Below are 121,896 nucleotides of genomic sequence, written 5' to 3' on the forward strand. Positions count from 1 at the left end.
GCTCCATAAGAAATTCAGACACAGGAAACACCTATCAGCTGTAAAGTCAGCTTCTTGGATTCAAATTCAGGATCTATCACTTACTAACTGTATAGCCTTCAGAAAATTAAATATTCTGCTTTTTCTCAGCCATAAAAGGTGTGCAAACATAGCCAGATGTGAAGATTAAATGAGACAACATGTATAAAGTACTAATAAAGTTACTGGTAGAGAGCATATACTAAATTATTTATTATTATTAGTTAGATATGGAAATCCATTCATAGACTATATAGACATTACATTGCATTTAATTTAGCTTTATCGGATACTGATAATATCTTTATTGCTTATGCTGTCAATGAAACTATCGCTGGAAATGAGACTGCTCAGGATTTTGAGAGACTAATGTTACAGAATCTACCAAAGTTAAACATATGCATGTCTTTTGACGTGATGGTGACATGAATTACTCCAACAGAAATATTCAAACCAGTAAGTAAAGAGTCTATAAGTGATGTTCATTGCAGCATTGTGCGTAAGGCAGAATATTGGAAATAATATAAATTTCAAGCAAAACTGGGCTGATTAAAGGAATTATGGTGTAACCATAAAATGAAATAATATATAGAAATTAAAATGAAGGAAAATTCATAGATAACTGACACAATGCGCATACATACCAAGTTAAAATACTAGTACATTATCATACTTTTATATACTTTTATCTAGAGTAAAACAAATACACGACTGTGCATACACAGCATACCTACCTACAGGTGCACATATGAAAACCATGCACTAACTTGTTATGGGAGTTCGAGTGAGTACTTGTGGTTGGCAGTGATCCTGTGACTTTAAACTGTCTATCACTCTATCTGCCTATACGTAATATTTTCCAAGGGCCATGTTTAACTTTTATATTTTATAAAAATAAATTATTTTTGTTTAAACTGTTCTGCATTTGGTAAGAACTGCAGACTATTTTAGAAAATGGTTTTGGGAGACATTTCTTTTAATGTCAATGCAAAAACTTACATCCCGCCTAGTGTTGAGGAGTCCTTGAGCTGATTTCCTGCCTGTCTACTGAGGATTTAATAGAAGCTAATGCAAACACACATGTGTTGAAAATAAAAAGGCAGAGAATCTATTTCACAATGATTTGTGGTCAGTATCATTTTCTTCATCCTGGCAAAGAAATGGTGATGCTCATCTAAGCCCTTTATGTTGTAAAATCCTTTAATCTTTACAACAAACCCTTGGGATGGGTAACATTACTTTCCTCTTTTATAGAGGATGAAACTGAGGCACAAAAATGTTGTCTGGCGTGTTATAGGAAGTCAGAAGGAACAATTAACCGTATAGAAAATCAGGAATTTTATGTGTGTTTCTTTAAACTTGTAGCTCTTACTACTCAATTCCCAATTGAACTCCAGTCCACCTAAGCACATATGTTCAAGAAAGCTTGTGCCTTGTGCTAGTCAGGGTGAATAAGTTTTATGAGGCACACAACCAAACCAGGCATTATAATGTTTACTAAACATTTAAACTATAATTTAAGTTAATATTTCTATCACATTTTAATGTTTTTAAGTTTAAAAATTTAAATTTAAATTATAATGCTAGGAACTTAATATGTTTAATACAACAACTCTGCAAAAAGCACCTGAGATTTAGAGAGAATATATAACTTCTGGTTAATTACACCCCTGAAAGGTCCATAACAAAATCCAGTTTTTGTGATGTCAAAGTCCATATATTTCAACTCTGTAAACTATGTTTTTCTTTTCTTTCTTTAGGTCTTGCTCATGCTGATGTCATTCTTGTGCACTTTCTAAATTACAAGTTTATAAATTTAGAATTTTCTAAATTCTCATGTCAAGGACTATCTCCTTTCATCATCTTTGAAATCTATAGATCATACTATACTGATATTTTCTCTCCAGAACTTATACCAACATGCATTGTTTCATGAGTGCTCATTCTTTCTCCCTCTTTATAGGTAGGGTATTTCCTTGTATCCCTCAGACTAAAGGATATGCTATTACATGAGAAATATGTACTATCTAGGTAATAATTAGATAATTGAAGAAATGTAATTTCTCACTTCTTTACATGAACAATCTCTTGAGTGATGGTATTTCACTGGAATACTGGAAAGAAAAAGATATTATTACAAAAAGGATCTGATGGGAATGATTCATACTCAACTGGAAGTCCAAGGTGTGGTTCAGCTCTTGGGTTTGGCTAAAGCATGTCTAGGAGTAGAAATGATAAAGATGAAAGATCGTAAATGGGATATTTGATCCTGAATGCCAAAGGAATAGCAGCCAGGCTCTGACAACAACGTTCTCTCATTTCCAGAGGCAGAGACTGGCACCAGCATTGCTTGGCCCCCATGGTTCAATGCAGTTTTCTTTGGCTGAATTCAATATCATGGATTTAATTAAATTTAATTCAATGACAAGAGTGTACATAGCACAGCATTAGAAATTTGGTGGAAAGAGAATAAAATAGCTATCCTTAAGCATTCACGTAAGGAGATAAAACCAACATAATTTTTTTTTAATTATAAGATAACTGAATTATTGCTGATATGCAACCTATTAAAATGTATGTAACAAATATTCAGGATGACAGTGGTGAAGGGAGCATTGGGGAGGAAGAGAGGTATGAAGGAGAAGTGGTAATGGATTTGTTGATATCAGACAACATAGACAGAGGTAGGAAAAAATCAGAAGCTTATAGGAATGGAAAATAATCAAGATGGATATTTGAATAGTACTCCCCAAACATTCTCCTGCCTGTTACTTCCTTTGATCTTCATGGAAGTATTGTGAGGCAGGACATACGATTCTTAGAGGGGTTGTAGAACATAGTGGTTATATGTATGAACCACCGTGCTGTTAACTCGATCCCATACACACCAAAAGGCTTTGAGCAACTTGCACAAGTTCTCCAAACCTTATGCACTGCTTCAGAAAATCAGGATAATACTCGTTCCCCTCTCATACGGCTTTTGTTAGAATTAGAAGAGAAAATCATGCAGCTCTTAACACAGTACCCTCAAATAATAACTACTTGAAACATATTGAATTTAATTTCTTTTGCATTGTTTTATTTTTGCAGATTTGAAGGTTATATCATCAGTCAGTGGCCTGACTGAGATGGAGAACTAAAACTGCTCATTCTAAACGCATGGCCTTTCCTACTATACTAAAGAGAGTGAGATGTGTGTTCTGGTAGTAAGAGGCACGTTTGTCTGCAGTGGGAAGGAGACATAAAATTATGAAGTTTGTTACATGGGAAAGGGTCTCAAATATCAGATTGAGAAGTTGAGAAGTGTACTAGTAGTCAAAAGAAATGTGTGATGAATTCACAGATTTTAAAACAGAAGGACATTATTATCCTTCCTAGTGCATTTGGTTTTGGAATATTTTAAGTCATGAGATGGTTCAAAGGAAATCTTACTTGGAAGTGTAAGCATTTAATCTAGGTAAGAATCATGTTGCTGTGTTCGAAAGGGACAGAGTCCCTGATATGGCTTCTTTGAAACCCTAGCATTTTTCTCATTTATTACAACTGTCTCATTCTCCAGATGAGGAAACTGAGACCCAGAGTAGTGAGAGATGTAACAGCATCTCCTGGCAGTTAGAGGGAAACCTGGAATAAAGCCTAGTTACTTTGATATCTAAGAATGTGTTCCTTCTCCTTCATTAGTGCTATTAAAGAATTTTTGAAGTTCTTGGGCCGGAGGTGGGAGAGAGGGTTAGTCCATATGGTAGATTTGCAAAGAGTGTCTGGCAGCTGTAGACTTCACTTAGTAAGAAGGATAATTCTAAGAATGGGTCTTTGAATATTTAGGTGAGTCTTAGAGAATGCATAGTTTACATCCCCATTTGAAGCGATAGTCCCTAATATATTCTCACCAAGGGACAGACAGCCTCTGCTTAAGTACCCCTATGCTCCTGAAGCAGTTCTTTTACCATATCATTTGCTGGCAGCAACAATTGAGTTTAGCTAGTGTCCACAAAAATAATCCATAATCAATCTATAAATGAAAATTCGGGTGAGTTTATTCTGAGCTTAAATCTGAGGATTATAACCTGGGGCCTTTCTTCCTGAAGGAAGAAAGGGCGTCAAAGAAGTGGGGTGCACAGAGTGGTTATATACTCCCAGAGAGGATGTTTCACATAGGATTGAAATGTCCCTTTTACCATAGTCGCAAGGCTGCTCTGTCAGTACAGCGATTGATGGACACAGCAGGTAGGCCTTCTGTCTCAGTGAACACAGCAGGGTGGCAGTCTGTTGTCTCCAGATGACTGGTCACAGGTGAGCTGGGTGGTCAAAGGTGAGTGGAGCAATCAGTTCCTAGCCTAAGGAAAGATGCTTATCCCTAAGGGGATGCCAATGTGGGGGGAAGTTGCACCTTTATCTCAAGGGCCTTTGTTCTGGCCATAGGACATGTCTAAGTAGATATACAATGCGTGCTCAACAGCCACAGTTAGGCCCTTTTGGAGAAAACAAAGTCAGGCCAAATTAGGTTTATACCAAATGGCTTCCTCATATACTCCAATATATCCTATTGCTTGCCATTTTTATTTGTCGCTAGTGAAGCCACTGTTCACATCTTCAGTGGTATAGTGTAATGGGTAAAAACTCGTGTTATGAAATGAGATTACCTGGATTCCTAATCCCCAATTATTTTAGGTGAGATGTTTAATGTCTCCAAGTCTCAGTTTCCTCATCCTCAAGATAGCATTTGTGATAGTACATATCTCATGTGATATGAAAAATAAATGCAATCATGCATGCAACATACCTAGCACCTTGATGGTACACAGTGTAAACTAACTGAGTTGTTTTATTGATATTTTCATTATTCTTTAGAATTCTTTGTTTCATCTGTGAGCGCCCTTTCACAAGGAAATATGGAATAAAGGATTTACTCTGATTCAGACTCATGTGCAGAGACTGTGTCAGCTAAGTTGGATCTGGGTCTTCCTGGAGCAAAGAGACTTAAGGTTTCATTTTCTTTAATCAGCATATATGAAAAATGATAGAACCTTGGAAGCTTAGTTAATGATTGTAACTTCTAGTTTCAGATTGGATTTCATATATGTGTATATATAACTGGAACATCCTCTTTATTGTGGAATTGTTCTTCAATTTTATTGTAGAGTTGTTTAGTGAAACAACCACAGAAAGCATAAATATATCTCAAGGGATTGTTATAAAAATGAAATTGTCATGAGTCACAGTGTCTCTTTCATATTGAACAATGATATTGTCAACAGAGAAGTAATATAGTTTGTTATTGCTATTGAATCTGAGTCAGAAAAAGCTAGATTTGAATTTGGCTTCAACGTTTACTAGTCGTGAGAACTTAGTATCATTTTTTTCATTCCTTTAAGCCTCAGGATCTTATCTCTAAAATAAAGAAAATGTTTCATAGGATAATCCACTGGCTGAGACAGTAGGGAGTTACTAAATATTAGCAATATGTAATGATAATAATAATCCAGCTTAAGAAGGAAGAGGAATAGATGGAAAGAGTATAGTTGTTAGTAAATGGAGAGTCCTTGGGACATGACCTGTCTTACAGGATCTTCAACTAGCAGGTGCTCAACAAGTATGTGGACTACATTAATGAGAATTTACTCAAAATGCCCCAGGTTCTTGGTTCTTGGGTGTGCCCAGTGATAAGTGGAGGTAGGCTTCCTAGCCTGAGGTTTCCAGAAAGCAGAGGGTAAGAGAAGGGCTTGTGTGTAGGTACTTTATTTTGGAAAACATACGGGAGGCAGTAAATGGGGAGAGTGCAAAGGGGAGGAAAGAAAGTTAATCCAAGATTGTGTTAAGCTGATCACCATTTATCCACTGGCTTTTATCTACTAATGATCCAAGGTTTCCTTAAGGTAGGTTAATTCCTTCATCTTTCCAGGTGTATGTACACATCAGAATCTAATGAAGCAGGGTCTTCTAAGTGTCTAAGGCAGCAAGTATCAGGAGAGAAAGCAAGAGACACACTGGTGTGAAGACGCATTTTGAGGGGATCAGTAGGATTAAGTTGTTGTCAGGCTATAATTGTTAGCAGCTGGTTGCTGTATCAATGGCTGGAGAAAAAGGTAAGTTAAATGTGTGTGATAGGGGCCAGCCTGGTGGCATAGTGGTTAAGTGCCTGAGGTTTACAAGTTCAGATCCTGGGCACAGACCTAGCAATGCTTTTCAAGCCACCCTGTGGCGATATCCCACATAACATAGAGGAAGATCAGCACAGATGTCAGCTCCGCAACAATCTTCCTCAAACAAAAAGAGGAAGATTGGCAACAGATATTAGCTCAGGGCCAATCTTCCTCACACAAACAAAAAAAGAGGTGTGACAAAGAGTGCAAAAATGTGCAATACACTCAGTGACTACTAATTAAAGATATGATTCTTTTGTAGATTTTCAAGCTCAGAACAATGTGCTTGTATAAGCCCACAATAAATGGAGAATCCTAATAATGTGACAGAATTCATTCTTTTGCACATTACAAAGAATCCAGAGCTGCAGAATATACTCTGTTGTGCTTCTCATCATGTGTGTGTCCACAGTTTTGGAAAACCTATACATTCTGGTCAACATGGTCACAAGTCAGAGTCTGAGATCACCTATGAATTTTTCCTTACTTCCTTGTCCCTCATGGATGCCACCTCCTCTTCTGTCATTGCCCCCAAAATGATTGTAGACTCCTTCTCTGAGGGCACTACCATCTCCCTCAAAGGCTGCATGGCCCAGCTCTTTGCAGAGCATTTCTTTGGTGGTGTGGGGATCATCCTTCTCATTGTGATGGCCTGTGACCACCATGTGGCCATCTGTAGGCCCCTGCACTACATGACCATCATTAGCTCTCGGGTCTGCTGCCTGCTCCTGGGAGGGGCCTTGGTAGGATGATCCATGCACAGAGAGATACAGCTTTTCTTCATGTACCAAATAAATTCTGCAGCCTCAATATCATTGATCACTTTATGTGGGATTTGTTTCCATTACTGAAACTGGCCTGCATAAACACCCACATCCTAAGCCTCTTAGTCATCCTCAACAGTGGGGTGATGTGTGAGACCATCTTCCTTGTCCTCATCACATCCTATGTGGTCATCCTCTGCCCCCTGGATTCTTGCAGTTCTAAATGGTGGCATAAAGTTCTCTCCACCTGTGGCTCCCACCTCACAGTGGTTGCCTTGTTCTTGTGTTGTGCATTGTCATGTACATGAGGCCTGTGGCCCCTTACCCCATAGAAAAGACAATGGCTGAGTCCATTTCCATCATCATGCCTGAGTTAAATCCTTGGATCTATACCTTGAGGAACACAGAGATGAAAAATTTCATGAGAAACTGTGGATAAAACGAGGGACCCTGGGCAGTCACTAGCTTATATGCTAAGGACAAAGCTTTCCAACAAGGGCAATGAGGTCTTACTATCCACATTCATTCAACCCACTGGTCACACAGCTGCCAGGAGCATGTTTTAAGCATGCAAATCAGGTTAAGATACAACAGTCAGGTGGCTGCCCACCTCTCCAGTGCATTTTGTACTCCATCTTTTTCTCACAAGGCTCTAGCCACTCTCTCTCTCTTTAAACTGTCTTTTGAATAATTCAAGCCTTCCCAGCTTTTGTTCTTTCTCTGATCACTGCTGGAATTCTCTTTCCCAGAGATTTTGCTTGGCTGGCTCCACTTCAATTTTTCCATTTTCTGATGAACTACCACCTCCTTAGACAAGTCCTTCCTCTTGACTGTTTCTAATCATCCCCTCAGTTATTCTCTAGTCCTTCAACCAGTTATATCTGTAATATCAATGATCACAAAATGTACTTTAATAAATTATTTCTTGACTTTTATTTTGTCTATTTTCCTTACAGGATTGTAATTCCTGTAAGGGCAAAGATTGTGTTTATTCACTCATGCTGTTGGTAGAATGCTGTCAGTGATCTAGTAAGCACTTATAAATATTGTAGAATGAGTATAAGTTTAAAAGAGACTTTTTTATATTTGGAATTTCATAGGTTGGGTAACAAGGTAGGGGAGAATAAATAGATAGAAACAATTTAGGAGGTAAAATTTTGCCGTTTGTCTGCTGTCAAAATTCTACTTGGAAGCACGTACAATCTCAGATAAGTAATTTGCTATTTAATATGGAGGCCCCCATTTTACCAAAATTCTCCACTATCTTTTTTATACTTTTGTGAAGCAGAATAAGAATTTATCATGCTGGAGTCAAGAGACTTTAGAAGCTGGTGTCTATATCTTGACATTATATATTCTTTATAAAAAAAGAGCAACTCTATAGATCTATGTTTTTTTAACTGTGGGAGAATGGTTCTCGCTGTTACATTATGGATATGGATTTCTAAATCCAAATGGTATTTACTTCCTCCCAGATCCATGATTCTTGCTGTTACATTATAGATTTTGGTTTCTGAATCCAAAGGATATTTATTTTCTCCCCGATCCTTTTGTTGCTGTGACTAGAGAGACACTAATGCCTTTTTAAACTGCCTCCCTTGACTAGGTATATGAGAAGCCTAAGGTCATGGCACGATTCAACATTCTGTTATGGTTTTCTTATTTTTAAAAATATGATATATATTATGGTAATAATTAAAATATTAGCTACAGTATTTCAAACTATTTAAATCAATATTTTTATTTATTTATTTACCTACAGGGAAAAATTCACCCTGACCTAACATCTGTTGCCAGTATTCCTCTTTTTTTTTCCTCTCCAGAGCCCCCAAGTATGGTTGCATATCCTAGTTGTAAATTGTTCTAGTTCTTCTATGTTGGCCACCACCACAGCAGAGCAGGTGAGAGAGGGGTAGTGTGGTTCCACAACTGGGAAACAAACCTGGGCTGCTGAAGTGGTGAGCACTGAATGTTAACCACGAGGCCACCAGGGCTGGCTCCAATATCTTTACTTTTAAATGAAAAATGTATATGTGCAATATAAATCTAGCATTAATTACCACCAGCTGTTTTCATTAAGTATGAGGATCATTTATTCATTGAAAAATATTTGCTGAGTTTTACAAAGTGTCAGATACTGTTCTAGGATCTGGGTATACAGTGATGACTAAGAAAATAAGTTTCCCTTTTGTCCTGTAGCTTACATTCTAATGCGGAAGATAAACAATATATAAAAATGGAAATAAAGTCATAGAGTGATAACTGATTCTCAGAAAATTGTCATAGAGGGGTGCATGTGTGACAAGGTAACTCTAGTTAGGTGACATGGAGACTTCTCTGAGAAGAGATTTCTGAATGATGAGATAGAATGATCCTTAAGCGTATCAAGAGAAAGGAGATCTAAGGCAAAAGAGAAAAGCTTGTGTAGAAACACTAAGGCAGGATGTAGTCTCAAGTGAAGAAGGTCAGGGTAATCAGTGCACAGTGGACTGGGCGAACGCGGTCCAAGTAGAGATGTGGAAGATAGGCAGGGTCTTGATCAGGGAACGCTATATTTTTAAACACTCAAGTTCCAAAAGAACATGGACTTCAAAATGACTCTATTAATATAATAATTAGAAATCAAATCCTTCATGAACTGTTAGATGACAGAGCAATTTGGTATCAAAATCCCTGACATAACTTCCATTTAACTTTTGCTATGTTGATATTAGTAGAACACAATGTTTACTGCCTGCTTACACTAATTTATAATTAAAATTCTGAATTCACGCCACAATTCTTCACCCGCCCTCATGTCAAAGAAGAGGAAAACATCTACGACAGTGTAATAACATTGATCTCTGTAAGAAGTTTCCAATGATTCTTTTGTATTTTAATTATAGAGTTAAAGAACTAGAAGGATCATAAGGAGATCCCTAATCTTAAATATTTGTCATATTTTGGGTAACTTTCCTAGTGTCAAAGCAGGTCCAGAACCTACATCTTCCATTGCATAGGGAAGAGCTGTTCTGATAATCCATGGTGAAATTATAACCTGTCAGCTAGATTCCACAAATTTCTTCTGTGGCAAGAACCTCAGTTCTAGTAGGGCAGTATGTCAAGCAAATGGCTTTCACAGGTTGGTGCATTATTTCTTTTGCACTCTTGTACTAAGTTGATTACTAGAATGGTGTTTACATGCTGATTTTGGGAGACACTGAACAAGTTCAAGACATGGGCTATAAATGGCCCCTTGTTGACCCTTGGCTTGGGCCAGGGGTGTAGGCCATTCTCAGCTCACATTTATGCATGGTCTCACTGCACTGCAAAATCTATAGCATTGACGATGGTGGAGGTGGTGGCAGGCATTCTATATTCTGTCTTCCCTCCTGCTAACACCCAAGGAAGTCACTAGGGCCCTTCCCCAGGCTCTATGCCATGTGTCAGACTGTTCTTCACAGGTGAATATACTTATCTCCTTCAAAGTCTTTTAAAACCTTTGCTCCTCAATCCACACTGGCCCTTCTGATTAATGCTGTCTCTTGCCTCCCCTGGATATGGTAGCATTGTACTCTCCGGTCTTAAACCACGTGTAATGAGGGGCCTAACTTGCATGAAAAGGACCACTTTTCTTTGTCTGGGCTCAGGTCTTTCATCTCTTCTCCCAGCTGGTGGTGGTGTGTGGAAGGCAGGGCTGTGGGACATCAGATTCCTGAAATGCCTTGATTATGGCCTAAAGAGGTCATGGGAAGACATGATAGGAAGGTAACTAGTTTTAAACTTATAGTACAAAATTCCAATCAATTTAACATGACTGGGAAATGAATTATGGTTCATATCTTCTTGCAAACTCTGCTCATCAGATTTGTATTTGCTCTCATTATCAAAGAAACATTGAGAGAGATTGGAAGACAGTATTCACCGACAGTCTGAGAAATGATGCAGCATCATTAGTTATGATGTAAAACAACATTAAATAGATGGTATCAAAGAAGATCAGAGGCATTTTTCCAACATATAAAGGTTCTGAATTGAACAAGAAGAGATGGTTTCTGGACCTGGACAGGAAGAGAGATGCTTGGACACTGGGAAGAATCTTGCTGTGCTCTGACTGGACAATAAACAAATATCTAAATACCTGCTCTCTACCTGTGATCCTAAATCTCCACTAATAAAGCACTATATCTTACACTGAGTCATGAATTTTGTAATATACTCGCTACTCATGTTGTTTATAATTATTAATTCTTTTTGCATCAAACAATTTGTATAGTTAGAGCTTCTGTAAAAAATATTTGGGTGGTTCTGCACACCCTAGGGAGAGGACTTGCTTTTAGAGACATCAATTTTGTGATGAATTAATAACACCTTCCCCCAATGACAAAGCATATTTTCATGGAAATTGATAAACTAGTTCTAAAGTTTATATGGATGTGTTCCTGAGTTTCAGTAGCGTTGGTAATATAAACAAAGTGAGAAGAACAGAGATAGATGATTGTATCTACTAGATGTCAGAACATAACATAAAGCTCTGGTTTGTAAACATTTTGTTATATGCCCAGGAATAAAGAATTCTAAAGAACATAAGAGACATAGAATCATCTATCTTTAGAGATATAGTATAAATTTTATAATTTGATAAATGATGAAGGTGAAATTTTAAATCTGTGGAGAAAAATGGATTATTGGATAAATTCCAGAAGGACAAATTGCTATTTATCTCCCTCGTGCTCATCCCCCCATTTCACACATTTCTTTGTGCCTGTCTCTATCTCTGTCCTTCTCTCTCTTTTCTGATTTGTAAACTTTTTTGAATTCACCAAACTTTTGCACAACTAACGTGCTTGTTATATTATCTGTTGCACTCCATCTTCACGCTATTATTTTAGTGTTATCCCTCTCATTTCCTCTAATGGAAGCAAATAATAAAGGATTAAGCAAAGCAGGGCATGGAATAAAGTACAAGATGCTAAGTGTGGTCTAAAGTAGGAACCAGGGTTCCAGGACTCATTCCTGGAGTCCTGCTGCTGACTCATATTTTAATAATATCATCCCCTCCAGGAATGTGATCCATCTCAGATGGTGCTTCTGGGTCAGGAAATCATCTAAAATTTCAATAGAAAACAGAAAATAACCCTCCACCTCCCAAAAAGAAGATAACCCTTGTCCTTTAATACTGTAGGCAATTGAAGTGAAGGTGCTTTGGGCCTTCATTTTCTGACAAGTCACTTCACTTCTGCTTATTTCTGTGAGGAGTGATAGACATAAAAATAGGTTGGATACAAGAGTGTATAGACCAACAGATTCCTCGGTATGGATCCTCTCTGAAGGGACCTTATGAGCTTACATTCAAGTTTTCCCTCATGCTTCCCTCCCAATGCCATGTTCCATCAAAGAGACCTGACATTCCTTGTTTTCAAAAAAAGAGAAAGTAAAAAATCCTTTATAATGAGAAATTGTGCTTTTGGTTTTAAACTCATGGCATATCAAGATCAGGTACTGAGAGGAAAAAATAACATTTTAGATTAATCTGTACATCTTTGTACATTTATAAATAAAATTTTTTATTCATTAACAAGCACTTATTGCTACTCTAGTCCCCCAAAATTCCATGTCCTTATGGATTGATGCTGTGCCTGATTCCAGCATTAGGCTCATGGATTTAAGGCATTTCTGCAAAACCTGCCCAGAGACACTACATTCCATCTGAGTACCCACAGTGTTCTTCTCCTGAATACGAAGGGAAATGAAAGCATCTTCAAATAGAAACCCAGGAGCAGTTCAAAAGGAGAAAAACTTAGAAAAACCTCTAATTGGTTGGGGACAAACACTTGAGTAAGTCAAACCACAGATAACTGTGTCTTGGAAAGTCATACTGATGGGAAATTACCAAATCCTGAGGGGGAACTGAGAGGCAATTCTACAGGCTCATGACCTCTCAGAGAAACCTCTTTAAATTCCAGTTGGAAATCAAGGAGGAAACTCTTGCTTTTTTTTTTTTTTTTCCCTGAGACTGTGTTGGAGACAGTACTTGAGAAGGAGTGGGCAACATTCTCTACCTCATCTGCCAGAGATGCTCTTCCTCTCTCCTTTAGATGTAGAAATAAGAGTTCGAAACGTATGTCACGCTTTGGCCAGCCACTGAATTCACTGTTCTCCCTTAAGAATAGAAGATTGTCATCACCAGAATTTTCAAGGAACTAACACATGGTGATATTTGTAATTCACATTTCTGCATTTGCAGAGAGGATTTTAAATTGTGATATTGTACGTAAAAGTATGGGTGCTGTGGTGTGGGCTATCAAGTTTAATACAACGCATGGGTCTCTCACTCAGCTGTGTACACCTGAGCTAGTACATAACATTTCTGGCCTCATAATCTTCATTTTTAATGGGAATTATAATATTATCAAGTTCAAAGGATTTGGAAACTTAAAACAATACATGCAGAGTCAATAGGACAGAACTTGACACATAATATGTGCTCCACGAATAACAGCTATTAGAAGGTAAACTTTTTTGGAGGAGTTAGGAGTCCCTATTATTTCAAGTCTAATTAAATTAGACCTATCTTCAGTTTTTCATCTCCGAGTTAAATATAAATAACTATGAAATGCAATGGGTGCACATTTTTGTCTTTGCTCCCCAATAGCACTTCATTTATTCTTTCTATATATATTCTAACTTATCATTCATCCTCTGATGCTATACCCTTCCTGATGTTTTATATTAAAAAGTGGGATTTTTTTGAGGCTGTATACAGAATACTGAGGTAGGAGCATGGTAATTCAAGTGCTGTTTACCTTTACAGAGCTATTGATATATAGTATAGCAGTTAATATTCCCACCACAAAGCCCCAACAAATGGCACAGGGAAGGACATTCAAGGTAAGAAAGAGTGACTTAAGTCACAGACCAGAGTCTTCTAATTTTATTTTATTTTATTTATTTTAAAGATTGGCACCTGGGCTAACAATTGTTGCCAATCTTCCTTTTTTTTTTTTTTAAGGATTGGCACCTGGGCTAACAACTGTTGCCGATCTTTTTTTTTTCTGCTTTATTTCCCAAACGCCCCCCCCCCCTATCTAGTTGTATATCTTAGTTGCAGGTCCTTCTAGTTGTGGGATGTGGGACACCACCTCAACGTGGCCTGACGAGCGGTGCCACGTCCATGCCCAGGATCTGAACCCTGGGCGGCCACAGTGGAGCTCACGAACTTAACCACTCGGCCACGGAGCCGGCCCCGAGTCTTCTAAATTTAAATGCTGGTTAAAGTCAACTTAATTTTCTCTGAGAATATTCGATGTCATAGATGGTCTTAGATATCTACATCCGAATTGTTCAGAATATTTGAATGGCCAAAATTCTGGCCTGGTTTAGTGCTGGTTGTTGGGGCTTTACCTCTCTCTTAAGATGAGCTAAATTGCTAGGAGGACAGGCAGGAGAAGGTCAGGCATCTGTCAGGAGTGACACAAGTGGAAACAGAGAAAGGTTATTTTTTCCACTAATTCCAGATATAGTAAGAGTATAAAACTTAAGATATTTAGGGATATCAGCGAGTAATATTGAGGGGAGAGAAGATGATGTGAAAACTGAAGAGAACATATTTTCCAGATTGTCGTGGAAATGAACATGTTTAACTAGATAGATAAAGAAAAAAACTCTTTTATTGCACAGTTAAATAATAATCCTAGATCTAAAATAGCGTACACTGAATAACTTAACAAGGAGAGTAATTAAGAATGGCATTTTAGGGCCGGCCCCTGGCTGAGTGGTTAAATTCATGTGCTCCACTTCAGTGGCCCAGGGTTTTGCTGGTTCAGATCCTGGGCATGGACCTGGCACCACTCATCAAGCCATGCTGAGGCGGCACCCCACACAGCAGAACTAGAAGGACCTACAGCTTCAATATACAGCTATGTCCTGGGGGGCTTTGGGGAGAAGAAGAGAAATAGATTGACAGCAGGTGGCTCAGGGCCAGTCTTAAAAAAAAAAAAGTAAAACCAAAACCAAAAAATGGCTGATTTATGTATAAAAAAAGAAAGAATGAGATTTTAATGTATTCTTTTAATTTTTAATAAATATATTTATTTATGAAACTATATGCAGATGTGACTGTTATGTGGAGATAGGTACGTATAAATGCATCTAAAATTTACTTCTTGAAATATAACTACAAAACACTAGTTAATAATCTTACAACTGATTCCTCATATAGGTTTGAATGTTATACATACTTCAAAGTTGAAATTTCTATTATTTTCAGAAGGATAGATACTAGAATTACTTTGTTACCAAAATGAATAGGAAGGAAATAGTGGACATTGTGGATATTAGGGAGACAAAATTCCCAAGGTCACAACCCCACAGGATGGCCCAGAGCCCATAGTTCAGGCTGTGAGGAGTCCTGAGCAATCTTTGCTGCAGCTTCAACATATTAAAGAGTAAGCTATCAAGAGAGGAAAGACCATGGGATCTTCCAGGAGAAATGTGAACAGAATTAGTTGCTTCCTATAGGAGTATATGCCGTTAAAACTGATCAAAGTGAGAGATGGGAAGGCTGGGTCCATGATACGACTACTTATGCAAGGTTTACAATAGTTTAAAGTTTTAGTACAAGATTCTACGTTATGTTAGGATATTAGTTCCTCCTATGCAAGTTAGTTATACAAGATAGATAATAAAATTATCCTCAAACCCGAACTCCTTTTTCTGATCAGTTCAGATGATGGAAAATACGATGCTGTTGGTTTTAAATGTTAAAAGATTTAATGTTAAATCTTGTAATTATATCAAGGTACAAATTGAAAATAAAGTCTCTACCATTTTCATATGTTCTGTGCTTGATTTTAAAATTATACTAAAATGTTCAAATGGATAAAGTTATCACAAGTTTTCTTGTTTTTCTCATTTACCATATTGTAAAAATGCTTTACCATCTCTGTCCTCATATTATTAATCAGTATTTTGTTCACAGAACACTGTGCTATTAATTTGTAGCAGTCCAATTCACATAAACACCTTTCTATTATTGAACATTTTCGATATTTCTAAATTTTCACTATTATAAATGACATTTATCATCTTCCATTATAAAACTTACACCTTATTTCACTTTTAGAACAATTTTTAAGATTGGGATTACTAGTATAAGGAATGTAAACATGTTTATGATTCAGGAAATATTTGCTAGAATGATTTCCAAAAGAATTACATGCATGAAGCAGTTTCATTGCAATTTTAGGATTGATATAATTTTAAAAAACATGATTTTAAAAATATGTATTCTATATTTATGATGGATTTAATTTTGTAGCTCATTTCGTGTGTGTAGACACTGTTTAAAAATAATGCTGAAATCAATATTTCAAATTTTCCTTTTGAATTATACATCACAGAGCATATTCATAACTGTCTTATTGACTCCTATGGGCTGGGCAGCTTGGACAAGTGTTACTGCATCTATCTCGTGGGAGAGAACTCGGAGGCTTAGCAGTCTCTCAATGACACATGTCTGTTAAGTGATGAAGATGGGATTGCTAGCCTTTTGATAGCAGAAACCGAACAATTATTGTATTATTTTTCATTAAATTTTTATTTTGGACTAATTTTAGGCTAATAGGAAAATTACCAAGATAGTACAGAGAATTCTTGTATACTCTTCCCTTTACTTCCCTTAATATTATCATCTTACATCACCATGACTATATTTGTCAAAACTATATGATGCACATTGATATATTACTCTTAATGAAACACGAGGTTTTCTTCATATTTTATTAATTTTCCCACTACTACCCTTTTCCTGTTTTATGGTTCAATCCAGCACAACATGTTCCATTTAGGATAATTACCTTTTAAATGACCTAAAGTCATAAATTTGTGATCATAAACTGTGAGGACACTGTACTCAGCATTGTCAAAGTTTTAACATTAATTTTGGAAATTTATTTTATCAGAAAAAAGAGAGGGTTGATTTGTTTATATCTAATAAACATTTTAATTCTGAAATGGTACTACTGTTGGAAATTCTTCAGAAAAGGAAAGTGGAGAGCCTAAGAATTATTTTATTAGTAGATTAATTTAGAGTTTTGGTCTTCCTCTCCACCTCGCTACCCAACTTGGCTTTCTTTGTACAATGAAGCTACCTGAAGAAGAAGCAGACACATGTGGGCCTGAGGGCTCCAATAATTTATTCAGGGATTATTAAGGACATTTACAAGTGTTACATATTTAAACAACACTGTTTCTGCACCGTGACCATAAAATATTTTATATTTGTGAATAAATAAAAGGATTGTTAAAAAACGTATCAACATCAGTCATGGTGGAGCAGGAATTAGTAGTGAAAACGTTGTCATTTCTGCTCTATGTCAATGGCTCTGCAGGCTGTTCTCACTGTCTATAGTGATGTTCTCCTGTGCTTCTAACTGCATAAACGTTTTTATGAGCATTGCCATATCTGATTCTCACAAGAACCCTCTCAATAGGCGTTCTTATTTTTACCAAGTTACAGAAGTACAATCCGAGTATTTGAGAATTTTAAGTTACATTTCCTCGACACCTCAACATAATATAACTAAGTAGAAGAGCTTGGATTTGAACCTCGGTCCGTATGATCTGGAGCTAATGTTCCTACTCATTTCATTTGGTTGTCTTTTCTGCTTTGACCCTAGGATAAGCTAATAACTGCTAGATCATTTATTGTATTCTTTGCATTTTAATAAATGGTTGTTGATTGATTCATGACCTTATGGAGTTTGTTTTATGCTCTTGTTTTCTTGATGCCAGCTTGTAGCTGGATGTGAGGTTTATAGCGCTGGCACTGTTTAAGAATGCCTGCTACCCTGGAAACATAATGGAAATGGTTATTTTAAGGTAAGCAAATAGATAGATGTTAGTACATGCAATTGTATTTTTGTTAATTTTATTAACATTGAAAATTGTTTTTGTTAGCTCTAGGTGGCATTTATAAAAATCAACTTATTTTTAATTCTCACAGTAAGCCTCATTATGCTTCCATTCACCTATTTAACAAACAATAATTATATATACATGTACACACACAGAAAAGCACTGTCTGGCTGATAAGTTTCTGTTATATACATGTAGGTGAGGACACAATTATTCTCTGAAGTTGTGTCTTGCTATGGAAAATGAAGTCAAAAGTTGAAGTAATTATCTGGATGACTCATGGAAAAACTTTCTGTGGGTAAGGTGGCTGGCTTTTTAAGTGAGAGTGTAGTTACCACAATTTGTAAAACCATCTTATCATAAGCGATTTTTTTGTGTTTTCCAATTTGACCCTCATCATGATCCTGTGAGATAAGTGGATAGGCTACACATGAACATCCCTACTTTACAATATAGTCATAAATTCAAAACAGATATACTTTGCCAAGTTGTACTTGATCAATTGGGCCACATTGTATACATAATTAGCAAGTAATTAATAAAGCCTCAAGACTCTGACTATATGTGACACACTGTTTCTATTTCTTACCTGTGTGATTGTTGACAATCTGTCATTCGCTCTTTGGCTTTCATTAAGGGGCTGCATTTAAACAGAACAAAGGACTCAGAAGGCTTTACCATCTACAGGTGGAGACTGTAGAAAGGCCAATCCTGCTCTAAAGTTCTTGTTATAAAAGAAAAATCTTTGCTTCTTTCCCTGTTGATCCAGTGGGAGGGACTTGGGTGTCAAAACCAGCCTGCTTAAAATTCCAGATGCAGCATCTATTACTTGTTTGGTCTTATCTCTTTAAGCATGAGTTACCTCCCAGTAAAATAGGGATAATAAGACCTACCATGGGCTGTTTCCCACGCACTAAGCCATGAATAATTGCTTTCCTTGTATTATTGAACTTAGTCATAATGATAATACTCTTCGTTAGGTATTGATATGTTTTTATAAACCTCTGTTCTTATTTTTAAATAACGAATGAAGAAAAACACCAACTCAACACATGCGTACTTGTTATCTGTTAGTATTGAGCTAGGCACCTTATCATAGAGCTTTCTCTTTTATAAAAAAAACAAATTAATTAATCTTAAAGGCCCAATTCAGTTCAGACATTTAAAGAAATAATTAGGGGAGTAGTCATGATTTTCAATTGCTTCTTTAACGGGGTGTTATTTCTTCTTCTATTTGTAGATACGAGTCTCCTGATCAGGGATGGTGTGCCAGTCATTGTGCTCCAACTCCATGCAATGAAAGGCACCACTAATAAAGTGGCAGCCCTCCTTTCTTCAGAACGTGGATACGACTTTATAGTCCTTCTCAACAATTCACTCCAGGAAACCACTATAAAGTGATCAGAGTTGGTGGTTGAGATGAAAACTATTTCTCATCTCTTCCACATGTGAATACCTCCATTCCCCCAAACTGAAACTCTGGCTATTTTAAAGTATTTAGTAATTTATCTCCACCTCAATTCTGCCTAACTTCCCAAACCACCTTCCACAATTTTATAATTTTGTTTTCTCAATGATGACAGAAGCACATAAGATAATTTTTCATATGGATGCCTCCACTTGTAGATGACTATGATACCATAAACTGGTCTGAAATAACTTTCTCTTAATTTGTGGTAGCTTTCAACTTTCCCTTGGAAGTCATGCAAAACCAAAGCTTTGTAACTGAGTTTGTCCTCCTGGGGCTTTCAAAGAATCCCAATGTTCAGAAAATAGTATTTGTTGTATTTTCATTGGGCTACATTGCAACTGTCGGGGGCAACTTGCTAATTGTGGTGACTGTCATGATCAGCCCGGCACTCCTGCGCTCCCCTATGTACTTCTTCCTGGCTTTCCCATCCTTGCTGGATGCAAGTTTCTCCTCTGCCATTGCCCCAAAGATGATTGTGGACTCTCTCTGTGAGAGGAAAACCATCTCCTTTGAAGGCTGCATGACCCAACTTTATGCTGAGCATTCTTTTGCTGGGGTGCAGGTCATTGCCCTCACTGCCATGGCCTATGACTGCTATGTGGCTATCTGCAAAGCCTTGCATTATTCTTCCATCATGAACTCGAGGCTCTGTGGTATTTTAATGGGGGAAGCCTGGATAGGGGGCTTCCTGCATTCCATGATACAAATTTTCTTTACTTTCCAGCTGCCCTTCTGTGGCCCCAATATCATCGATCATTTCATGTGTGACTTGTACCCATTACTGGAGCTTGCCTGCACTGACACTTACATCTTTGGCCTTTTGATGGCTGCCAACAGTGGGTTTATCTGCATAATAATCTTGTCCTTATAGCTTCTTTCCTATGGTGTCATCCTGCTCTCTCTGAGAACCCATAGTACTGAAGGTCAGAGGAAGGCTCTCTCCACCTGTGGATCTCATATAGCTGTTACGGTTTTGTTCTTTGTCCCATGCATATTTGTGTATGCACGACCTCCAACTGCTTTCTCCTTTGACAAAATGGTGGCAATATTTTACATCATCCTAACTCCCTTGCTCAATCCTTTGATTTACACTTTCAGGAATAAGGAAGTGAAAAATGCCATGAGGAAAGTGTGGTACAAAATAACGATGTTTTCCAATGAAAAATAAAACATTTAACTTCGAAAAAATTTTATAGTTAAGAGTAAAAAAGTCAAATTTTCTTATACAAAAACTTTCTGTGAATGTGTCTTTTTGATAGGAGGTAATGTAATGAAATAAAAAAAGCACTAACATGAGAGTCAAGAAATAAGGTTTTCATCCGTAGATGACTTATCAACTCTAATTTGGTTACTCAGTATCCTCATATGTAAATTAAAAAGGGTTGAATTTTATGCTTACTTAGAATCCAATAACCAAAAAAGAATGAAAAGAGAAATCAGACTGCTTGCCATTCACTTCATGCTTTAAAAAAAGCTTATGGAAGGAAGACAAAAATATCTTAGAGATTAGGAACAGACACTCAAACTATTTCAAGTGAAAAGAAATTTATATTTATGACACTGATGTCTGTGACTGATGAAAAACAATTGGGACTCAGGAAGGGCAGAGACTGGAGCATTCTCAGAACCTAACTGTAGGTGTGCCTGTATCACATGACCCCGTCATTTGACATGGTCCATGACCATCTGCTACAGAATTTGCACCATTTGCTGAATTTCTTGACAGACAAAACCTGATTGGCCCAGGCTTGCTTATGGATGAGTTTCTCTTGGGTCAGGTGATCACCCCATACCTATCAGCTATGGGAGGGGAAGAGGAGCCAGATTCCATAAGGGAGTCAGCAATGAGCATCTCTTACACAAGTACAATCAAAGGTCACTATTGAGGGAAACTGTTATGAGTGAAACCAGTACTAAAGCTGCATATAGAGTGAGCTGACTTTCCTCCCCTACAGGAGGATCAGAACCAGAGACATTCGAGAGTCAACAATAGATTTCAAGAGAGGATACTACTTTAGTTTACTTGGTTATTTGAATTTTCTTGGCTTTGTCTTCTACCTAGGTCAAAATAATTCTATTTGAATAACAACCAATAAAAAATCATTTAAATTTAGACACATCTTTCATCTCATTCCCATAATTAAGTTTTGTTTGTCTCAGATCGCCAAATGGCCTCTGGAATAAATTATTTACAGAAAATATTTCAGTCCTCAACACATCAACACTAATAAAATGCTTATTTATTGAGTATTATAGACAAAAATACTAAATAATCAATTTTTCTTTACTTAATCTTCTATTTCAGACCCAAAGAAGAATGTATTATATTAATTTTCTGCCAGAGTCTCTGAGTTATTCACTGGAACCCTTATCTTAGTAAGATGCAACTTTAAATGAGCAGAGTTTAAATTAAGGTCCTAATTCATCCTAAAACTACAGGTGAGACAGAGGTGGGTCAAACTTAAAATAATACAAACCTCAGTTATCATCTCATCCCATTTCAACATTTTCCATGAGTGACTGTAGTGAAGTGCCTTCAGTAAAACCCTTGCGTTGATTTCACAGAACATGGAGTCCAGTTAGGTAATCCCGTCATTCAGTCTCCAGAGAATTTTAATGAGCACTCAGGGTCAGTTCACTTCAGAGCTGGAAGGAACATCAAGAGATCATTGACTCAGCTTCTTGCCTTTGGCCAATTTAAGGCTCTCCTTTGAAACTAGCTTCTGCAAAGTGTTTTCACCAGAACTGGGAAGCCTAATTATTCCCTCAAACATAGGGCATTAATTTAGGGCTTTTTGACTGGGAAGTTTAATGCATGGACTCATTCATTGGCTGTTCTTGTTTTCCAGGCCAAGAAATCTTGTGGCATTACTGTATATCTTATTAAAATAAAAAGTGATTTGGACTTGTACTTAAGAGATTTGGATTCTAAGCTCAGTTCTGTTACTAATTAGCAAGATGACCTTAGGCGAGTTATTTCATTTCTTGTCTTCAGCTTCTTGTGTCTAGGGAAGCTTAACAAAAGCACAAATATTTCCTCTGTGCTTTCTCTGAGCCAGGGATTCTTTCTTTTCATATGCTATATATTTTGGTATTTATAGAGTCTTTTTTTGAAGTAAATCTTCAGGGTCAGCCCCAATGGCCTAGTGCTTCAGTTCCGTGCACTCCACTTCAGTGGCTGAGGTTCAGTTCTGAGGTGTAGACCTACACCATTCATCTATCAGTGGCCATGCTGCGATGGTGCCTCACCTATAAAATAGAGGATGGCTGCAACACATGTTAGCTCAGGGCAAATCTTCCTCAGCAATATATATATATATATAAAAGTAGGTTTTCATATTCTCATTTAATTGATGGAGAATCTGAGTCTCAAAGACTTTAAGCAACATCCTAAAAACCTTCTTCAGGATTCTTCTAGTCCATTTGTAACTAAAAAGGCCAGATGTTGGCATGTGACTTTCTCTGAGACACACAGGCTTGTTGGTTGCCACTAGACACTTCAGCAAAGTGCAGAGCAAGGTAGAATCTATTCATGGCATTCTTCCACCTCAATTTCCATCGCCCATCTTTCTCCTTCCATGCCTACTCTGGACCTCTCACTTCATCCTCATTTAAGGCACCTAGCTTGTAATGTCATATTTTGAAGGTAATTCTTACACCAGAGGGCTTGGTAGTAACATGGTTTTCCAGGTAACAAAGTAATTTTGTAATGGAATCTATCCAATCTTTAATAGGTTGCAACTATTTAAAAGCAAACACCTGTCTTCCCTGTAAGTGGAAGGGCATACATCTTTAAAAAGAAAAAGAAAAACATAAGAAGTATTCAAGAATTACTTTCCCTTTTCCTTCTTTCCTGTCTTCTTCTGTACACTGATTCATACGCACAGATCGGATTAGAAATGGGAGAACATAACATTAAAAATGTTAAAATAAATAAATAAAGATTATTACTTGTAGCCTTTTATAAAGAGAAAATATGAATTTAAAGAGGTTGAGAAACGCTTAAATTCACATAGCAGATAAGTAGTGAGGCCAAGACTCATGTCTACTTTACATATTTCATTTATCTAGCCGTACCTGACCTCAGGGACTTCCACGCCTCTGGAAGAGATGGGCTGAGCAAATCACATGGAGAAGGGAAGAGAGGTCCCTCATCTGCAAGTCATAGTGAGTTGAAGTTTAATTGTTCCCAAAGTCTACTTTTGCCCTTGGACTGTCTGAGCTAAGTATCTCATTGGACATCCTTTGGGACAAAGTTGGGAGTAATAGTTTCCTTGGAGCTCCTGAGGCTAAAAGCCTGCCTTAGGCATCTGCAAACTTTTGTGGGAATTACTATAAATATCCAGTGCAGTGTAAAGAAAACACTTAACTCGTGTTTTTCCAAAAGAGAAACTGTGGGAAGCTAGCTCTTCAGAGGCATTTCTCTCTCAAAGCACAGGAACAGTTTTCTCCAAAACTTTCCAAGAACCAAATTAAGCAACTTCCCCTGTTTTTCACGATGCTGTGCCCTGCTCCAGTAGAAGTGTGGTTTTGTCTAACCTAGTGCATCTGCTCAGGAACCATGTGAAGCACAGCCACGTGCAGCAGCCCAGTTCTCCATAAACTCCTTACACCCCATAACCTCTAGGATAGAAAGCATTGTAGATCTCAATAAAGTATAGGTTGCATGTCTTATGCAGGCTTCATATAATTCACCGTCTAAGTAAAGTGGGAGATATGAAAAATATACTTTATTACAAGTCATCTATTTGCTTATAAAAAACGAGGTAAGTTTTTCATCTGTCTGAAATATTTTCTTTATGTGCTTCCTTTAGACTAACCTGATGGAATCTATTCTCAGTGTGTCTTCCAACAAATGGTGGGGTACTGGAGAGTCTTTCCCCCAATGAAGTGTTATCATGGTCCAGGGATCCTAATCCTTCTCTGGCCTCAGCACAAAGCTACACTACCTCTCAAAAGCATCTCTGCTCACAAAGGTTGCACCAAACAGCACCATGGCCCTGAGGACCACATGGCAGAAGTTTCTTTCTCGGGGGTCCGCTCACTTGAAGAGTTTTAGGTCAGTGCTGATATTTGTGGGACAGAGCATAACATAGGGCTGCACTTCATACACACCTGGGCTTTCAAGATCCTTGACAACACTTTCACGTGGCCCACAACTGCACTCCCTCTCTGGTTTGGGGGCAAGTGATAGTGTAGTGTTAAGGGAGAAAGAAGCTGAATTCTGGGATGAAAGCTTGGGTCAAACTAACTTTCCTAATATTTTTATTAAAAATAATAACTCCAATTCTCTCTGCTCTATATGGCTCTCTATTTACCTGACTCTTCTCTCTCTGCTGTCTGCTCACTATGACTCTCCTCTCTCCTACTCTGACTTCATTCAGTCTCTGCTCTTTCCTCCTCTTCACTATTGTTCACTTACATTTCTAGTTTTCTGCTTTGATGTTTATCTCATCATGAAGTTTACAGAACTTGATTTGGAGTCAGAACAGGGTATTAAGGTCTCATTTGGCATCTTTCTCTGATGGCTCAGAATTTGTCTTTTCTGGGATGCAATCTACGTTACGACTGGGATTTGATGTTTTATATGACATAGAAGGTGAATGCTAGAGAGAGATGCTATCCAGTAGCGTCTCACTCTAGTTGTAGCCTAACTGTACCAGGTAAAACTTTCCATATCAGAGCTCAAACTCTGTACACAGAAAAAAAACAAGGCAAATGGCCACACTTATTTTATGAGAAAATGCACAGATCAAATGAAATAAAAAAATGAAAATCTGTTTAAAAGATTAGATTATAGAACAAGAACAATATATAATCTAGGGTTGTCTTTTTGAATTAAATGTATATGTTTAATATAGCATATAGCAGTATAGGAGCATAGGAGATAGAACCAGACATCTATTTATGAGGAAAGAAAGAGAAGAACTGTGGTACAAAATATAAGTGAACTGGTTAACATTTCAGAAGGTAAAGGAAAAAAATAAGGAATAAAGCAGGGAAAACAGTATGCTCCACTACTGTGATGACCCCAAAATCAGAGAGGTAGGCTTGTCCAGGAGTGTTAGGAAATAGTAACTGAATTGAATGATCAGATTCTGAGGTGGGGTTGATCTGACTTAATGCATACACTTTGTCAAGTGCTGCTTCTCTGTACTCATGTCCCCAAATGCTTTCTCTTTACTTCTTTAAAATAAAACAAAATAGAATTACGTGACCTCACTTTCATGTTTGCCCATTATCTTCCCACAAATATACCTCCTACAACTTTAATTTAATGAGAGTGGACTTTTACAGAGATCATCTTTATGTTTACCTGAAGCGATGACTGCTTCTCCCCTTCTTATGATGTTTTTTACTCACTCTTCTCACCCAATTTCTCCTCTCTTAAGAACAACAACCTCCCTCTCTTTTGTCTTCACCCCCAGTATGAACATAATATATTGAAACTAAGTAATCATTAATTCATTTTCCCTTTCGTAGTTGTGAGAAATGATTGGAACTGCCCATCAGAGCTTGTAGTTTTATAATATCTCTAGTTTATCACACCAAGGTAATATTATTTTTGCTGAACTGCGAAGAAACTTAAAGTTTTATTTAGATGTTTGTGTTTATTAGAAGTAAATGGACAATTTGAATTTCTAATATTGAAAATCTAATATTGAAAAATGCTATTGAAATTCTACATAAAGAAACCTAGTTTAAGTTTATTGAATTCTTGAGTTTCAGAGAAACTCATTGTAAACTACAGCTTAACACATTTGAAACCATAACTCCACTTCTTTCTCATTTTTGAATCTTCACTGACCAATCAGGTTATTCTCTAGGGATCCTTCTACCTTTGGAATCAAAACTGATTTGGTATTATCACATACAGTTGTGTGTAATTCTTATGTAAGTAATTATCTTATCTAGAGGCATGCTCTTCTTCCAACTTGAATGTAAAGAGGTTGAGGACATCTTTCCATGCCACACTACAGTGACTGCAGATGTCAGTAGGTTCGTAGTACATATATGATGACTTGATGGTGTTACTAGTTCATTGATGGATTGGTGATTAATGAGAAGGAAGAAGAGTTTCTCAAAATGCACGCTAAAATAAATTCTAGATCATTTGTCGTTAATATTTAAAAAAACATCAGAGAAATATTGTGAGACAGAGTAAAGATGATAACTCCCCAACTGAAGTAATAGACTAAACTGGAAAGGAGAGAAAACTTGATAGATTGACTATATAAAAATGAAACAAAAACTAAAGAGGTTAAAATTTAAAGATATCAAAAACTTAACTACAGGGGCTTGCCCCATGGCATAGCAGTTGGGTTAGGAGCGCTCCACTTTGCCAGCCCAGGTTTGTGGCTTCAGATCCCTGGTGCAGAGCTATGCCACTCATCAGGCATGCTGTGGCAGCAACCCACATACAAAAAATAGAAAGTTGACACACATGTTAGCCCAAAGACAATCTTCCTCAAGCAAAAAGAGGAAGATTGGCAACAGATGTCAGCTCAGGGTGACTCTTCCTTGGAAAAAAAATTTTAAAAAACTACAAAAGATATATATAATTAAGAAAAGATGAAATACAAGAAATAAAAATAAAAAGTGTTATACCATATCATTAATCAAAGAAATAGATAGCATAATTTTAATACTATTAACCAAGTAAATAAGATAATGCCCCAAGTCAAATTTTATTAGGAATCTGTCCAAATTTCTATAATCTTAGAAACAATGGAAACTGATCCAGTCTTTACATAAGAGGGGATATTTAACCAGACAAGTATAACACTGAGAAACCTGGAAGAATGGGTAAGAAAGTAAGTTAATTGTGAAGTGTGGAATTGGTTAATTATACATTTTTCAAGGGTACTTTTTTTACCCTGTAATCTACTGTTAACTTTGGATATTTTATCCTGAAAATATTTTTGTTTTATAAGTAAAATTTGTCTAATAAATATTGAAACCATCAAATAAAAAGGCCATTAATAATTATGAAAATTTTCATATTTCATGTCAGCAACCTCCTGGAAATTTATTCTGAAAAAAATATTAAAAATAATCAAAGGCTATAAGTGAGAAGAGGCTTATTCAAAAGCTTTTTATTAGAGTGAACATTTGAAAACAAGTAACATAAAAATAAATTATAAAATTTGCATGACGAAATGTTGATACGTTAACTTACAGTTGCTAAAATGGACAATTGTGTTACAGATACTCTTTAACTGCATGCAGAAAGACTTTTAACAATCAAAAATGAAAATAAAAGTATAATATTACAGGACGATTGAAATTCTATAGATATGTATGTATATAAACAAAGAATACCGTAGAATATTGGGAAATATCCGTGTGTTAAAATTTTGAAACAGTTTTTGAATTATGTTTTCAGAGAGATAAAAATTAGAAGAATACAAATCTCTGAAATATAGTGGTAGGAAAATAATCTCTGAGTAAAGATATTTTTCAATTTATAGAAATATAACAAGTGGCACATCACCTTGGATCCATGGGATGTGGAACTTGATACCATGCATCCTATATGAGTAATACATTATGTCAAATATATAGTAATTTTCCTCAATAACGCCAACCTCAGTGATTTACTCAAATATCTTATGTGCCATGACTGACACTGAAGGTAAAATTATGGCCACTAAAAGCCTAAAATTGGAGGAATAATTTCCTCTTAAAGAAAAATCCACCCAAGATATTTAAGAGTCAGGAATAGTGGATGTAAACTGGTGTCCAAATCAAGAAATGTGTTTTCTCAAGAGGCATTCTCTAAATGAATTATTTTAAAAATATACAGGGATGTTATTTTTCAGTAATTGAGATGTGTATATATATATACATATAATATGCAGATATACATCATATACGTATACTTAATAAAATGTCTATTAGAATTTCTAATTTTCATGTGAAGAAAAAGTTTTAAGACATTAAAGTGATTTGATCAAGATCATTCAGCACAGTCATTAGTCCTCAGACCTTGGCAGAGGGCACGATCACTTGTAGGCTTATTATTTTCCCCCAAAATCATGATCCACATAGGAAAACCTTGAATAAATACCCATGGTTAAAGCATGGACATCAGCATTAAAAAGAAAAGTTTCCCAAGCAATTATAATGCATGAAAAACGTTGAGGACCACTGAGTTATATGTGTTAATGGAATAAGAACTGTAAAGTTGGAATTCAGAGTCCAAGTCCATTGCTATTGCCAAGTCACCATTTTCCTCATGTTCTTTGCAGATGAACAATTTCTCATCTGCGTCCTTTCTATGTTCACTGTAACCATGGAGCTGAAATAGTCTGAATGAGTTCATTCTGCTTGGGTTAACACAGGAGGTACTAAAGGAGAAAATAATGTTTGTGGTCTTCTTGTTTCTCTACCTCACAATTCTGTTAGTCAATTTAGTTACTGTGATGACCAAGACATCGCCAGATGCTTGGAAGCCCCATGTACTTCTTCCTTTTCTACTTATCCTTTGAATGTGTTTCCTACCAACAGCTGCTGCTAGGCTGCTTATAGATTCTGTGTCTGAGAAGGAAGTCATCTCCTACAATGAGTCCATGACCCAGATCTTTGCAGTTCACTTCTTTGGGTACATGGAGATCTTGGTGCTCATCTTCATGCCCTTTGATTACTATGTGGCCATTTCTAAGCCCTGCAATACACAACTATCATGAGCCAGCGTGTCTGTGGTGCATTGGTGAACCTGGCATGGTTGGGGTCTTGTATCCATTCCCCAGCACAGAGTCTCTTGGCTTGGAAATTACCCTTCTGTGGCCCCAATGTTACAATCAGTATTTCTGTGATACGCAACGTTTGTTGAAAGTTGTATGTCATCAATCAACATAGTGTTTAATAGTGTTGCTATATGCATGGTGACTTTTGTGATCCTGCTTATCTCCTATATTTATATCTTATATTCTCTGAGTAACCACAGTGAATACGGAAGAAGGAAAGCCCTCTCCTCTTGCACCTACCACATCATTGTTGTCATCTTGTTCTTCACTCCATGTATATTCACATACTTTCACCCTCTAACCACATTTCCACTGGAAAAAGTGATGGCTGTGCTTTATGCTATTGGGGCATCTTTGCTGAAGCCCCTCATTTACATTCTGAGGAATGAAGAAGTTAAAAATGCCAAGAGAAAGTTACGGTGCAAAAACTGACTAGAGGTGGCAAAAACAGAAGACTCCAATTGCCTATTATGTAAAAGTTTAAATAAAATTGGATTAATAGAAAAGAGAAAATGTTATCATTCCAACGTGAGCAATCTAATCCTTTTCCAGGGGTATGTTTGGAGAAATAGGAAAAATGATCACAGAGCACAGACACATTTCATTTTGAGTCAATATCACAAAGAGTGTCAGCATATTGAGAACAGCAGCATTTGTGGGAGGATCAACCCACTCTTCACTTCTGCTCTCCGCATTGCAGCTTATGAGCCAGATCCTGTTGTATCTGTGGCTTTACCTCCCTCTGTATGTTATTCTGGATTGTGTTTCTGATCTAAGTTGAAAAATTGGTCCCAATTTTGACTCATTCATTTTGTTGGCAAATCAGCATTCTACTAAATCTGGATCTTATCTTTTCCAGCTCAATGGTGAATAACTCAGAAACTTATGATCCCAAGAAAGCATATATATCAGCTAATTAAGTCCCTAATTGATGCTTGTCTTCCCTCTGTAACAGCCGTAAAAACTGGACTTTCCTTTGCCTGTTGAACACGTACAAGGAGATAATTCATGGTCTTCTATTCAAATAAGGGCAATTCTAGTTATAAAAAATATATGCATTGTATTGATTCATAATTTTTCTTCATGTACTGTAACAAATTTTCTGTTTATCATGTTAATTATTTTTTGTTCATACTATTTAGTTTTATATACATACCTATTCTTGTAATTTAAATCTGTGGAAACTTCCTTAGTCTTTGATTGATGGACTGGTGGCAATTTGAGAACTATCTATCCAACACCTCATGGATGAGATCATGCATATAAAAAAGGCAACAACTGACATAGAAAATAGAGCTAATGTCATAATAATCCATTCAAAAGGGGAAGATGTCCACAGAAGTGAGTTTTCCAGCTTGGAAATACAGAGAACAATATATTAAGGAAGGAAAATCCCTCATTAGGTATCAGGTATAGTCCTAGTGCAGAGAAGTGTTTCACTGACTTGTGTGTAAGACCGGCCAGTTGCCCGGCAGGTACACTTCTGGGTTAGAAGAAATGTCTCAGGCTATGGCTACTTGAGTTCTAGCTTTATCAAGCAAACTTTGTATGTCAACTTGGCTTCCTATGGAGATTTTCCTTCCTGGAGAGAAAGATATTGACCAGTGACTGGGATAAGCACTTTGGTGTTTTGATTTATACTTTTTGATGTATCTCATTAAATTTACATCCCTGTTCAGGTTCTGTTAACCAATGAGTATGGAGAAGAGGAGCCTGAGGGAGTGACTAATGGATCTAAGGCTGAGAATAAATATAATCAAGATGATTTTTCTACAGATCTGAATACTGGACCCTAAATTGTGGCAAATGAATTCATATAATGCCCTTTGAGAAATTTTGTATGAGCACCTCTCCTGGGGATAATGACATTGATGGACCTTCACACTCTGATAATAAAAGTTTGGAAGATTTATTTATATCTCTTACTCTTTACTGGAGACTCTCTCAAGTATAAGTCCCGCAAATGATGAGGCAGGATTTTCCTGAATTGTAACATGAGACATTGATAAGCTACTTGCCTTGCCAGTTTTGCCACAAATTTAGCATTGCTATTAATTGCTATTGTTTAACATTATATAAACAGAAAAGAAGAACAGGAGAAAGGGGAAGTAGTAAGGGAGATGAGGTTATGGAGGGGAGAAAGCTTTTCATCTTGAGTTTTGCCCAAATACTCTGGGTAAAAGTGTTTGTGGAAGGTCATTCGTTATGAAGAAGCTTTTTTCTTTTTCCATTAATTGTGATTCGCTGAGATTTCTCTGAAGATGCATGTGTTTAGGACACCAAAGCTCAGAGAAGTTTCATTAAAATGTTATATTAAAACTCTAAAATAAAATCAAGGGTTTTTGTGACTTTAAATACCATCTTTATGCTGATGACTTTCACATTTATACCTCCATCTCACACTTCTCACTTGAATGCCAGACTTGTATACTCAACTCCTTGCTCGACATCTTTCTTTATATATCTAATAGATATTTTCACATTTAATGACTGTTTTCACCCTAAATATACTCTACCTGTAGCCTTCAGCAGGAAATTCAATCTTTCCAGTTTCCCAGGCCAAGAACATGGAGTCACAAAAGTTGATATCAGAGCTCACACCTAACCTATTAGAAAAAAAGTTTGCCTTTAAACTATTCGCAGTATGTGATATATTTTCCCATTAATTCTCCTGTCATCCTGGCCTGAGCTGCCACTCTCTCTAACTGAGACCACAGCCATAAACTCTAAGAATGCTGACTGCTTCTACTTTTGTTCTGCTAAGTCCATTTCCAGGACAGCAGACTGACACTCCTTTTGAAACTAGAGGCAAATCAGGGCTTCTCTGCTTAACACTTTGCAATGGTCCCATTTCACTCAGAGAGAAGGGAAAAATCTTTGCAATTATTTAGCCTTCTCTTGCCTCCTTGGCCTTTTCTGGTATTTCCACAGTTGCTCCCTTGGTCCAGGTTGGCAGGGGGGTGCATCTCCTCCGTTTTATTCAGGAAGTCAGGTTTCTCCCAAGCAGCTGATTGGTCATCTCCTAAGGTCTTCATGTTCAAAATATGATGCAAATATTAGTATCACTGGCATCACTAGGAGCTTGTTAGAAATGCAGAATCCTAAAGTTCATCCTACACCTAACGAATCATGCTTTGAATTTAACTCTAGGAGTTTCATATGCAGATTATAGTTTGAGAAGCATTGCCATAGAGCACTGTTATCCACAGTTGTGACACCACCAGTTTAGTTTCACATGTCAAAAAAGGGAAATCTACTTCAGGAGTAAAGTCCAATATTTAGATTTCTGCCTAGAAATTAATGTATCTCTTCTCCTCGCATCAAGTTGACAAAAACGTAGTCACAGAGCTGCACCTAGATGCAAAGGGGCTGGAGAATGTCAGCTGTGCTCAGGTCACCATGAACACAGGTGCCCTCTGTTAACTGCAGAAGAAGGGAGAATGGGTTTCAGTGGACAACTAGCAGCCTCTACCACGGGCACTTGGCACCTGGCACATCCACAGAAACATTTTTTACTGAAAATTTAATTTGATGTGACAAATATTTTTTGATTTCCTTTTATTGCCCAGTACTATTCTAAGTAGCAGTGAAAAAAAAGAAAATCCCTGTCTTCACAGCTCATGTTCTTGTGGATTATGCTATTTCAAAAAGCCCAATAGCAAGTCCAGGAGTCTTGAGCTCACAGGATTTGAAGAGATTGCATGAATGCTTCTTAAACTAAAGACTGGTGAGTTTTTAATGATAATGTTTAAAATTTACATTTTAAATCTCCTACAGCACTATAAACTCCCTTTTTACATCAAAACTCACATAACCCTGAATCCCTTTTCATTAAATTTTCTGTATGTTAGGTAAACAACAAGCAGAATCTCCTACACGTTCAATCTCTTATGTGAATATTTTCTTGCTTTCCTAGTTCTTCTCTCTATACGCATTTCCACTTAAGCAAAGATTGTGTCTTTTCCCACATCTCTCGTGTCAAAGCCCTGGAGATGAGATTTTGTTATGATTAACTCTCATTGCTACTTCTAGTTTCTACCCCCTCTTTACTCCATGATTATCTTTAGCATTCAATCTCCATCAGATGATGCTACAAGACACTTTTTTTTATAAAAGTCATCTACTGCTTCTAGGGTCTTTGCACCAACACCCACAAAGATGATCCTTCCAATATGCTGGCTTCTAAACCTACCAATGGACCATTTTATTCCCCAGGAATCTTGTCCTTTAATGTATCTCAGTTGTTCACGCCCATAGTCATACCTTAGACTCTGTAATTACCAATAATTCAAAACCTTCTAAAATCTCAATTTTGACTCACAAATTTTCAAACCATCTTATTATTATTTCCAGCTTCTATTTCTTGTTTTTTGTTTTTTTTTTTGCTGAAGAAGATTCACCCTGAGCTAACATCTGTGCCAGTCTCCCTCTATTTTTTATGTGGGTCACTAACATAGCATGGCTGCTGATGAGTGGTGTAGGAACTGAGCCTGGGCCACCAAAGTGGAGCATCCCAAACTTAAACACTAGGCCACGGGGCCAGGCCTTCCAGCTTATTTCTAATTACAAACTTTAACAATCCCTAGACCCCACTGTAACGCATATATCTTTGTTCCTGCCAACTTTTTGCATGACATCAGGCATACTCCTGCCTGAGGACCTTCACACAGGTTGTTTTCTGTGTCTTAATTATTCTTCATTCAGATATATGCATGGCTTACCCCCTCATTTCCTTTGGTTTACTATTAAAATGTGTCTTCTCAATAATGACTTTTCTGACTACTTCATAGAAATGCAACTCCCACCAACATTCTGTATCTCCTATTCTTACATCTCTGCTTAATTTTGCTCCTTAGCACTTATCATTTTCTGACATGTCATACAGTTTAGCTATCTATTTAGTTTTGTATATATACTAGAATACAATTTATATAAGGGTAGGGATTTGTGTCTTTTTAAAGATATTTTACTGTTAAATCCCCAGTGCCTAGAATAGTACCTGGCACATAGTAAAGCGGTGTCGAAATCAGAAATAGCAAAATGAAAACTACCAAATCAATAAATAGTATTAGTAAGAGTTTATTGTGCATATAAGACAGTTCACAAACTGGGCGATTCCAAATTCAGAGTGATATGAAGCTCAGGAGCATGAAATTATAGGATGGCTTATAAAGTGAAAATTGGGAAGTCATTAATCTTTACAATGATTGGTTATTACAATGGATGTTTCGAGATGGCAGGAGATAGGTTAAAAGTGATTATGTTATATCATTCTTAGGAAGATGATTTAAGTTTCTTTTATGATTTTCAGAAGGACTTACAAAAAATAACCTAAGTTAAGCTTCACTTACATTCATGAAATAAGCTAGACTTAGTCTTGCTTATGTGGCTTAAAAGGTATTGTCTGCTCAGGGAATTCTCAATTGCTGTATCCATTTTGCACTTACTTTTAACAATTGCCTTCTTTTGGCTATTGTCTCAGCAAGCTGAGAGTGTGACCAAATATTATACTGTTAGGCTGGGTTACCACTGTTGATGAAGCCAGGATGAAGACTCACATCCTTGTTGATTCTGCTAGTTGAGTAGTCAGGAGGGATGGTCACATGGTGACTGTTATCAACGGTTGCATTGTCATCATGGACATGGGTGGTCAGAGAATTAACTTCTTTAAGTTGTCTAATCCTGATGGACATCATTTGATGTGTGAGTGGCTGCAAAAGGCATTTAAAACCCTTACGAGGATACAATGGACTAGAGAGATTAATATGATGACTATAAGGAGAAAAATAGTCAAGGACTGAAAAATTTACCAGAGCAGAGACTCCTGCAAGCCAACATTTAACCAAATAAATAACTTAATTGGGTTATAATCAGATTCAGCTTTCACCTTTCGTATAATAACAGTCTTTTATTAAGACCAGACCAATAATCTAAGAAATTTTCAGGTTTTAACAGGAAATTAAACCCTAATTTTCTATCAGTATATTATTGAGCTCATTTAAAAACCCTCCTAAAAAATCTATTCAATTTTAGCCAGTGTTGACCTCATAACACAGAATTTCTTTTCCTCAAACCTCTTCTACTTTCTGTATCTATTTAGGTTTTCTCTTATTATTTTTCCTTTCTTATTCTAGAACAACTGGTCATTTTATTTTAGACAATGTTACTTTCTTTTCATAAAAAAATCACATCCTATGTTCCTTGTATACTCTTCATATAAAAATACATACCGTTTTCTTCCCATACTTTTTATATGAAGTTGTTTCCTTTCCTTCTTATTTCCAGTAGTTCTCTTTTTACATATTGATTATAAATTTTACCTATTAGTAATCTTTACTTTCCAGTGAAAACTAGGAAGCAGGCAATTGTGAACTATCACATATTAGCATTCTGTAGTATAAAGGTAAATTTATAAGTATATAATTATAAAACATTATTTTTGAGACAAGTTTTTCATAGTACAATAATTTAATGTGGTGAAATACATATCTTCTGTCTCTCTATAAAAAATTAAGAAGCCGAAAGTAGATAAATGTAAACTTATGGTTAGCAATCAATATGTCAGTATATTATTTTATTTGCAAATTATCTATTCAGTGAGTATCCCTTATTTAGTTTAACTTCACATAAACTTTTAACTTATTTATATTTACTTAACTTGTTTATTTTTATCGAGTATGCTTAGATTAAGCATCAAATAACTAACCATCACCTTAAGATATTTTTCTTGGTGACACATTTTGTAACATAGAGATAGCATGAGCTTATTTGTCTAGTAAACAGAAGTAGGTAAAGTAATGTTTTCATCACATCTGATATTAACAAATCTGAAGATATGCTTGCTTTTATTAAACTAACAAACTTAAACTAGCTTTTATTGATCAAAGATTATTCTCATCATATGAACTTGAGAAACATTGGGTTTGATTATATATTCCTGAGAGTTTTAGGAATACTTAATTTATATAAGTACTTATTTTTCTTTAACCTAATTAAGTAGAAAGGTTTTAAAATATCACATATGCATAATGTGCATAAATACGTAGATATACACAAACATGTAGATAGACACAAATAGCGATCTTATAGCTTTTATTTTAGAATTTTAGCCATGTCTAGGTTATAATAATACGAAACTCAAAAGAATAGCTGGGTGCAAATTTTGTTTCTGGCAGGTAGACTAATTAAGGTCACTACCTCAGATGGCCCAAGTTTTTAAGATTTTTTATTTGTGCTCTATAAGGATTCTTTTAAAGAAGCTATTTTTGGATTCATTCAGTCTTTTAGAAGCTTCTGCATACACATCAAAGAATGCATTCTATTGTCTCCAAGATCTTTGAGATCCTCTTTTCAGGGATGCCCTTTAAGTTAGACTACCTTATCTAAATAAAAACTTCCTTAAGTGGCTGCTACAATTCCAAATTATGCAAAAGTTCACTCATTTTTTTTAGAGAGGCAAATGATCCTGGTCCACGGTGGGTATACATATAAGATGCAGGAGTCAGGGGAGGAGGAAAAAGAGATTTTGACTAGGTGGAACACATATCAGCCTTTAGATTCCCTGAAAATAATCTATGGAGAGCCCAGTAATTCTACTCCTGCCTAATACCTGTGGAATCATGAGTTTCTCCCCTTACAGATAGAAGGGTGACCTAACAAGACACTTTATCAAACAAAATACAGGGATGCACAAAAAAGTCAGGGAGTTCAAAATGCAAGGATAGCAGAGCTTGGATCCAAGAGAGACTTACTCTCAAACTCTAAAGTCACTGAGAAAGCAGTGCGCTCACAGGGCTCTGAGGGCCCCAGGACCTGGTTCCTCACTGGCCTCAGAGACCTTGAGGTTCTTCAGATTCCACTTCTGATGCCGTGAACTGTCAAAAATTCAGAATGAGCAAAATTAACACCATCAAATCAATAGGTAATATTTAGTAAGAATTTACTGTGCATATAAGACAGTTTGCAAACTGGGAGCTTCATTTCAGTCTTAGAAAGGAGAGTGGATCTGTTTGAAGTACAATTTACATGTTGCAAACACACTGCACCTGATTCATCTTCAAAGTAAATCAGAATAGAAAGAGCAAAAACCATGAGGTCTCTTTTGGATATCTTCTCCCTTTTACAAGAAAAAACGTAAGTTTTCAAGCCCCACTGAACTGTTTTCTTCTTCTTGCCTCTCTCTTGGGACTGGATTTTAGGGCAGTTGCTCTCATCCAGTCTGTCTCCTAAGAAACCTTAAATTCCAGGAACATACTTCCCACAGTGATGAACAGATTCTGCAATTTCAGAGTTCACAGCTTTTCCTGACCTCTGCTTGACACAGCCCCTTTTTAGGAAGAATTCATATCAAATAAGGGGGTGAATTGAAGGGAGCAATGATATAGGATCCTATACCTGGAGATTTCTCATTAGCAAAGCTTAAGGGCAGGAAAAGGATGCCGATGCATACTGATGATACAATGCTTCTATGATACCGATGGTCCTGAAGTTAACGATGCTAATGTTGGCTGTCAAGGACCTACTGTCACCCTTGCTAACAACAAACATTAAATTCTGTTTCTGGGGTTGGAGTAAGGGATAATATGAGGAGCAGAGGAGAGAGAAGCAAAACTCCCTTGTGAAATCCTCGGACAAACTACTCTTTATCCCTTAAATGGCCCTTTGCTTACCCTTACACTGTGGGTTTCTCCCTCTCCCATCCCTTGATTCTTTTTCCTATCTGGCTTTTCCTCAAAATCAAATTTTTCTCTTTGGCTATGAAACCTGCCATGATTCCCTAACTTCTCTATCTTCTCCTCCTCATTATTATTTTTCAAAAATACATGTAAAATCCTGACCTCTTCATTTGACCCATCCTGAAGTTTGCATCAATTTGATAGTCAGAACAAGTACTGAACATGTCAGTGTCTCCTATTTTATCTATTTATGGTTTCTTGGCATTATGCTGGGTCTGCCCAGATGGTTGGAGACTGATGCTTTGCCTGACACTGTCGGCTTGAGTGTTAGAGAGAGATCACCACGGAGCACGAAGGCTTAGTTTCTGCTTCTGGTTCCTCTATGACTACTTTCTGTTAAACTTTGCCTCCCAGCTTCAACTGAAGTGTGCAAAATAGAACAACAAGAACTTGCCTTATGAGATATCAAATGACCAAAATCAAATGAACAAAAGCTAGTAAAGCAAAATGAGAGAAGTCTATAATTAGGGATTGCGTGATCCAGTACACACACACATATGTGCACACACACACCCTTTAACTGTGGAAGGCCATTAGCAAGAAAGTTATTTGTCTGGGAAAACATGAAAAGCTTTGCTGAGGAGACAGCATTTGAACTTGATACTCTATACACAGGTAGAAATGGATACCAGAGGAAGGTCATTTAGCCACTAAAAAATATGGGAAATTCAGAGAATGAGGTGGTCTGGGTGCATTTATGAGGGACAATAGTGTAAGGCTTGGTTGGAACATGCACAAGCAGAAGCACTGGGAAGAAAACGTGAAAAACAAAATGATGACACAGAATTAGAAGACTTTGGAAGCCAAGGTGAGTATTTCAAAAGTTGCATTTGAAAACCGTCATAAGCATTTTATTATATTTATGATTCACCATATTTTTAAAATGGCTACTTTTCCTTTTCAAGTGCTAGCAAGGAGGTAAAACGAGAGAGAAAACACATAAAGAGTGAGAAGAAGAGGGAATATCTGAAATTTTGTCTTTCCTTTCTCTTTAGAAACATAGAATAGGCCTGTGGGAATCCACATTAAGAATTCTAGGATTGAGCATTTGTAATACTGATGTTTATGAAGTATCAGCCTGATGTTGCGGTATGTATGAAATAGTAATTCTTACAATGAAAACTCACATTTGTATCTCATTCAAACTGTTATTATTAATTTAAAAATTACTTTATTGAGGACATATTGGCTTAAAATATTTTGTAAATTTCAGGTGCATATTATTACTTATCAGTTTCTGTTCAGCTTGCTTCGTTTTCACACCAATAGTCTAGTTTTTATCTGTCACCATACGTATGTGTCCATTTACTCCTTATGCCCACTTCTCAATCCTCTTTACCTCTGGTAATCACTAATTTGTCCTCCTTATCCATGTGTTTATCTTCCACATATGAGTGAAATCACATGGGATTTGTCTTTTTCTGTCTGGCTTATTTTACTTAGCATATTACCCTCAAGTTCCATCCATGTTGTTGCAAACAACACATTTTTTTCTTTTTTATGGCTGAGTAGTATTTCATGGTATAGATATACAATGTCTTCTTTATCCATTCATGAGTTGGTGGACATTTGCTTTGCTTCCACATCTTGGCTATTGTGAATAATGCTGCAATGAACAAAGGGGTGCATAACCTCTTTGAATTGTTCATTTCATGATCTTTGGACAAATATCCAGCAGTGATATAGCTACATCATATGATATTTCTAATTTTATAAGGAATCTCCAAATTGTTTTCCATAGTGGCTGTACCAGTTTGCATTTCTGCCAGCAGTGTACGAGGGTTCCCTTTTATCTACATCCTCTTCAACATTTGTTATTTTTGTCCTGTTAATTATAGCCATTTTGATGGGTGTAAGGTGATATCTCATTGTAGTTTTGATTTGCATTTCCCTAGTAATTAATGATGTTGAACATCTTCTCATGTGCCTGTTGGCCATCTGCATAGCTGTATATCTAAATATCTGGAAAAGTGTCTATTAGTATCCTCTGTCCAGGTTTTAATTGGATTGTCTGTTTTTCTGCCGTTGAGTTGTATGAATTATTTATACTTATCGGATATATGATTTGCAAATATTTTCTCCCACTTGCTGGGTTGTCTTTTTGTTTTCTTCATGGTTTCATTTGCCTTGCAGAAGCTTTTTAGTGTGATGTAGGTCCTTTTGCCTGCTTTTGTTTCCCTTGCCTGAGTAGACATTGTATTTGTAAAGATGCTGCTAAGATCAACGTCAAAGAGCATACTGCCTAAATTTTATTCTAGGAGTTTTATGGTTTCAGCTCTTACATCCAAGTTTTTAATCAATTTTGAGTTAATTTTTGTGTGTGGTGTAAGATAATGGTCTATTTTCATTCTTTTGTATGTGGCTGTCCTGTTGTGTAGTTAGCTGTCCATGGATGTGTGGTTTTACTTCTGGGCTTTCAATTCTATTCCTTTGATCTGCATGTGTGGTTTTACTTCTGGGCTTTCAATTCTATTCCTTTGATCTGCATGTGTGGTTTTCTGTGAGTGCCATGCTGTTTGGATTACTATAGCTTTGAGGTATATTTTGAAGTCAGGGATTGTCATAACTCCAGCATTGTTCTTTTTTCTCAGGACATCTTTTGTTATTCAGCGTCTTTTGTCATTCCATACAGATTTTAGGATTCTTTGTTGTATGTCCATGAAGAATGTCATTGTAAATATGATTGGGATTGCATTGAATCTGTAGATTGTTTTAGTTAATAAGAATATTTTAACTATGTTTATTCTTCTAATCTGTGAGTGTAGAATATCATTCCATTTCTTTGCATCTTCTTTGATTTTTTTCAGTAATGTCTTATAGTTTTCAGTGTGTAGGTATTTCACCTCCTTGGTTAAATTTATTCCTAGGTATTCTATTTTTGTGTGTGTGTGATTACAAATGGCATTGCATTCTTGAAGTCTCTTCCTGCTAGTTCATTATTTGTGTATAGAAATACAACTGATTTTTGTATGTTGATTTTGTACCCTGCAACTTTGCTGTCCTTGATGATTTCTCATAGTTTTCTGGTGGCTTTAACAGAATTTTCTATGTATAGATTCATGTCACTTGCAACAGTGTTAATTTTACTTCTTCCTTTCCAGTTTGGATCCCTTTTATTTCATTTCTTGCCTAAGAGCTCTGGCCAAACTTCCAGTGCTATTTTGAATAAGAGTGGCAAGAGAGGACACACTTGTCTTATTCCCGTGCTCAGAGGAATGGCTTTCGGTTTTTCACAGTTAACTATGATGTTGGCTGTGGGTTTGTCATATATGGGCTGTATTGTGTTGAGATAATTTCCTTCTATACGCATTTTGTTTAGAGTTTTGTCAAAAATTCACGTTGGATCTTGTCAAATGCTTTCTCTGCATCTATTAAGATAGTCATGTGATTTTTGTTACACGTTTTGTTAATGTGGTCCATCACATTGATTGGTTTGTGAATGTAGACCCATCCCTGCATCCCTGGAATATTCCCTCCTTGATCATGGTGTAGGATCCTTTTAATGTATTGTTGTATTCAGTTTGCTAATATTTTGTTGAGAATTTTGGAATCTATGTTCAACAGTGATATTGTCCTGCAATTTTTTCTTTTTTGTGTTGTCCTTCTCTGGCTTTGGTATCAGGGTAATGTTGGCCTCATGGTATGAGTTACAAAGCAGCTCATCTTCTTCAACATTTCAGAATATTCCAAGAAGGATAGGTATTAAATCATCTTTGAATCTTTGGTAGAATTCACCAGAAAAGCCATCTGGTCCTGGACTTCTGTTTTTTGGGAGGTTTTTTTATTACTGTTTCAATTTCTTGTGATTCATTTATTTAGATTCTCTACTTTTTGTTTATTCAGTTGGGGAGGTTGTATGATTCTAAGAATTTATCCATTTCCTCTAGGTTATCTAATTTGTTGGCATATAGCTTCTCATAGTATTCTCCTATAATGCTATGCATTTCTCTGGTATTCAGTGTAATTTCCCCTCTTTCATTTCTAATTTTATTTATTTGAGTCTTCTCTCTTTTTTCTTAGTGCGTCTGGCTAACAGTTGGTCAATTTGTTTATCTTCTCAAAGAAGCAGCTCTTAGTTTCATTGATCATTTCTGCTGTTTTTTTAGTCTTTATTTCTTTTATATCTGCTCTGATTTTTACTATTTTCCTCTTGCTACTGCCTTTTGGCTTTGTCCTTTTCGTAGTTCTCTTAAGTGTAGTTTAAGATTACTTATTTGGGATTTTTCTTTTTTCTTGAAGTAGGTCTTTATTGTTATACATTTCCCTCTTAGTACTACTATTACTACATCCCATAATACTTGGTATGTTTCCAGGTAGTTTTTCATTTCTCCTTTGATTTCTTCATTGATCCAATTGTTGTTCAGTAGCATGTTGTTTGATCTCCACATCTTTGTGAATTTCTTAGTTTTTTTCTTGTGGTTGATTTCCAGTTTCAAAGCATGTGGTCAGTCCGAAAACATGCTTGAAATGATTTTTCTTCTTAAATTTACTGGAGCTTGCCTTGTTTCCAAACATATGATATATCTTTGAGAATGTTCTATGTGCACTTGAGAAGAATGTTTGTTCTGCTGGTCTGAGATAGAATATTGCGTATATATGTATTAAGTCCCTCTGGTCCACTGTTTCACTTAAGGTCACTGTTTCCTTGTTGATATTCTGTTTCAAAGATTTATCCCTTGATGTAAGTGAGATGTTGAAGTTCACTACTATTATTGTGTTGCTGCCAATTTCTCCCTTTATTTCTTTACTAGTTAATAGTTGCTTTATATAATTTTGTGCTCCTGTGTTAGGTGCATATATATTCATAAGCATTATGTCATTTTAGGTGAATGTCCCTTTTATCATTATATAATGCCTGTTCTTATCTTTCATTAACTTTTTTATCTCAAAGACTACTCTGTCTGATATAAGTGTGGCTACATCTGCTTTTTAGCTTGCTTATTTCTTGGAGTATTCTCTTTCATCCCTTCACTCTGAGCCTATGTTTTTCTTTAGAGCAGAGATAAGTTTCCTGGAGGCAGCATATTGTTGAATATTAGTTCTAAGCCATCCAGTCATTCATGTATTTTGATTGGTGAATTCGGTTCATTTATATTTACATTGATTAGTGATATATGAAGGCTTATACTGCCATTTTTTCTCTTATTTTCTGTTTTCTCTATAATTGCATTCTATCTTTTCCCTTGTATTTCTGACTGCCATTTCAGTTTAGTGGTTTTCTGTGATGGTTTTCTCAATTTTCTCTTTATTTATGATTTGTGACTCTGCTCTGATATTTTGTTTTATGTTTACCATGAAGTAACCACATGAGATCATTTGTATAAATGATCTCATAGATGAGATAGTACTTTTTACTGATAGCCTCTTACCTCCTTTAGCCTAAGTGGGTTACATCCCTCTCCTCTTCCCTTTCTGTGATTTTGTTGTCACATGTTATTCTTTGTTGTGTTGTGAGTTTGTAACTAAATTAAAGCATCTGTAGTTATTTTTGGTGCTTTCATTACCTTTATCTTTTTTGCTATAATTCAATGTTCACTAGCCTATTCTGATAGAGAGCTTCCATTTTCTGATTTTGTCTATCTATTTATCTCCTTGCTGAAAGTTTTGTAAATCTTTGCCTTTTTGTCTCAGGTAGAAGGATTTTCTTTATCATTTCTTATAAGGCCAGTCTAGGGGTGATGAAATCCCTGAGCTTTTGTTTATCTAGTAAAGCTTTTATTTCTCGATCATATCTGAAGGATGATTTCACTGGATAGAGTATTCTTGCCTGATAGGTTTCATCTTTCAATATTTCGAATATTTCATTCCATTATTTCCCAGCCTGTAATGTTTTTGTTGAGAAAGTCTGAAAATCTGATGGTGATTCCTTTGTAGATTATCTTCTTTTCTCTTGCTGCCTTTAATATTTTTTTATTTGCCTTTGACTTCTGATGGTTGTAATATTATATGGCTTGGAGATCTTTTTGCATTGAGGTAAATTGGAGTTTTATTACCTTTATGCTGTTGTACGTCCAGTTGTTTCCCTAGGTTTGGGAACTTCTCAGCTATTATTTCTTTGAACAAGCTCTCTGCGCCTTTCCCCCCACTTCTCACTCTGTGATACTTATAATCCTTATATTGCTTTTCCTAATAGAGTTGGCTATTTCTCAAAGAATTTCTTCATTTTAAAAATATCTTAGCTCTCCCTGGGGCTGGCCCCATGGCCGAATGGTTAAGTTCGTGTGCTCTGCTGCAGGCAGCCCAGTGTTTCGTTGGTTCGAATCCTGGGCGCGGACATGACATTGCTCATCAAACCACACTGAGGCAGCGTCCCACATGCCACAACTAGAAGGACCCACAACGAAGAATATGCAACTATGTACTGGGGGGCTTTGGGGAGAAAAGGAAAAAAATAAAATCTTAAAAAAAAAATCTTAGCTCTCTCTCCTCCACCTGAAGCATTTCTAGGTTTCTCTCTTTGGGACCACTAATTCTCTGCTCCATAAGATCTACTATATGTTTTATTCCTTTAACATTATTTTTTATCTCATTAATTGTATTCTTCATATCCGGAATTTCTGTTTGGATTGTTTTAAGGAGCTTCAACCTCTGGTGAAATACTCCTTCTGGTCATTAATTTTATTCTTGAGCTCATTGAACTGTCTTTCTATGTTTTTTTATAGCTCACTGAGTTTCTTTATGACAGCTATTTTGAATTCTCTGTCAGTTAGATTGTACTCCTCTGTGACATCAGGTTTGGTTTATGGAGAGTTTTCGTTTTCCTTCTGTTCCACAGTGTTACTGTAATTCTTCATGGTGTTTGATGAATTGATCCTCTGCTGGTGCATTTTGGTAGTAATCACATTTTCTTACTTGGGTACAGCTTTTGTTACTTTGGTTCTGGTCACCTGGGTCTCATGTTCCTCCACTGGCTCTCTGTGGGCTCAGATGCTGCTGTAACGTGCACCACCTGCACTACTGTTCTTGGGTTGTCTTGGGGTGCTAGTTGCACTGATACCAGTAATGCCAGCTTCATGGGTGTCACTGTCACTAGTGGGGGGTTTGGAGCCTGGGGACTTGTATACAGTCCTGCTGCTGGTGGAGCTGGTATCAGAGGTGCCACTACTATGTGCTGGGTCACTGGTTCTTCTGTGGTTCCTGTTGCTTCTGGTCACAAATTCCTCCTGCCACTGTTGGGAGGGGCAGGAGTTGATTTTTCTGTTCCCACACAACTCCTCATAGTTTTTCTGGTCATCACTCTGTGTTCATGTGGGCTGGGCCACCATGCTCAGCAAGTGAGCTGTACTTGCATGAGCAGGGCTTCCGCCCTGGCAGGGCACCTTCATGTGAGCTGAGCTGCCACCACTTGATGTGAAGCTATGCACAGGTGGGGCCACTGCTGCATGATGGGTGCTCCTGCAGGCCTAGCTACCTTCACTCTTCAAGCATTCATATGGGCCAGGCTGTCCCTGCCCCCACTAACAGTCATGCTGGCCACACTGTGAGGATCCATGGCCTAGACTGCTGCCTCTGGAGAGAGGGAGGATGCCACTTCCCTAGTTCCACAGCTTGCCCAGAGTCCAGTCCACTCCTTCAGATGTATAGATTCATAGATCTCTCAGGTGTCCTGTTGTGCTGTGTAGGGAATCCTCTGCTGGTTAATGGATGTCCATTTAGCTGTAACTTAGACAGGAGAGAAAAAGGAAATAACTCACTCTGCCATTATGCTGATGTCACTCCAAACTCTTATTTTTCTTCCACTAAATTGTGTGATGCATTCTATTTACAATTTAATGAGCATTAAATACTGTGTAAAAGAAATTATTACATTGTATATTTTGGTTATATAAATATGATCCCATTCTTAGGACAGTGAAAATACTCTGTGTGATATTATAATGATAGATATGTGTCATTACACATTTATCCCAACCAATAGAATCTACATCACCAAGAGTGAACCCTCAGGTAAGCTGAGGACTTTGGGTGATTCTGATGTATCAATAGAGGTTAATCAATTATAACAAATGCAGCACATTGGGGTGGGGTTAACGTTGATAATGGGAGTGGTGCAATGGGAGTGCATGTGTAAGGGTAGGAATATATGGGAAATCTCTGTACCTGTCTCTTAATTTTGCTGCAAATCTAAAACTGCCCTAAAAAAAGTTTAAAAACAACCGCAATAACAAATGATCCTGTTAAAGCTGAGGAGAGTTACTTAATTTTGCTATTTTTCACAGAGTCTAATTGAGAGTGAACAGTTATAATCTTCTCTAATAAAGGAAATAACAACTCTGAAGTCATCAGTGAGTCATATTTGGGATGCCTGCCAGCCCAGTCTTCATTTGATTGGGGCCACAGTGAATCCACTTGTATGCTTTCCACTGTGTTTCTAAGTGTAGAGAATAGAAGGACAGTGTCTTTAGTGGAATTCTGACACTTTCAAGGTGGTAGGTAGGCTCTTCATTACAGACATCCTCAAAGTTCAATTAAAATAAATTTAGTAAAAAAACAAAAGACTACATTTTGTTAAACTGTTTTGAGTGATTTTTGTTCTAAGCTACTGAAGAAATATTAATAAAAGCTATTCTCATGGTTTTTATGCCTCCAAATTTTATATTTCACCAATAGCATTATATTAAAACTTCATAACCTAGCTATCATGGTCCTCAGCCAGGAGGACAATGTATTTGTACAAGCTTTTCTATTATGAGTTTCAGTCTGTCTGAACTAGAAGTTTCATATTGATCTTCTCTTTATTAACCTGATAAAGCATTTGCCCCATCTTCTCCATTAAATCTTTGATTTTATTTTTCACATCCAAAATGTCCTCACTCCTCTGATTTTAATATATCTGGGTACTACACTTTTTCACAGCCATGGACCTATTTTATTTCTACTTTCCTCTCGTCATGAGCTCCATATTTTGAAGCTGTTATACACTTTTTATTTATTTTTAAATATTATTAAAGATATTTGGAATTGTCATTCCTAGCTTCTGATCACCATGAGAACACTAATATGATCCACAGTGCTGGTAAAATTTCAGCCACTCAGCAAAGGAACCTAAGGTGTTAAAACAGCTGTGCCACCTTATTACAGATAAATGAACAATTTAAATTAATATTTTTCAAAAATAAAAAGTACTTTTGAAAAGCCAATACTAATAATCATAATGAAAGTAACCACTCCAAGTGCAGGTGCTGCACATCTGCATCTTCTAGATGCTTTGTACGTAATGAATTCCATAACATTCAAAGCAACTCTAAAAGGTGCAATATTTTATTATTTATGTTTACAAGTGAAGAAAATGATGCACAAAGACGTCAAAGGACTTATTGAATATCACACCCTGATGGGCAGCTGGGTGTGTGTTAATCTAGTCAGTGTGGCTTCCAATTTTATACACTAATCTCTGTGCCAACCCACCTCTCAGCTCTGCTTGTGAATATTTGCATCTCAAAGAACCTGGTTTGGAACCTGCCTCTTCAGTTACCTTTATATTTCAACTGTTAATATAATTCTGAATTTTTCACCACTACCTATCTTTAGGAATTTTTATTCCTCTCTGCAGACAGTTTCTACTCTTCTACTACCAATCACATGGTGACATATAATTAATAATCTTATCTGCATTCATCTAAAAACTCATATTAAATTGTTAAGAACAGGAAGTGTTTCCCTCATTCCTCACAATAACTCCAGATAACTTTGATTCGATATTTAAAATGAAAGGTAATTATGGAATTATGGAGGAGAGATAAATAAATATCATGAATTTAAAATATTTTCAGACTAAAGTAAAATGGGGAAATTCATAACTTGGTATATGTAAAATTGAAAAAGTTTGTGGAAATAACAAAGGCTGAAGCTTGTATAGTTCTTACTTATTAGGAGCCAAATCTTTTCTAATTTTATCTGAGTAGTAACCGTGATTATGTCTAAAGTGATTTTCCCAAGACATTACAGCTAGTAACTACTGGAACTGGGACTTGAGCTCAGGTCATCTGACTCCCACAACTGTATTCTTTTCTTTGTGAGGAAGATTGGCCCTGAGCTAACATCTGCTGCCAATCTTCCTCCTCTTGCTTGAGGAAGGTTGGTCCTGAGCTAACATCTGTGCCAACCTATTTTGTATTTGGGATGCCACCACAGCATTGTTTAATGAGCAGGGTGTAGGTCCATGCCTGGGATCCAAAGCTGTGAAATCCAGGCCTCTGAAGCAGAGCACACAAATTTAACCAATATGACACCAGGCTGGCCCTGACAACTTTATTCTTAGCCAAGAGATGTAATTATCTTGCTAGATTAAAATCCATCTTGGATAAAATACCAACATTCCAAAATATGAGCTGATAAAAGATAAAAGATTCTCAGGAAGGAAATATTTTAATGAAAAATGTAGTAAAAATGTGAAACTTGCTTGGTAATAAAAACTTATATGCATATAATAAAAATACAAATTTCCCTATTAACAAAATGAGATAATAAGATAATGTCTTAAGATAATCGTTGTTTGTTTGAATGTCCATCAGGCTTTTCTACAGAATCATCAACCTTGATATACTGGCCAAAAAATAGATACAGAGATACACACATATGCAAACATACTTATGGAACATTTCTGGAAGGGCATGCAAGAAACTAAAAGTAGGGGCCAGCCCCATGACCAAGTGGTTATGTACATGCGCTCCGCTTCGGCAGCCCAAGTTTTCACCAGTTCGGCAGCTCGGATCCTGGGTGCAGACATGGCACCACTCATCAAGGCACACTGAGGTGGCGTCCCACATACCACAACTAGAAGGACCCACAAGTAAAAATATACAACTATGTGCTGGGGAGCTTTGGGGAGGAAAAGGAAAAATAAAATCTTAAAAAAAAGAAACTAAAAGTAGTTATTTCTAGAGAGTAGAATTATAGATTCAAAGAATTGGGACAGATATTTTAATTTTACTTGTCACAACCTTCTGTTTACTTTGAATATTGTATGATGATCATGATGCATTCTATAATAAAAATATAGTTAATAAAAGGGTACAAATATTGAAAAAACTTTTAATACTTATCACTTACAATGGTAATCTCTAGCATTTGGTGCAGCAATATTGCACTTTAGAAATTATTCCAAGGTTATATGTAGAATTATTTATGAGAATGAAAATTGGAAGAGTATATCTCAATGGTCAAATGGCTAATTAAATACTTTTTATAAAAATGTATACATTATTAGACCATTAAATTGATAATTAAACTATTGAAAGTATAACAGGAGAACTATTACAAGAATTCTAAGTCAAAATCAGAACACAAAATGATATCACATGATGATTTCAGTCACATAAACTATATATGCTACGAACAAGGATGTGAAATAGAAAATTGATAAAAGTATACATTGGACTTATGGCATGTTTTAGAAGAAGTATCTTGGGAAATTTAGGGTAAAGAAGGATATATATGAGAAAAGATACTACTTACATTATAGACATGGAAATTTTATACCAGGTCCAATAATAGGTGAGAGGCTCAATCTTCTAATGGGATAAGCTCAAGAGTACAGTAGAGACATAAAAAGTAGTTTCTCAAATTATGACAAACTCTAAACATTATCCAGATATTTGTTATATCATGACCATCAGTGAAGCTGGCATCTCAAACACAAGAGGCATAGGTAAAGCATTGTCAAATCAAAGCATTTTTCATCCAAGGGATAATGGACACAAAAATAAATCAACTGAACTGAGAATATTTTCTTCAGGTCAGATTCTCCAACAATATTAGTGCTTAATTATATTGCAATAGTGTAGTTCAGATTTCAAAGCACACAGATAAGATGCATAATACATGAAATATGTGTGTGTTTGTGCGTGTGACTCTGTTGGGGAACTTTCTCATTGTAGTGACTATTAGAACAAGCAGGGCCCTTGGGAGTCTCATGTACTTCTTCCTATCTCTCTGTCCTTTGGTGACACCTCCTTCTCTACAACCACAGCTCCCAGATTGATTGTGGATGCCCTTTCTCAGAAGACCATTTCCTACAAGGAGTGCATGACTCAGTTCTTTGGAGCCCATTTCTTTGGTTACATGGGAATCTTTGTGCTCAGCCTCATGGCCTTAGGTCTCATGGCAATTTGTAAGCCCTTGTCAGATGCAACCCTCACCAGCTGGTGAGTCTATGGTGTGTTGATGATCTGGCCTAGGCAGGATCTTGTATCCACTGTTCAGCACAGATTTTACTGGCTTTGAGATTGCCCTTCTGTGACCCTAATGTGATGGACCACTATTTCTGTGGTTTGCAGCCCTTTTTGAAACTTGCCTGCATGGACACTTATGTGATAAGTTTACTAGTTTCTAATAGCAGAACCATACGCATGACATGTTTCACAATTCTGCTTATCTCTTATATTGTCATCTTATACTTTCTGAGAAATCATAGTGCAGAGGGAAAGTGAAAGCCCTTTCCACATGCACCTCCCATTTTCTTGTTGTTGTTCTCATATTTCTGCTTCATGTATGTTCAGATACATATGACCACCAACCACATTTCCAATAGACAAAATGGTGGCTGTGTTTTATAAAATTGGGACACCCTTGCTCAACCCTCGGATCCATTCACTGAGGACTGCAGAAGTGAAAAATGCCGTGAAAAAGTTATGATGTAGCACAGTAAGTCCTCAGCTCATAAATAGGGATTCTAATGTACACTTTCTTAACACCTTAATTTTGTTTCATGGGCAGAAAAGATAAAATATTCTTGTTGGGAGTGAAATAATTAATAAATCTGGGTGTATATAAATATATATTATAAATATATATGTATAATATATAATATATATTATCCTTATTCTGAGGTGATTGCATTAGAATATGATTAAAGTCCATGATCATTTTGAACAACCTATGATGATCCTTACTTGATTTCTATCAACATTTGGCCATATTCACATGGTAATATATCTTGCTGTACATATTTTTCTTCAGAAAGAAATGCAATAACAAATGACAGAATGTGAGTGTGTGTGCACCCACATCAATTATTTTCTTAGATTTTATTCTAGTCCTTCTGAATGTGGTCATAAGAGCTAACCCATATGGCTCTGGACACTTACAGAATCAAGGTTGCTTTCTTCACAACCTGAGCATGAGAGAAGGTGCTCTGAGAAGATGCTGCTCTGTTATTGTGTGCCTGAGCCTGCCTCACTGGGGGCATCTAGATTGATGGACACTCAAATTCCAATAAAAGCTGGAAATATTAGTGAAAACCCAGACTTTCCCTTGAAAACCTGTCCAAAATTCTCTGAATAGTGAGGGAGGAAAGAGTCTCATGTTTGGTTGTGATCGGCAATGTCACCAAACACTTGGGATCTTTCACAGCGCTCTTCACAAAGGAGAGGGAAGAGGCTGTAAGAGATTTTGGCAGCAGATGTACACAGCAGAGGGGATTAAGGGAAGAAAGGAGAATAGATAACAATGCCTGATGAAGAGAGAGAAAAGATGGAAGAAAAGTGGTAATTTTACTCAGTTGGGATGGAAGGAGCTTTATCTTCGTTATATTTTGAGATTCACTTTTGGGTATATGAGTATTTGCAGAAAAAAAAGAAGTTTCAATGATATTCCTATATCATTGAAATAGTATGGCTTAGCTTCCTTGGCCGCTTTGTTTATTTGGGTATTAGGAAAGAAGCATATATATTTTTTGTTGTTCCTAATAGTATCTCAAAGCTCAAAATTCATTTATCTTGGGAGAAAAGTCAGCTCTAGTGCTTCTCAAGTTTGGTCTTTTAGTTTTATATGGTAATATTTTAAAACGTAGATTTCCATTTTGAAGATAATTTAATCTATATGTGTAATGCACACCCACTGCTACCACCACCACTTCAAAATATCACAATCAAGTACTGTAATGCTGTTTCAGTATGTAAGCTTATAATTCCCATTAAACTGGCAGCAAGAAGCATTACTTTAAGTCTTGTAGGCTACTGAGAAAAGAACACAACAAGCTTCATAAATATGTGAAGCATTTCCATTAACTGAAGACAAAATGTTATTATGTCACATCGAAGATTCCCAGTAGTTCCAATGTAATCAAGTGGTGGCAGAATAAATGTTTAATTCCCAAAGAAGACCTTTTCCGGAGCTCTCAGTACCCTATTCACAAGTGGTAGATTTGTTTCACACTCCCTCCAAATGAACACTTCTAATTTTATACCTTACAGTTCTATTTTTAAAGCATTTGAATCTAGTCCCATGAAGATTATAAAATGAAGTATAATTGGCTCTTAAGTTCCCACAACATAATCAAAATAAAACTTTAATTCTTATCTCTTGTTGCTCCTTCAAATTTAATACAGTGGGAGAAAAATCTGTTTTGTACTGGATGAAAACTCAGAAAGTTTCATGAATTTTCTTTTGATTTTTAGATAGTACAGAGCCCACATTCCCTTATATTTTAGATAAGAGCTCAATTAGAGAGGATCAGAGAAGCTGTCAGGGAACAGAAAGGTCTTAGTTGACCTATTGTCTTAACAAGCTGGTTTACTGTCTCACAGCTTGGCAGGGTTTTTATTTCACTTCCTTTAGAGGGTCTTTGTAGGCCCTCTAATTCTAGCATCTTTGACGTAGGAGGAAATGTCTATGCCTTGTGCTCAGTTGTAACTGCTTACTGAGACCTCAGAAAGCCAGTGGTTACCTTAAAAATTGTGTACCCTTCCGACTGACCTTATTGGAATGGCCCCTAGAAAAGCATCTTATGTCTCTTCTTTGGCAGTCCATGGAGAAACATGAATCTCTGCCCCTCAGAAATGTTATTAATGTAGAAACACTGTTAATGTGGGCTGATCTTGACCAGGCACTCTCGCCTGACTCCACCAGTAAGTCAGCTAGTCTCTCTTCTTGCCTAGACTTTCTGATCTCAGTCCCTTGAGCCCACCCATATAGATAGTCTCATTCCAAGTTCTCAGAATAATGCTCTGAAGTCCCCCTCCATTATGGACACACACAAATGCACACACATGCACACACACACAGAGACACATTAAGTTTGGGGTGAGGGTCAGGCATATCTCTACAGTGATTTCCACAAAACTGTTCTCACAAAACACTCTCCCACTATATACTCTGACCAGGTTTATATCCTTTATCTAGTTGTGGGAGACTTACCTTTATCATTTCCTTTGGTTTAGAGTTAGGCATAGGTGATTCAGACACACTTTGTCATCTCACATCTATTGTGCCAGGTCAAAATTTCAGTTTTAACAACTTGTTACATAAGAAATGTTAATTCATAAATAATGTGTATTAACACTGGAGTTCAACAGAATCTATTTTCATTTAGAAAGTGATGGTACAGTATTCCAATTGAGAAACATTTTCCTGTACTCACATAAGAGAGAAATTTTATGGAGAAAAGTTTATACCATTAAACTCAATCTGTAAGCAGAGAAAATTTCAAAGGGAATTGGGCAGAGACTGACTTTAGGAAGGAGTGGTGACAAAAAGGGAAAGGAAGAGGAAGGAAAGGAAGTGTGAAAATTAATCTTTGGTTCAGGTAATAAAAATTACAAAGTAACTTCATAAAAGATCTAAGAAAGCCTTCTAAAATAGTTTTGTGATTTCTGCAGTGAAGGGAGTCATTTTCAGTTCTTCTATCTTTGTATTGAGGTGTGAGGCTTCTTATACAGTAGAACCTCTAGGATCCTAAAGAAAATCATCACTAGGGTGTCAACAGACAATGGGGTTAGTGTTGAAGTAATTTTGGCACCAGTCACTTCAAATAGCTGGCCAACTAAGAGACTGTGTAGGACCCTAGCAGATGAAGCCAATGATGGATTCTGTGGGATACTGCAGAGATCTCTCCCCCTCCTCCTTTCTGCATCCCACCCTAATCACAGAAACTAGAATGATGGTGTTCATATAAGTACAGCCTAGCTAAGGAATAATAGTAGTGTCTTGTGTCCTAAGTGTACCCTGGTCCTCTAGCCTGACATGCAGTATTAAAATCGCATTTGCTTTTCTTAATTTGCATTCATTAATTATTATTGAGGTTGATTTTTAAATGTTTAAAAATGATTTTTAAAATGTTTATTGACCATTTATATATCTCTCAATTGATTTTGTGTCCTTTGCCCATTTTTCTATTGGAGTGTTCTTTTTATTGATTTGTAAAAACTCTTTATATATTATCACTGTCACATTATAAATAACTCTTTAATTCTTTAAAAAGATAAAAAATAAAAACGCCTACTTAATAACTCCATCAGGAAAGAAAGGACGTTTTACCCAGCAATTCCAACAAAAGTACATACTGAGATTCCATTCTATTTGGATAAAGTTCCCCTCCCTGAAACCATTGCTCTTGTCAAAAAACGAATTCTTTGATTTCCATACTCTTTCTTGTGGAGTTGCACTCCCCCCACCACGTCTTAGTATTCTTAGTATTGAGCTACTGGCAAAGATTGCACAGGGCTCTTTGAAGACAGCTGGATTTTTTTTCTCTGCATAGCTCCTTCTGCTCCAGTGCTCTCCTTCACAGATAACAGCCTTTTAAGTCACCCTGAACTCTGATCTTCATCTTCATCTCAGTGAGAACTGTGGCTGCCTTGCTGGGAGTCTCCTTTCCTGCTCCTTGGTCCAGAATGATATCTAGCAGAAGACTGTGTTTACCCCAGAGACCACTGGATTTGTTTCCTATCCCTAAGGGATCCCAGTACTATATTGCCTGTTGGCCAATATTGAAAGCTTTGTTTCACATATTTTGTCAAGATTTTAGTTACTTACAGCAATAGGAAAATCCAGTTACTCCATTATGTCCAGAAATGTTAAGCACTATGTTTTCTTCAAATACGTATATATCGTCTATTTTATATTATTTAGAAATGTTAGTTAATTACAGGAATGAAAATTAATGCACTTTCCTTGCTTAAAAACTGAAAGCATTACAAGTGAGTACATAATCAACTTTAAACGTCACTTCTACTTGCATCACCATCTCCTGTGTCCCCACTCTCATTGTAATCGGATTTTAGACATATTTTTAGCTTATTCTGCATCCTTTCTCTCTTTGTTTTTCATGTATCCCATACGCATAAAATTCTGTCACAAAATGTTTTTCTATCAACTTTGTGAGATAGCTTCCAAGATTTTTTTTCAAATTGATAGTCATTTATCATAATAAATTTTATTTGCATATCGATAAAACTTCCAGCTTCACCATATATTAAATTGCCAAATATAGGTGGCTGAATTTCTACACTCAATACTCTGTTGGATTAACATATTTGCCTATTCTGTGGGTATATCCTGTTTTAAAATTACTATGGCTTTATGATGTATTTGTTCTTGATTCTTCTTCCTCCTCCTCCACAAATGAAAAAAGAGACTTTGATTATTCACATATACTTATTCAACTATGTGGAGTTTAGGATCATTTTCTCAGTTTCCATGAAAAAAAATCTTGTTGAAATTTTCATTGTGATTTCACTCAATTTGTTTATTAATTGGGAAAGTTAACGACTTTAAAATATGGTATCTTTCCATGATGAATTCTATAAGTATTAAGTTGTGTGTCTTTTGTGAAGATATTTAGTATTCCTCATAAAGACTGTACACATTTTTCGTATGTTCTTTATACTTATATTGTTAATTTGGAGCAGATATTTTATTTCATAATTATTTATTGTAATTATATTTGAAAGTGTTATTATGCCAATTTTTGACTAAATTTTTTGAATAAACATTAAAATTCATCAATTGATTGTCTTAGTTTTTCTAAGTATATGAACATGTCAGCCAATACTGCATTGTTATTTCATTTTCAGTTTTGATTATTATTTCTTTTTACCATTATTTCATTGGATGACAAAGAATTTCCAAAGAGACAACCCCTGGACCAAACTGAGCTGGAAACTTGCAAGTTTGTTTGATCCAAAACGTGTACTTAACATAGTGTTTTAAAAACATAATTAGATATCAATGTATTAAAATCATTAAATTTCATATAAAATATGGGTGCTGATTTCTCTTGAAATCTGAGTTAAATTTGGACACACTCCCAACAAGGCAAGAAGAGACTAGAGCTACATCATGGCACAGCCTTTTGGGAGCAGGGTTTGCTTCTTTTCCAGAGTTTGAAAATCTCTTAAATCTTTTGCACAATTTGGCTTTTCTCATTTGTTTTGTATTTCTTGCCACAGTAGTTACATGAGATTGAGAACTCTGCATTACAACCTTCAGTGAAATATATAATAATAGCAGTATAAAAAGTAGCCTTGTCTTATTGCTGAATTTAATGGAAATTAATACAGAAATTTCCAACTCAGTTAATTTAATTCAATTAATTTACAAGTAGGTTTCTGGAACATATCCTTTGAACAAGTTAAAAAATTAAATAATTTCATTTTACTTTTACTTTGCTGCATTTTAATCATAGTTAAAACTAAATTTTATCAAATCCCATTTTAGTGTCTTAGGAAATATCCTTTTTTAAAAACAATGTAATTTTATTAACAGAAAGTCCTAGTAACATAAATCAGTGAACCAAAGGTTGTTTTAGAGAACAATTTATAAAAAATTGCCAGGCATTTCTTGACAAAATTCATTCAATGAGAAATAAAGGCACCCTATTTTATGAGAACTAATTTTAGTCATCTATAAAAGAAAAGATGCAAAGAAACTAACAAGTGACTCTAAATTACAGCATGATATACTCACAAAATAATCTCATCAATATGATACAAAACATAAAACTAAAGCTAGAATTACGCTCTTTCTTTGATCGACATTCATCAAATTATTAAACCTCATATATCACGCAAATACAAAATGAAGAACCTCGCTTCAAGGTCCTTCCCAGTATTTGCTCTACATGATATAAAGATCATCCGGGGCCGGGTCCATGTCTGAGTGGTTCATTTTGGGCCCTCCACTTGTGTGGCCCAGGATTTTGCCAGTTCAGGTCCTTGGCACAGACCTAGCACTGCGAGCCATGCAGAAGCAGCTCCCCACATAGCAGGACCAGAAGTACGTACAACTACAATATACACGGCTTTTTACAGAGGGACTTTGGGGAGAAGAAGGGAAAAAGAAAAGATTGGTAACAGATGTTAGCTCAGGGCCAAACTTTAAATAAAAATTGTTTAAAAAATCATCCAAAAGTTTTTCCAAAGACGTGACTAATCACAGTTTTATGGATTTTTTCTTATATGTTGATATGTGCAAGAAATAGAGAAATATAGAGTTAAAAGGAGTATTTAAAAAGGGTATTGTGAAGTTTCTTCTACAATTTAAAATTAAAGGACTAACAGAAGCTAGTTAGAAAAGCATTCCACACCATGTTGCACAAGTCCTCTATAGCACGGAAGTTAGAGTCCATCTGTATTCTGAAAGAATTGTGACTTTGGCTCATTTTTAAGAGATAAAAACAATCTTCATTCTCTTTGGGGATTTAGGAGCACTAGCTACATCAGCACTATGGGATCTAATACTGTGTACGTTTCTTTTTTTTTTTTAAAGATTTTATTTTTTACTTTTTCTCCCCAAAGCCCCCCAGTACATAGTTGTATATTCTTTGTTGTGGGTCCTTCTAGTTGTGGCATGTGGGACGCTGCCTCAGCGTGGTTTAATGAGCAGTGCCATGTCCTCACTCAGGATTCGAACCAACGAAACACTGGGCCGCCTGCAGCGGAGCGCGCAAACTTAACCACTCGGCCACGGGGCCAGCCCCACTGTGTACATTTCTGAATCTGCTTCTTAAAACTTTCTACCTGGACCACTGTGTTCCATTCACTCTGATCTTTTATGGTTCCTTAAAAATACCATGGTACTTCCTGCATTAGTTTTCTTTCTCTAGAATCTTCATCCCTCTAATCCTCATATGGCTCTTTCCTTCTGATCATTCTTGTCAATAATTTGTGCTTATCATTATTAAACATATTGATTAATATATTACATCACTTTTCCTAAGGACATATCAACAGAATTCAAAATCAGCTGAAATTTTACCTGCTAATAGAATCCTTCTCTGACCACCCAATATGATGAAGCCTCCATGAAATAATCATAGTCTTCTGTTTCCATTAACTCTGTTGTAATGATCACTCTCTGACTTTTGTTTTGTTTATTTTTACTTAGTATTTATTGTCTCCTTTTCTTCCCTAACCATCTGTATTTGGCTATTTGGAAAACAAGACTCTTAAGTTCTATAGTCACTCAACAAATACTTTTTGAAAACTTAATAGGTGCCAAGCATATACAACACAAAAACCCTTCCCACACAAATGTCAAGTCTAGAGACAGATGGAAAGTAACAAAAATCATACGATAATTATACAAAATAATTATACTTTTTATCATTGTTGCTAATAAAATTAATACACTGACATACAGAATAATGGCAGGAGTGGAAGAGTCATTGAATAGGGTCATGATGGAAACTCTCTGAGGAAATGACAATCTCCCAATATAAGGCCAGAAGTTAGAGAGAAACAGCCACATGAACAGGATGAGGGCTTGTTTTCAGAGAGAGAGAAGCCAAAGCACTGATGTGAGAAAAGTCTTGCCTAGCTATAAGGGAAAGTGAAAAAGCCCAGCATGGCTAATGCATAGTGAGGGAAGAGGTAAGGCCCTCAAGATGTGGTTGGAGAGTTAGAGGTGTTAGAAAGATTAATTAGGGAATTTTAGGGCAAGACAATGAGTTTGTAAAGGCAATGGGAAGCCAAGGAAAGATATAAAGCCTTAGAGTATCACAATCTCTAAATTTTAAATACCCTAAATCACAAATCAGATTTACATTTTTAAGAGGTGCCTCTGGCAACTAGTAGAGAATGGACAGTTTTATTTCTCACATATTTCTTTCTTAATTTTTTTAAAAATTTCATTTATTTTACATTATTTTTAATTGAGGTAGTTTTTAAAATTATTTTTTATAACCATATATGGTGACGGATGTTAACCAGATTATTGTGGTGACCATTTCACAATGTATACAAATATGAAATCATTATGTTTTATACCTGAAACTAATACAATTTTATATGATGATTGTATCTCACACGTTTATGAAAGGATGACTTGCCCTTATGGAAAACATGATATTCTCAGCATGACAGTCACTTGCCAACCAAAGTCCCTTGTTTCACCCACAGTTTCCTCATGGCATGTTTTACCTCTGCCTTCCTCAGGCTGCAGATCATGGATTTAACATGGGCTTGATCATGGAATCGGACACAGTCATTGTCTTTTCTATGAGGTAAGTGGCCACAGTCCTCATGTACAAGAAAATGTGTGACACAAAGAACAAGATGACCACTGTGCGGTGGGAGCCACAGGTGGAGAGAGCTTTATGCTTCCCTTTCAAGCCACAAGAGCTCAGGGAGCAGAAGATCACATAGGAGGTGATGAGGACGTGGAAGATGGTCACACCTATCACGCTACTGTGGAGGATGACTAAGAGGCCCAGGATGTCAGTGTCCATCCAGGTCAGTTTCAGCAAAGTAAATAAATCACATTTAAAGTGATCAATGACATTGGAGCCACAGAAAGTTACTTAATTTATGAATAGAAGCTATATTACTGCATGGATAAATAATCCCAGCCAGGACCCTCACCAGCAGCAGGCAGCACATCTGAGGGCTACAAGTAGTGCAGGGGCCTACAGATGGCTACATAGTGGCCACAGGCCATCACAATAAGTAAAATGAGCCCCGCACCACCAAAGCAATGATCCTTTGAGGGAGATGGTAGTGCTGTCAGAGAAGGAATCCACAATAATCTTGGGAGTGATGACAGAAGATAGGTGGCATCCAAAATTGACAAAGAAGTAAGGGAAAAAATACATAGGTGATCTCAAACTCTCACATTTGATCATAGTGATCATAATGAGTAGGTTTCTGAAAACTGTGGACACACACATGATTAGAAACACAACAGAGAGCATTTTATGCAGCTCTGGGTTCTCTGAAAGACCCAAAAGAATGAATTTTATCATGTTGTTTTGATTTCCCATTTATCAGGTGCTGAGATCAGCTTCAGCTGAAAGTTGGAAAATCTAAAAAAGCAACATAAGATTTATAATTACTGATTATTTGGCTTCATGTATTTTCTGGAGTTGAGGAAGATTATTGTTTGTTTTTATTCATTTATTCACCATTCAAACATTTGGCTTTTAAGAACACGTTAAATAAAGAGCTTAAGGGGTGTCAGGATGGCAGTATAGGAGACTCTGCACTCACTTCCTTCCACAGACACAACTCATCTACAGCTACTCTTGGGACAACTACCCTTGAGAAAGAACTGAAAATTAGATACAAAGAACCCCTGCAACAAGGGGCACTCCTGACTTGCCCTTGATGGAAGAGCGGGAAATTCCTTTCTGGAGAAAAACACCACTTCACTAGCTTCAGAGCTTCACAGCAAGCCAAGAGAAATTCTAAGTTACTCAGCCTTCCCTGTAGGGGTGGGGAATCTGAGCAGGGGGTGTTACCACTATAAGTCTCCTTTGGACTCAGCACAACTGAGAAGAATCTCATAATATCCAGCTTTTCTGGCTTCTAACAACAATGTGGAATATGATCAGAAAAGCTATTGGACATAGCGGAGAAAAGTTGGCTCTTAAAAGGCCCATGCACAAATTCACACGTTTCAGAAAGTAACTTAAAATCACCAGAAATAAAGGTGCACAGTCGTTTGGTGAAAAGAGACTCATGTGATAGGCTCTGGGTGCATTTTGGTGAGAGATGAGACCACTCCAGGGACTGAGATATTGGCAGCACCCATTATGATGAGCTAGTATAGATGTGTGGACACAGACACCGGCAGAAACCATTGGAGTTCTTTTCCTTGCCTGTTAGACCAGGATCTGCCCCACCCACTGCAATGACAATTTAAATAGCTCAGGGCCGGGAGCCTCCCTAAGGACTGGCCCCAACCAACATCAAGCCCTCAGGAAACTTGTATTACTGCATAGATGGGGTTCCTGGATCCTCTGCAGTCAGACAATTGGGTCCACCTCTATAGGACAAGGCATGGGCAAAGGAGCAAGTGGAGAATGTGGGGCATTGAAGGATGTGTGGGGTGGCTGGGTCTGTTTCATGGTGTCAGGGTTTGTGCATGGGCCAGGACTGTGTTGACAGTGTGTGGTACTTTGGGCAGTGGGACTTGTCAGCTGCAGCAGACTTGTGCTTCTCAAACAGCAACATAGGCGATTGGCCCTATGTTCCAAAGCCTGAAAATATTGGATGATCCCATGCCTGGGGCCAGCTCTACTAAACTGCAATCCTGGGAGAGCTAACAACAGCCTTACAGACTGGAGGTCTACAACAATTGGAGGCCCCTGACCTAGAAAGCTGCCACACTGTGGGCCTACTCAACAGAAAAACTGTGACAGTAATGTGTTATTATACTTTACAGCCAAATGTGCTGGGGCTCCCATCCCTAGTAAAGTGACTGAAGTGTCCACAGTAGCCAGATGCAGATGAGTATTTCAAGTAGCAGGCAAGGAGGACAGCCTAGCCTCCTTGGGCACCTGCAACAAAAGGAACTCTGCCACAACGTAAGGGCACACATATCAAACACAGAGGTAACTCCTGGAACATTTGGAACTGGTGATGTAAGGGAAGCACATTGCCTAGTCTCATAAGGCATCGCTTATATAAGGCTACCTCTCCAAGATCAGGAGACATACCTGAACTACCTAATACATAGATATCAGTAAAAAGAAAGAGACAAACTGAGGAGGGAAAGGAAAACATTCTGAGTAAGGGAACAGGACAAAACTCCAGATAAAAACCTAAAGGAAACAGAAATTAACAACCTACCTGACAAAGAGTTCAAAGAAAAAGTCCTAAGGATGCTACATGATATTGGGATAAGAATGGAGGAACACAGTTAGGACTTCAACAAAGAGTTGGAAAATGTAAAAAAGAACCAATCAGAAATGAGGAATACAATACTGGAAGTGGAAAATTCACTGAAGGGACTCAATAGTAGAGTAGATGATCCAGAAGAACAGATCAGCCAGCTGGAGGTAAGACTAGAGGAAATCAACCAAGCTGAACAGATAATAGAAAAAAGAATTAAAAAGAATGAGGGTAGTCTAAGGGAACTCTGGGACAATATCTAGCACACTAACATTTGTATTGTAGGTGTCTCAGAGAATAGAGACTCAAATGGTCAGACAATCTATTTGAAGAAATAATACCTGGAAATTTTCCTCACCTGAGGAAGGAAACAGACATCCCAGCACAGGAAGCACAGAGAGCACCAAATGAGATAAACCCAAAGAGGCTCACACCAAGACAAGTTATAATTTAAACGTCAAGAATTAAAAAGAGACAGAATCCTATAAGTGGCAAGAGACAGGCAACAATTTACATAAAAGCAAACCCTATAAGGCTATAACTTGACTTCTCATCAGAAACATTACAGGTTAGAAGGGAGTGGGACAAAATATTTAAAGTGACAAAAGGAAAAAAGCCTACAGAAAGGAATATACCTGGCAATGTTGTCATTCAGAATGGAAGCAGAGATAAAGAGTTTCCCAGAAAAACAAAAATTAAAGGAGATTTTCTCCAAGAAACCAGTATTACAAAAAATTGTAAAAGGACTTTCTTAAGTGGGAAAGAGCAGATCACAAATAGACATAAGAAAATTATCAAAAAATGGCAATAAGATCATGGTAAAGGCAAAAATACAGTAAAGGTAGCAGATATAACACCTATGAAGATAATATGAAGGTCAAAAGACAAAAATACTAAAATTACCTATTTCCATGATAAGAGGGTAATGGATACACACACAAAAAAAACGAGGTTAGATATGGTAACAAAAACATAAAATGTGGGAGGAGAGGAGTAAAAGAGTAGAGCTTTCAGGAAGAGGTCAAACCAAAGAAATCATCAGCTTAATATAGACTGCTATACAGGGAGGTTGTTATATATGAACCTCATAGTAATCACAAACCAGAAACCTAAAATTAATCCACAAAATATTAAGAGAAGGAATGCAAACATAATACCAAAGATAGCCATCAAACCACAAGTGAAGAGAGCAAGAGAAGGTGAAAAGGACAGAAAGGAACTACTGAAGCACAGAGAAAAAAAGTAACAAAATAGCATACGTACATTTATGAACAGCTACTTTAAAGGTCAATGGACTAAACGCTTCAATCAAAAGGCATAGAGTGGCCGATTGGATAAAAACACAAGACCCATGTATATGCTGCATGCAAGAGACACTCTTCGTACATAAAGACACTCATAAACTGAAACTGAAGCAATGGAAAAAGATGCTCCATGCAAATGGTAATGAAAAGAAAGCGGGGGTAGCAATAGTTATATCAGACAAAATAGACTTTAAAACAAAAACTGTAACAAGAGAGAAAGAAGAGCACTACATAATAATAAAGAGAACAACCCGACAAGAAGATATAATACTTGTAAATATCTATGCACTCAACATAGAAGCACATAATATGTACAGAAATTAGTAAGAGATATAAAAGGAGAAATACTACTAAAATAACATTAGAGGACTTTAACATTCCACTTACACCAGTGGATAAATCATCCAAACAGAAGATCAATAAGGTAACATTGGCCTTAAATGACGCATTAGATCAGATGTACTTAGTAGAAATATACAGAAGATTGCAACCAAAACCACACAATATACATTCCTTTCAATCTCCAAGACTGATCACATATTAGACCACAAAACAAGTCTCAATAAATTTGAGAAGACTGAAATACCAACCATCTTTTCTGACAACAAAGGCACAAAACTAGAAATCAACAGGAAGAAAATAGGAAAAACATCAAATATGTTGACATTAAACAAAATGCTGCTCAACAATAATTGGGGCAATGAAGAAATTAAAGGGAAAATCAAAAAGTATCTGGAGACAAATGAAACTGATAATACAACATGCCAAAATTCTGGGGATACAGCAACAGCAGTTCTAAGGGGGGAGTTTATAGCAAAACAGGGCTACTCCAACAAATAAGATAAATCTCACATAAACAATCTAACAGTGTACCTAAAACAAGTGGAAAATGAAGAACAAATAAAGCCCAAAATCATGAGAAGGAAGGAAATAATAAAAATCAGAGAAGAAATAAATGAAATAGAGACTAAAAAATAAACCATAGAAAAAATCAATGAAACCAAGAGGTGGCTCTTTGAAATGATAAAAAAAAAAAAAAATTGACAAACCTTTAGCGAGCCTCACCAGGAAAACGAGAGAGAAGTCTCAAATAAATAAAGTCAGAAATGAAAGAGGAGAAATTACAATGGACATCTCAGAAACACAAAAGATTATAAGAGAATACTATGAAAAACTATATGCCAACAATTGGGATAATTTAGAGAGAATGGATAAATTCTTCCCATCATATAATTTTCCCAAAACTTACTCAATAAGAAATAGAGAATTTTAATAGACCAATCACCAGTAATAAAATTGAAACAGTAACCAAATAACTCCAAAAATATAAAACTCCAGGACCCAATGACTTCCCTGGTGAATTCTACCAAAGATTCAAAGAAAAGTTAATACCTATTTTTCTCAAACTCTTCCAAAAAATTGAAGAGGAGGGAAAGCTTCCTGAGTCATTCTACAAAGCTAACATTATCCTGATACAAAAACCAGACAAGGACGGCACAAACCAAGAAAATTAGCAGCCAACATCACTGATCAGCATTGATGCAAAAATCCTCAACAAAATACTAGAAAATCTAATACAACAATACATTAAAAAGATCATACACCCCGATCAAGTGAGATTTATTCCAGGGATGCAGGGATACTTCAACATCCACAAATCAAACGATGTGATAAACCACACCAACCAAATGAAGGATGAAAATCATGTGATCACATCAGTAGTTGCAGAGAATGCATTCAAGAAACAGCATCTATTTATGATGAAAACTCTGAATGAAATGGATATAGACGTAAAGAATCTCAACATAATAAAGGCCATATATGACAAACCCACACATAATATAATCCTCAATGGAGCAAAACGGAAAGCTATGTCTCTAAGATCAGGAACCACACAAAGAAGCCCACTTTCACCCGTCTTATTTAACATAGTATTGGAAGTCTTAGCCAGGCAGTCAGGCAAGAAAAAGAAGTAACAGGGGTCCAAATTGCAAAGGAAGAACTTACACTGTCACTATTTGCAGATAATATTTTACGTCTAGAAAACCCTAAAGAATCCACTAAAAAAGTTTTAGGAATAATAAATGAATATGATCAACTTGGAGGATACAAGATCAACATAGAAAAATCAGTTGCATTTCATTTCTATACACTAACAACAAAGTAGCAGAAAGAGAATTTAAGAATATAATACCATTTACAATTGCAACACAAAGGATAAAATACCTAGGAATAAACTTAACTGAAAAGCTGAAGGATCTGTACACTGAAAACTACAAAACATTGTTGAAAGAAATTAAGAAGACACAAAGAAATTGAAAGATACTCTGTGCTCTTGGGTTGGAAGAAGTAACATAGTTAAAATGTCCATACTTCCTAAAGCCATCTAAGAATTCAGTGCAACCCCTCTCATAATTCCAAAGATATTTTTCACAGAAATAGAATAAATAATCCTAAAATTTATATGGAACATCAAAAGACCCCAAATGACCAAAAGAATCCTGAGAAAAAAGACAAAGCTGTAGGTATCACTCACCCTGATTTCTAAATATGTTCCAAACCTATTTTAACCAAAAGAACATGGTACTGGCATAAAAACAGACACAGATCAATGGAACAAAATTGAGAGCCCAGATATAAACCTACACATCTATGGACAATGAACTTTTGAGAAGAGGGCCAAGAGCATACAATGGAGAAAGGAGAGTGTCTTCAATAAATGGTGTTGGGAAAACTGGACAGCCACATGCAAAAGAACGAAGGTAGAACATCATCTTACACCATACACAAAGATTAACTAAAAATGGATTAAAGACTTGAATGTAAGATCTGAAACTGTTATCGGCCACAAATACAGGTTCATTTTGCACCACTCAAGAGGGGCAAAATAGAAACTGGAATGCTGGGCTCGTGGAATGGAAAGGGGTTTTATTTCAGATGACATCAGCTGGGAGATGAGAGTGAGGCCTCAAATTTGTGTCATCTCCCTAAATGATGGAAGGTAACAGATTTTAAATATTTCAAGGAATGTGGCTGCTTTTAGGTAGGTGGAGCCTGTGGCCTTGCTATTTGCACTTTCCCACCAGCCTGCATTTGGCCTTATGAGGCTGCCTGAAGGGAGGAGGATGGTGACCTAAGGGAATCCACAGCTGGATGCCCTTGCTTGCCTGCCCCTGTGGTTTATGGTAGATTCTGGTGCCAGGAAGCCAAGGAGTAGGCAGGGAAAGGCAATGAATGCTTTTGGATTTAACTCCATAAATGCTGGGCTTAATCTAGGAGAACCAATATCAAGGCTGGCATCAATTCTCCCCTATTTTATGTTCATTCCTCAATATTGAGTGATTTGGGGCAATGACTGGTCTATATCTACTTCTCACTGAAAGGGGGCATATATCTGGGTTAGAGGAATGAAATGTTTAACGTTCATTTGGAAATTTTTTGTTGTTGTTACCAGTTCAGGTTGACATTTTGTATTATTAGAATTTTTTTACTTTGTTCAACAGTTTGGAAAAACATCTAAAGGTACATAAGTATATGACCAGAAGGATAAGAAGTATAGATAGCTCAAATTTTAACAGTCCCTGAAAAATAGACTTAATCCCTTGGGGAATCCAAGAAAACAGTCCTGAAAATTAGTTCGGACCTGGTACCTCTGGATACATGCTCATAAGGGGCATAGCTTGTTCCATCTCATTGAACCAGTCTCTTAATAAAGCAGTGATGCAGGTGGGCTCCCAATGCTAGGCCTATATCATTTAAGTAAGTAACCAGGTATTTAATAAGAAGAATTTTTATAGAAAGAAAAAGAAAACACAAGGTTAATGGTTGGAGCAAATTATAAACCAGTTCCTGAGCCCAGGGGACAGGTAATCAAGAAGCTTTCTGGAATTCAGGATCATAACATCTTTCGCAGTTTGAAATGTCTCTGATGGTGTCATTGGGCACTGATGTATCTTTCCGAGAGGGTTACACAGTAGCAGACATGAACATTTCTGAATTTTATATCAAGATGTCTAGCTTCAGTTTTCAAGGGTTCAGGAAAAAGGGCAATTTCAGTTCTCAAAGATTCCAAATGAAAATGATGGAAAAAGTGGAAAATATTAGTTTGGAAATTTGTGATTTCAGATATTTCAGGATACCAGAACAATTCAAGATTTAGTTCAGTTTACAAGTAGGAAAAAACCCTCAAAGGCAATTGAAAGAACCAAAATCCAACATCCACAAATCTGTATTATAGTTTTTATTGAAACATAATTTTTTCTCTCTAGAATCATCCCCATTTTTTACCACAGATTGCCAAGTTAAGATCGACTTATTTTCAACATAAGTCTAGTTTCAATAAATGTGGCCCATTTGCTTACATAACTACAGCAAGAATAGCAACTTATCATACAAGCTCTTTTAAATCTGCTTTGCTGGAACTTTTATAAGGAATCTCAGATTTAACTTTAAAAGTCTCTTGGAGCCAGGAAAGCCAGCCCAAAACTTGTCATCAGACTCCTCCTGCAATACCAACAGATTTGGGGGAATTCCTCTTTTCTGAGGTCCCTAAAATATTGAGGTTCTTTGCACCTGCCTGATAAGTGACCTTCTTTGATTGTCAAGTATGTGTGCTTGGAACCATGTAAGCAAAGTACCAGGCCAATATTTCCAAGTGTCTTTATTTCATAAATTCAATGTTCATTCTTCAAAATCTATCTGGTCATATCTGAGTCTGTATATTTTTCTCAAATATGCTATTCCAGTCAAAGCCTTGGTACTGTAACCAATGTTTGCAATTATGTTCTGTTATAAGAAGAACAGATTTTTATTGAACTTATGCATACAACTATATTGCCAAGAAAACAATACATATTAAGAGTTTCAAAATTCTGGAGGGATTGAGTAAGGAGGTAAATAAATGTTTCAATTTTCTTTACAAATTACTATCAGTCATAGTTCCTTAAGAGAAAACGGTAGTTATTAATCTCAAAAAAAAAATTAAAAAATCAGCAATATTTTAAACAAAGAGTCATAATAAGTATAATCATCCCTATGAGTTCCTTTAGTTTTATGTAACCAACTCTTGACCTTCTATCAGCAGTTTCATGAGGCTTTCAGTTTTTCAGTTACAGTTCTGTAATTTCCTACCCACCTCTGTTAAACAATCTGGAAGTTTATCAGAAACCTGTATTCTAAAGGAGTGTCAGAGTCCTTTCCATGAATCTGTCCAAAGATGAAATATATTTGCAAAAACATCTGAGTAAAACTGTCTATAAACAACAAAAGAGTTAAAAATGGCAACTGAGAAAAACACTTGGCTATTTCTGTGACATACAACAGTTTGAGATAACAACCAGAATTATAGCAGACAATCCAGAGAGATTAGATTTTCAGGAATGTTATACAATTTTTTAAATATTTATATTAATAACATTTATCCATAGGTCCCTATGAAATAATCTTCAGTTATACATCCAATAAAAGTAGCAATAGGAACAAAGGCAGAGCTAAAACAGCCAAAAAACTCTTTCATATCTTTTTTACCAAGAGCAAAACAAAGTTAAAAAAATTATTTTAAGACAGAGAAGACTAAATTTTAATTTTGTACCTACTTGCTCTTGACATTTAAATAATTTACTTAACTAGATTTACATTAATTTTAGCCAACTTGACCATGTAGAAAACTCTTTTCTCAGGGTTTTACTTCCATAAACCTTTTGTCACTTACTTTTTTCATTCAGAATTTCTCCCATGTCTTATTCCTATTTTTCCTAGTAGTTTAGGATAAATTTGTCTTTTTAAACAAAACAAACAAAAATATCTCTACTTTTTATTCCTCCTTACTGAAAACATACATTTCTCTTTCTTTGTATACAGGCTATCTAGAAATATGTGCTTTCCCATAGAAGATTTCTCAGTGTTTGCAAAACACATTTACCAATAAATTTAAGCAACTTTTGGTTTATCTGAGATAAGAAAACAAAGGCAAGTAAATCTATGTTTAGTAATTAATTCTTAATATTTTATCTTGTTTGGAAAATGACTGAGATACTCAACAAATTTTATCATTTTAACTTAATTTAGCAAAACTGTAAAATTTTGTTACCAAAAATATTTTGGAAGCTATTTTTTCAAGAAAATATTGCATAAAACATAATTTTTTCACCCCAAAACTCTTACTCTTGTTTCTTTATCTAAATTATTTGCTTCCAGCAATTATGTTTAGATTTTTCTCAAAAAACGCGTGTGACATTAGTGCCCCTAGCCATCATCTTACTTTGATTTAAGTACATACATCATAATGTTCTAAATACATCCATACATAATTACTGTTGAAAAATTTCTCCAAAAACTTTTATCTTTTTAAATTTCTATTTAGTTTACCTGTCTTTCATAATTATATTTAGATTGTCTGCAAATACCTCATGAAACATCAAACAAAATCAGCTATTATTCTAAGTTATTACTTTTGCTGACAATTTTTGTAACAGAGATATCCTGTCTGCATGACATCCAATGTTGATAACTCTGAAAACAAATTTATTTTAATCAAAGAAGCAAACTTAAACAGCCTTGCTTTTACCAAAGATCATTTTATGTTGTGTTAAATAACTGTCTTTTAGATGTTTTTGCATATTAATCAAAGACTGAATTCCATATAGAGGTTTTCAATCTTCTTTTTTTAAAGTTGACACTTAAAGTGGAGTCATCTAAAGAAGAGATTACCCAGAATGGGCATTACAATTCTAAATTATCTCAAAAGTTTACTTGTTTTCATTTGCTTAATTTTACATCAGGAATTTCAGGGGAGTGAAAGTGGGTAAGCTAAGCAATATAGAAGAGAGGAGCAGCAGATTTGGCTTCAGCTGCTGGCATGTTTAATTCTTCAATTATTTTCTTTTAAAGAGGCACTAGAGTATTCCTGATTTTATTTAGAATCCTCAAAAGACTAAAATAGGCTTCCTGTTGGTTATTTAACTTTGTAACTGGCTTTTCCCAATTGCATATGTAAATACGCTAGGTTGAGTAAACTGAAATTGCCCCATTTTGGTCATTTTAAAGTGAGATGCCCTTTAGCATGTTTAATTAGCATTGCCAGAAGGGTGGATTTATATGCTCTTACTATATCAGGCAGGGGAATTGTTCTCCATTCTGATACACAGAAATGGACAGACACACAGATGCAGATACAGAAATACCAGACACCAATGAACCAGTTCCCAGATGTAGGGTAGAAAATCTTACAACTGTTCCAACTCCATATGCTCACCCAGAAGTTCCCCCTGTGAACAGAAAGGACCCCAGATGGAGGGGAAAGGAGTTCAAGGGCATGCTTAAGGTGGCTTACCCTATTGCAGATTGACTCCATCAAGGGACCATAAGCAAAAACAAATAAACAAATCTAGAACCTGTTTCCCTGTGATAAGAAAGTGTGCCTAGGGCCAATGTCGCCAGGACAGATGGAAAGTACTGAGGACTATCCCTAAGGCATATGACCTAGGCAGCTGCTGGACTGCTTCCAAGGAAATTCCAATCATCCCGGGGCGGCAGAGCCATGGGTAAAAGCCTCTTGGCTGGATCACCAGCTTGTTACTGGCCACAAACATTGTTTTTTTTTACCTGCCACACAAGAGGCAACAAATAAAAACTGGAACACCAGGCTTATGGCAAGGAAAGTGTTGTTACTCTGAGTGACATCAGCCAAGAGATGAGAGGGAGTCCTCAAATTCATCTCATTTCCCTGAAGGTGAGAGGAAAGGAGTTTCATAGGTTGCAAAGAATGCAGCTGCTTGTAGGGAGAGGGAGCATGTGGTCTTGCTGGTCAGAGCTTTCCTACCAGCCTGCATTTAGCCTTGTGAGGCTGCTTACAGGAAGGAGGTTGGTGAAATAAGGGAATCCACAGGTGGGTGTCCTTGGTTGTCTGCCTCCATGGAGGATGGTGGATTCTGGTGCCAGGAAGCTGAGGAGTAAGTAGGGAAAGGGGTGAGTGATTTTGGTTTTAACCCCACATGTGCTCAGTGTATTGTAGGGGAACTGGTACCAGGGCCAGTATCAAAAGCATTAAACTTCTAGAAGAAAACATAGGTAGTACACTCTTAAAAATAAGTCTTAACAGAATATTTTCAAGAACCATGTCTGACTAGGCAAGGGAAACAATAGAAAAATAAACAAATGGGATTACATCAAACCAAAAATCTTCTGCACTGCAAAGGAAACCATCAAGAAAATGAAATGACAACCTAACAATTGGGAGAAGATATTTGCAAACCATATATCTGATAAGGGGTTAATACTCAAAATATACAACGAAATCGTATATCTCAACAACAAAAGAATTCACAATCCAATCAAAAAATGGCAAAAGATCTGAATAGACAGTTCTACAAAGAAGATATACAGATGGTGAAAAGGCTCATGAAAAGATGTTCAACACCATTAACTATCAGGGAAATGCAAATCAAAACTATAATGAGATATCACCTCAGGCCTGTCAGAATGGCTATAATTATCAAGACAGGAAACAAGTGTTGGAGAGGATCTGGAGAGAAGGGAACTCTCATATACTACTGGTCAGAGAGCAAACTGGTGCAGCCACTATGGAAAACAGTATAGAGAATCCCCAAAAAATTAAGAATAGATCTACCATATGATCCAGGTATTACACTACTGAATATTTATCCAAAGAACATGAAAACATGAAGGCATAAAGATACATGCACCCCTATGTTCATTGCAGCATTATTCACAATAGCCAAGACTTGGAAGCAACCCAGGCGCCCAAAAAGAGATGAATGGATAAAGATGTGGTATATATACATAGTGGAATACTACTCAGCCATAAGAAATGGTGAAACCTGATCTTTTGTGAGAACATGGATGGACCTCGAGGATATTATGCTAAGTGAAATTAGTCAGAGGGGGAAAGTCAACTACCATATCATCTGATTCATAAGTATAATATAAAAACAATGACAAACAAACACATATAAACAGAGATTGGATTGTTTACTAGAGGGGAATGGAGAAGCGGGAGGGCAAAAGGGGTGATTGGGCACATGTGTGTGGTGATAGATTATAATTAGTCTTTGGGCGGTGAACATCATGCAATCTACAGAGAAAACAAAATACATAACCATGTACACCTCACCTGAAATTTGTATAATGTTAGAAACCAATGTTACCACAATAAAAATAAATAGATCATAAAAATGTTAGGAAATAAATATTCCATTAATGCAAGGTTTCCTCCAAGCCTTTTCTCCTGCCTTTTCAATGGCTCTGCCATGTGAAATGTTTTTCCTCCTCCTCCCTTTGTAAGTGTTATTATTAATACCCAACTGTTTTGAGCACCTACCTTGCTCCAAGCACAGAATAATGCATGATTCACTCTGTTTTACAGATGAAGTAACTGGCTCTCAGAGTTTAGGAAACTTAACCAAAGCTGCACAGCCAGTGAGTGGTGAAGACAGAATGTGGACCATATTTTCTGACTCCAGTCAGTGCCCTCAAGCATCAACATTGCTTCTCAGGTAATTATGATGTGAGTTTGTTACTCACCAATCACTGAGCTAAGTCACATTACAATCATTATCCTGTTGCATCCTCCAAACAATCTGAAGTGGGTTTTTCTTCCTGTACTCTTTTGAAAACAATATGGCAATTGTTTTGTAATTTTATGCCTTACTTCTAAATATTAAGTGATCAAAATACATCTAAAAGTATTAATTCCATAGTCACTGACTAATACATTTTTCAGTGATGAAGATTACAAACTGTGATGCTCTGGCAAATGCACAGATGCTCAATATCACAAACTCAAATCTGAATCAGCCCAAGTCATTTCTTTCAGTTTCCTCTGTTTCTCAAATGAAGCAAAGCATCTCAGAACACAGTAATAATCCTTAAACAATTAGAATTTAGATTCACTGTGTTGCTGGGCACTGTGCCAAGTATGATGGCATTTCAACCTCACGATACTACATGAAGTAGTTATCATTACTGCTCCCATTGTAAAGAAGATAAACTGAGGTCTTGAGGAATTAAATCTCTTGTATAAGATTATATAACTAGTGTGCTGTGGAGATGGCATTTTGATCATACCCTACATTCCACCACTGCAGAAGAGAAGAACAGGTTATGTGGTATTTCAGGAGAGTTACTATTTCAACCTAGAAGAAAAGCTACAATGAAAACCTAACTTATATTACTGGGTATTTTTAAGCAGAGGCTGACTGTCACATCTTAGAAATTTTGCAAGTAGCGTAGTATCTAATTGATATTTGGACTATTAAACTCTGTGGATGCTGAGAGGTAACTCTTGCTTTTCAACAACCCACCTCCACCCTTACTCCCTAAACACATGCAGAACATTCCCTGGAGACTATGGATGTGCCATTGTATTCACATTACTGAACCTCATCCTCTTTCTCCTAGCCCAAGCACTGAGGTCTTTCTTGTAAGAACTCTTGTGGATTATCAGGAGCACTGGTTCAGGAGTCAGGAAATGAGAAGTGGATTTTATTCTGGGTTGTGTCAGTAACTTAGTCTGTTATTTGGATCTATTGCTGGCATCTCTGAGCCTCAGTTTCCTCATTTGTAGTATAAAGATGGCTCACTAGATGAACACAACAGAAAGAACTCTGTTCTATTCACACACACTCAGCTCTTAATTGAATTGTATATGCCTCTGGATAAGATTTCCTTAAATAGATGATTCATTTCATGTTAAAAAAGAATTGAAAGCCACTGCTCTAATGCCCCATCTGTCTGTATGGCTTGGGACTTAGAGTGATTCCCTATCGATATGGTACAGAATTGAATTTTCCTAATATGTAACTCCTGTCACAGAACATCCTTACTTATCCAAATTCATTTCTCTGTTCTCCTCACTTTAGTTACTCCACTGTGATCCTACCCACTGCTGCCAGACTCACACCATTTCTTTCCACACCTGCCTTTCTGTTTGAAGAGAATGTAACTGGATTCACACACAGAAAACCTACCTCTAAGTCACAGCCAGGACACTTTCTGGCTTTGTAATTTCATCCTCCAGAAGCATCAATTTCTGCAGCAGCATAATTAGTAAAAGAGAAACCACAGATACCACGTAGATATTCTGACTGTCTGAGTGGAATGTGCAGAGGGCTTTTTCTCATTTAATCATGTTGAACAGTCATATGATGTAAGTAGTATGATTGTGCGGATTTTCTGAAGCAGCAACTAACACTTAGAGAAGTTGTGTTACTTCCTCACAGCTTCTTGGCAGGTCCATGGCTAACTCCAAAGTTCAGGCTATTAACTACTGTGCTTTACAGCCACACTGCTTTTACCTCCTGCCTCACAGACCTGCTGTGATGGCCAAAGGAGGTAATGCACATGAGAAAGCTGTGAAAGTAATATACACACTTCTTTTTTATTGATCATGTCGTGATTTCTATACATTCTAGGTTTGCCTACTACCTTTGCCCACCACCTCTATCAGTGAGTCCACCGCCAGCCTCCTTCATGCTGTCCTTCCTCCTACACCCAAGGCTCACCTCCACTTTCACCAGGCTGAATATTCACTCTACTTAACCATAAAACACCTTTTCTGTATATCATTATTTCATGGTTGTCCTATTTCCATAGGGAAACGCTCAAGGATTGCTCCTTCTTTCACATTTCTCAGAGTTCCTAACAAATTATTGAGGACACAGTGGGCATCAATACATTCCAAGACATTTCGTCAACTGGAAGGTAACTGTAATGTGTTGTAGGGCACAGGTAATACTGCTGCCAGCTCATCCTCCAGGGTTGAGAGCAGATCCGTTATCAGAGTCTAGTTGCTATTTCTCTGTCAACCAGGCACAATGATGCCATTTACTAGCTGTAGTCTTCAGCTAAGGAGACCTATCTCAGTTCAATTTTCTGATATTTCAGCAATGCTGCAGTGAAAATGTGTGTTAGTGTGTATAAATATGCATATATATTTCTGTAAGAAATTTTTACAAAAGAATTGCATAATCAAAGAGTATGAGTATTTTAAATTGGAATAGGTATTGGTAAATTCTTTCAAAATGCTTATTACTCTGTGAGTATTCAACTAGACAACTTGGTTTATCACTGAAGCACTTCAGAAGAACACCTTCATACAAATATGTTCCCAGTCCTTTCTCTTTTCATAAAACTAAGGACTAGTTAGTGGGAGTGCTACAAAACCCAGTGGAATTTTGCAGGCAGTGACAATAATGTAGCAATTTAAAAAATTAAGTTCTACAATAACTTGTTTGTGTTTTCTCAGGATGTTCCCACATTTATTTTATAGTCAACACACTAAACCACTGCCACTGTCACCATAATTTTCAGTGTTAGTATGGTTTCCTATGGCTAGATCTACTTGCAAGTACATTTAATAATTATGTTTTGACATATACAAAAATATAAAAGTTCAACTCACTGTTAAACTAAACCATCAATCTAAATTATTATTGACTATTAAATTTTTAAGAAAAATAATACTTCAGGTTCTTTTTTTTCCTTAAGCAGACATCAGATGCCAATAATAGGAAAGGAAAGAGAGAAAGAGCTTTGGAGTCTAGGAAAGAGGAGAGAGAAAGAGAGGAATGAAATGGAAATAAAGCAGGGTACACAGAAACATACTCACAGCCAGAGAGAGGGAGAGAGAGAAGTGAAATTGGGAAAAAAAAGCATCAGAGAATCTCCTAGTAACTATTTCCAGATACGTTATCCAGTCTCTTCTTGCTGGCTATGAGCACATTTTGGAAACCTACACATGTTATTTTATTTACCAATTTTCTAAGATAAAGATGCATTCATTTAATTTCAAATATTTGCTCAAAAGGGCACACAAATAGATAAAGCAAAATAACTTGACCTAACTCAGGTTAAAACTCAACTATATGCTCAAATTCATAACTCAAGTTTCCTTATCCACAGAATATATATTGCTCACAGATAAAGAAAATAGGTATGGAGTATGAATTATTGACATTTTTAAGAGAAATAGATATCTATGAACTTATTCAATATAATTAATTAAATTAATAATTGTCATATTTTGGAAAGAATTTCTATTCTGTAATTCTATGCAATAATTAAAATCTACATATCAAGTATTTAACCAAAGAATAAAGATAGTTCTTAGAGCTTAACTTTTACAATTGGTCAAAGACTGAATATTGTATAGATAACATTTCTAAGATCATCTCAAGACAAACTTAAGATCTTACCAAACTCAAGAATCATTCACATGAATTAACTTCAGAGAGTCCAAGAACCAGGAGGAATTATTCCAGCTTGTTTTTTCTAACTGTGGAGGCAAGACACCTGGAATACAAATGAGAGAAAAGTCATCAATTATTATGTCCTGCTCAAATTTGTAGAACTGGGACTCTTATTGCTTTCAAAGAGAGATTTAAAAGAGATGTCTTAAGTATTGAAGATGATCCTAGTGAAGAAATAACCTTTCAAGTTTACAAAGTGATTTATATTGTCTCCAGTTAAGGATGATTGTTAAAAGGTGTCCAAGTACAGTGTTTACCAAATCCCTTAGGTCCCTTTTTGAATCCAAGTTGAATATATTCTTGGGTGAAAGTAGAAAAAATTTTTGTTCAGCTTGATAGAACATACATTACGAATATAATGCCCTGCTTTGTGTGCTGGACCTATAAGATAGACCTTAAGATGTCAGAGTGTCTGTTTAAGCAATTGTGATGGCACAGACTCGCACCATTCTAGTTGCATTCCCTGAGGCTGAATCTCCACTGATGGAGGTATTAGTCCCTAATGCAGTGAATTTCCACCCACTTGCCTGAATAAGAAGATTTTTGCATTGGCAAGAATATCATCAAGCCAAACAAACATGCAGCCGCACAGGCAGAAATCTAGATCACAGTATTAGCCATTTAGTCATTTGTTCCTGCACTCTGATCTGTACCTCACTTAGAGAATGGCTACTCCTGTTATCATTCAGCAGAGCCATATGATTCTTGACATGCACTAATATGCTTTTTCTCCCTATGGAATAATTTCTTTTTAAAGATCAAGAAGTTATTTGATGAGGGGCCGGCCCGGTGGCGCAGCGGTTAAGTTCGCACGTTCCGCTTCTCGGCGGCCCGGAGTTCGCTCGTTCGGATCCCGGGTGCGGACATGGTACTGCTTGGCAACCATGCTGTGGTAGGCGTCCCACGTATAAACTAGAGGAAGACGGGCATGGATGTTAGCTCAGAGCCAGGCTTCCTCAGCAAAAAGAGGAGGACTGGCAGTAGTTAGCTCAGGGCTAATCTTCCTCAAAAAAAAAAAAAGAAAAAAAAAAAGAAGTTATTTGATGACAATTGGTATCCTTGAGCAGTTCTGCAATACTGTGGAAAGCAAGACTTGTTTCCTAGAAGAATTCCTAACCTATCCAGATTCTCCACCCTGAGACAGTCAAGCTGACTATACTACCTCCTGGAGTCCTGTTATTTCCTGTTGTCAATTTTTAACTTTTGTGTCTCATAAATAATTATTGTAGCACCTCCCCCAATGAGGTCCTGGTGTCTTTCAATCAGATTCTCATTCACTATCTTTATATTATTTAAATACTTGCTTGTGCCCTGGAATAAATGGCATCTTTTCAATACTTCTCCAGTACTGACCCTTGACTTGCCCTTCGTTGTATTCCAGCCTCCCACTCAGGACATGAGTATCAGATTGTGAAGAAAGAAGCCACAAATGGTTTATTCTTATTCTAATTTCTGCTACTTCAAATTTTCAGCAACGATTGCAACTTTTATCACTTTTAATAGTTGAAGTAGAAGTTCCAGTATTCTTCAGGAATTAGAACTTCTTGAAGAAAGTGTAATTGCTAGTGCTGTAGTCACCCAGCAGTGGGAATGCCATGCTCCAGCATTAACACCTTCAACAGACTCAAGGGTAGTTGAGAGACACACAGAGATTTTGGGAAAGGGAAGGTATTGTTGGAACTTGACATAAAATATCACATTCAGAGACCCATGTTTCTCTGTCAACTATATAATTTTGCATTTTCATGGGGGAAGTCTATTGCTAAAAGTTACAGTTGAGGAAATGTCATTTTCCAACTTGTTAGTCAAATTGTTTTCTAATGACAAAGTGTAATTTGTCAGATTAACAAAAATTATCTACAGGAACTTATACACCAAATACAGCCATATTCTAGTACACAGAACACTGAATTGGAGTTTAGAGATTCAAATTGGAATACTTTATCTGCTACTTACAGCTGTGGAACTCTTGAGTATAAGGAAGTCACTAATCTTCTCTTAGTCTTATTTGCTCATCTGTTGCCAAGAGATGGAAGAAGATTGCCGCTGCAGTATCACCTTCCAAGTACCTCAGGAATGCAAATAATGGAGGATCCTAATATACATCTAAAGTTCAAGATGTAGAGAGTGTGGTAAACATGGCTTTTAGCATTCCAGCACCTTCCAAAGTGAAGGTAGGTGGAATGGAGGTCAAAGAAGCCAACTTGTATTAAGTTTAAAATATGAACTATAGCTGCTCACAAGAAAGAATCAAATATTTCATAGAAGGAGATTTTTAAAGGCTTTATTAAGGTAGTAAAGGTAAAAAAGGAACAGAATATAAATTCTGTGGAAACTGGGATAGTTTCTCTCCTTAGTTCCTAGCACTGAATTATAAGCCATTTTGCTAAAGATGTGGTAATAAAGTGAGCATTTTATCTGATGGCCAATTTTCCAAATATACTAAGAAACCAATATTTAAAAATACATAAAAATATTCATAAGGTTTATAGTAATTTATACACAATATGGTATTTTGAAAAAATTTCAAAGAGTTCTGCAAGTGCTTTGGTGACTCAAAGACTAGTGCAGATTGTTTAATTTTAGTTTAATTTATTTTCACAATATATTAACAAAAATCTGGGTCTAACAAGGTTTTTCATACTTTGGTTCTACACATGTTATAAGTTTATTTATTCTTTCCACAAATAATTATTGAATAACTATTATATGCCAGGCATATTTTAAGTGTTTGAGATAAATCAGTGAACAGAATACAGAAAGATCCTTGACCTCCAGAGCTTAGTCTCTAGAGAGGGAGAGAGAAAATAATAAACTAACGCAGAGTAGATTGCATATTTCGTTAGTAGTTTACATGTACTGTGGAAAAATAAAACACAGAGGAAAATAATAAGGATGATCAGGGCCAGGGGAAGTTCTGTACTTTTAAATAGATGGTCAGGGTAGTCTTCATGAAGGGCATCACATTTGCATAAATATTTGAAGAAGGTGAGGGAGTCAGCCATGTGAATATCTGCTCGAACAAGTGTGTCTGGTGGGTTTGAGGAACAGTAAGCTGGCCAGTGAAGTGGAAAGTTAGAGAGTAGGAATAGACGAGGTCAGAGACAGGGTGGTGGGTCAAGATGACATACAGCTTTGTAGATTACATTAATATTCATTTTTATGATAGTGAAATTCTTTTCTGATTGTTTCAAGATTTCTCTGTAAAGTAGAAAGTAAAGTCATTGTGGAGACTGAGGAAAAAGACGAAGGTATGGGGATTTTAAAGAGAGAGAGCAGAAGAGATAGCCCTTTAGGCTGTATAGTCCATTATCATTAAAATTCTAATAGCCGTTTAGTCACTTTAGGACAGTGAGAGAATACATGGACTGTGCACGCCAAGAGTGCTGGTCTAGCAGCACCAAGGGCTCACTTGAGATCCAGTTCGTGTATTTAACATGAAACCAGCTAGTGTGGTCGCTAAATACAATGCAGAGGATGAGGTACAACCTAGTTAAAAATTCACATAATCCTTTACCATTTTCTGAAGACAGGAAAATCTACAACATCCTCTAGTACCAGATTAAATTGAAGGAGCGACGACGTGAGTGCCACCTCGGAAGATCGCATAAGGGCCAAATTAATCAAAGTGTTGTAGAGTTACAGAAATGGCCATTAAGAAGGCTGCCTAATCTGAGTAAAGGTTGTGAGGCTTGTTCCTCTATCTGCTTAGGAAATCACCTGGGGAATTTGTCTTTATCTGAGCATTTATCATAGCATTGGCTGAGCTTATTTGTCCACAGCCGTGACCAATTTTCCACTTTTAAAAACATGTATTGTTAGCTCTCTTCAGTAATAAGCTTTTCCTATTCCCTCCAGATTGAGTCTTTGTACTTTTAGTGCTCTCTGAAAGGTCTGAAGAGTGTTGTGCTTCAGCTAAAAGTTCTGTAAAATGTGTATTTGGCACACTCTGCAAACAAATCTCAAAACATCTCAAATCTGGCAGCCAGCCATCCAGGTGTGAAAGCTGCTAATGGTGCCCCAGGAGCCATCCCCAGAGTACCATTTATTCCTGATTTTATCCCAAAGATTTGCTGCCAACATTTCCTATAATTAACAGGATTCTTCCACCTTATTGTGCCTATGAATGTAAATGTGGTTCAAATCCATTTTCATGGGACGGATTGTTAACATCACTTTCTTACAGAGTTTCATTTTCTGCGCAGAGCATGTTACAATCCTAGGACCCCAGGGCTGGCTCACTTTGCCTCTGCTCTTTGGATGACCATGTCCAGTCTAGAGGGCAGGACAGTTACCTAAGTTGACAGACATCTGACAAAGCAGAATTATTACATCATAGATCTAGTCCTTAAAATCTACTGGGTCTTTCCCTAAGAGGAGGACATGTTTTGATACATTTTCACATTTTTTATAGTCCACAAGGTTTTAATAATTACAATACACTCATCTTTTAGCTTGGTTCTGCCTGTTTTATAGAGGCAGCATGCACAACTTTCAGGGGATTTAAGAGTTGTAGCTATCTCAAGTGGATATTTAAATTTGGGTTTTGACTATTTGGTACACAGAAGAGAAAGCATTAAGATGGAAATTCTCTTGTGACAAAACTCTCATTTTACAATAAGCAAAAATGAGCTGATGTTGATTTTTGCTGACATAGAAATCATATTATTTGTACTTGAAAATACATTTACCTCTTCTGATGGCCTTCCTTCCTTTCACTGGATCCAAACTTCCATTTGGTATTACGTGTCTCTCACTGATGAGTTTCCTTAAGCTTCGTTATTGTGAAGTCTAGTGTTGAGGAAATCCTTGAGTTTGTATATCTGAAAGTCTTTACTTCATCTTAGTTTTTGAAAGATGTTTTTGATGCATTGAATTCTAGATGGGAAATCTTTGTTTGAGTACTTTAAAGATGTTGCTCCAGTGTACTATGGTTTACATTGTTTCTGGTGAGAATTTTTATCATTTCTCTGTACATAAAGTGTCTTTTCTCATTGGCTGCTTTTAAAGTTTTCTCTTTATCACTGCTTTTGACCAATTTATTAGGATGCAGTTTTAGTGTATTTTTCTTCCCTGATTTTTGTGCTGTGGTTTGTTGGATTATTGGATCCATGGGTTTATAGTTTTCATTAAATTTGGAAAAAATTTGTCCATTAGTTTTGTAAATATTTTTTCCTGTGTTTTCTGTTAATCGATTCTTTGAGGATTCCAGTTACTCATGTTAGGCTATCTAAAGTTTTTCCATAGCCCACTGGTAGTCTTTGTATTTGTTTTTCAGTCCCTTTGTTCTTTGTTTCTCATTTTAGATAGTTTCTATTGCTGTTTCTTAGAGTTACTAACCTTTTCTGCTGCAGTGTCCAATCTTCTGCAGTGTCCAATTTTCTGTTAATCTGCCATTAATTTTCTGTTAATCTGCCATAACTGAAACCTTTTGCATTTCAGTTATTGTATTTTCATCACTAGAATTTCAACTGAATCTTATTTGTATGTCCCATGTCTCTACTTACCAATCTTGTCTCCACTTTCTTGAAAATACTTAATATAATTATAGCAATTGTTTTCATATACCAACTTACTAATTTTACAGTCACTGTAATTTTTTGGTTTGTTTACATTGGTTATTTTTCTCCCATATGGTAGATTATTTATCCCTTTATCTTTGCATACTTGTTAATTTCTTTTTATTAAGATTATGATAGTTAACAACCTTGTGAAATTACAGTTGTACATTATTGTTAGTCATGTTGTAGGTACACCACTTCACCCTTTGTGCCCTCCCCCCAACCCCCCTTTCCCCTGGTAACCACCAATCAGTTCTCTTTGTCTATATGTTAACTTCCACCTATGAGTGGAGTCATACAGGGGTTGTCTTTCTCTATCTGGTTTATTTCACTCAACATAATACCCTCAAGGTCCATCCATGTTGTTGTGAATGGGGCAATTTTGTCCTTTATATGCCTAAGTAGTATTCCATTTATATATATATACCATGTCTTCTTTATCCAATCATCAGTTACTGGGCACTTAGGTTGGTTCCATGTCTTGGCTATTGTGAATAATGCTGCAATGAACATAGGGGTGCATGGGACTTTTGGAATTGCTGATTTCAGGTTCTTAGGATACCCAGTAGTGGGATGACTGGGTCACAAGGTATTTCTATTTTTAACTTTTTGAGGAATCTCCATACTGTTTTCCATAGTGGCTGCACCAGTTTGCCTTCCCACCAACAGTGTATGAGGGTTCCTCTTTCTCCACAGCCTGTCCAACATTTGTCACTCTTGGTGTTGGATATTTTTGCCATTCTAACAGGTGTAAGGTGATATCTTAGTGTAGTTTTGATTTGCATTTCACTGGTGATTAGTAATGTTGAGCAACTTTTCATGTGTCTATTGGCCATCCCTATTTCTTCTTTGGAGAAATGTCTGTTCATTTCTCTTGCCCATTTTTAGATCGGGTTTTTTGATTTTTTGTTGTTGAGCTGTGTGTGTTCTTTATGTGTTATGGAGATTAACCCTTTGTTAGATAAATAACCTGTAAATATTTTTTCCCAATTAGTGGACTGGTTTTTTGTTTCAATCTTGTTTTCCCTGCCTTGAAGAAGCTCTTTAGTCTGATGAAGTCCAATTTGTTTTTTCTTTCTATTGTTTTCCTTGGCTGAGGGGTTATGGTGTCCAAAAACATTCTTTTGAAACTGATGTCAAAGAGTGTACTGCCTATATTCTCTCCTAGGAGACTTATTGTTTCAGGCCTAATCTTTAGGTGTTTGATCCATTTTGAGCTTATTTTGGTGAATGGTGAAAAAGAATGGTCAATTTTCATTCTTTCACACGTGGCTGTCCAGTTTTACCAGCAGCATTTGTTAAGGAGACTTTCTTTTCTCCATTGTATGCCCTAAGCTCTTTTGTCAAAGATTAGCTGTCCATAGATGTGTGGTTGTATTTCTGGGCTTTCAATTCTGTTCCATTGATGTGTGCATCTGTTTTTGTACCAGTACCATGCTGTTTTGATTACTGTAGCTTTGTAGTATGTTTTGAAATCAGGGATTGTGATGCCCCCAGCTTTGTTCTTCTTTCTCAGGATTGCTTTAGCAATTCGGGGTCTTTTGTTGTCCCATATGAATTTTAGGATTCTTTGTTCAATTTCTGTAAAGAATGTCATTGGGATTCTGATTTGGATAGCGGTGAATCTGTAGATTGCTTTAGGTAGTATGGACAATTTAACTATGTTTATTCTTCCAGTCCGTGTGCATGGAATGTCTTTCCATCTCTTTATGTCATCATCGATTTCTTTTAAGAAAGTCTTGTTGTTTTCATTGTATAGATCTTTCACTTCCTTGGTTAAATTTATCCCAAAGAATTTTATTCTTCTTGTTGCAATTGTGAATGGGATTGCATTCTTGAGTTCTTTTTCTGTTACTTCATTGCTAGCATATAGAAATGCTACTGATTTATGAAGTTTGATTTTATACCCTGCAACTTTTCTGTAGCTGTAGATTGTTTCTAACAGTTTTCCTATGGATTCTTTGGTGTTTTCCATATATAAGATCATGTCTTATGCACAGAACGAGAATTTTAATTCTTCCTTGCCTATTTGGATTCCTTCCATTCCTTTTTACTGCCTAATTGCTCTGGCCAACACCTCCAGTACTATGTTGAATACAAGTGGTGAAAGTGGGCAGCCTTGTCTTGTTCCTGTTCTCAGAGGGATGTGTTTCAGTTTTTTTCTGTTGGGTATGATATTGGCTGTGGGTTTGTCATATATGGCCTTTATTATGTTGAGGTACTTTCCTTCTATACCTATTTTATTGAGGGTTATTATCATAAATGCATGTTGGATCTTGTCGAATGCTTTCTCTGCATCTATTGAGATGATCATATGGTTGTTGTTTCTCATTTTGTTAATGTAGTGAATGATGTTGAGTGACTTGCGGATGTTGAACCATCCCTGTGTCCCTGGTATAAATCCCACTTGATCATGGTGTATAATCTTTTCGATGTATTGCTGTATTCGGTTTGTCAAAATTTTGTTGAGGATTTTTGCATCTACGTTCATCAGTGATATTGGCCTATAGTTTTCCTTCTTTGTGTTGTCCATGTCAGGTTTGAGGATCAGGGTGATATTGGCTTCATCGAATGTCTTAGGGAGTGCTCCATCTTCCTCTATTTTCTGGAAAAGTTTGAGAAGTGTAGGTATTAAATCTTCTTTGAATATTTGGTAGAATTCTCCAGAGAAGCTGTCTGGTCCCGGACTCTTACGTTTGGGGAGGTTTTTTATTACTGTTTCTATTTCTTCACTTGTGATTGGTCTATTCAGATACTCTATTTCTTCCTGATTAAGTTTGGGTAGGTTCTAAGAGCCTAGGAATTTATCCATTTCTTCTAGGTTGTCCAATTTGTTGGCATATACTTTTTCATAGTATTTTCTTATGATTCTTTGTATTTCTTTGGTATCTGTTGTGATTTCTACTCTCTCATTTCTAATTTTATTTATTTGAAATTTCTGTCTTTTTTTCTTAATGAGTCTGGCTAAGGGTTTATTGATTTTGTTAATTTTTTATAAAAACAAACTCTTTGTTTCATTGATCCTTTCTACTGTCTTTTTTGTTTCAATATTGCTTATTTCTGCTCTAATATTTATTATTTCCCTCTTTCTACTGACTTTGGGCTTTGTTTGTTCTTCTTTTTCTAATTCCGTTCGTTATCATTGAGGTTATTTATGTAAGATTTTTCTTGCTTATTGAAGTGAGCCTGTATTGCAATGAATTTCCCTCTTAGGACTGCTTTGGCTGCATCCCAAATAAGTTGGTATGGTGTGTGTTCATTTTCATTTGTCTCCAGATAATATCTGATTTCCTTTTTAATTTCTTCAATAATCCATTGTTTGTTCAGCAGCATGTTGTTTTGTCTCCACAATTTTGCCCCTTTCCCAGTTTTCTTCTTGTAGTTGATTTCTAGTTTCATAGCATTATGATCCAAAAAGATGCTCAATATTATTTCAACCCTCTTGAATTTACTGATGCTTGCTTTGTTTCCCAAGATATGGTCTATCCTTGAGAATGTTTCATGTGCACTTGAGAAGAATGTGTAACCTGCTGTTTTTGGATGAAGTGTTCTATATATATCTATTAAGTCCATCTTGTCTAATTTTAAATTTAATTCTACAATTTCCTTGTTGATTTTCTGTCTGGATGATCTATCCATTGGTGTTAATGGGGTGTTGATGTCCCCTACTATTATTGTATTGTTTTTGTTGTGTCCTTTTAGTTTTGTCAATAGTTGCTTTTCATATTTTGGTGCTCCTGTGTTGGGTGCGTATATATTTATGTGTTATGTCATCTTGGTGGAGTGTCCCTTTTATCATTATATGCTGCCCCTCTTTGTCTTTCTTTATATGTTTTGCTTAGAAGTCTACTTTGTCTGATATAAGAATGGCAACACCTGCTTTTTTTGTTCATTATTATCTTAGAGTATTGTCTTCTATCCCTTCACTCTGAGTCTGTGTTTGTATTTGCGGCTGAGGTGTGTTTCCTGGAGTCAGCATATTGTTGGATCTCATTCTTTGATCCATCCTCCCACGCTGTGTCTTTTGCTGGGAGAGTTCAATACATTTATGTTTAGAGTGATTATGGAAACGTGGGGGCCAACGCTGCCAATTTATCTCTTGTTTTCCAGTTCTTTTGCATTTCTTTTGTTTCTCGTCACATGATTTTTGGATATCTAATTCAGGTAGGTAAATTTCTGTATTGGCTTTCTTCTTATTTGTAATTTGTGTCTTTATTCTTGTTATTTGTTTAGGGGTTACCAGGTGGTTTATATAACATGTCTCATAGAGGAGATAGTCCTTTTTCTGATAGCCTCTTATTTCCTTAAATTAAAACATTTCATCCCTTCTCTCTTCCCCTTCTAAGCTTTTATTGTCAGATTTTTTTTTTCCTCTTCCTTCTTGTGTTGTGAGTTTGTGGTTAAAATGACAAGGTTATATTTTTTCTTTGTGTTTCCCTTCCTTTTATCTTTAATGTTTTATTTAACTTTTGCTAACCTGTTCTGATGGAGAGCTGCTACTTTCTGTTATTGTCCTTCTACTTATCTCCTTTGTTCTGGATTTTGTAACCCCTTTCCTTTTTTTGATTTTTCAGGTATGAGGTTCTTCCTGAGCTTTTCTTGAAGAGGAGGTTTTGTGGCATTGAACTCCCTTAACTTTTCTTTATCTGGGAAAGTTTTTATTTCTCCATTGTATTTGAAGGATATTTTCACTGGGTAGAGTATTCTTGGCTGCAGTTTTTGTCCTTCAGAGTTTGGAATATTTCACTCCATTCTCTTCTAGCCTGTAAGATATCTCCTGAGAAATCTACTGATGGCCTTATGGGTGTTCCTTTCTAGGTGATTTTCTTCTGCCTGGCTTCCTTTAGTATTTTCTCTTTGTTGTTTACTTTTGCTAGCTTGACTACTATATGCCTTGAGGTTGGTCTTCTTACATTGATAAATTTTGGAGGTCTATTGGCTTCTGTCACATGAAGTTCCATATCTCTCCCCAAGTTTGGAAAGTTCTCAGCCATTATTCATTTTATCAAGCCTTCTGCCCCCTTCTCCTTCTCTTCTTCCTCTGGTAACCTATAATCCTTATGTTGCATCTCCTAATTGAGTCGGATAATTCTCGGAGAGTTTCTTCATTTCTTTTTAGTCTTAGTTCTCTCTCCTCCTTTGAATGCAGCGTTTCTATATTCTTATCCTCCAAATTGCTAATTCTGTCCTATATATTATCGACCCTACTATTCAGAGAGTCCAGATTTTTCTTAATCTCTTCCATTGTGTTCTTCATCTCCAGTATTTCTAATAGCTTCTTCTTTATAGTATCAAGCTCTTTTGTGACACAGCTCCTAAACTCATTGAGTTCTCTATCTGAATTCTCTTTTAACTCATTGAGGTTTTAAATAATGACTGTTTTGATTTCATCATCATTTAGGTTATAGATTTCATTGTCTTTGGGATTATTTTCTGGGTACTTGTCATTTTCCTTATGTTCAGGAGATTTAATATATTTTTCATACTGCTTGATGTGGATTTGTGCCTCCACATGGGGATAGAGTTTAGTTACTCTTTCCACTTGTTTCAACTGGTGTGGGTGGGGAGCATCTGTTTAGACTGCACCAACCAGGAACCCTGTCAGCTGTTACTGACTGGACCTGGGCCCCTCCTTGTAGTCACAGTGGTCCTGTGGGGTCCCTCCTCATTTGTTGGGGAAATCACAAGGGGACCTCATGCTGCTGGTGCCTACTGTTGCAGACCACCTAGACACACTCCCTCCTTTGGGTCTGCAGCAGTGTTAAGGCTTTCCCAGCGTCTGTGAGCAAGGTCACCTATAATTGCAGCTCTGTCACTGTCAGAGCCTACAAGATCTCACCTGTCCACTATATGTCCCAGCAGAGCTATAGGTATCTTCTGCAGTCTGTGGTTAGCTCACCTAGCAGTGCTACTTTTGCCCCAGGGCCTTGCAGCCTTGTGATTGCCAGTCAGGGCCTCTCCACTAATGCTGTGCAGAGGCTTTTGCTGAGGCTGCTGTGGGAAACTGGATTTCCCTGCTGGGCCACTGAGCTGGGCCAGTGGAGCTCCACCTAGCACCAGACCACTCCCATGGAATCTCTGAGTGCCCCTTGCCCCATATGGGACACAGACAAGTCCATGAGTCCAGTGGTGGCTGGCAGGCTGCTGCCCTGCCTGGGATCCTGCTCTTTGGGAGCCTCCCACGGCTCTGATGATGGATGCTGCCAGTGCAGGACCCTGGATATTCCCCCTGGGATGTGGAGCTGGGCCGTTGGAGCTCCACCCAGCTGCTGACCATGCCCATGATATCTCTGGGTGCCTCTTGCACCATCTGAGGCACAGCCAGAGTCCTGAGTCTGGTGGCGACTGGTGGGCTGCTGCCTTGCTGTGAATTCTGCTCTTTGTGAGCTTCCTGGCATTCTGAATGCTGGGCGCAGCCTCTCTGCTAATGGCGAGCAGAGGCTTTCCCTGCTGGCAGTGTGGGACCCTGGAGTTTACCCTGGGCCACAGAACGAGGCCCTGGAGCTCCACCCAGACCCCAAGCACCCCCACAGGATCTCTGGATGCCTCTTGCACTGTCTGGGGCACAGCTGGAGTCTGTGAGCCTGGCGGTGGCTGGTGGGCTGCTGCCTTGTCAGGAATTCTGCTCTTTGGGAGCTTCCCAGTGTTCTGATTTCTGGGTGGGGCCTCTCTGCTAATGGCAAACAAATGCTTTCCGTGTTGGTGGTGCAGGACCCTGGAGTTCCCCTCTTGCCTTAGGTGTAATTGCAGGGGGCTTAGGTACGTCTGTAGTCACCTTTTTCCACCATAGCTCCACCGGTGCATGCATATGCCCACTCTTGGTGTGTGATGATGCTATGGGGGAGTCCACTGGAAGAGAGCCTCTTGCAGGTACTAGGCTATTTGTGGGTTTGGGGGTCAGAGAGTGTTCACCTATCTCCACCTCCTCCCAGGGGGAAGACTGTCCACTTTCCAATGTATAGCAGCAAGGGTCTCTCAGGCATCTTGAGATGCTATTTGGATATCCTTTGTTAGCTGATTAATGTCCAATTAGTTGTAGATTTGAAGGGGGAGAGGCAAATAAGACTACTCACTTTGCCATCTTGGTCCTGCTCTCCATACTTGGTAATTTTTGATTGGATGATAAACATTATGGATTTTACCTTTGTTCCTGGATATTTTGCATTCATATAATTATACTTGAACTTTGTTAAGTGAGACTAGAGCAATATTTAGTTTATGGTAAGTTCATGGTTAACTTTACTTCACTACTGAGGTAATGCATTTCTGAATAATCTAGTTGGTGTCCTGTGAATTATGAGATTTTTTATTCCAATGAGTGAGAGACCCAAACCATTCCAGGTCCTATGTGAGTCACAGCCTTGTTTCCTCTAATATCACTAATCCTACTTGATATATTAAAGATACTCAACATTTTAAAAATCTCAACTTCTCCACAAGTTGAGTTATACATTAAGGAATTCCCAAGTAAAATTACTAATAATACACTTTTTAATTAGAAAAGTTTGTTCACATTGAAAAATAAATATACAAAACATGGGAAGGTAAATTTTTACCAAAAAAAGGGGGAAAAGTGTTCCCAGATATTAAAATATAACACTCAGCTACAATAATTACAAAATTGTGATATTAGCCGTAGAATAGACGTATCAGTGAAACTGAACACAAACCTCGAAGTAGAACATAATGTGTATGACATTTTGGAATAAAGTTAAGGTGGTGTGTCAAGTTACTGGAAAAAATAAATCATTCAAAAACTTGGTGTGGAACTGTACAGCTATCTGGAAAAAATATTCATTATATTATGGTAAATATATATAGACAAAAATTGAAATCGAAAATATCTGTCAATGTAATTCAGGAAGCTATGGAAAAATTGTTTCACAACTTTGTCTTTTCTAATAATGATGTAAGCACAGTTTGAATTGAGAGAGGGTTTTATAACAAAATTCAGCAGATGGAAAAATTAAGGACTGAGGATAAATGAGAGGGAAAAAAAGAAAGTAAAAGTGGTGATTTTCTTGAAATTATAGCAAGGAGGAGGACCTGTGCTTTATAATTTGGGACTCTCTTCTGGTCATATGAGTATTCGAGGAAAGACATGAATGATTGAGAAAGTCCAGCATCGTGTTCTCAGAAGATCTCAGATTCCTGTGATCCAGTATGTTTATGTTTGAAAATTTAACTGTTCAGTGATTCCTTTTATGTCCAAGGGTTATCAAAACCCTAGGACATTTGCCCCATCTAGGATGGAGCAGGGTTGTGATTGGGGAAGCAGGCCTGTGTGGCAGCTGCTGCTCTGGGATGGGGCTCCAATAAGTTTATTGCATTCAGGAGGCAGAGAAAGATTTCAGTTGGGAAGTTCTGAGAATCTGAGCCTCTATGTATGTTTTACATGTTGACATTCTATAATCAAGTAGAGGTATATATATTTATTTTTGCAAGAGTACAGTGCTCCAATATTAACAATGGTCATAACAGCTGTAGTATTAAATAGCTCAAAGACAATTAAGAGATTTCAAATAATTAAATAGGAAAATAGATTGACAGTTAATGAAATATTAAGAGAATATGTTGGCTACATACAAGTTTGGGAAGAATGCTATAGCCTGTTCTAGCTAAGAAATATTTCAAAATATTTTTAAAAAATTAAATCAAGGAGATTAATAATAGCTAGAACATGTCAAAATTCTAATCTTCATATAAAAGGTCGAATTTTAGCATTTATAACACTAGCAAAAATTACTTTTAAGGACTCTATTTTATTCTAAAGTATTTAATTCATTTAGGTCAGGGATCTTTCAAGAAAAAGCACTCTGGAAATTCTTCACAATAGATAATGATAAATTAAAAAAAAAAAGAAATAGAGTGTCCACTGTGCCATCTCAAAATGTCAGCAAGAGGAAAATTCCCAAAATGTACAACATATTTACAACAAAAAAAATCAGACATAATAAATAATACAAAGAGTAAAAATAAAAAGATGTTAGAAAAAATGTTAGCTCAGGTCATTTGCCAAGCTTACACCCAGGCAGCTGGTTCATTTTGACAACTTGGATGGGAGCAGAAATGGCCATTTGAGGTTTGAATGTAATTTTTTTTTTCCATTCAAAGAACCTATGTGCCCTGAGGTTAGAATTTGTTAACACCAATACCAAAGATGACCAAAAGCAAACAAATGATGAGTATAAATTCCACCAAAGTGCACTCCGATCTGAGAGCACATTTCATTATGGATTCTTAGGAGCTAATGTGGGGAGTTCTGATGCCATGTTCTCACCGGCTTAGGTCCCCACACTATGTGCCCCCACAGAGATGATACCAGATATCACCATGATGAGTTAATTTTACTAAAGACCACTGATATCACAGAGACCTCCCTACATACTCAGGTGTGCTAGCATCCTTCTATGATGCCACACAGCAAGGAGAGAAATCTTGGCAATTGATAGTTCTCAGTCTTATTCCAGTAGCTTAGAGCCATAGGATAGTTTCTGTTGTAGTATGCCCTTCTGAGGTGCACACTCAAGAGATCATTTTGGAAATCTTTGTGGGTACCATAAATGGTACCTACAGCATGCACCATGCCCATGGAGTTTCAAGAAGAGTTTATTTTCCTTCCCTCCAAAGACTGTGCATTTTTAACTTGACTCAGTGTCCTGTTTGTTAACTTTTATTTCTCCTCTTCCTCTTTTTTCTGCCCTATCCTGGAAAATTTCTTCAACATCTCAATGGAGGAATTTCCAAGACCCTTTCCAATAGTCATCATTCTCTACAAATGTCTAAACCAAATAAAAAGTAAAAATATTTTCAAAAGATAAATTTCATATTTTAATCAATTTAAATACTACAGAATTAAATATCACAATTTAAATATTTCAGAACTGTTCGAGCCTTATCAGATAATTTTATTAATTTGAAGCAAGAAGAAAAAAATAGGATTCCATTCTTTATCAGTGAGATGTTAGATTAAGAAAAATGAAGAAAAAATTTGTGCAATTTTATTTTTCTTTGTGATCCTATTTCCTTGTTGCTGAAGTGATTTACTGTTTGTTGCAGTTATGGTTGTCATGTCTATGTTCACATTTTGGAAAAGTGTACATTATAATTATTAATATTGTAAGAATGTCACTCTGCTTAATGTTTCATATCCGAAAGAAAATCAAAATGAAAAATAAAACAAATAAGGAGATATTGTCTCCAAGCCATATATAGAATGTTCACCAACATTTGAGAGTAAATATTCACATATTGACAATGAATCTGCATATGAGGACTAGTTTGTAATAGTACCATCCTGCAGGTTGGACATGGTGGTAACCCATCAGTCGTATCTCTAAAGGGCAGAGATGTCAGCAATGACACTGATGTAGTCAGTTAGCTGTTCAGTGTTTCAAATTCTGAAGTCTAAGCTGATGGATGATTTGGGCTGAATACCAAGGCTGAAGCTGAACTTCAGAGCATCCTTATTTACAAGTCTTCTGCAAGATACGCAAATTTGAGAAACGATCTACACAGTAAAAAAGGTACACTTAGGTACCATGTATGTAAACAATGGAAATTTAGTTCTAAGAGACACACAAGTCTTGAATGTGAAAGTGCTGCTGTGCCCATGTTCTGAATGATGAGAAGACGGAGAAGAATGATCTCAGGAAGAGATTCCGTGTAAAGACAGAGAGTTGTCATGAACTTGTGGATTGGAGATAAAGGAAAGAGGCCTGTCACAATTCTTGACTGGGCAGGGCACTGGAGACAGAGACACCTTTCAAGGTGGCTGTTGTAATATCTTCAGAGGATCTTTTATTATGTTGTGGACATTGGGACCTGCTAGTAAGAGCCATTTTCAGTAGCTCAGTAGTAGGATTCAGCTCTGAAGCCTCTTGAGAAGAAACTGTTGCTAAAAGAAGTTATCACTGGGGAGTTGATAAATGACAGTGCCTATTAGTGTGGAAGTGATTTTGGCACCAAGCACTCTGAGTAATTAAAGCATTGCATCAGCCCTGGAGACCAAGAGTCCACGGCGGCAGGAGATATTGACCACAATTGGCATGTACCTCAAGGAATGCACGTTGTCCTTCCCTCCTTCATGAGAGAAAGGCAAGTACTGTGATTCCAAGGAATCTCCATAAGTAAGGCTAATCTGAAGACTGCTTCCTTGTCATTGCCTCAATATAGCTTATGAGCTCCAAAAATTACACTTTGGAGAAAACTTGGCCTATGTCTATAAAAGTCTATACACTAGCTAATAAATCATATTGGATTTTTTTATTAACCACTTTTTATTTTTCGGAGCAGTTTTCAGTTCGCAGCCAAATTGAGAGGAAGATACAGAGATTTCCCATATACCCCCGCCCTAACACTTGCATAACCTCCCCTATTATCAACATCCCTGACCAGTGTGATACATTTGTTACAACTGATGAACTTACATTGACACACCATAAGCACCCAAACTCCCTAGTTTACTTTAGGGCTCTCTCTTGGAGTACGTTCTATGTGTTTGAACAAATGTATAATGCCAGGTATCCATCCTTATAGCATCATGCAGAGTTTCACTGCCCTAAAAATCTTCTGTGCCTCACGCATTCATCTTCCCCCCACCTCTTCATATTGGGCTTTTAAATTATGAAATAAGATGAAGATAAATCTATCTTTAATTAGGCCGTCTTCTTACATTCTTTGCTTTTAAGAGATTTCTTATGGGCTAAATTATCTGCAGACAGAGTCTGCCATTAGAAGGAACTGGGTCCACTTGGGACACAAGGTTCTGAAAGTTCATCTATTTTTGGAGCTCTTTAACAAATCAATAAGAGAACAAACATGACACATGTCATTATCATTTTTCAAACAGAAGATCTTATTCTACTTGGCTAGATTTTTGAGCCCAGGCTATATTCTAGGGAACAAAGAATTTTATAATGTCACGCAATACTCTTAACTCCTTCAGTGCCATGCCACTCTTGACCTCTGCAAGTTATCTTCAATTAATGTAGCTATGTAGGAGTACATGGAAATCTTTTTATAAATATGTGTCTCATTAATATAAGCATAATCATAAACCTCATGTCTAACTTCCTAGATCACACATGTCAATGATAATTGATAAATAAAGGGACATCTTCCTGCCTCAAAGAAACTCTCTTCCTTTCACAGGACGTGAGTCTATTTTAGCGTACAAAATTTTTATTCCTAGTGTGACACAGGTAAAGTGGCTGAGAATTGACATCTTTAATTTTTGTTAAAAAAAATATAAACCCAGGTTGTTTTGTGTATTATGAATTTATTCATGTTCTTAATTAAAACAGTAACAACAGTACAGAACATTCATCTACTTAATCCTTCACTCATCATGTATAGTTTTTTGATCTGTTTGTAAATATTCCAGTCCTCTCCTTTTTTGGTTTAGACTGCAATTCCTGGACTCCTTGTGGAAATATATTACATTATCTTGTAAAGTTGAATATTGCCACATCCTGCAACATATTAATTACATTTCTAGAGGACATGTTTAAAAATGTTCGTAATTACTATTCATAGTAATGAAATACTAATTGAGAGGATAATGGATGAAAAAATTTTGAAATTATCACACAATAGAGTACGTATAGAAATGAAAATGAATCTACAACTATATTCAACAACTGATATAAAAGTTAGTAGCCTTAATGTGGATGAAAAAATAAAACAACTTTTAGAAGTCTGCAGATAGTATGCTAAGTTGAGAACCAGGAAAAAACTAAAAAGCTACGTACGTGATAAAGATATTCTGCTTTTAGGAAGCAAGATAATTGTACAATTAAAAAATCAGGATATTGGCTATCTTTAGGGTGGGGCAGGGGGCAGGATATGGAAAAGGTTAAAAATTGATTTAATTATTGGTAATGGTAGGTAGATACCGTCTTGGGATAGTAGTAAGCTTACAGATATTCATTATATTACTTAAATAAATGTAAAAGGCAGTAATATAAAATGAATCAAATAAAAGACAGTAAAAAAGTTTGGAAATGGGTGAATTCTACAGCTGGAATTCTATTATAAGAATCGCTTTCTTCTGCTTGTATGTTGCCTCTGTTTCATTTTGTGTTGGTTCCATTTTCAATCAGGCTTTCTCCACTCATGGTAAGATTATGAGGAGTTCCACATCTGTACTCTCAGAAACTCTATTAGGGAAAAAAAAGACTTTTCTCAATAGTTCAACAAAAGTACTGAGATTGCATCTTATTTGCTAATAGATGCATGACCCAATCATTACAACCTGGGGAAATGCTTTCTGATTGACCACACAGGAATGATACCCATCTTTGGGAGATAGCACTGCTCATACCTTATGTAATGAAAAGGCAGAAATTGTGGTTTCTCAGAAGAAAATCAAGTTTCAATTACTCCAAGAAGGAAAATGGACTTGTGTCCAGCAAAAACAATCAATTCAGGGCCTATAAGATAGTTTTTTATAACTCATCTTTAGCATCCTTATGATGAAGGCAGGATAAATCTACAGAAGTATTTAGACATTTTTATAGCAAAACAAATATACACCAAAGGTTGAATACATCATTCTTTGGGGGCTATATTCCACACAACAGCATGAGAAATATCATACTCTATTATAAGAACAACCTGACATTTTCAGTGTCCCAGCTGATGTCTCCCAGGGCTGTTGATTCTAAATGCTGTTGAGGCACATAAATGAAAGCGATTCCTAAAGGAGCATTTGTTGTATCCCAAGACCTGACCTCACATCTAACTCTGCCCTAAATTAGTGGTTTTAGTGTAGTTCAGAGAGAATCTTAACCTATTTTTTTAACCATTACTCAGGTAATTTTTCAGAAAAGGTAATTAAAAAATGTTACTCAAATTATTTTCAATTAGGCTTGAATTGTTTTAATCATTCATTCACCTAGTAAACAATTGATAATTTGAAGCACAATGTGAACTGTTGTTTATAAATATTTACTATTGTAGATATGCTGTAGAACAAGATAGTCACGAACCCTACCCTCGATGACTATCTACAATTTCCAGAACTCAATAAGAGTTTGAAGAATAAAATAGGATTTTTTCCTGGTTTCTGGTCTTTATGCAACATTTTCCTATTTTTAATTTCTCAATGATTGATCATTTCAATCAGGACGTTCATCTATCTGAGTTTTACACACTAGTACTCATGTGGCCTTCTTATGCAGAAGATTCGCTCGCTTCTTCCTGAGAGACTAATCCTTTGGATTTCAAATCACTGTGCTTTCATGATTTTACTCATGATCCTTTAAGCATGCTTCTTAAGAATCTTCAAAAATTCTTTTAAATGTTCGTGAAACTCTACATTTTGTCGTTTGCTCATTTCTCCAAACTACCCATTTACTTTGGGTGACCTCACCCAATCTCATGATTTAAGCTATCACTTACCAGTAAAGATTTCCCAATCTAGTTCTACAGCCCTAACTTGAGATTCACAATTTTAAAAAAAGCCAACTGTCTACTCAACATGTTCCCTTGTATATAAGGTAATTTCGACCTGACCCTGTCATCATTGCCCTATTATTCTAAACTCCCCAACCTGAGATACCACTGCTAGCCATTAGAAATTTTTTTCCTCATCATCACTGTCTAGTACTACCTGGTTTTCAATTTGGGCTAGTGTCACGAAAATGTGTGGAAAGAAGACAAACCATGGAAAAAGAGAGTGATTAGATCTCCCCATTGAACTTATTAAATATGCAATTGGGCAAGCTGCTTAATTTCTGTGAGTTTTATTTTTTTATATGAAATGTCATTGTTAACACCTACCTCATTGAATAGTTATGTAAATGAAATGATATAACTTATGTAGGGTGATAAATAGAGTCTAATATACAAAATGTATTCAATAAATATTTGGTGAAGTAACATTGTTTCAATAAAATGTATTCCAAAATAAGTGTCTGTTTACTAACATTAATTAGCAAAATAAATAGAAATGAATTCAAAAAAATATGAGATATCTATTCAATGCTCAGTATGCATGTTAATTCTCAGTATAAATTTGTGGTTCCTTCATGAAGAATGGCTATAGCACACAGAATAGAACTTCTCATTGCGGGACACCATACTGCCTTCCCTGGATTGTACTTGCAAATAAATTACGAGAGCTAGGAAAGTGTCTCTCCTAATGCCCAGAGGGGAAATTTAGGGAACTAGGTGGGAGCAGAGTAGTTTCTTGCTGATCTACTTCCTCTTCCACCACAGACTCTGTTTTTCCTTCTTCCTCTTCTCTATCACCCTCTCTGCCATCCATTTATGTTTTGCTCTTCTTCCCCTGATATCTTTGGTCAGCCTAACACACATAACACCTCTAAACCCTTGTTTGTATTTGGATACCGAGTGTGAGGAGGGTTCACTTTCTCTTTTGTGGGCTACATAGACAAATTAAAAGTTAAATTTATTACAGCATGTGGGATGCTTCTGATTAGCAAAGAAAAGGAAACTTTAGCGCATACTACTCTCTAGGATGCTTATATTTTACATCATCACGTCAAAATATTCCCTCAGGAATTAAGACGGGGAATTTTTCTCCCAGTATTCCGTGGGATGGCTGCCTTCAAAAAGGGAAGGAAAGACTTGACACTACTATAGAGTGTTCTAACAGGTAAGTGACAGGTTATTTACATCTTTGTACCCAGAAAGGCATCATTACAGAATAATGCAAATTAGTTTTTAAATATATTTTATGTGTGTCTATATTGCTCCTACTTCCTCTGATAAAGGAACAGATAAAAGAATAAAAGAACAGATAAAAGAATAATGTTTTTAAAAAGTTTACTCTTAATATAGTAAATAAATAGAATCAAATATAAGCTTTAGAATAAAAAGGTCTTTTGAACTCAACAAATATGTTATGAGCACAAAGTATGTGAAAAGCCATCATTGTTGTGCGTGGATACAAGGAGGAATTCCATGCTCTAAGGTTTACCACAGATTCTTGAGATGGCCGGGTAAAAAAGTTCACAAAAGCTTTTCATGTAAGGTAGCTGAGCAAGATAAGTCCTCACTAGGGGCATTAAAAGTTAGAAAAGATTACGCCTGATTAGAGCTTAGAGAAAAGGTTAATAGAGGTAGTGACCTTCACATAGCTTCTGCAGAATGTCATCTCCAAGTGACAGCTTTAAATATAATGTTGTTTGTTACAGTATAGAATTACTAATCTCTGCATATTTCTAAAATTATATCATAAGAATAGAATTTGCAGTTTACATGCATCTCAGATTTAGTTTGAAAAACTGAATAACCACTACTCATGGAAAATTCAGAAATGACAATGTGCAGGCTAAAAACTATGTAAAGAAGAAGAAAGGTAATGTCCCATATGTGGGGGAGGGGAGCTTTTTCTCATTCTTTAATTTGGGCTTTTGAGGGATAAAGAATCTTGGGTCAACCTGTTAACCTTCCCACAGAAAATGGTAAATTTTGTGTATACATAAAATGAGATTCTCCCAAAGATAGAATTCTAGTGTAGCCAAATCAGGGAGGGGTGAGTAGTTTAAGAGACAGTTGTTAAGGAGAGTAAAGATTCTTACTGTGGCCTCTGCAATAAAACAGATAGGATAGGTTAGAAAGATCCACCTAACACTCTATTCCACTCTCATCTATTTTCCACCTTTATCTCTCTGCTTTTCTTTCGGCTCTTTTCTGTTACCTCCCCATCCAACACATTGTTTATTATTGTTTTGACAAATTTAGCCATGCTAAGTTTGGCTAAACTTGTTTCAGGTAAGTACAATAGTTATTAAGTTGTGCTATTTTATTAGTGTTGTCTTCAGATCACTGTTACCCATTTTTTGTGTCAGATTCCTTTGAGAACCTGATGAAAGGTGTTAACACACCTCTGGAAAAAATCTACATATGATCATCCACATAGACATGAACAAAAACATAACCAATATCAGGAGGATATGAAAAATGTCAAGGCTCTCATATTCTTTAAGGGCCAAGGATTCATGATAAAAAATGGTTAAATGCTAAGATGATCATTTTTATGGGTGTCAGGGTCTCAAATCTTGCATGGCCATGTGGTGCTGTTCAGACTACACCATCTTCTACTCCAGATTGTGGAGATGATTTACTAAGTTATTTAAAATTCATCTCAGTATTTTTTTCTGAATTTATAAATTGGGAGTATGTTTGTCTGCCTACCATGCATAATAGAAGGCCACAGAAGATTAATGATGTGAATGCATTTTGTAATCAGAATAGCACTAAACCAATCAGATAAATATATTAAGAAGTAATTGAGAAGGTTCAATTTAAAAACATTTACTCAGCACCTACATTGTACAAGACATTGAGTTTTGAACTGTGGAGAATACCTAATTTTCAAAGATTTTTATTCCAAAAAGGAAGCTAAAGAGAGAGCGCATACAAGTGAATTTAACTAATATTATGTAATATTATAAGAAAAGCTATCAGAGAAGCCCTTAGGGAACAGGAGAGAGAATTTATTTTATCATAAAGCAGTCACTGAAGGCCACGAGATGTTTCTTAGCAGTTGGGTCCTGGAGTTTTGGGACAGTTGAAGTAGTTAGAAATGAAGCAACATTCTAAGAAGGAAGGAGACTATTGATTGAACTGCTGACTAAATATCTATGAGAACTCATAATTATTAATAAGTTAATGAAAATATATGTATTTATAATTCTTAAGTTATCTTAAACAATATATGTCCAGATGTATAAATAAACTTGTTCCTACGGCCAGCCCCATGACCAAGTGGTTAAAGTTCCACGTACTCCACTTCAGTGGCCCAGGTTTGTGGGTTTGGATCCTGGACCTATTCGACTCATAAGCCATGCTGTGGAAGCATTGCATATACAAAAATAGAGGAACACTGGCACACATGTTAGCTCAATGTCAATTTTCCTCAAACAAAAAAAAGATACCTGTAACATTGGCAACAGATGTTAGCTCAGGGCAAATATTACTTAGCAAAACAATAAAATAAAATAAACTTGTTCTAGAAATGAACATACTAATTGGGTTGATAGCACAAATCAAAAGTCATACACTCAAAGAAGTGGCCACAATTATGGGACTTAATTCCAAGTACAAATATTTCATGATGGGTCACTCTTTCAAATTAAGAAGGAAAGAATGAGCTTATGGTTTTGATTAAGATACTAAGGATCAGTTTCCTCATAGTTGAAGATCTTTGTCAAAAGTTTCATTGTGCAAAGAGAGTTTTTTAAAAATCTTTGTATCCTAATATAAATTACTTCATCAGACACTTTCCTGAGAGTAGTTTTTGATTTGGAGGAACATAAGGTATATTTCAAGTGGGCTCAGGAGAAGAAAGCTTACCAAGCGAGAGGAAAAGATGTATAAGGGAAATTTGCATCTGTTTACTCTATCATAGTCTGTGCTTTGGCCACTTACAACTTTCAAGACAGTGTATTGAAGGATTGAAGTGGAACACAATGAGATACGTAAACCTTCCAAACTTTTTACTTGCATATAGTCCCTTTCAAAATTATCTTGAAAAGAATGATGTAGATAAAAAGTTTTCTTCTTAGAAGTGAAGGCAGTGATAGTATTCCTTTCTAAGTTTGAAAAAAGAGAAATATTCATTGAAATAAATTAAATTTCAAAGTTAAATCATCAGTGACTCAGCCAGGACAGAAATAAATTGAATGAAGTGTTACTGACTGTCCACTACTCTTGTTGTCTAAAATTATATCTCCTCCCCTCCTCTGAATCTCTAGTTTGTTACAAGAACAAAGGAGTTTTCAGGTGCTTGGATAATACAAACTCTACCGGAGATTACAACCACCATCTGATCCTACATGAACAGCGTGTGTGGTGTCCTCCCAAAATCACTTCAGATGTAAAATGTTTAAGTTAAACACCTGAATTATGAAAACAAGAACTGTTGAGTTATAACACCCCTCTTTCATTTTTATGCAACCTTAGGGACTTTGGGTCCTCTAAGGGATGTCTTTCAGAAATGGGAAAAAGGAAAAAATAGAAATAAGGATATTTGAGATATTGCCAACTATTAAAGAATATTCACTTCTCTACATTAGTATATATCAAAGACTAAATATCATAAGAGCACCACAAGGTAACATCATATTATTTAGAGGATATAAGTACTTCCTGTTTCTCTTTTCAAGCTCTAATATCTGGAAATTAGCATCCAGTGAAGGGATGCATAATATATATTAAAAAATAGACATTTCTAGAATTATGTGTAACAAATATGCAATGATAAATATATGTGTAAAGAAGATACTCTTCATGGGTTGGGGCTGGGGTATAATTTTCCATTTGTATTATGAGCTTCCAAAAGTAGTCAGATATATCCAAAATCCCAAGAGATACACCATCCAAACATGGATGTCAATTTATTAAATATGGAAAAATAATTAATTTAATAATAAAATGGAGCCACATTACAAACTGTGGAACAAAGTGTTGAGGTAAGTTACTAAGAAGCAACAGCTAAAATGCCCATGATAAGGAACATTTATTTTTCTTCAAATATTCCATAACATCATATATCACACTATATGTTACACATACAACCCTGAATTAATTCACTTATATTTTACAGATGAACCGTTTCACACTCCTTCTTCTCATTCAAGAAATCATGCAGCTGAATAATAATGCGACTGAGTTCATTCTGCTTGGGTTAACCCAGGAACCTGTTAGGAAGAAAATAGTGTTTGTCACTTTCTTACTTATCTATTTGGGGACTTCGCTGGGTAACTTTCTGATTATTGCTACCATCAAGACCAGCCGGGTACTTGGAAGTCCAATGTACTTCTTCCTTTTCCACTTATCTTTATCTGATACCTTCCTCTCTACATCCATAGGACCTAGAATGGTTGTGGATGCCCTTTTGAGGAAGACCACTATCTCTTTCAATGAGTGCATGATCCAAGTCTTTTCATCACATTTCTTTGGCTTCCGGGAGATCTTCATCCTAATTATCATGGCTGTTGACCGCTTTGTGGCCATCTGTAAGCCCCTACATCACATGATCATCATGAGCCATCAAGTCTGTGGTGGATTGGTGACTGTAGCCTGGGTGGGGTCCTGTGTACATTCTTCAGCTCATATTTTCTGGCCTTGAGTTTACCCTTCTGTGGTCCCAATGTGATGGATCACTATTTCTGTGACTTGCAGCCTTTGTTGAAACTTGCCTGTACAGACACCTATGTGGTCAATCGACTCTTGGTGTCTAACAGTGGGGCCATTTGTACAGTGAGTTTTGTCATGGTGATGTTCTCCTGTGTTATCACCTTGCATTCTCTGAGAAACCACAGTGCTGAAGGGAGGAAAAAAGCCCTCTCAACCTGCATTTCTCACGTTATCATGGTCATCTTGTTCTTCGGTCCTTGCATATTTATATACACACGGCCTGCAACCACCTTCTCCATGGACAAGATGATAGCTGTGTTTTATACAATTGGAACACCTTTGTTCAATCCTCTGATTTATACACTGAGAAATGTAGAAGTGAAAAATGCCTTGAGGAAAATATGGAACACGAAGTTGATCTCAGGTAACAAATGATGAATAGAAGTTTCAAATTTTCTTTATCATTAGGATTGATCAAAAAAGTCCATAGAGAATATTGTCCTCTTATTGCAGAGTTAACATTATCCTAACGTGGGGCATAAGAATTAGTTTCTTCAAGAAGATAGGCGATATGAACACATATACTGATTAGCATTGAGTCAATTTTATATAGAAATAGAGACAGCCCCAGCTAGAAACAGTCATGTAAGACATATGCTTTACTCTGCCTCTCTTGCCTGCCTAATAGCACTGTGTTGTGATCTAGTATTATCTCGGCCTTTCCTCATATTGATTCTTTGTGTTCTCTATTTATTCTTACACTTCTATATGCTTATATCCACAGCCTGGCAAGGGTTCCTCCAAACTGTTCATTTATTAAATACTGTGGGATCATAATGTCTATCATGAACCTTCAACTTGGTTGTTCTTCCTGACTCAAAGAAAGCACCAGATTCAAATAATTATAGAAACTTCATGTTGTAAAGGACAAGACACGTAATGTAGATAATCTCTCTTCTATGTCCTGTGGTTATACTTTGAATTGTTACCATATGTTTACTAAGATCCTTCTAGAAGAGTGACAGAACACTGTAAGAACAGTCACCCTTCTGAAGGAGTCTTTTTTATCTTAGGAAGGTTCTGATTATTTAGGTTATACTCAATATTATTCTGTTTGTAAAAATTACTTTTTGCTTCTAAAATGATCCATTCTAATTTTGGGGAAGTTTTAAGTTTTCTCTTGAGTCATCCCAATTATAATAATTTGTTCATAAGATGAGGTTCTTATGATTATGGCATAGATGGCCCAAATTAATATGGATATATTTATATGGCCTAGAAGAGTATATGCAGTTGACAGTAGGGAACTTGAAAATAAGAATTGATTAAAGAAATAATATTGTAACCAGAGGAGGATTTTTAGGCTTTGGAGCAGAAGAGTTACATCACTGATATGAATTATTTTAGTTAGATTTAATATAATCCAGAAAAGAGAGTAATTTGAATGAGACTGAGATATTTGAATGAAAACTATGTTTATGCAATGGAGATGGATATCACCATTTGTCACCATCCATCAGCACCACAGACTAATTGTATGAACAGTAAGAATCTTCTGATTTCAATTTCTATTCTTGTTTTTATTTTTATCCATAAAGAAAATTCAAGGAGTATTTTTGTTTATTTGGAACTTCTATCTCTATTTATAAATTACTTAATTATATTAAGATTACTAGTTTTATATTAATTTTATTGTACCAGGAACTTTAGAATTTCTTTAGCTTGAGAAAATGAGCATCTATTTCTCCGTGTGGGAATGTAAAACTCTGAATTCCACAATAAACTCTAGTGACATATATACATCACTTTTTTCAGATTCTATGAATTTCAAGGCTACTTCATCTCAAGCATTTATTATTGGTCACAGCTGCTGGAGTTTGATTCTGCTCTTGTAAGCTTTGCAAAATAGTCATTTCCAGTTGGCATAGTTTTACTTGATGTCTTCTATTTCAAGACAAAGTAATTATGAAAAGGGGTGTATATTGGATCCAATTTAGGTGCCTCCCGAGATACACTCTATCTAATATATCTTGTGGACATACTTTTAACACAGAGCTTCCATGCCCACTGTCGCCACTTCTCCTGCCCACAGAAATTCTGGTCTAATTTTTGTCCAGGATTTTATAATAAAGATGACAGAACTGTAAAGATGACTGAACATGCAACCTAACTAGGAATTTTTTGTTGAAGTCAGTATTCTGATAAGAAAAGAGTGGGGCTCTGAGATCTAGACAGACATAATTGTGCAGGGCAGGGTGAAAACCATGAAATCACAAATTATCTTGCATCCTCTTTATTATTGTAAGCAGCTTCCTCTCCCTTGAAAGAGAGGAAAGAACAGTCTTCCTTAGCCTAGACACCATGCCATTACCTTATTTGAAGAAATTGTTATGCAATGGTATTTGCTTTCCTCGTGGGCTTCCTCCTACACCCCTTATTGCTTCCAACCAGCTAACCAGGGGAAAGCTGCAAGAAAGTCTAAGCAAGAATGTACATTCTTGCTCTAGGATAAAATGAAATGCATGAGAAATTGCAGGACTTTGGGGCTAAGTACAAGTGTGAACCATGGGAGCACTTCATTATGGGAGACGTTAAGACAGAATGGCAAAATATAAATCTTGAATTGAGGTCTATCCAATGGGGCTTTTTCTGTAGACTCACACTATTGGAAATGGCTTGTCAAGCAACTATGTGGTTTGCTTTACTCACAGAACTATTTGTTAGATCTGTGGGAAAGAACTACAATACAGAGTTCCTAAAAGTATAAAAGACCCAATAGTTGACTTTTTTTAATCTTAGGTATTGACAGTATCGTAAATATCTGTACTATTTTTTGGTGTGGAAGCTTAGGAGTGAATATGATTTGAACTTAATTCATATTTAGAAGACCCTAAAGTAAATTTCTTGAAGAAATTAATTCCCAAAGTTTCTAGGTGGGACATTTTTGAAGTGTGTCATCAGTATATCCATATTCAAGTGGAGATAAAATAAACTCAACTAAAAAATTGTCGGCTGACTAACATGACAACTGTGGATTAAACATGGGTTATATTTATTTGTTTATTTATTTTTATCTTTTTTATCATTCTTAGAAATGCTTATTACAAGTATTCTTAAAGAGTTCTCTACATTCATTACAGAATGGTAAAACTTCCATTGACTGATATAACAGTGTTCTCACTGCATTTTTTAAATTCCTCCTTTTCTAAGGGAATCATATTATAATATGTACCAACTTAACATATGCACCTTAAATTTACACAACGTTATATATCAGATATACTTCATCTAAAAAAAAAAGCATAGGGTCTTTGGAAAAGGGCTGTTGCGTAGATGAATCTTGACTCAAATTTTGGTGGAACTAAAGTAAGCTTGATGGGCAGTGGAAGGAATTATATGTAAAATTCCCTAAATAAAAATTTATTGACTTTAATCAGCCATAAGAAATGATGAAATTCGGCCAATTGTGACAACGTGGATGGACCTTGAGGGTATTATGCTGAGTGAAATATGTCAGAGGGAGAAAGTCAAATTCCACATGATCCTCTCCAACCAGGCTGGGAGGTCCAGTACGTCAAACACTCTGTCAGTCTTGCTCCTCAAGTGTCCAGACCACTGAACACACGCCGACCAGAGGAAAGGAAGGACTTGTCCCAAAGTCAACTCTCCAGACTTTCTGTGGAAGGAGGGAACGAACGCAGCACCCTCGCGCCTCACGCTTTCTTTGCCATACTTTCAAGTGTGGGACACATACCTGTGCTCACAACGCTCCCTTGACAGCCCCCACTGCACCCCTAACAGGTAGACTTCCACACCGTCAAGGGCTTTGGAAAGCACTGGCTCTGCACACAAATATGATGTGGCCCTCGACAGGCCACTTCCCCTGAACCGGCCTGAGCTTCAGGTGCACAACAGGCTTCATGAAAACCCCAACGGAACGTAGCCTCTCAAAGAAGGAGACCTGCACTCCTCAGAACGCATGGAGACCAGTGTCGTTAGCGACTTCGCGTCTGTCCTTCCAAGAAGCCACGACAACGGGTGCCACTTCAGCGCCCGACTCCCGGGCACCGCACCCCCAGGCTGGCCCCGTGCCCGGCACACACCTCCCGTTCCATGAACGCGTGAAGCGCACGAAGAGACCCCCTCGCTCCCCGCGCCGCTCAGCTGTCCCGCCACCTGACGGGCACCTCTCGGCGCACAAGCCTATTCCTCAGGGACACGCTCGCCTCCCACCAGCCCCCAGGCCCACGCCCCCAGGTACCTCTCCCAGATGGCATCCTCTTCGCGGGCGCCCTGGTCGTCCGTGTCCGGTGAGCAGGAAGAGCGGGAGCTGAAGGAGGGCCTCCTCAGGCTAGTGGCCGTGGCTGTGGAGGGCCCGGGCTGCTGTGCCCAGCGGGGACACGGAGCGGCGTCCACGGACGCCGGGGGAACGGACGAGCCCGGCACGGGAGAGAGCAGCAGAGCGCGGCCGGACTACGCCGGGCTGGGCTCTGGGCAGGCAGGCGCGGCTCGCCGACGCCTCCCACGCCTCCCAGGACGGCGGCCCAGCAGCCGCGCGCTCCCCGTGCGCGCCGCCGCCCCCACGCTCCCAGGCCGCTGCCCAGCCCCCCCTCCGGCGGTGGACTGTGGACAGCGACAGGGACACCCTCCTGGGAGAACTCCTGTGGCCCCGCCCACACGCTGCCCGGCCGTTGCCCCGCCCCCCCTCCGGCGGTGGACTGCCCACAGGGACAGGGACACCCTCCTGGGAGAACTTCTGGGGCCCCGCCCACACGCTGCTTCCGACCTTCGAGGAGCCGCAAGGTGCGCTGACAGGGACGCAGGGTCCCCGCCAAGCTCGCTCTCGGCGAACTGCAGCCTCCTCCCTTGGCTTTTACTTGAATGTCACACCCGAAACCATGCAACGTCTACAAGAAAACATAGGCAGTATGCTCTTTGCCATCAGTCTTAGCAGCCTATTTTCAACTACCACGTCTGACTGGGGAATGGAAACAAAATACAAAAGGAACAAATGGGACTACATCAAAGTCAAAAAAATCTTCTGCACGGCAAAGGAAACCATCCACAAAACCAAAACACAACCTAACAACCGGGAGAAGATACTTGCAAACCATATATCGGATAAGGGGTTAATATCCAAAATACAGAAAGAACTCATACATCTCAACAACAACAAAAAATCAACAACGCAATTAAAAAGGCGGGCCAAAGATCTGAGCAGTGATTTCTCCAAAGAAGGTATACGGATGGCCAACAGGCCTATGGAAAGGGGCTCAACATCATTAGCGATCAGAGGAATGCAAGTCAAAACTACAAGGAGATGTCACCTTCCTCTGGTCAGAATGGCTCTAATTAACAAGACAAGAGACAAGTGTTGGGGAGGATGTGGAGAGAAGGGAACTCTCCTGCACTGCTGGTGGGAGTGCAGACTGGTGCAGCCACTATGGAAAGCAGTGTGGAGTAGCCTCAGAAAACTAAGAATACATCTACCATATAGATGATCCAGCTAGCCCACTGCTGGGTATTTATCCAAAGAACTTGAAAACACCAATGCAGAAAGACACATGCACCCCTAGGTTCACCGCAGCGTTATTCACAACAGCCAAAACTTGGAAGCTACCTAGGAAGCTACCTATCAAGGGAAGAATGGATAAAGAAGATGTGGTATGTATACACAATTGAATACTACTCAGCCCTAAGAAATGATGAGATCCGGCCATTTGTGACAACCTGGATGGACCTTGAGGGTATTATGTGAAGTGAAATAAATCAGAGGGAGAAAGTCAAACACCGTGTGATCTCACTCATAAGTAGAAGTTAAAAACAATGACAAACACACACAGAGCAATGGAGATTGGATTGGTGGTTACCAGAGGGGAAGGGGGGAGGGGAGAGAGCAAAAGGGGCGATGAGGCTCACATGTGAGGTGACGGACTATAATTAGTTTTCGGGTGGTGAACACGAGGTAATCTACACAGAATTCGAAAGATATTACAAAGGACATCTGAAAGCTATATGATGTTAGAATCCACTGTTACTGCAATAAAATAAAATAAAATAAAATAAAATAAAGAAGTGTAGGAGCCTCAAGAGGCTAACAGGCTTTTGAAAAGTTATTCTAGGGACTTTTATGGTTTAGCTCAGGGCGGCAGACACCAGCCTGAGACACAGCTGTGACATAGCCACTAACTTCAACTAAATTATATTCCGACTGGAGGGAAATCAAAACTACTGTAATCATAATTGATTGAAGGCTTCACTTACCACCAGATCCTGTGCTAACCGCTTTGCACCAACTGCATCATTTAATCCTCACATCCGAAAGGCAGGTTACCGTTATTCTCCCCATTTTAAGGGTGAGGAGGCGGAAGCAGAAAGATGGCAATCTGCCTGGAATTCACATAAGGATTCTCTATGTAATGACATGACTTTTGGACAAGATTTAAAGGTTTAACACATTACAGTGGAGATGCAGATCCCACTATCACAGAACGTGAAAAACACTGAGTCCTGCAAACTGTATTAAAACACTAATTATGGATCCGCACAATCTCTTGGCCTGTTTTTTCAGATGAGGGAACACCCAGTGTGAAAACCCGTTGAGGAGATGTCTGCAGAGGAGGACTATGTCTGGTCTTTAAAGCCGGGAACTATCCCAGTAGATTCTGAGTCAGTGGGTCCAGAGTAGGCCTTGAGCGTCTCTGTTCTTTTCAAAAGCCCCACAGGCTACACTTCCGTGCCCTTGGAGTTGGGAAGTACAGTCATGCCCTACATCAGGATGTTTCAGTCAACAACGGGGGTCCCATCAGATTAGTCCCATATGGCCTAGGTGTGTAGGAGGCTCTGCCATCTAGGTTTAGGAACTCCGTGGTGTTTGCACAGTCTCGAGATTGCCTGACCATGACACACTCCTCAGGAATTATCCCCACTGTGAAGCAAGGCATGACTGTACTGCCTTAGATCCTCCACGGTTCCAGACCCTGCACTGTTTCCATGATTGCACACGCAGAGGGCACGGTGTCTGAGGCAGAGAGCAGCTGGAATCACAAAAGCTCTCGACAGAGAGTCAAGGAATGGCGTGCTCTGCTTACACGACTCTCTACTTTTCTCTGTGTCTGAACCATTCCATAGCTAATCTGCTTTTTCTAACCGAGCAGCTTTGCAAAAAAAAAAAAAAAAAAAAAGGTTACCAACAAATACTTAACAAACAAACATAAACGATACATGTGAAATAAGCCTAACCCTACTATGCTACTGAAAAGGCTTTTATTTCCCTGGGATAATTTGGACAGCCTTAGATTCTTTTCCCAAGAGCAGCGAAGTCGAGGGAGATTTTTTCTAATTCCACAGCGCTACAGATGCAGTCAGTAGCAACTGCAAGCTGGAAAGGAAACAAAGTTGGCTGTAATCCATTCCAGTTCACACGTTTCACCAGGGACAGCCTCCAAGCCTTTAATACTTATGTATGCATTTATCCATTTATTTATTCAACCACTACTAACGCCTACTAAAGGCCAGACGCTGCTCTAAGTACTTTACGGATATGAAATATCCTTTAACCTATTTTCAGATTTTAACAAGACTTCCCTCTGATTTCTTTAGATTCCTTGCTCTGTCTCCAGCAATAGCTGTGGCCCTGCATCCATGCAAGCTCCCCCACAAGGAAACCGTGGAGACCTAGTAGGGAGTCAGAACTTCTACACCAACCTAAAGAGATGAGGAGATCTTCCCTCATCATGTGCCATCAGAGGCTGAGTAGAAAAATTTGATTTCTACCTCCCTTGCAGTAACAAGACAGTGTCCCCAACTCTTTCTCAGCCAGAACTATAGCAGACAAAGCTACATAAAACAGAAGGTTTAAATAAAATCCAGAACCTCAAAAACCAAAAAAATCCAGGGCCTCATATCACAATACACAACTTGCTCCAGTTTCCATCAAAAATCACTCGTCATAGCAAGAAACAGTAAGATCTCAGACTGAATGAAATAAGAACACCAACAGCTGGTAACATGAGGATCACAGAGATATCAGAATTATCTAATAAATATTTTAGAGTAACTATGATAAAAAATGCTCCAATGAGCAATTTTGAAGTCACTTGAGACAAATGAATAAATAGAAAGCCTCAGCAAAGAAATGGAAGATTTCAGCAATGAACATCAGTGTCAGTATCCTGGTGGTGACATTGTACTAGAGTTCTGTGCCATGTTACCATTGGAGGAAACTGGGTAAAGGGTACACAGGATATCCCTGTATTATTTCTAACTGCATGCGAATCTGCAATTACCTTAAAATAAAAAGTTTAAGTTAAAAATTACATAGCTCACATTTAGGAAAACAGACTGAAACACAGCATTTTTATGTCAATTAATACCCAGAAATTTAGGCTTATTGAAGATCAAGGTGTGGTTATTCTGTCCCATCTCATTGTTGATAATCAGTCAATTAGTTATTCAATAGGTAACTGTGTTTGTATTCACCAATATGTATATTCAACAAAAACATATTGAGTGCCTATTGGGTGCAATACACCATGTTAGGAGGAAGTAATACCAGCTACAAATACCAGTTACTGAGAGACTACAATACAGGAATATACATATGTACTCATTTTTTTCCATAAAAATACTTATGGGGGTAGACGTTATCATCATGACCTTTTTTTTCTGGGAGTTGAGTTTACTGTGACTATAAATATTTAAAAGTTAAGCCCATGACCCTCAAAAATACAAAATAAACTTCTATCAAATATTTTATTCAACTAAGTAATGTGGAAATCAATGAGATGATCAAAGTGGTTCCAAGAATCACAAACCCTTTTTGGGAAACAGGGGTTTATATAGTTTATCAGTAAAAGCACATTTGACAACACAACATCAACCAAAGAATGTTAGATCAAGGTTGTTAGGTTATATAGAAAATGGTTAAGATCCTAAAGGTCAATAAAACTGTAATCTCTGCTTTATCTTTCTCCTGGACAGAAATCTACAGATTAACATATAACTGCACAATGGGTTCTAATCAAATAGTAAATCATAAAGTCAAACAGATACATTGTTCTAGATAAATGAATAAGCCTTAGGTTGGCTGGTTAGACGATGCTATGGTATGCCAATGAAAGGACATTCAGTCATCTTCTTACATTATTTCCAAGTTTTTAATAATTTTTATGAATGAAATTGATTAATGTTAGACCCCCTAATAAGTGGAAGAGCCCAAACTTCAATACTATTCTAACTCCAAATCTTATTCTCTTTCAAATAAACCACGTTTCCATCGAACATCTCCAGCCTAATGATATAAGCAGGAAAGTAAAGAAAAATTCCAATAAAGTATAAAAAGTGATTATAGAAATATAAGTAGGATGTACTGGGGACATAAGGAGTCAATAAGCCTTACAAAGACAAGGAATGCTACTCAGGTGAGACGATTCAAGCTCAGTCTAGAGACAGGTGTTGATAGTTAGTCAGATGTGGAAGGAAAGAATGATGCCCCAGGAAGAAGAGAAAGCATGTGTTACATGCACTTGTACGAGGATAATGGAGCATTTTGAGAATTGAAGACAGATTTCTTTTAAGGTTTTAATAGTGTTTAAAGATTTCAAAGGGCTACCCACCCAAAAAGGCTCTACGTCCAGATAGGTTCACATGGGAATTTCATCAGATCTTCAGGAAACAGATAATTTTCACGCAATTTGAACTAAACCACAAAATTAATAAGAAGGAAAGCTTCAGGAATTTTGTTGTTTGTTTTTATTGATTATAATTCAATATAAAATTTATACCAATATTTGGACTGTCTTGAACTCATTTCTGCCTCACTATAAGCTGAGTGTTCTTTGAAGTTTTTCCATTTGAAACACTTAAAAAGCCCTAATTGAGTGTAGTGTGCCATTTCTTTATTGTGCTTGATTATATTTTCTAATATTTTATTTAAGGATTTAGGCTTTCATTAATGAGATTGGTTTATAATTCTTTTTAGTGATGAATTAAATTTATGAAATTAAATCTTCAGAAATTCCTCTTGAGAAAAAATATCAAAATACAGAAATATCTATAAATCCTATAATTCTAAGAGTATGACAACTTTTTAAGAGAAAAGATTGTGATGAACATTAAAGTCAGCAAAAGGTATGTAATGGAAAGATCACTGGCTTTGGAGTCAGACAGTACTGAGTAAGGCCAGGACTAGGGAAAGGTAGGTGAGGTGTCTGGGGTACAAAATTTATGGAGGCACTCACTCTCAGGGTCATTCAAGGGCAGGGTTGGCACATGAAAGTGAGTGCTTCCTTAAATTTTGCACCTCCGGTTTTTCATTCCCCTCACCCTAATCTGGCCCCGTGCTCTTAAGTCTGGATCCTAGCCCAGCCCTCACTACCTTCAAGATCCCAGGTGAGTTATTCAAGCTCTTTAAGCCTCAATTATTTTCTTCTGCTAAATGTGTTGATACTGTCCACCTACCTCAAACGATTCTGTAAGAATTAAAGAAAGATATATTATGTGATACATCAAGCAAATTGCCTACAATACCACAGATCCACAATAAAATGTGTACTTTTATCCTCACTACACAACTCCTCTCAAAAAAGGTGATACAGGAAAAGTAGTTAGAAGCAAGATAATCATGCACGTTTTCTATGTTGCTAGGAGTTTGGATTCCATCGAGAATGATGGTTCTCAAAGTGTAGTACCTATACCAACAGCATCAGCCTATCATGAGAACTTATTAAAATTGTAAATTCTGAGTTTCTGAATCAGGAACCCTGATAGCAGGGTGAAGCAACCTGTTTTAACAAGCCATCCAGGTGATTCTAACATGCACCAATGTTTGAGAATCAGTGGTCTAGAAGAAGATGAGTATAACTGTGATATTTTAAGCAAGGAAATTATGTGGATGGATTTAATAATAGAAATATGAATGGGTGTGATTGAATGGGTGAGAGGTGAGAGGGATTCAAGACAGAAGACAGGAAGACTTGTTAGGGAGTTATTTTGTTAAAATAGATGTTATTCAAATCTGAACAAAAATAATAGAAGTGGGAACGAATAGGAGATGGGTGTGCAATAAATTGGATGGCAGAAATGTAATTTTGAAGCTTCAGTGACAGGTTATATCTTGGCCATCTCTATATCTGCAAACCTCTGGAAATTAGGTCACTGAAAGTTATCAACAAGTGCCTGCTTTTGAGGGAGCGAATCGAGGATATGTCCTACCCTACCCATATTTAAGTGATATAAAAGGAGTAATTTTTGTTTCTAAGAAAAAACTAATTCCCTTGCATACAGAAGATGAACAAAAGAGGTGAGGCTAGAGCTCCTTGACCTTTGTTATACCGAGAACACAATAGACACCATTATCTTGGAATTTCTCTCCCTATAGCATTCCTTTATTTGTTGTCTAATCATATCGATTTGGCCAAATGTGAATATTTTGAGGACTCTTAAGAATCATTGAACCCAAGTTAGTGGCACCATGCTTTTCTTGCCAGATATGAAGCAATGTATGAAGTGTCCAGACAATCAATACCCAAATAGTGATCGAGATCATTGCCTCTCAAAAGTTGTGATCTTCTTGGCCTATGGAGATCCTATGGGGATGGTACTTGCCTGTGAAGCTCTTTGCCTGTCTGTCCTCACAGCTGTGGTTCTTGGCATTTTTGTGAAGTATAGCGACACACCCATAGTCCAAGGTATTAACTGGGCTCTCAGCTACTCCTGCTCACCTCCCTCATCCTCTGCTTCCTCTGACCTTACTCTTCATTGGACATTCCAACCCTCCACCTGGATCCTCCAACAAATGTTGTCTGGAATCATGTTTATTGTGGTGGTTCCCACCATTTTGGCTAAAACCATCACTGTAGTTCTGGCTTTCAAGTTCACAACCCCAGGGATAAAGATGAGGCAGTGGTTCCTGTCAGGGGCACCTAATTCCATCATCCCCATCTGCTCATTGATTCAGTTGACTTTCTCTACTCTCTGGTTGGGAAACTCTCCCCCTTTTGTTGATGTACATGCACATTCTGAGCCTACCTTCCCCATAATTCTGTGCGATAAGGGCTCTGTCGTTTTGTTCTACCTTTCCTTAGGATACTTGGGCTCCTTGGCCTTCATGAGCTTCACCTTGGCTTTCCTGGCCAGGAGCCTGCCTGGCAATTTCAGGGAAGCCAAGTGCCTCACATTCAGCATGCTGGTGTTCTGTAGGGTCTGGCTCACCTTCCTCCCTGTGCATAACAGCACCAAGGGGGAGGTCATGGTGGCTGTGGAGATCTTTTCCATCTTGGCTTCTAGTGCTGGGCTACTAGGATATGTCTTTGCCCCAAGAGCTATAAGGTTCTGCTAAAGCCAGATAGGAGTATCCTGCCAGGATTAAGGGGTAAAACAACTCTCACGGAAAATGAATATTCTATGGAATTACTGGATTATACAGTAATTTCATTTTCTAATATTTGAGGAAACGTGAAACTGTTTTCTATAATGGTTGCGCCATTTTACTTTCCCACCAACAGTGCACAAGGGTTCCACGTTCTTCACCTCCTCACCAACACTTGCATTCTGTTTCTTTAATGATAGCCATCCTAATGGACATGAAATGGTGTCTCATTGTAGTGTTTGTTTGTTTGTTTTTATTAAAGGGTGAGATTTATTGTTTCCTGTTTTATTAGATATAGTTGACATATAATATTATATTAACCCAAGGTGTCCAACACAATAATTTATGTATCTATCGTGAAATGATGACCACAGTAAGTTTAGTTAACATCGATCACCTCACAACATTATACATTTTTTCTCGTCAGAAGAACTTTTATGATCTATTCTCTTAGCAACTTTCAAATATACAATACTGTTTTGTGAACTATAGTCACTATGCTGTAAACTATATCCATAGAACTTATCCATCTTATAGCCCTTACTGTCGTCGAATAAGTATCCATAATGTTGGCTTCGATTGTTTTGTTCTCAAATAATCTTATAGGATTCCTGACAAGGGCATTGTTGTGTGTGTAGAGAGGGAGAGGCAGCAGAAGAATAACCCCCTGTCTCTAACTGGGATTGTCAGCTAGCTGTTTATGAATCACTCTTGGGACTTCAGAAACAACCCAGGTATAGTTTGTGTAAAAATTAATTCTACTTGTCATTGGAGTATTACAAAGTAAATCCAACCTCAGGGCTAGGTGGGTAAGATGACACCCAGCTCATGAGGGGTGGCTCACCCAATTACAGATGGCTAAAAAGCTGTTTCTCAGGGGAAAATACTTAGTTGTTGAAGACAGTATAACTTTCCTCTCAAACCTTAAGAGTTATTATTCTGAAGATGGTCCCAGGGATTCATGACATTTTTAACTAGTAGGGAAAGCAGGATATAATAATTTGCCCCTCACTCTGGCATCCCTCAGACCATTAGACCCCAGGAAAGTTCACTGGGATGCCAGGCCTCTGCATATACACGCGATTAATATCTGGCTGAGACAAATGATTCTTACCAAGCTATCCACTGTAGTATTCTTTTTATAATATCTTCAGCTCTTTGAATTAATTACCTTGAATGTCATGTGGGACAGTAAAATAATCCAGGTCCTTTTCATTTATTAACCCATGCAACAAATAGTTATTGAGCAGTTAGTTCATGTCAGGCTCTTTTCTTGACTCTGGTGAAACAATAGTACACAAAGTAAAGTCCTTGCCCTCAGGGAGATTACATACTTGTAAAATAGACAAGTATAATGTAAAGTAATTTTGTGTAACATCTTGTAAAGTAGTGCTACAAAGTGAAAGAAGGGCACACAGAATGGAGAGTACTGCTTTGGATAGGGTAGTCAGGAACATGCTTAGAAATGCTTACATCTAAAAAGAGATAAAAAGGAAATGAGAGAGTGTCAAGCACTTTCAAGGCTTGATATTGGACTTCTCAGTTGGCAGAACTGAGAGAAAACAATGTTTGTTGTTTAAGCCACCCTGTGTGTGGTATTTTTGGAATAGCAACCCAGATGGAGTAAGATAGTACTCTGTGGTGCTTTGATGCCTGCGACCAAGTTAGAATACTGGAATTGTGTGCTGACCACTTCGTTTATGTAGTAGTCATCAGGAACCTGAACCCTTGAAAACTCTTAAAGGTTTACTCAGATCACTGTAAGGAGATTATCCCATTCTATTGCCATACTCAGGGTAACTCCAATTGCTGTCTTTGAGTGATAACATCTCTCCCCAGCACTCTCCTCAGAGCCTTAGCTACATCCTTATTCTGGAGAGTATAAATCAAAGGATTCATTGTGGGAGTAATGATGCTGTAGAAAACAGAACCAACTTTGTCTTGCAATGGAGTGCACTGGGACCTGGGCCTCATATATGAGAACATGCAGGCACCAAACCAGAGGGAAACCACAGTGAGGTGAGAGCTACAAGTGGCAAAGGCATTTCTCTTACTCCCAGCTGCACGCATCTGAATGAGGCTGTGGAGGATGAAGGCATAGGATGTAGAAACCAGCAAGATGGGGAGGAGGAGAAGTAGGATGCTGCTGATGAACACTGTGGTCTCAAAAACAGCAACGTCTCCTCATACCAGCTTCACAACAGCTGGAAATTCACAGTAGAAGTGGTGGATTTTTCAAGGCCCACAGAAAGGCAATTGCATCAACATCACCGTATAAATTAGGGAATTTATGGATGCCCCCAACCATGACATGACAGCCATCATGAGTCCCACCTTTCTCTTCATGAGAGCAGAGTAATGCAGTGGATGACAGATGGCAACGTAGCGGTCATAGGACATGAGAGCTAGGATAAGACATTCAGCACCACCCACAGACAAATAGAGGAAGTGCTGGGTGGCACAGCCCACAAAGGAGATGGACTTCTTGCCAGATAGGTAGTTGGTAGCCATCTTGGGGATGGTTGTGGAGACAAGCATCAGATCCATGAGGGAGGGATGGCTGAGCAGGAAGTACATGGGTGTATGAAGCCGGGGATCGGCACAGATGAGGAGAATGGTGAGGGCGTTGCCACTCACTGCAATAAGGAAGAGCACCATGGTCAGGGAGAAAAGAAAAAGATGGGTGAGGGAGTCATCAAAGAGCCCTTCAAAGATGAAGTCTTCCAGAGAGGTCTGATTCCTCTGCCACATCTCCCCTTTCTCAGTCCCTGGAGAAACAGGAAGTGGAGATGAAGTGTGGTATCAAAAATACTGTGGTTCAGCATACCTGACGATAAGACATTTCATCCATGAAATAATTTTTGGAGAATTTTTTTCTATTTTCAATTATTCATCAGCTCAAATTATTGAAGTACCCTTTTAAAAAAAGAATTTCATGGGGCTGGCTCCGTGGCCGAGTGGTTAAGTTCGCGCGCTCCACTGCGGCGGCCCAGTGTTCGGATCCTGGGCGCGGACATGGCACCACTCATCAGGCCACGATGAGGGGGCATCGCACATCCCACAACTAGAAGGACATGCAACTAAGATATACAAGCATGTACCGGGGTTGTGGGGGGGTTGGGAAATAAAGCAGAAAAAAAAAAAGAAAAGATTGGCAACAGTTGTTAACCCAGGTGCCAATCTTAAAAAAAAAAAAAAGAATTTCAAATCTCTTTTCCCAAATATGATCACTCTGAAATTCCAGAATATCTGGGATCTATTAAGTGCCAAATTTCAAAACAAGAGTATCTCCTCATTAAGCAGGAAATAAATATGCACACATGTATATACTTTTATAAATATACATACACACATATATATACTTTTATATAAATACACTAAATTTTATTTATATTAAATGAACATATAAAAAGTATACAGATCTGCTTTTTTGGCTTATTCTATCAGTCAGGGTTTAACCAGAGAAGCTGAACCACTAAGATATTTACCATACATAGAAACATACATTTAATATTGTACAGAAACTTGGCCTTATGCAGTTGTGAGAGCTGGTGAAGCAGTCTGTGTAAGGCTGTCACCTTTGTGTCTGATGCTGGTACTTGAAGTCCATGAGACAAGCAGTCAGCAAGGCAAGGTGCGTATAAAGTGTAGATCAAGAGCAAGCTGGAATGTACAAGGTTGAGCTGTAATTCCACAAGGTAGACTGAAACCCATGTCAGATCTTGTGGCCTTTGGAATTGGTGGTATTGCGGAAGCTGGGGCCCTTCTTAATGAGGCTGAACACACACACGTAACCCAGAAGTCACAGAAGCTAAAGGAGGATCCAGGGAAAGGTAGAGCAATCACAGTCCCGGCTGCTGCTTCAAAACAGGAGGCAAGTCAGCTGTTCAGGAACAACATCTGTAAAGCAGAAAACAGCTGCTTCCCATCTGCCTCTAAATCTCCCTGAGAATCTTTCCTGTGGCCCACCATAACCAGAAACACACAGAAATGGGAAACCAGGGAAATGTACTTCATCCTAGCCTCACCCACCCATTAAATACCAACAGGGTCCATCCCCTGTCAATTTGGTACACGTGCACATCTCCTTAAGCCACACTTCATCCCAAAATAAACACAACAAAGTCATCTTTCCACCTAACATGATATAGCTAGCCTGCACATAACCAAAAGCATGCCAAATACTCATATAAAAACAAGGAAGAAATACCCATTACTATTGTCCACAGAATGAGTCCTCCTATCCAAGTGCTGACCCATTCTGTGGAAGTCAGTTAACAGTCTTCCTCAGGCACTCCTGTTCCTGCCAATGGACTCACAAACAAAGTGGCCATGGAAGCCAGGATGGAGGCTATATACGGGCTCAGCAACATGGATTTCCACTCACCAAGTCCAATCTAGTTACAGACACTGCTGTGTCCCAATCTGCCAACAGCTGGTGCCAACACTGAGTTTTTGATATGCCATCATTGCCCAGGGGAACAGCCAGCCACTTGGTGGTAGACTGATTACATTGCATAGCTTCCATCATGGAAGGGAGTGTGCGTTGTTCTTACTGGAATAGACACTTACTCTGGATATGGATTTGCCTTCTTTGCCTACAGTGCTGCTGCCCAAACTACTACTGCTGGACTTAAAGAATGCTTTCCTCACCATAGTTGTATTCCATGAAGCTTTGCTCCTGACTAAGGAACTCATTTCAAAGCAAATAACGTATGGAAATGGGCCCATGCTCATGGAATCCACCGGTCTTTCTGTATTCTCAATCATCCTGAAACTACTGGTTTGATATAACAGTGGAAAGGGTTTTTGATGACTCAGTTACAGCAAAGCTAGTTGGCAACTCCTCACATTGCCGGGGCAGTGTCCTCCAGGATGTGGTAAATACTCTAAATCCTCATCTAATTTATGGTGCTGTTTCTTCCGTCATAAGTCTTCATGGGACCAGGAATCAAGAGGTGGAATTGACAATGATATCTCTCACTATGACATTTATACCTATGACCCACTAAGAAAATTTTTGCTTCCTGTGTCTGCACTTTTAGGTTCTGGTAGTTTAGACATTTTAGGTCCAAAAGGAGAAATTATGCCACCAGGTGAGAAAACAATTATTTCATTTGCTTAGAGTCGTGACTGCCACTTTGGCTCTTCATATCACTGAATCAACAGGTGAAGGAAGTTCTATATACTGGCTGGTGTGACTGATCCTGACTAACAAGGAAAAACTGAGTTGCTACTAGACCATGGGGGTAAGAGGAGCGTGTCTGCAATGCAGGAGACTTTCTAGGGGGCCTGTCTACACAAATGTCTGTGAGAAAAGTCAGTGGAAAACTACAAGAACCCATTTCAGACAGGACGTCTAATGGCCCAGATCTTTCAAGAGTGAAGGTTTGTGTCATCACACCAGACAAGGACCATGACCAACTGCTGACAAACGGAATGCAGAATGGATAGTGAAAGAAGACAGTTATAAACACCAGCCACGACCAGGTGAGCAGCTGCAGAAATAAAAACTAATAGTAATAGGCATTTCTTCCTTACTCGGATAAGAATGTTTTGTACATATATATTAACTAAATATTTTTGTCTTCTTTTCCTCCATCATCCCCTTTTCTAACATAAGCTATATTCATATAGTTAGCTACATATCTCAGTATTTAAGTTACAGGACAGAAAATGTAGAGTATGAATCAAGAGTAGGAGTAGAATGAATTTCACCCAAAGACAAAAAAGGGCTCTTGTTCGTGTGGGGAACAGCTTGGTGTGTTTTATATCCTCTTCTTTGTAAAAGGTTAACGTTTTTGAGCGTACATTGATAATTGGATCATGTTAGGTATAAGAATAACTCAGTATTGTCATCATTTGAAGATTAAGTATAGTTTACAGAAATGTCTATGAGTGCCAAGTTGACACATAACAAATATCCCATATTTATGTACCTAAAAATAAATAAGAAATATGTCCTGGTAGACATGAGAGCCTTAAAATTATTGATCAGGCTGATAAAAGTAGGATTATAACTTTTAACCAGCTAAATTTCCCAATCACTCCTTTATCTAATTCTTCTATGAATACTAATAAGAATGAGAGTTTGACCTCCCTGGTAAAGCCCCACTCAAAAATCTAATCTAAACCGATCCTCAAAATATCCCTCTTTGTGTTTTTCTTCCTAAACATATCTCTAGAGCTTCATGCATTAGACGCTACCTACCTACCATTTAAAGTGAAGAATTCATAACTAAATATATTCTTCAAAGTATAATTTGACCAGTAAGAAAGAAGTCATGCCTACCATCTCTTGCCATATTCATGCAGCCTAGGATCATCATTTTTGCTGTCACCTCACACTCTTATTTCAAATCCAGCTTCTTCTGCAGTAAGAGCCCAACTTTCCCATCTTCCCCCTTATGATTCCAACCCCAACAAGACCGCCACACATTTCCCTTTTACTAAATAATTCATATATTTCCCTATCTCTTTCCTCATTTGTTTACAGCTTACTTTCTAAATCTCTGTAGCATAAGTTTCTCCACTATCTGATTCATGTGTCTCTCTATTCCTTCCCCACTTAACTTTCCTAATAATTTCCCATTCTGATTTGCAGCCCTCAACTGACTGTTTTCTTCTGCCTCATCAGGCAGCTTTCCTCATGGACTGACCAGTACCATCTTCTGACTTAAGTAATTGGGAAATAATCTGACAATGCAAGAGGATGCCCTGGTTTCCATTAAACGTTTCCTGGATACCTCAAGCCCCAACATTACCTTACCTGGGTTTCCTCTGCAGAAATGTGGGCAGAACAATAGTATAGCAGTGAAACGGAGAGGGCAGGATGGGTCCACATTCACTCACACATTGGCTACTGATCATCCAAACAAGTCTTTCCTGGGATGCTCATCAGACTTCCTTCTCTAACCCTGGAAATCTCCATTTACTGTTGGGATGGCATAGGTGATATTGTCCCACACAGTCATCACTGTTTACACTAATTACCCTAGGGACAGAGCATCATCAGGAGCAACTGTATGTGTAATTCTGTAATGCTCTGGCAATCTGGGCTCAGATTTTGCACTCCAACAGCATATATCAGGACAGGTTAAGTGAATTTATTTAACCTCTACTAGTTGGGCCTTGAATCATGATATGCTTCCTCTGCCTTGAAACATATATTTCAGGTGCCTCTCTACACCAGAATGACAATTTGAACTTGGGCAATAAGATTCTCCAGTAATGTTACCTGATCAAGAAGCTACATTTAATACCAGCTTAATCGTCTATGAGTCAAGAGTCAAAAGAAAACCTGTTTTCTATTTTCTGCTATTTGGGATCACTCAAGGCACTCTCTTCTTAGCTTCACACCTCCTTTCCTACTGAATCAAATCAGACTTTGCATCTAGCACTGTTTTTTTTTAGAATAAGCCCCTTCATGGCTGCATGAATGTTTCCTCAGGAATGAGACTTGACCTGAAACAAGCCAAACATGAAGGAAGAGGAGCACCGTCTGTTGAGAAATGAAATAGCCCCTAACCCAGAGGACCTATGATGTCCACTGAGGAAAACTGGAGACACTACATATGTGGCATCAGAGATTCCAACCCAGAGGACACATCCTGAGTCTCTGCTGGAAACCTTTACTCAAGATGCCAATTACACTTGTTGTATGCATTGAGATAAGCA

At 37.3% G+C, this 121,896-nt stretch overlaps 1 long non-coding RNA gene, 1 other non-coding gene and 7 pseudogenes across 2 annotated transcripts; 6 read left to right on the forward strand and 3 right to left on the reverse strand.

The window, feature by feature from the left end:
• Positions 6,467-7,346, forward strand: OR4C300P (olfactory receptor family 4 subfamily C member 300, pseudogene; annotated as a pseudogene).
• OR4C15P (olfactory receptor family 4 subfamily C member 15, pseudogene) lies at positions 19,525-20,460 on the forward strand (annotated as a pseudogene).
• Positions 28,598-29,473, forward strand: OR4C298P (olfactory receptor family 4 subfamily C member 298, pseudogene; annotated as a pseudogene).
• Positions 34,105-106,460, reverse strand: LOC138921105 (uncharacterized). The gene is made up of 4 exons (XR_011433388.1): positions 106,111-106,460; positions 76,123-76,219; positions 36,793-36,915; positions 34,105-34,752 (listed from the first exon to the last, which is right to left on the reverse strand). It is a non-coding gene; the product is annotated as an uncharacterized lncRNA (long non-coding RNA).
• OR4C243P (olfactory receptor family 4 subfamily C member 243, pseudogene) lies at positions 49,607-50,490 on the forward strand (annotated as a pseudogene).
• OR4BI1P (olfactory receptor family 4 subfamily BI member 1, pseudogene) lies at positions 58,869-59,755 on the reverse strand (annotated as a pseudogene).
• On the forward strand, positions 101,356-102,284 carry OR4C258BP (olfactory receptor family 4 subfamily C member 258B, pseudogene; annotated as a pseudogene).
• Positions 104,472-104,601, forward strand: LOC111772058 (small nucleolar RNA SNORA18). The gene has a single exon (XR_011433430.1). It is a non-coding gene; the product is annotated as a small nucleolar RNA SNORA18 (small nucleolar RNA).
• Positions 116,020-116,970, reverse strand: OR2AE1GP (olfactory receptor family 2 subfamily AE member 1G, pseudogene; annotated as a pseudogene).

This window comes from Equus caballus, chromosome 27 (assembly GCF_041296265.1).
Source record: "Equus caballus isolate H_3958 breed thoroughbred chromosome 27, TB-T2T, whole genome shotgun sequence".
NCBI lineage: Eukaryota > Metazoa > Chordata > Mammalia > Perissodactyla > Equidae > Equus > Equus caballus.